General features: G+C 58.1%; 11 protein-coding genes across 14 annotated transcripts in view; 7 read left to right on the top strand and 4 right to left on the bottom strand.

Moving 5' to 3' along the window:
* Pidd1 (p53-induced death domain protein 1) overlaps positions 1 to 844 on the top strand; it is a 5,391-nt gene extending 4,547 nt beyond the window's left edge. Inside the window, exons 13-15 of the mRNA XM_090347110.1 lie at positions 1 to 55; positions 139 to 338; positions 496 to 844. The exon at positions 1 to 55 is cut by the window's left edge and continues 59 nt beyond it. Of these exons, the coding sequence (XP_090203236.1) occupies positions 1 to 55; positions 139 to 338; positions 496 to 748 (508 nt within the window). The 3' untranslated portion in view covers positions 749 to 844. The remainder of the gene's footprint in view (positions 56 to 138; positions 339 to 495) is intronic.
* Positions 845 to 2,884: 2,040 nt separating this feature from the next.
* Positions 2,885 to 7,192, top strand: Slc25a22 (solute carrier family 25 member 22). Its single transcript, XM_090347109.1, has 10 exons — positions 2,885 to 3,431; positions 3,587 to 3,738; positions 3,813 to 3,938; positions 4,062 to 4,117; positions 4,916 to 5,006; positions 5,677 to 5,795; positions 5,900 to 6,074; positions 6,168 to 6,322; positions 6,400 to 6,475; positions 6,580 to 7,192. The coding sequence occupies exons 2-10, from the start codon at positions 3,719 to 3,721 to the stop codon at positions 6,731 to 6,733; spliced, it is 972 nt and encodes a 323-aa protein (XP_090203235.1). The 5' UTR covers positions 2,885 to 3,431; positions 3,587 to 3,718; the 3' UTR covers positions 6,734 to 7,192.
* Positions 7,193 to 9,403: 2,211 nt separating this feature from the next.
* On the top strand, positions 9,404 to 10,961 carry Cend1 (cell cycle exit and neuronal differentiation 1). The gene has a single exon (XM_090347108.1). It carries the CDS (start codon positions 9,501 to 9,503, stop codon positions 9,957 to 9,959), a length of 459 nt encoding a protein of 152 aa, XP_090203234.1. The 5' UTR covers positions 9,404 to 9,500; the 3' UTR covers positions 9,960 to 10,961.
* A 4,988-nt stretch (positions 10,962 to 15,949) lies between these two features.
* Gatd1 (glutamine amidotransferase class 1 domain containing 1) lies at positions 15,950 to 19,526 on the top strand. 2 transcript variants are annotated; one of them, XM_090347105.1, is made up of 8 exons: positions 15,950 to 16,028; positions 17,183 to 17,259; positions 17,633 to 17,738; positions 17,962 to 18,069; positions 18,569 to 18,663; positions 18,999 to 19,092; positions 19,257 to 19,368; positions 19,448 to 19,526. In XM_090347105.1, the coding sequence occupies exons 1-8, from the start codon at positions 15,965 to 15,967 to the stop codon at positions 19,452 to 19,454; spliced, it is 663 nt and encodes a 220-aa protein (XP_090203231.1). In that variant the 5' UTR covers positions 15,950 to 15,964; the 3' UTR covers positions 19,455 to 19,526. The 2 variants fall into 2 exon arrangements, with proteins under 2 accessions (XP_090203231.1, XP_090203233.1); XM_090347107.1 differs by lacking the exon at positions 19,448 to 19,526 and having other exon boundaries at positions 19,257 to 19,372.
* Positions 19,527 to 20,909: 1,383 nt separating this feature from the next.
* Taldo1 (transaldolase 1) lies at positions 20,910 to 32,846 on the bottom strand. Its single transcript, XM_090347104.1, has 8 exons — positions 32,700 to 32,846; positions 26,390 to 26,513; positions 24,901 to 25,008; positions 23,647 to 23,778; positions 21,960 to 22,135; positions 21,602 to 21,799; positions 21,332 to 21,477; positions 20,910 to 21,099 (listed from the first exon to the last, which is right to left on the bottom strand). Exons 1-8 carry the CDS (start codon positions 32,794 to 32,796, stop codon positions 21,067 to 21,069), a joined length of 1,014 nt encoding a protein of 337 aa, XP_090203230.1. The 5' UTR covers positions 32,797 to 32,846; the 3' UTR covers positions 20,910 to 21,066.
* A 12,204-nt stretch (positions 32,847 to 45,050) lies between these two features.
* Positions 45,051 to 62,456, bottom strand: Eps8l2 (EPS8 signaling adaptor L2). The gene is made up of 21 exons (XM_090347103.1): positions 62,394 to 62,456; positions 59,923 to 60,055; positions 59,759 to 59,823; positions 58,881 to 58,945; positions 54,498 to 54,659; positions 53,829 to 53,978; positions 53,489 to 53,568; positions 53,225 to 53,367; positions 50,523 to 50,593; positions 50,275 to 50,401; positions 50,021 to 50,109; positions 49,866 to 49,940; positions 49,472 to 49,620; positions 49,243 to 49,393; positions 48,948 to 49,060; positions 47,849 to 47,954; positions 47,186 to 47,305; positions 46,917 to 46,989; positions 46,530 to 46,734; positions 46,126 to 46,258; positions 45,051 to 45,869 (listed from the first exon to the last, which is right to left on the bottom strand). The coding sequence occupies exons 2-21, from the start codon at positions 59,964 to 59,966 to the stop codon at positions 45,789 to 45,791; spliced, it is 2,202 nt and encodes a 733-aa protein (XP_090203229.1). The 5' UTR covers positions 59,967 to 60,055; positions 62,394 to 62,456; the 3' UTR covers positions 45,051 to 45,788.
* Positions 62,457 to 64,430: 1,974 nt separating this feature from the next.
* Positions 64,431 to 71,885, bottom strand: Tmem80 (transmembrane protein 80). Of its 3 annotated transcripts, none has more exons than XM_090347100.1 (6): positions 71,601 to 71,885; positions 68,021 to 68,059; positions 67,255 to 67,348; positions 67,088 to 67,180; positions 65,251 to 65,452; positions 64,431 to 64,726 (listed from the first exon to the last, which is right to left on the bottom strand). In XM_090347100.1, the coding sequence occupies exons 1-6, from the start codon at positions 71,673 to 71,675 to the stop codon at positions 64,690 to 64,692; spliced, it is 540 nt and encodes a 179-aa protein (XP_090203226.1). In that variant the 5' UTR covers positions 71,676 to 71,885; the 3' UTR covers positions 64,431 to 64,689. The 3 variants fall into 3 exon arrangements, with proteins under 3 accessions (XP_090203226.1, XP_090203228.1, XP_090203227.1); XM_090347102.1 differs by having other exon boundaries at positions 68,037 to 68,059; XM_090347101.1 differs by having other exon boundaries at positions 64,431 to 65,452.
* A 504-nt stretch (positions 71,886 to 72,389) lies between these two features.
* Deaf1 (DEAF1 transcription factor) lies at positions 72,390 to 106,359 on the top strand. Its single transcript, XM_090347099.1, has 12 exons — positions 72,390 to 72,748; positions 76,316 to 76,413; positions 77,329 to 77,458; positions 78,502 to 78,648; positions 79,146 to 79,285; positions 80,205 to 80,270; positions 83,510 to 83,636; positions 86,537 to 86,665; positions 87,464 to 87,592; positions 91,762 to 92,009; positions 104,428 to 104,517; positions 106,093 to 106,359. Exons 1-12 carry the CDS (start codon positions 72,457 to 72,459, stop codon positions 106,195 to 106,197), a joined length of 1,701 nt encoding a protein of 566 aa, XP_090203225.1. The 5' UTR covers positions 72,390 to 72,456; the 3' UTR covers positions 106,198 to 106,359.
* A 3,070-nt stretch (positions 106,360 to 109,429) lies between these two features.
* Positions 109,430 to 113,286, bottom strand: Drd4 (dopamine receptor D4). The gene is made up of 4 exons (XM_090348639.1): positions 113,044 to 113,286; positions 111,380 to 111,492; positions 110,408 to 110,892; positions 109,430 to 110,140 (listed from the first exon to the last, which is right to left on the bottom strand). Exons 1-4 carry the CDS (start codon positions 113,284 to 113,286, stop codon positions 109,938 to 109,940), a joined length of 1,044 nt encoding a protein of 347 aa, XP_090204765.1. The 3' UTR covers positions 109,430 to 109,937.
* A 10,905-nt stretch (positions 113,287 to 124,191) lies between these two features.
* Sct (secretin) lies at positions 124,192 to 125,826 on the top strand. Its single transcript, XM_090348614.1, has 3 exons — positions 124,192 to 124,322; positions 125,160 to 125,261; positions 125,730 to 125,826. The coding sequence occupies exons 1-3, from the start codon at positions 124,192 to 124,194 to the stop codon at positions 125,824 to 125,826; spliced, it is 330 nt and encodes a 109-aa protein (XP_090204740.1).
* Positions 125,827 to 127,612: 1,786 nt separating this feature from the next.
* Positions 127,613 to 132,478, top strand: part of Cdhr5 (cadherin related family member 5) — a 7,398-nt gene continuing 2,532 nt past the window's right edge. Inside the window, exons 1-12 of the mRNA XM_090348638.1 lie at positions 127,613 to 127,777; positions 127,857 to 128,032; positions 128,320 to 128,370; positions 130,213 to 130,305; positions 130,439 to 130,540; positions 130,619 to 130,729; positions 130,820 to 130,990; positions 131,531 to 131,618; positions 131,695 to 131,795; positions 131,877 to 132,077; positions 132,192 to 132,305; positions 132,383 to 132,476. Coding sequence (XP_090204764.1) covers positions 127,684 to 127,777; positions 127,857 to 128,032; positions 128,320 to 128,370; positions 130,213 to 130,305; positions 130,439 to 130,540; positions 130,619 to 130,729; positions 130,820 to 130,990; positions 131,531 to 131,618; positions 131,695 to 131,795; positions 131,877 to 132,077; positions 132,192 to 132,305; positions 132,383 to 132,476 — 1,396 coding nt within the window. The 5' untranslated portion in view covers positions 127,613 to 127,683. The remainder of the gene's footprint in view (positions 127,778 to 127,856; positions 128,033 to 128,319; positions 128,371 to 130,212; positions 130,306 to 130,438; positions 130,541 to 130,618; positions 130,730 to 130,819; positions 130,991 to 131,530; positions 131,619 to 131,694; positions 131,796 to 131,876; positions 132,078 to 132,191; positions 132,306 to 132,382; positions 132,477 to 132,478) is intronic.

The following is a 132,478-nucleotide window of genomic DNA, read 5'->3' as shown; positions in this document are numbered from 1 at the left end:
GCAGAAGAAGGACTCTGATGCCCCGTGGATGGCCACCTTGCCCATCAAGCTGCCGGTGCGGCCAGGGGGAGGAGCAGCCCTGTTGGTGACCAGGGGTGGCAGGGTTGGGTCCCGCTAACTCTCTTCTCCTCCCCGCAGAGACTCCGAGGGGCTGGGGGGCACGGGCGGGGGGCTGGCCTCTCCCTGACGCCTCTGAACCTGGGTGATGCAGAGACAGGATTCCTGACCCAGAGCAACCTGCTGAGTGTAGCTGGGCGCCTGGGTCCGGACTGGCCGACCGTGGCCCTGCACCTGGGCACGCCCTATCGCACCTTGCAGCGCATCCGACACGAGTTCCGGTGAGCTTCTGCCCGGCCTGGGAGGAAGGGAGGCGGACTAACACTGGGCCCCGAGGGGCAGGGGGTGCTGTCACAACAGGCCCCTTAGGGGAGAAGCAAGCTCCTGAGTGTGGCCGGTGGTCCCAGGTAGGGACTCTGTCCTTTCTCCCTCTCCAAGGGATGACCTGGATGGCCAGATCCGCCACATGCTCTTCTCCTGGGCCGAGCGCCATACTGGACGGCCAGGGGCTGTGGAGCTTCTGGTGAGGGCCCTGGAGCTAAGCGATCGGCAGGATGTGGCTGAAGAGGTTCGGGCCATCTTGGAGCTCGGCCGCCACAAGTATCAGGACGGCATCCGGCGCACTGGCCTGGCGGCGGAAGACCCTGCGGGTGCCCCCGCCCCACAGGCCTCACAGCCTGCCCTGGCCTAGCACCACAGCCCTGGGTCCTGACCCGCCTCCCTCCCCGCCTTCCTCTGCTGTGTGTGGAGGCAGCCTCTCTGGTGCAACAAACCGACCTGCTCTGTCTGCCCGCTCCGTCTGGCTTATCTCTGGGGGGAGAGGAGGTGGGAGGGAGGGGTGTCCAGGTGATCTGGGCGGGGCCGGGGTGCCCCTGCTCTGGCCTGGCTCCCCTGGGTCTCCTGAGATGGGGAGCGTTGGTGCGAGGTTGGGCTGAAGGCAGTCACCGGGCCCGGCTAGCGCCGGCGGGGCTGGAGGCTCACCGGCCCTGCGGTCCCCCAGGCCAGCGGGTTGACGGGCGGTGGAGGGGCGGCGCCGGGGAGGGGCGGGGCCGGGTGGCGGCGTGGAGGGGCGGGGCCGGGTGGCGGCGGGGAGGGGCGGGGCCGGGGAGGGGCGGGGCCGGGGAGGGGCGGGGCCGGGTGGCGGCGGGGAGGGGCGGGGCCGGCGGGGGCGGGGCCGGGGCGCCTCCAGCCACGGCAGGCGGCGCGCGGCGCAGCGGGTAGGCGAGCGCGGCGGCGGCGGCCGAGCAGAGCGGAGAGGAGCGGTGAGTGGCCCGGGGGCCCGCGGAGGCCGGGGAGGGGCGGCCTCCCGGGCGGGGCGGCCCCGCGGGGCCCGGGCTCGTCGGACTCCAGCCCGCCGTCGCCCTGGCGTGGGGGCCGCGCCGGGCCGGCCCGCCGGGCGCGCTTCCCGCACACGTGTCCCTCCGGAGAGCGGGCCGCGGGGGCGCGCGGGACCCCGCCGGAAGTGGAGGGCAGTTACGGCCGGGGCCGCCCGGGGGCGGAGGCCCGGCCCCGGCGCTCGCCGGCCGGGCAGCAGGACGGGGTGGACCTGCCGAGCGGAAGGGAGAGGAGGGCGCTCCGGGCCCCTCCGCCTTCCTCGGGAGTCGGAGGAGCGAGCGGTGGGCGCCATCAGGCCCGAGGGCGGCCGCCCGTGGCCTCAGTTTACCCAGCTGACGTGTCTGATGGAGACGGCGGAGGCGCGCCGCCCCTCCCCGGCCACACGGCCCTGGACCGGAGGGGAAAGGGCACTGCCCTCGCGGGCGGGAGGCTCGGAGGTCGAGGCCTCCATCACAGCCCGGGGCGGGGAGTCCAAGGGCCCTGGGTGCAAAGGGCGCGCCGAGTGCCGCCGCCGCCGCGCCCTCTGGACCTGCCGGGTGACAGCCCGGCCCCCCTTCCTGACCCTCCCGGGCGGACGGAGCGCTGCGTCCCGGCTCCCAGGCTGGCCTCGGTGCCCCCGGGAGTGGACGCGCCCCCTTCTTCCCTTCCTGGAGCCGCCGGAGCCGGTGCTGGCCCGAAGCGAAAGAGAAAGTCCCGAAAGTCCCCTGGCCCTGGACCCATCCCGCCGCGGGCGGGGCCGCTCCGCCCCACCTCCGCCGAGCCGGGCAGCGCGGGGCCCGGCGCTGGCTCCTGACCCCCAGTCCTGCTGCTAGCGGAGGAGCCGGAGCCCCGCCCATGCCTGCCTCCCCCCCCCCCCCCCCCGAGGTGGAGAGGGGCGGTCACCGGCTCAACCCGGGAAGGGGCCCTGGGCTGCAGGGAGGAGACCCCAGTTTCCATCATCCAGGAGGGGCCCTGGGGCTGCAGGGAGGAGACCCCAGTTTCCATCATCCAGGAGGGGCCCTGGGGCTGCAGGGAGGAGACCCCAGTTTCCATCCATCCGGGAAGGGGCCCTGGGCTGCAGGGAGGAGACCCCAGTTTCCATCATCCAGGAGGGGCCCTGGGCTGCAGGGAGGAGACCCCAGTTTCCATCATCCAGGAGAGGCCCTGGGCTGCAGGGAGGAGACCCCAGTTTCCATCCATCCGGGAAGGGGCCCTGGGCTGCAGGGAGGAGACCCCAGTTTCCATCATCCAGGAGGGGCCCTGGGGCTGCAGGGAGGAGACCTCAGTTTCCATCATCCAGGAGGGGCCCTGGGGCTGCAGGGAGGAGACCCCAGTTTCCATCATCCAGGAGGGGCCCTGGGGCTGCAGGGAGGAGACCCCAGTTTCCATCCATCCGGGAAGGGGCCCTGGGGCTGCTGGGAGGAGACCCCAGTTTCCATCCATCCAGGAAGGGGCCCTGGGGCTGCAGGGAGAAGACCCCAGTTTCCATCATCCAGGAGGGGCCCTGGGGCTGCAGGGAGGAGACCCCAGTTTCCATCATCCAGGAGGGGCCCTGGGGCTGCAGGGAGGAGACCCCAGTTTCCATCATCCAGGAGGGGCCCTGGGCTGCAGGGAGGAGACCCCAGTTTCCATCCACCCAGGAGGGGACCCTGGGGCTGCAGGGAGGAGACCCCAGTTTCCATCCATCCAGGAGGGGCCCTGGGCTGCAGGGAGGAGACCCCAGTTTCCATCCATCCAGGAGGGGCCCTGGGCTGCAGGGAGGAGACCCCATTTTCCATCCATCCGGGAAGGGGCCCTGGGGCTGCAGGGAGGAGACCCCAGTTTCCATCCTGAGAAGGGCTGGGCCCATTTGCCCTACTTAGCTCAAGGATGGAAGGACAGTCACCAGAGTCCGGTCCCGGGTTGAGGTACCTCTGAGCCAGAAGCGCCTGGCCCTTTAAAAGCTGGAGCTTGCTGGTGCACAGGGGAGCTTGTGCGTGCCTCTGCGCCTGCGTGGCCAGGCTGGCTGGAGAGGCCTCCGATGCTTGGCCCTGCCCTGGGAAGGCACTGAGGGGCACCAGGTGGCTGGCTGCAGGATGGGTGACCTCCCTTCCCTCTGTGTTCACCGCGCTGGCCTGGGACTGGGGCGGAGGGGCTTGGCCAAGGGGCCGGGGCGCGGCCCAGTGGGTTGGGAAGGGCTTTGTCCTTCTCTTACTTTGTCTCCTCTCCCTTCCAGGTGTCGGCCTCCTGGAAGTACCCCTAGAGGTGGAGGGCCGCCCTCCCCTTGGTTCTGCACACCTGCCTCGGATCTGCAGCCCCGCCGCCAATCCCCTCCACCTGCCCTTCCCTGCCCTGCAAGCTGAGTTAAATGGCTGATAAGCAGATCAGGTCAGATGGGGCTGGGCTTGGGTTCCTCACCCTGTGGCGAGGAACTGAGTCCTAACACCTGCTCCTGCACACAGCCTGCCCGCCAAGCTCATTAACGGCGGCATCGCGGGGCTCATCGGAGTCACGTGCGTGTTCCCCATCGACCTGGCCAAGACCCGCCTGCAGAACCAGCAGAATGGCCAGCGCATGTACGCCAGCATGTGAGTGCTCAGCTTCCCGGGGGCCTTCCACACAGGCGGGGCTTCTGACTTCACCTGGGGTGCCTGGCAGTCCACATGGGACAGGCAGGGCTGGCCTCTGCTCATCACATGCTTTGGTTGCAGGTCTGACTGTCTCGTCAAGACCATCCGCTCAGAGGGCTACTTCGGCATGTATCGGGGTGAGGCTCGGTTGGACTGGTCTGGCTGAGGGAGGGATAGGGCGGGATCCTGTGCTATGTGTGCTTGGGGACCTGCCCTGGGGTGCTGGGCTGAGAGCCCAGCCTCGGGCATAGGGGCTGTAGGATAGCTGAGGGGTTGGGTTTCCCTGCCCCTTACCTCCTTTCACCCCCTTTCACACTGAACACCTGGTGTGGCAGAATGTGTTCCCACCCCACTGGCTTTCATCTCATCTCCTGCTGTCTGGACTGGCCAGGTTACATCTGTGCTTAGAGGCTGGGAGTGGTGGGGGCGCTTAGACAACAATCCCTAAGCCTGGATTTTCCCAGATGCTCTTGGAACTGACCACGGACAGAAGCTGTCCATTGTATCCCCTGAGCCCTGACCCTACTAGGTCTCTGCTAGTGAGGGTACCTTCTGGCTACCAGGAAGGAGGTGTCTCAGGGCGACCCCCCACCATGGGCTCTGGGGGGTCTGATCCTCACTTAAGCCTGTCTCTTAATCATCTGGGGACAGATGGAGGAGAAATGCGGGGGAAAGTGATGTGGGGGTGGAGGGGAGGAGCAGGGGAAGAGTGCCAGAGGAGGAGCGGTGGGGGGAAGCAGCCACAGCATGGCCCATCCTGCCTGGCTCCTGCCTGCCTGGCACAGGATGAGCCCATATGTGGGTGAGAGGGCAGGCGGTGGCAGCCAAGGAGTGCTGGGTATGATTTTGCCAATTGGGAGGCCAGTGCTGGCCCAGCTGCTGGCTCATCCACCCCACCTAACCTGCCTGTCTCTCCCAACCCCCGTTCCCCGCAGGGGCCGCAGTGAACCTGACCTTGGTGACCCCAGAGAAGGCCATCAAGTTGGCAGCCAATGACTTCTTCCGCCATCAGCTCTCAAAGGATGGGTGAGGGGTTGCAGGGTCCCGGGAACCAGGGGAGAGGCCTGTGAGGAGCCCTTGAGTGGGCCTGGGCCAGATGTCCCCCAGCCAGCAGGTCTGCCTGGCATCCCCAGGGTGGCCTACCCTTGGGCCCTTACTCTTGCCCCTGACCTTGGGGGCAGCCTCTTGCTCCTGTGTGGGAGGTGCTGCCAGGGTGTGGGGGGCACCGGCCACACCCTGGCACACAAGAGGGGCTCTCAGGGCAGTCCACCCCACAGTCTTCGTTTCCCTGTGGGCAGAGGGCCTCAGCACCCTCCCTGCTGCCTGCCTAGAAGGCTGGCTATCCTTAGGGCTTCAAGCCCGCTGCCTGGCCCCACAGGGCCCCACTACCTCTACCACCTCTATCCCCACCCCACCCGTTTTGTTTTTTTTTGCCAGTCCTGGGCGTGAGCTCAGGGCCTGAGCACTGTCCTTGGACTTTCTCAAGGCTAGAGCTCTACCACTTGAGCCTCAGCACCACTTCTGGCTTTTTTCTATGTATGTGGTACCGAGGAATCGAACCCGGGTCTTCTGCATGCTACGCAAACACTCTACCACTAGGCCAAACTCCCAGCCTTTAAGCCATAAGCCAAGTCTGGTAAGGGTCCTTGTCTGTGTGTGGCTCCCATTCCTCAAGGTCCCCACCCCTCACCTGCAGGCAGAAGCTGACTCTGCCAAAGGAAATGCTGGCGGGCTGTGGGGCTGGGACCTGCCAGGTGATAGTCACTACCCCCATGGAGATGCTGAAGATCCAGCTGCAGGACGCCGGCCGCATCGGTGAGGGCCCGGAGGGGGCGGCTGGGAGAGGAGGAGCCACGCTGGGCTCTGCCTCCTGTCCCTGTCCCAGGCGCGCAGTAAGACCGGAACCTCTTTCTCACCAGCTGCCCAGAGGAAGATTCTGGCTGCTGAAGCTCAGCTCTCACCCCAGGGGGGAGCCCAGCCCCCAGTGGGGGCCCCAGCCGCTGCCCGCCCCACGGCCACCCAGCTGACCCGAGACCTGCTTCGGAACCATGGCATCGCTGGCCTCTACAAGGGACTGGGGGCTACGCTGCTCAGGTGGGAGAGCTGGGCAGGAGGAGGGGGGCTCTGCCAGCCCGCCGCCCCGCGTCACTCCCTTGAGGGTCACATCCACGTCCTCGCTTCCTGCAGGGATGTCCCCTTCTCCATTGTCTACTTCCCCCTCTTTGCCAACCTGAACCAGTTGGGCCGCCCAGCATCAGAGGAGAAGTCGCCCTTCTATGTGTCCTTCCTGGCTGGCTGTGTGGCTGGCAGTGCGGCTGCTGTGGCTGTGAACCCCTGTGATGGTCAGTGCAGAACCCAGGGCCCAGCTGGGGGTGGGACCCTGGGAGGGCTCCTGCCCTGACCCAAATCTCGCTTGCAGTGGTGAAGACTCGGCTTCAGTCCCTTCAGAGAGGCATCAACGAGGACACCTACTCGGGGTTTCTGGACTGCGCCAGGTGGGCTATGGGCCGGGGCCGGGGCCGGGGCCGGGGCCTGAGCGGGCTGGGGCTGGGCCTGGGGCCGGTGCCAGGCTCTACTTCTGACTTTCCTTCCTCCACAGGAAGATCTGGCAGCGGGAGGGCCCATCAGCCTTCTTGAAGGGCGCCTACTGCCGCGCGCTGGTCATTGCTCCGCTGTTTGGCATCGCCCAGGTAGTCTACTTCCTGGGCATCGCGGAATCGCTGCTGGAGCTGCTGCAGAGCCCCCAGGCCTGAGCCACGGGGCACCCCAGCCCTCAGCGGGGGCCCCGAGTGAAGGAGTGGTTCACCCCGCCCGCCTCGTCAACAAGGGAGGCAGGAGGGGGGTGCGGGTCCATGTGGAGGCCACACAGGCCCCGTGGGGCCCCAAAGAGACAACCATTGGGATCAATGTCTTATTTATGTAGAAAATGCAGAAATGTGTACATTCCTCGAGCCGGTCCCTGACCCAGCCCTGCCTGGCCTGAAGACCCCCAGGGACAGAGCTGGTCTCTGGGCTGGGGCCCCCAGGCCTGGGCTGGGCAGGCTGACCCTACCCTGAGCCCACCAGCTCCTGTCTCCTAGGCCGTCCTGGTCTACAAAGGGGACCCCCCAAAACCTATTTATTGAATCTGCTGCATCTATGTGGCTCTACCCGTCCTTCTGTCCATCCGTCCATCCACCCCTGCTGCTCTTCTCACTGTGGACAGGGCTGCCTTGCAGAAGAACGGGGAGGGGCAGGGTCTCCTGCCCCGTGTTGAGCCCAGATTTCCAGGTCGATGGGGTCACACTGAGTTTTGACCCGCCCATGCACACGCACAGGTGCACACGCTCTGGGAACCCTAGGGCCTTCATCAGAGGGCAGACCTAGGTCCCGTGGTGTCTTGTGTACTTGTGTTGTGGGTGCAGATGGTGCCTCCCTGCCCTCAGGTGACCTGGCTGTGTAGGACAGGGCTGAGAGGACACTGCTGCTCCTGCTGTGGCCAGGCACTGTTGGCTCTGGGCTGTGTGCACCCCACCTCCTCTGTTGACCTCACCCCACAGTTTCTCTCCCTCGGCCTTTCTTCTGATACACCCACCCCTGAAAAGGGGAAGGGAAGACATAGGGGCCAGTATGGACCTAGGGCTGCCTGCACGGCTGCAGCCCAGGCCCACGCTAAGTTCCCGTCCTCCCGGTCCTGGTCCAAGTGCGTTGAGGCAGGTGCCCTCCCAGCCGTGGCCCCGTGGTTGTGTTGGTGATTGACCCTGGTGATTGTGCTGGTGCTGTGTCCCCACACCGAGCCCCCCCTGGGGAGGCCCCTCCCCAGTGACACTACCTGGGACAGGTCCAGCCCCTCCTGACATATCTGTACCTTGAAAGCTGCTGCTTACAGAATTATATTTTTTTTCTTTTGAAGAGTTTTAAGGAGTTGTAATTTTTTGTGTCTTGTCATGTAAGAGGATAAATAAATATTCTAAGTAGAGGCCTGCTCTCTGTGGGTGTTTTGGGGGATGGGGCGGGCTGCTCCGCTCCCTGCGGGGGAGGGGGGGTGGGGGGCCCTCCTTCCCTGTAGAGCCCCGCCCTTCCTTGCCAGCCGCCCTCTCCCTGCGGCCCCGCCCCCTGCCCCGCCGGCCCCGCCCTCTCCCTGCGGCCCCGCCCCCTGCCCTGCCGGCCCCGCCCCTCCCGCTCTGCGCGTCCTGGGCGGGGAGAGGTGCATTGTGGGAAACTCCCGGGCTGCTGCTGCGCTCGCTCGCCCGCTCCCTCCGCTCCCTCCGCAGTCCGGTCCCGCCTGCTGTCCGCAGTCCTGCCTGCTGTCCTCGGGAGGGAGCGCACACCGGGAGCCAGAGGCCGAGGCGCCCCAGGTAGGCCGGGCGGGGGTGGCCCGGGCTGGAGGTCACCGGGGAGGCCCGCGGCCTCCGTCCCCTCCGGCAGCCCTGGGGAGGGGAAGGCGACCTTCCCGAGAGCCCGAAACACAGCGCTGGAAGCGACCTGCTCTTGGGGCCCTTGAGGCCTCACGAGGGGCTGGGGGGCTGGGCTCCCCAGCTCGGGGTGGAGGGTGGGCGCAGGGCCTCGCGTGCCGTGACCTTCGGGTGACCTTCAGTGCGGTCACCGCGCCCGGCTCCTCGGCACTCCGCCTGGGGGTGGGGGCATTTCTCCTCCTCCCGGTGCAGAGGGCCTTAGGGAAGGGCTCGGGGACATGGAACATCGGGGTGAGGCCTTTGCTACGCCCCAAGGCCCCACCCAATGCAACACCAAGCTCTGCCCAGAGGAGCCCCAGACTGAGCCCAGCAGGGGCCTCCTGCCCTTGCCCTGGAGGCAGGTGAAGCCCCAGCCGGAGGAAGACCCGAGAAGCCGGGTGGGGCAGGTGGCAGGCTGGAGGCCCAGACAGACTCCTGCCTGCCCATCTTAGGCACCTCTTGTTTCGTCACCCCCCGGTCCTTGTAGTCCCAGTAGCCCGGGTCCACTCCTTATCCTTACAGCTCCAAGAGTCCCTGCCCTGTGTCCTCCACCTAGGTCTTGGCCACAACGTAGCCTGCGGCCCCTTGTGAGGCAGCAGCACTCAGCTCTGCTGGTGCCCAGGGGCGTCCACCCTCCCCTTCCTTCACCCCTTCTTGACCAGAACCATTGCCTTTCAGTTCTCACAGCTGGGTACCTGCTTCCCTGTCTCCATGCCAACTGTGGTACGGGCATGACCAGCTTACAGATGAGGAAGCTGAGACCTCTGTCTGGTCTCCAGCTCCTCCCCATTCCACCTAGGCGGGGACCTCTGGCCGAGGACCTTCTCTGGAGTGGTCAGGGGTCAGTGGAGGTCAGGTTGTGGAAGGGGCGGGCCTGAGCTCCCTGGAGGCTTCCGAGCTGGGGCTCCTAGGGACTCCCGAGAACTGGGAAGGGTCTCCGTGGAGCATAGGAGGGAACTTGTCCCTTGTCACAGCCTGGCTTGTGTCTCCCTCAGGCCCATAGAATGCCAAAGGGTGAGCTGTCCTGATACTGTGGTCCACTCATCTGCCTATCCACACGCCCTGCCCAGCTGCCAGTACTCTCACCATGGAGTCCAGGGGAAAGTTGGCCAGCAGCCCCAAGCCCGATGCCAAGGTGTCTCAGGCTCCCACAGAAGCCAAGGCCACTCCAGCCACTGATGGGAAAGGTCCCTTGACCAAGCCTGGGAAGAAGGAGACCCAGGCAGAAAAGCAGGAGCAGCCAGCAGCCCCCTCACCCACTCCTGCCAAGAAGACCCCAGCCAAGGCAGACCCTTCTCTTCTCAACAACCACAGCAACCTGAAACCGGCCCCCACAGCCCCCACGGCCCCCACCAGTCCTGACACAACCCCAGAGCCCAAGGGTCCTGGAGATGGGGCCGAGGAGGATGGGTCTTCCAAGGGGGCTTCAGGGGGCCGAGGCCCCTGGCCCTGTGAGAACTTGACCCCTCTGATGGTGGCTGGGGGTGTGGCTGTGGCAGCCATGGCCCTTCTTCTTGGTGTGGCCTACCTGGCTCGGAAGAAATAACACCTGGCGGGGACACAGAGCTATGTACTGTACAGACACACCTGGGGATCTAGTGCATGCAAATTCATACAAACCTATCTATACATATACACATACGTCATAGAGAGACATATAGGTAAATATATATGTGTGTGTGTGTGTGTGTGTGTGTGTGTGTGTGTGTGCGCCCCCCATATACATGCAGCAGGAGAAAGATGGGCAGCCCACCTACAGAGGGCAGAGAGCCCACCTCTGCCGCCCCTGGAATGTCCCCCTCCTAGCTCTGGGGCAGAAGGACGCTAGGCTCTAGGATTGACAGGTCAGGGCAAGGCAGGGAGAGCTCTAATACCAAGCAGAGGTCAGAGAGTTGGAACCATGAAGAAAGGACAGACCCTGTGTGCGGTCCCCGAGTCCTGTCGGCCTCTAGGACGGTGAGCGGGCAGGGCAGCCCATGGGAACGGGAGAGGGCATGCTGTTTCCCTTTCTCCATCTCTGCCTTCCCAAGCCTCTGGGGAGTAGAGCTACCTCCCCTTCCTGCCCTCTGCCCTGGCTAGGTGGGAAAGGCAGAGCCTAAGAACTAGTTTGGGAAGGGGCCCCCAAGGTTAGCCTTTTTCCTGTTGCCCTGGAGAAGCCCCTGAAGCTGGGAGCAGCACCCTTCACGCCCAGATCAGCCACTGTCCTGGGGTGACTGAGACTGGAAGGGAAGCAGGGGGAACATGGAGGACCCGTATTCCACAGCTGTGCCTGCCCGACAGCCCCCAAAGACTCCCCCTCCTGCCTGCACCTCACACCCTCCGAGTCTCCAGCGTATAAATGCAATAACACAGGTAGAGTAGAACTGCTAGCAGGAAAACCCGCCGGGCAGCCCCTCCGCATGCCGGGTTCCAGCTTGCCCCTGGTGCGGTGTCAGGGGCCAGCCTCTGGAAGGTGCTGATGGGGACTGTGAGAACACTGCCCTCCCCTGCCCACTGGCCACAGGAACCCTGGGCCTGAGTGGAGTCTGAAATAAACGCTGTTGTCTAATGGTTGGGCTGGCGTCCTCACCTGCATGCATCTGGGAAGGGACAGGAACTTCAACTGAACCATCCTTGAGGACAACAGGGTGGGCTGTCCGGGGCAGAGGGAGGAAGACCTAAGTCTCCTGGTGCTAGCTCCTATCCTGAACCTGGAGGGCCCTGCCTGGCCCCCTGCCCCAGCTTCACCCAGAACTCACATCACAGATGATCCTCTCTGGCCTGCCCGGACTGCTGGCCACACTGCCCTCCAGCAGAATGCCTGCTCCTCAGGCGACCTTCCCTCTCTGCAGGGAGGTCCTGCTTTACTCACCTCTCTGCTGCATCCAGTGAGCAGGGCTGTGGGAGCCAAGCCCACTGAGCCCAACTCCGCAGCCCTGCGAGGACCTCAGGGCTCTGAGGCTGGCTGGGGGGAGGTTGCTGACTTCCTCCTCCCGGCTTCCAACACAGCTCTTTCCCTCCCAGTATGGGCTCCCCATGCAGTAACCCCAGCGTACCCCCACATGCCAGCCCAGACCACTCCTCCATCTTTCCTTGGCCATGACCAACGCCCAGTGCTCCTCCACAGCAGAGTCAGCTTTGCTGAGCTTGGACCTTCCAGAGGAAGGAAACACTGCCACCTGGTGTCCCCCAGACCCCTGCCTGGCCCATGGTGCCGGGGGACATTTCCTACCTGACCCTAGACCTCCAGGTGGGGCCCTTTCAATCTGTCACCCATGGCTTCACCTTAAAATGGGTAAGTACTTCCCAATACTTGACTTGAAAAGGACCTGAGGGGCAGTGAGGGGACAGTGATGGACCTGCCCTCCTCACCACAAGCCTGAGGCACGGCCCTCTGATGTAGCAGAATCCCTCCTTTAATTTACTAGGCTCTGTTCAGGCACATTCAGGTTTAAAATTGCAACTATACAGATGGACACCGGTGACTCCTGCCCACAATCCTAGCTACTCAGGAGACTGAGATCTGAGGATCAAGGTTCAAAGCCAGCTCAACCAATAGTAAAAAGCAAAAAGCTAGGAGTGGAGATGTGGCTCAAGTGGCAGGGAGAGGATCCACCCACAGCCCACTCTGGATGTCACTCACAGTGGGCCATGAGTACTTCCTGGGGCACCTGTCTGACTGGCTCCCTGAGTAACTGCCTGTTCTCTCAAGTAGCAGGCCTGGCCTGACACCTGGCCCAGGTGTCAGCCCGAGGGATGCTGGGAACAGGAGAGCAGGGGGGAGGGGGAAGGACAGCACAACTATGCCACCTGTTGGGCACCCCCTCCTCCAGGCAGTCTGAGACAGTTGTGAGACAGTCTCCCACTAACTACAGGAGACCAACAGTGAGGGTTCTGCCAGCTGCTGCCCTTGGACTTCACTGCTGCTGGCTGGGGTCAGCCTGACCACTGCCCCTGTTGTCATGCTGGCACCGCGTGGCCAAGTTCCACGTGATCTGAGTGCCTGCACAGACCTGGCCTTGAACAAGCCAAAGGTTCAGCTCGCTCACACACACACACACACACACACACACACACACACACACAGGCGCCACTCCTGGTGACCAGACATGGTCAACGCCGTGGGCTTAGGTCTGTGTTCCTGACGTGGGTGGTTACTTTGCAGCATCAGGTCAAGCACACAACAGGCTGCACATAACAGCCTTGGTATTGGTGCTGGGTCTGGGACCTTGGTTTTCTTCTTATAGCAGAAGCAATCTGGCCTGACCCAGGGTGTGAGCAGTGAGGGCTCCCGAGCAGGCAGGAGGTGCCTAGCCCTCCAGCTTCTCCAGCTCCCAGACCTGGCCCCTAGCACCTATCAGAAGACAGAACCTCCACAGACCCAGAAAGCTTTCCAGGTGGCTGGGCACAGCCTGTGATCTGACCTCTGGCCTGTGAGTCACACGCATACTCACCTGTTGGGCACAGGACCCTGAGCTCTGGGCCAGCTCTCCTCACTGGGAGGCCTTGCTGCCTGGCATGGGCAGGTGCTTCTCCCAGGGTGCTCCCTACCTCAGTTTCTAATTCAGCCTCTGCAGAAGTTGGGTAGAATGTCCAGGGAGGGCCTCTGGCTTGACCTCACCACTCTGGCTCTTCCTAGTCACGGCAGACTTTCCCTCCATGGGGCAGGGTCTGCCAGGACAGCTGTACTAGAAGCCAATGGTCCAGGGCCTGGCTTCCCTGCTCCTCACCAGAGGAGGCCCGCCCCTCCCAGCCTAAGCTTTAAAGATGTCCACCTATGAGACGATCAAAAATGAGGGCCCCTCCTGGATAATTCTAATGTCCAGAAAAACTCTGAATCCCAATGACCTCTGAACTCAACATCCCACCTCTGAGGCACCACTACCACAGTTAATAAGACCCAAATTCTTCCTGGAGCATATCGAAACCCAAGTGACTGAGGCCAGGAGTGTGGCCTAGTGGTAGAGTGCTTGCCTAGCACGCAAGAAGCCCTGGGTTCAAATACTCAGTATCACCCACGTAGTAAAAGCCAGAAGTGGCACTCAAGTGGTAGAGCGCTTGAGAAAGCTCAAGAACAGTGCCCAGGCTCTGAGTTCAAGCCCCAGGACTGGCAAAAATAATAACTTAAAAAAGTGACGTTAGGGCCAGGAACTTGGCCTAGTAGTTAAAGTGCTTGCCTAGCATGCACGAAGACCTGGGTTCGATTCCTTGGTACCACATATATAGAAAAAGCTGGAAGTGGTGCTGAGGCTCAAGTGGTAGAGCTTTAGCCTTGAGAAAGTCCAAGGACAGTGCTCAGGCCCTGAGCTCAAGCCCAGGACTGGCAAAAAAAAAAAAAAAAAAAAAAAGTGATGTTAGCCATCCGTGCCGTCCAGTGGTCCTGTTGAGAGCCCACTTCTGAATGTCCCTCTGTAAGAAACATGCTCAGGTGTTCAACCTCAAAGAATGGACTTGGAGGCAGAAAGTGCAGCACAAGTGAGACTTTAATGGTGGTACTGTTAAGTCTCCCACCGAGTCTGGTAGGCAGACACATCCAGAAGTGACAACAGTGATTCCCTTCTGCATAAATCCCTCCTTGAGGGAAGTGCGGGTGGTGGGGGGGTGGGGGGGTACAACCTTCTTGGTCCTGACCTGAATCTCTCTCAGTCCTGGCTTGAGCTCAGGGCCTGAGCACTGTCCTTGAGCTTCCTCACGGCTGGAGCTCTGCCACTTGAGCGGCCGCACCTCGTCTTCACTCCTGGCCTTTTCTGTTGTGTGGCGCTGAGGGACCCAGGTCTTCGTGTATGCTAGGCACTCTACACTAGACCAAACTGCCGGCCCCAATCCAACTTTTTGTTTTTTTGGCAGTTCTGGGGCTTGAACGCAAGTCCTGGGCTCAAGGTTAGCACTCTACCAGATGAGTCACAGTACCACTTCCAGTTTTTTTTGTGTGTGTGTGTGAGACGGGGGGCTTGAACTTGGCCTGGGCGCTGTCCCAGAGCTCTTCAGCTCAAGGCTACTGCCCTACCCTTGAGCCAAGCCCCACTTCCCATTTTCTACTGATTAATTGGAGATGAAATTCAGGTTCTTTTGTGCCCGGGCTGGCTTTGAGCCTTGATCCTCAGATCTCAGCCTCCCGAGCAGCTAGGATTCCAGGCGTGAGCCACCGCACCTGGCTTTCCAGCTTTTTTTTTTCTGAGTGGTTTATTGAAGATAGGAGTCTCAGGGACCTCGCTGTCCAGGCTGTTTTGAACAACAATGCTCGGATCCTGGCCTTCTGAGTAGATGGGAAGATGGGAATGCAGGTGTGAGCCACTGACCCCTGACTATATTGACTTCCTTTTTTTTTTGGTTGACTGTGGGCTGGACCTCAAGGCTCGGGCACTGTCCCTCAGTTCTTCTGCTCAAGGTTAGGCTCTAGGATTAGAGCTGCGAGCCACGAAGGCTGGCTGATCCCTCTTCTTTTTCTTTTACTGGTCTTACTCTCACCCTGTATCTTTCCTTCTCAAAACGATCTAAAGCCCGCTGTCTCTTTCTCACAGGAGAGAATTTAGTTTCGCTCCCCTTAGTAAATCACTCTGTTGCTGTGTCATGGCCGCAGCTGTCTTCATCTCTGTGCACAGCCTCTTTCACAAGGGTAGGACACGCTCCTGTCCTCTGGAGTCTTACGACGATGACGAGAAACGAGGATGGAGAGCAGCAAACCTTTCTAGCTTCCAGCATTCCTCTGGCCAGCTGGGGAATGAATGGCCATCAGCAGAACTCCGGAACCTCCTCTCCCTCTCCACAGAAACTAGCTGCGTTTATGGTTTCCTGTGTGGGGGGTGTGCGCGGGGGGGGGGGCGGGGGGGCGGCCGGGGGCGGGCCGCCCGACGCTCTCCTCCTCCTCCTCCTCCCCCCTCCTCCCCCCTCCCCCCCTCCTCCTCCCTGGGACCGGGCTCCGGCGCAGTCTCGTCTGGCGAGCTCTTCCGCTTTCCTCCGGGGCCCGCGGCCCACGCGCATCCAGGCTCCGGCGTCCTCCGGATGGACACAAGGCCCTCGGCTGTGGCTCCCCGCCAGGGCGGTCGACAGTCCGACGGCAGGGCCCCACCTCGACCGGGCCCCTCCCGCTTTCCAGAGCTCCGCGGGGCCGAGCGTCTCGGGTCCTCCCGCGCGGGCTGGCTTTGAACCCGGGGCCGCAGGGCTCCGCCTCGGGGGCCACCGCGCGCGGCCCGCCCCCGCCCTCCGCCCTCCGCCCTCCGCCCTCCTCCTCACCTCAGGCGTCCGGATTCCCGCCCCGCCCCGCGGATGCGGGGCTAGGGGGCGAGAGGGCCCGGTGTTCCCGGGGACGACGCACGCGCCTCGTCCAGGCCCCGCCTCGGACGACAGACACGTGACGCTCCGGCCGCAGCACGCCCCGCCCCGCGCTCGCACGCCCCGCCCCGCGCACGCACGCCCCGCCCCGCACACGCCCCGTCCCGCGCACGCACGCTACGCCCCGCGCTCGCACGCCCCGCCCCTCGCACGCACGCCCCGCCCCGCGCACGCACGCTACGCCCCGCGCACGCACGCCCCGCCCCTCCCCAATCCGCTGCGAGCGCTGTGGGCGCGGCGATGGCGTCCGAGCGGCAGACCAGTCGTCCTGCCTGTCTTCTCGTGGCCAGCGGCGCCGCCGAAGGTGAGGCGCGCGGAGCCGGGGCTGGCGCGGTCGCGGAGAGCGGCCCGGAGCCCTGGTTCTGGGCGCGGGGCTCCACTCCGGAGACGTCCGCGCGGTTGAGCCGCGGGCGCCGCCGTGTCCCACGGAGGCCGCTCCCTGACGCTCTGCGGCTGGCAGAGCTCACCTGGCCGGCAGGCAGCCGGGCGGGCCGGGAAGCCCGCAGGTGCAGTTGCGCGCCCGGCCTGGCGGCGAGGTCGCCCCCCGAGCTTTCCCCGCGGGTTCGGGGCCGGCCTGGTGGCCTTAGCCTGGCCCGGGTCCGCGCGGCGGCGCACCGCCCCGGCAGGGCCTGGCCCATCGGGGCAGGGCGGGCTGCGGGCGCCCGGAGTCTAGCAGGAGTCCCCCGCCCCGTGTGCCCGGGAAGGGCAGCCCGGGGCGGCGTGAGTCCGGGCCCCGCAGCCCCTCTGATCCTGCCGTGGGGTGAGGGGGCGTTGGAGGCTTTGTCTCTTGGTGGACACTGTGAATTCAGCGTCCCGTGGAGTCGGGCGGAGCCCACACTCCCGATCCTCTTCCTCCGGGGACCTCACCAGGCTGGCCTTGATCCTCCTTGAAGCGTCCTTTCAGCAGAAGGGAGCTGCAAAGAGCTGATGAAGGCCAGACTCTCATAGCCTTGGGAGGAAGGGACCCTGCCTGTCAGGGATGTTAGGGCCCTGTGCGCTCCAGCGCCCCTCCCCACTGCTCCACCGCCACCACACCATGGTGGCTGCGGCTCTGTGTGGGTGAGCTGAGCTTTAGCTTTTAGAAAGGCTTCTAGTGGGGGAAGATGGGAGGCTCGGGGAGCAGGTGCATGGCACGGTGAGTGCTGGCTGGAGGCCTGGGGGTGGGGGTTCCGTGCCAGGGAGAGAACCTGCCTTGAGGGATGTAGAGTGGTTGGCCTGGGGGGCAGGGAGTAGCCAGGACTGGCAGAACACACACATGTCTAGCTGTGCCACTCTGCCCATATCCTCTGAGTGTTAACTTTCTTGACCTGAAGAGCTGCTGCCCTGCTAAGGGTGTGTGAGCTCTGCTGTGGAAGTGGGCTGGGGACCAAAAAAGGTTCCACTTGCATCAGGGCAGCCTGAGGGGTGAGAGGAAGCTGGTCCTGCCATGCCCATGCCCAGGGGTGCCCTCTCCTTTAGGTGTGTCAGCTCAGTCCTTCCTCCACTGCTTCACCCTGGCCAGTGCTGCCTTCAACCTGCAGGTGGCCACCCCTGGGGTGAGTACAGGCCCCCCCCCCCCCCCCCCGTGGACATCAGTGTAGACAGGTCACACTGGGGTGACACTGCAAGTCTATGACTGCATGTTTTGCAGTAACCTGTGAAGTGGGTGGAACAGTTACTGTGCCTTTATAAGATGTGGTAGAATGCACGCCCAAAACTTGGGGGTGTACCAGCCTTGATGTGGGTTTCCCTGGGCTTCACGCTGGAGGTCTGCTGACTCCACGTGGCCCTGGTGTAGGTGGTCCAGTTGTCAGCTGCTTTTGTGCCCTGAGGCTCCTTTGAGGTCACCCCCGTCTTGTCTCCAGGCTCCCTGGGCATGATAGCATGCACAGTTTGTTGACCCTTGGCCCCTGGGTTCTGCTCTTACAGGGGAAGGCCCTGGACTTCGTGGATGTGACTGAGAGCAATGCACGCTGGGTACAGGACTTCCGCCTCAAGGCTTATGCCAGCCCTGCCAAGCTGGAGTCCATTGATGGTGGGCTGAGATCCATTCCCTGCTGGGCCTGAGCGTGGTCCTCCTCTGCCTCTGGAGCTAGCCAGGGCTAGCCGGGCCTCGGGACCCGAACTCCTTGTGTTCCTCTTAGGAGAGTTGGGTGGTGGGGACCACAAACCAGGCTGGCGGGCTGGGGCCATATGAGGAAAGTGAGCAGGCAGCGGACTCCTGCAACTGACCTTGGCTTCTGGCCCATGACTTCCAGGTGCCCGGTACCACGCCCTCCTGATCCCCAGTTGTCCCGGTGCCCTCGCTGACCTGGCCAGTAGTGGGTCCTTGGCCCGTATCCTGCAGCACTTCCGCTCTGAGAGCAGTGAGTGACAGGGAGTGGGATAGGCCGAGAGCAGGCATCTGGGCCGGAGTGGAGGGTGGCTGAGCAATGGATGATGGGAAGCCGAGGAGCAGGCCACACAGGCAGGTGGGGGGTGGGTGCAGGATTAGGAGTGAGCCATGTGGTTCTTGCTTATGTGACAAGTGAGCTCTGCTGCCTCCCGTCTGTTTGTGTCCCTCCTGGCCCCTGCTGGCCAGGCAGATGCTGTCTGGGCTCCTGATGGGAACGCTGGGCATTTGGCCTGCTGGCTAATGCAGCAGTCAGGAAAGACTGGCCTGCAGATTCGCTGGGGCTCCACACAGCGCCCCTGGTGTGAGGAGTGGAGCGGGGCCTGGGCTGCTGCTGGTGGCACCACAGAGCTGGGGGAAGTGGAGCATCCCGCCCTTCATGCCCCTGAAACCTGGGGGGACCTTGTAGGTCACACATCATGTATGGGGAGTCTGGCTGGAGTCCACGTCCTCAAGTGCTTTGCTGCTTTCAGAGCCCATCTGTGCCATTGGCCACGGTGTTGCTGCCCTGTGCTGTGCCACTGGCGAGGATAGGTCCTGGGTGTTCACCGGCTACAGCCTGACAGGGGTGAGTGCTGCATGGACAGCCTGGGTCCCCTGCTGAGGACACCAGCAGCAGAGGCATGCACCGCAGCCTTGCTTTTCCCAGATGCAAGGGCTGCTGGGTGCTGAGCACAGGCTGTGAAGGCAGAGGCAGCCCCATGGGTCCCCGGCTGCCAGCCCATCTCATCCTGGCCATCTGTGTGTCAGTGTCAGAGCTCTGGGCCAGCCACAGTGACCCTGGCCCGCCTACCTCTCCCGACCTGCAGGGTGGGTGGGGCCCCCAAGCCCGTTGGTCTTGGCAGAGCAGGCAAGCTCTGCCACTGCCAAAACTGATGGGCTTCTTTGCGGCCTCCCCCACAGCCCTCGGTGTACGAGCTGGTCAGAGCACCGGGCTTCGCCCACCTGCCACTGGTGGTGGAGGACTTTGTGAAGGACTCTGGTGCTGGTTTCAGTGGTGAGCCCCAATCCACGCCCCACTCTAGACATGGGTAGGGAGAGAGCAGCCAGGCCAGCTCTCAAGCCGTGTCTTGCAGGCCTGGGACTGGCTCTGAGACATGGCCCTCACCTGGGAGAGTGGGCTTAAGGGAGCCCTGAAGCCTGTGCACTTTGTCCTCCCAGCCAGTGAGCCTGATGCTGTGCATGTCGTGCTGGACCGACACCTGGTCACTGGCCAGAATGCCAACTCCACTGTCCCTGCTGTGCAGAACCTGCTCTTCCTCTGTGGCAGCCGGTGAGGCTTTGGGAAAGGACTTTGGGTGGACTCCTGCCTTGTTCCAAGAATTGACCTGGATTCCGTGTCTACCCCATAGGAAGTAATCCTGTGGATGTCACCCTTGGGACGGCCCTGGCTTCCCCAGAGGCAGCCAGACTCATTTCTGGCCCCGTCTGCTGATGCCTAAGGACTATGAAAGCGGCCCTTGGCCCATCCTAGACTTGGAACTGCTAGAATCCTCTTGTAGTCAGCCCCCAGTGGTGTTAGCTCTACTGGAAGGGGTGAGCCCTCAGGTCCCATGCTGTTATCCAGTGGGAAGTGGGGACAGCTGGGTGTATATCAAGTTGAGAGTTTCTGACACCTGCTTGCAGTGGGCTGGTCTACCATCAGCATGAAGTCAGAGGTCAGTTACAGGGGCTGGGGCTGGGAGGGTTCCTGCTGGGGCCTCAGCTGCACTCACCCTTTAGCTATTGACGGGGTCATGGAAGACTAGGAGATCTCACCTACTTAGAACTTCTCACCCTGGCCAAAGGTGAGTGGGGAATTTTCTGGTAGCTGAGGATGGAGCTGGACTGGGGGTGGACACAGTACTGTCATCCTCTCATCTGGAACTGAGAAATACTTGTATCATATCATAGATTTGTGTCTGTGCGTGTGTGCGTGCCTGCGCACGTGTGCAAGTCCTGGGTTCTGAACTCAGGGCCCCAGCGCTGCCCCTGAGGTATTTAGTTGAAGGCTAGCCTCTACCACTTGAGGCTTTGTTGTTTTGCTGGGCCTGGGCTCTGTCCCTGAGCCATTCTACACTCAAGGCTAGCACTCTACCCCTTGGGCCACACTGCCACTTCTGTTTTTTTCTATGTGGTACTGAGGAGTCAAACCCAGGGTTTCATGCATGCATGCTAGGTGAGCATTCTACTACTAAGTCACATTTCCAGTCAACCACCTTTTTTTTTTTTTTTTCTTTTAGTAGTTTTTTCTTTTTTGGCCAATCCTGGGGTTTGAACTCAGTCTGTCCTTGAACATTTTTTTTTGCTCAAGGCTAGTACTCTACCACTTGAGCCACAGCACCACATCGAGCTTTTTCTGTGTATGTGGTTCTAGGGAATCAAACCCAGGGCTTTGTGCATGCTAGGAGAGCACCCGACCACTAGGCCACAGTCCTGGCCCTTTCTTTCTTTTTTATTGTTGGTTGTAAGACTGAGTTTGAGGCCTAGTACTGGGACAACAAAGAAGTTGGTATCTGTTAAAGCCACACTGCCTGCTCCTATACAAACTGACACCATCACCCCTTATAGAAACCTGGTCACCTGGCTTCACAGGGCATCCAGGCCCCACCTGGCTGCTCTAGAGCAGCCACTACCGCTCAGCATGCTCCACAGACCTGTGTGCCCTCTGGGACTACATAGGAGGGGCCATCGCATATCACCCCAGCCCAGCAGCGCACCCTGAAAACCCCAGGGACGAGGCTCACAGGTATAGCCTGGCAGGGACTTGCTGTACATTCCTGATCCCATTTCCCAGTCCCATCTGGGTGGCACACAATGAAGTGAAACAGCACAGGAAAAGTGACTGCTTTAATGCATTAGGTAGCATTTTGCACAAAATCAGAAACACCATCCCTGCTCCGATTGCTGAAAATATAATTGTTAACAAGCTGTGTGGCGTCAGAGCTGCAGAGACGGCTATGCAGGCCTGGGGTTCTGCCTCAGTGCTGCACTACTTCCCATTCTCGGCACTTAGCATCCGCTCCTAGAAGAAAGCTTGGTGTTGGTTGCAGACCATTCCCTCGGCACCCCTACCGGGCTGCTATGTCTGGGCAGGACCAACACCAAGTCCCTAGAACATCCCCAGAATTCCCCCAGGATGGTCTCAGGCCTCCCGATGGAGGCAGACAAGCAGGATCCCTACAAATAGTCTGAGCCCTGGCCCGAGCCCTGTGCAGGGCTGAAGTAATGGGTCAGGCTGCCCACATAACACTCACGGCCAACATCCGCTCCAGCTTCACAGCATCGGCAGCAAACTTTCGGATCCCATCTGAGAGCTTCTCCACAGCCATCTGGTCCTCATTGTGCAGCCAGCGGAAGGCCTTCTCATCCAGGTGAATCTTCTCCAAGCCACTGGCCTGGGCTAGGGGACATCACAGCTCTGTGCCTGCCCTGCCCCCTGGACTCTGACGTGTCACATCCCACACACTGAGTCTGTGTCTCCCAGATGGGTGTGGCGGGCAGGCGGGCGGGGCCCTGGGCCTTACCAGCTTTGACTGAGAGCACTGGGGTCAGCTTGGCGTTGTCCCTGAGCAGCTCAGCTAGGAGCTTGGGCGAGATGGTGAGGAAGTCGCAGCCAGCCAGCGCTTTGACTTCCCCTGTGTTGCGGAAGGAGGCACCCATGACGATGGTCTTGTAGCCAAACTTCTTGTAGTAGTTGTAGATTTTGGTGACGCTCTTCACCCCTGCAGGAAACCCTGTCATGTTCCAGGATGGCCCTGGCCTCCTCCCTGCCCCTGCTGACCCGCTCTGACCCACAAGCACCTCCAGCACTGCCGGCTTACTTGGGGGCCTCTTCCTGCTCACCCATCCGGCAGCTCCCTCTCCCCTCAAAGGGCAGCTCACCAGGGTCCTCTGAGGGCTCAAAGGACTTTTTATCTGTGTTTGCCACATGCCAATCCAGGATCCGCCCCACAAACGGGGAGATCAGTGTCACGCCTGCCTCGGCACAGGCCACAGCTTGGGCGAAGGAGAACAGCAGCGTCATGTTGCAGTGGATGCCATCTTGTTCCTCCAGCTCCCTGTGGGGAGGGCACAGGGGTGGCGTGGTGTGGACTGGGCACCGGCAGATGGCGCTCCTCCAGCAGCTGTCCCCACGCTTGCTGCTCAGCAAGTTCTGACTAGATGTTGCTCATGGGCTGCCAGGGTTTTCCTCACACTTATTGCAAAACAGGAGCAAAGGCATTCGTGCTGTGGCGACAGAACTTCCAGGAGCTCCGCGCTCCGGCTGGAGTCACCACGCTGGGCCCTGCAGCAGACCACAGCCCGAGCTTCGTGTGAGAGCCCGTGCTGGGCCTTTGCCTATGCCTGGCATCACCAGGGACACCTCCCTGCAGAGCCGACTCCACCACGTGCCCGGCATGACGCTGCCAAGCAGGAGCTGCTTTGCCTTAAGTTCTCTCCCGGGAGCCATGTGCCCACTCCAGTGTCGTAAGTGGCTGAAGCTCAGCACACTGGCGTGGCCCAACTGGAGAACATACCCTCCACCACTCACCCAAGTCAGCAGCCCCACTTCCCAGCGTCTGCTGATAGGAAACCTCACCCCACAGCAAGCGCCTGGCTTGCCAAGCAAGAGACTGTCTGCTAAGGCAGCCCAGAGTGGGAGGAGGCCGTGTGTCTAACAACAGGCCCACTGTAGCCAGTCACGGCGGACACGCTGCACACAGGAGTCGTCTCAGTCAGAAAGTAATGAGAAGCCAGACACAAGGAGCCACATGTGCTGTTTCTCCTTGAGGCCAATCCAGACAAGGCAGACCCGCGACTCCGGGAGAGGCCTGAGGGACGGCAGACCCAGGCAGACTGGAGGGGATGGAGACGGCCTCCATTACCCCAGAGTGCCCGGGGTCCACCACGGGTCACTACAGCAAGGACAGTGTTGGCTATCAGGTGGCAAAGTTTTACTTTGTTTTTGAATTTTCTGTCGCTTCTACTCTGACCATGTTATGTGTGTAACAGTTTTCTTCCTAAAATCCATGCAGAAGTGGGGCTCTGTTGACTCACGCCTGTAATCCTTGTTACTCAGAAGGCTGAGTGAGATGAGGCTCCCAGTTCAAAGGCAGACTTGGCAGACAAATCCAACTGACCTTTATCTCTGAGACTCTGAGTGTAAGCCCCTAGGCCAGCACCAAACATAAAAAATAAAAACTACGGGACTGGGAATTTGGCCTAGTGGTAGAGTGCTTGCCTAGCATGCAGGAAGAGCCGGGTTTGATTCCTCAGCTCCACAAACAGAAAAATCCAGAAATGGTGCTTTGGCTTAAGTGGTGGAGCTCTAGCCTTGAGAAAGCCCAAGGATAGTGCTGAGGGCCCTGAGTTCAAGCCCCAGGACTGGCCAAAACAAAATGTAATAATAATTAAAAACTACGGAAAGCAGGAGGGAAATGAAAGGCAAAGTCTATGGTGGTTAAGGGTGCCTTTCCCTCCTCCTGGCAGGTCTAAAGTGGCATTGTGTGGGTGGACCCTGGGCAGAGGTAAGGCCTGGCCCCAGAAACCGAGGTGGAATGAGACTGCTGTCCTGGCAGTGGATACCTACTTTCCAGCCTGAATTCCCTCCCAAGTTGAGGATAGCTTGATGAGAATTCTGTCCTTGCTGACTCCAGCATCCTTGTAAAGCTCGATGAGACGCCGGGCTCGGGCCACCATTGCATCCTTATCGAAGGACAGCCTGTAAGAGCATGTGTCAGCATGACCCTGAGATTGTCCAGGACACTGGGGGAGAGAGTGCTGGCAGCAGGAGCCTTGTCAGCCGAGTCACTCCATCAGCAGGGCCCCGCTCTGCTTCCAGAGCACAGCCTAGCCAGGGATCCAGGAGTGTTAGTCAAACCTCAGAGCCAAGATGCTCAGTATTGTTTTGATAAAGGCAGGCGTGGTCTGTGAGTAGATGCACAGGGAGCTCCAGGCCTGCAGGGGATCTCAGAACGCCTTTGGCTGGGGACAGGAGCATGGCCCAGTAGTAGAGTGCTTGCCTAGCATGCACAAAGACCTGGGTCCGATTCCTCCATACTACACACAAAGAGAAGGCTCAAGTAGTAGAGTGCTATCCTTGAGAAAGCCCAAGGACAGTGCACAGGCCCTGAGTTCAACCCCCAGGACTGACAAAAACAACAACAACAAAAAAAACCTATGAAATTTACTTGATCTTGCCACTTTCTCTACCAGTTAATCAGTAGAAAAGCCTTTCTAAACTAGCAATCCAGACTACCTTTAGGTGTCACTGTCAGATGTCCTCAGTCTCTTGATAATCACTGCACATTCATCTTGCTTTGAACATCCTTGACTTTTTTGTCTTAAAAAGGGCATCTTCTGGGGGCTGGGAGTTGGCCTAGTGGTAGAGTGCTTTCCTAGCATGCACGACAACCTGGGTTTGATTCCTCAGTACCACATACATAGAAAAAGAAGTGGTGCTGTGGCTCAAGTGGTAGAGCTCTAGCTTTGAGAAAGTCCAAGGACAGTGCTCAGGCCCTGAGTTCAGTCCCTAGGACTGACAAAAAAAAAAGCAGGGGGGGGGGGCATCTTCCGGGCTGGAAGCATAGCCAATGGTAGGATACTTACCTAGCACCCATGAAGCCCTGGGTTCAATTCCTCAGTACCACATACATAGAAAAAGCTGGAAGTGGTGCTGTGGCTCAAGCAGCAGAGCATTAGCCTTGAGCAAAGTATCCAAAGACAGTGCCCAGGCTCTGAGATCAAGACTCAGGACTGGAAAAAAAAAAAGGGGGGGGGGGCATTTTCCTAAAGCACGGACACCAAGAGGGGAGCCACAACCTCCTTGGCCTGTCTCACGTACCTTGCATCTACTTCTGTGGATACCCGGCCTGGAATCTTCTTTAGTATTTCTGCTCCAAACAACACGAAAAGTTTATCCATAGCATTTGTGATCTGGTCCTCTTGTGGCCTGAAGTTCATAGAGAAAAATTTTTTTTCTAAAAACTTGGAGGTTTCATAAAAAACTTTAGTGGTAAAGTACTTGTGGTTTTTTTTTTGGGGGGGTGGGGTGGGGTGGGGGGAGGCGTTGAATTCAGGTCCTGGGCACTGTCCCTGAGCTGCTTTTACTCAAGGCTAGCACTCTTACCACTTGAGCCACAGAGCCTCTTCTGGCTTTTTCCCCCCCTATCACAGCACCATTTCTGGCTTTTTCTATGTATGTGGTACTGAGGCAAGCACTCTACCAAACTCCCAGGCCCATACCTGAAGTCTTATTCCATGTACCTCAATACAACCTGACTGGGTACACGCTCTTTTCAAGCTCTTCCAAACTGCCTGGCCTGACAACAAGTGAGGTGCACCCACCAATCCCAGATCAGCACAATCTAAGGTGCTCGTCAGCTCATGCACATGGTGACAGTCCTGTCCCACCTACCAGCCAGCTGCTGGGGGAGCAGCACCTGGCTGATGACCCCAAACCAAGTGCCGCAGCCTCACAACCCCAGGACAACCATGAAAGGAGAAGAGGCAGTCTGGCTGTGACAGGGACAGCAGGGGCTGGGTTCAGGATGCAGAGCAGCTGCTACACATCCCAGGGCAAAGCGCTACCAGACCTCCTTGGGCACCGTGAGCAGGCCTGCCCAGTGCAGCTCTCAGCTAGGCATTACTGCCCAGAGAAAATAAAAAATGGAGTCTAGAAAATGAAATCTGGCTAGTGCTGCTGGCTCACACCTGTAATCCTAGCCACTCAGGAGACTGAGATCTGAGGATTGCAGTTCAAAGCCAGCCCAGGCAGGAAAATCCATGAGACTCATCTCCAATTAACCACCAAAAAACTGGAAGTGGTGCTGTGAGTTCAAGCCCAAGCAGGTTCTGGCTGGGGACTGGAATGATGGAGAAGCAGGTCATGCGTGGAGGTTGGGGTGATGCAGATACTCAGCAAAACTTAGCTGTACCTCCACAGTGGTACAGCTTATTCCATTAGATATATAGATATATATTTATTCATTTTTGGTCCATCATGGGACTTGAACTCTGGGCCTGGGCACTGGCGCTGTCCCTGTCCCTAAGCTCTTCAGTTGAAGGCTACCATCCTTCCCCTGGAGCCATAGCGCCACTTCTGGTTTTCTAGTGGTTAATTGGAAATGAGAGTCTCATGGACTTTAGTGCCTGGGCTGGCTTTGAACTGTGATCCTCACATCTCAGCCTCCTGAGTAGCTAGGATTAAAGGTGTGAGACACCAGCACCTGGCTGATTTATACTTTAATAAACCAAAAATACTGCATTTGACAAGAAGAGAAACAGGCCAACTAGATGAACGGGGTCTGGGGCAGGAGGAGCTGGGCACTTACCCACCCAGCTTCCTGCCATAGGCAATGGCCTCTTCCACCAGCTCTTGGTAGGCAGGCATCTGTGCTGCAGCCAGGATCAAGGAGGGGTTGGTGGTGGCATCCTGTGGCTTGTATTCATCAATGGCTGGAAAAAAACAATTTAAAAGCAGCTGTGAGGTAGGGAGAGCAATGGGGGCTGAGACTGACTGTGTGGTGGTGGCGGCTGTGTTTTGGTGGGGGTGTGAGCCGTGATGGCTCACGTGCCTGTGTGTGCACAGCACACACACCACTACCCAGGCTTGCACCCAGACTTCACACTCTCGCTCTTCATTAGGCTGGAGCTCTGCCGATAACTGGAGATGAGATCCTGGTGGATTTGTCTGCCCAGGCTGGCTCTTATAGGCAGCAACTGACAAGAGAGTACCTTGAGTAGTAAAGCCTACTTCTGGAGTGTATGGGGGAGGTTTAAGGGGTGGGGCGGGGGGAACCCCCCCCCGAACAGGTGGTACTATCCTACAGCCCAGGGGCCGAGGTGGAATAGAAGGAGGTGGAGGAAGCCAGGAGCACAGGGATTCTCTCTGCTTCCCTTCAGCCTCCTGAAGTCCCTGCCCTGATCCACCGAGGACGGAAACTGAGAGTCCAAATGGATCTTCCCTCCCTTACCTTCCAGACCAGGCTGGCACAGCAATCAAGAGGACACTCAGCCATCCTGGTGGCTACTCAGGAGGCTGATATCTGGATCTGAAATTGGAAGCCAGCCTGGGCAGGAGAGGCCAGCAGACTCCTATTCTAATCAACGACTAAAAGGCAGAAAGAGGGACTGTGGCTCAAGTGGTAGAGTCTGAGCCTTGACTACAAAAGCCCAGGGGCAGCACCCAGGCAGACACAAGCTGCAGGAGCAGCACATGTGCACACTCACGCACACTCACACACACACATGCACAGCAAAGCATCCAAGCAAGAACTGGTAGTATACACCTATAATACCTGAGGCAGGAAAATAAAGAGCTCAAGGTCAGCCTGGACTTGATAGCAAGAGCTCGTTTCAAAACAAAACAGATTAGGGGCCGGGAGTTTGGCCTAGTGGTAGAGTGCTTGCCTGGCATGCACAAAGATCCAGGTTCCATTCCTCGGTACCACATACACAGAAAAAGCCGGAGATGGTACTGTGGTAGAGCTCTAGCCTTGAGAAAGCCAAAAGATCAGTGCTCACGCCCTGGGTTCAAGCCCCAAGACTGCGGGTGTAGGGTGAGGGGGGGGGAACTAGACTAGATCCCAGGGGATAAACCAGCTTCTAAAATGACTTTCAGTGAGGTGAGGTGGCTTATGCCTGTAATACTAGCTACTCAGGAGGCTGAGATCTGAGGATCAAGGTTCAAAACCAGCCCAGGTACTAAAGTCTGTGAGACTCTTATCTCCAATTAATCATAAGAAAACCAGAAATAATATTATGGCTCAATGGGTAGGGCAGTAGCCTTGAACTGAAGAGCTCAGAGATAACACCTTGGTCCAGAGTTCAAGTCCCACAACTGACCAAAAAATATATATATAACTTTCAGCTCGGTACTGGTTAACTCATGACTATAATCTTAGCTACTCAGGAGGCTAAGATCTGGAGGATATAATTCCAAGCCAGCTTGGGCAGCAAGGCTGTAGAACAAGCATCTGAAAGCATATCTGAAGGCATGGCAAAAATTGTAGAATGCCAGCTAAGCAAGCACAGGCCCTTGGGTCCAAACTCACTACTGAAAAGCAACAACCACCACCCAGAACTGACTTTCTTTCTTTTGGGACCTGAACGCAGGGCCTGGGCACTGTCCCTAAGTTGCTTTTGCTCAATAACGGTTAGCACTCTACCATTAGCACTCAAATGAGTCATAGTGCCACGTCTGGCCTTTTCTGTTTATATGGCAATGAGGAATCAAACCCAAGGCTTCATGCATGCTAGGCAAGCACTCTACCAGCCAGAACTTTCAATACCATTTGGAGGGAGAAGCTTCAGAAGTGTATGACATGTACTACTCCCTACTCACTGTCAGGAGGCACACTGGTGCAGAGCAGGAAACACCGCAGAGCTAGCTTCAACAGTGTCACTTCTGTCAGACACGGTAGCTCACGCCTGTAATCCTAGCTACTCAGGAGACTGAGATCTGAGGATTGTGGTTCAAAGCCAGCCTAGGCACTAAAGACCTTGAGGCTCTTTATCTCCAACTAACCTCTATAAAACGGGAAGTGGAGCTGTGGCCTTGAGCTGAAAAAGAGCTCAGAGACAGCACCAAGGCCCAGAGTTCAAGTCCATGACCCACAAAAAAAAAAAGTCACTTTTAATACATTAGAAAAGCCATTAGGGCTTGACCTGGAAATGATGCAGTATAGATAAATGAGAACAGAAGGAAATGCTATTAGTTTTAACCAATATCAAAAGAGCTAGATTCAAAAGTTAAAACCAGAGTAATCTGAAAAAGCAGGAAAGCTCCCATCTCACCATACCTCCTTTCTTTTTTTCGTCCAGTCCTGGGGCTTGAAATTAGATATTGTCCTTAGCCATTTTTTTCCCCCATCAAGGATGGTGCTCTGTCACTTGAACCACAGCACCACTTCTGTTTTTTTCTATGTATGTGGTACCGAGGAATTGAACGCAGGGCTTCTTGTGCATGTCAGGCAAGTGCTCTACCACTGGGCCACACTCCTGGAGATATAGAAGAGCTATCTAAATCATTCTCCTTTAAGATTTGGAAGGGTCGATCTGAACTGGTCCCTTTGAAATGGTAATAACCTGGGAACTCCTCTAGACCACTTAAAAAAAAAAGTTCAAAATTTCACCTTGTACCTGGGAGTGTGGCCAAGAGGTAGAGTACTTGCCCAGCATGCATGAAGCTCGGGGTTCCATTCCTCAGTACCAGACACAGAAAAGGCCAGTAATGGTGCTGTGGTTCAAGTGGTAGAGCTCTAGCCTTGAGAAAGCTCAAGGACAGTGCTCAGGTCCTGAGTTCAAGCCCCAGGACTGGCAAAAAAAAAAAAAAAATAAGAAAACAAAAGAGAAAGCCCAACGACAGGACGTGCCAACTTCAAGCCTTGGACTGGCAAAAAATAAAATAAAATCTTGTGTTTGTTTTCCTACGTGGTCGCTGGGAAGCAGAGGGCGGCCTCACCCCTTCTCCAGTGACCGGATATGCCTGAAAAGCAGGTGTCTGCTGCCAATTAGACCAGGAAATGTGCAGGTTCCACACACTTATTTGACAGATTAGTATTTTCAAAGTGTCCTTTGATGATGAGATTATAGAGAAGGAGAAGAAACAAAGGGTGGAGCTTGAGATCTCTGTGAACAGAACACCAGTGTGCTGGTGTGAACACAAGGCCACAAATGAGGAGGTCTCTATGGCAGGTTGAAAGCTGGGTCACAGAGCCAGGTCTGTAAGGCAGCACAGCTCATGCTAGTACTTACTTCCTGATTTGGACATAACTGGAAACTGGGCAAAGGGCTCTTGGGTTCTATGGGCTAATTTCGCAACGTCTCTGCATCTAATTATTCCAAAAGGAGGCAGGAGAAAAGTATGCTCTAGTGTGTGCTTGGTGAGGTATGCCAGAATCTAGAGTAGATACAGAGTACAAAAGCTAGTATTTCATTGCATAAAATTACTGTATCTCGGCCAGGAGTATGGCCTAGTGGTAGAGTGCTTGCCTAGCATGCACGAATATCTGGGTTCGATTCCTTGGTATCATACACAGAAAAGGCCAGAAGTGGTGCTGTGGCTCACCACAGCTAGAATGCTAGCCTTGAGAAGCGTAGCTTTCTGGACAGTGCTCAGGCTCTGAGGTTCAGGCCCCAGGACTGGCAGAAAAACAAAACAAAACAAAACAAAAAAGAATACTACATCCCTTGAAAAAGTAAATCAGCTTTTAGCAAACTATTTTTTTTAAGTACAACAGAAAAGGAAACCAAGAGGGCATGGCTACAGTTCAGTAACAGCCTGAGTTTGACCTCCAGCACCAACACACTCACGTACATGTGACTCGCTGCATCCCCAGACAGACACCAGCCTCCAGGGAGCCTTACACTAGATGCATACTGAAAGAGCGAGCTTGGCATGCGGAGAGCAGCAGTCCCTGTGACCTCTAGAAAGTTAAGAGCCTACACTCACAAAACAAACTTCAAACCCGGATGCACTGTTTGCAATTACATAACATGTGTCAATCTGTACTATTTGGGGGCTTGAACTAGGGTCTGTGGCTGTTCCTAAGCCTTTTTGCTCAAGGTTAGCATTCTACCAGAGTCACAGCTCCACTCCCAGCTTTTAAGTCTCATAGACTTTCTTGACTAGGCTGGTTCTGAATCCAGATCTTCAGATCTCAATCTCTAGAGTAGCTAAAATTACTGGTGTGAGCCACCAACACCCAACCAGCTCAGAGAAAGGTTTTTTTTGGTGGTGGTTTTTGGTCCAAATCTTGGGGCTTCAACTCAGGCCTTAGGCACTGTCCCTAAACTTTTTTTTTTTTTTTTTTTTTGCCAGTCCTGGACTTGAGCTCAGGGCTGAGCACTGTCCTTGGACTTTCTCAAGGCTAGAGCTCTACCACTTGAGCCTCAGCACCACTTCTGGCTTTTTTCTATGTATGTGGTACTGAGGAATCAGACTCAGGTCTCCATGCATGCTAGGCAAGCACTCCACCAGGAGGCCACACTCCCAGCCCTTCACGCCTCCTTTCATTTCCCTTAGTTTTCTCCTCCCATCCTTGCCCACAAGTTTCAGAAAAAAATGTTTTACTGTTATTATACAGAGGGGTCCTAGTTTCATTAAGAGAAAACATTGGGGGGGTATTTTTTGCCAGTCCTGGGCCTAGGTTCTGTCCCTAAGCCTCTCGGTGCTCAAGGCGAGTGCTCTACCACTTAAGCCACAATGCCAATTCCAGCCTTTTCTGTTTATGTGTACTGAGGAATCCAACCCAGGGCTTCATACATGCTAGGCAAGCACTCTACCACATTCCCAGCCCCAGAAAATGTCTTAAAACAAAATTTTTAATATACATTTTAAAAGGCCAACACTTGGTTTAGAGAAAAATTTAGCTCTTGGTTTGGGACCAGTGGTTAGAGCACCCGCCTAGCAAATGGAAAGCCCTGAATTCGAACCCCATTACCACGGGGTGGGGGGTGGGGGAGAGAGGAGAAAAAGAGAGGGGGAAGGAGGGAAAAAGAGAGGGGGAGAAGGGGAAGGGGGGTGAGCGAAGGAGGAGGAAGAGAGGGGAGGGAGAGAGGGATAAAGAATAAAAGAGGGAGTGAAGGGGAAGGGGGGAGAAAGAGGAAGAGAGGGGGGAGGGAGGAAGTAAAAGAGAGGGAGAAGGGGAAGGGGGGTGAGAGAGGAAGAAAGAGGAAGAGAAGGGGAAGGGGGGTGAGAGAGGAAGAAAGAGGAAGAGAAGGGGAAGGGGGATGAGAGGAAGAAAGAGGAAGAGAGAGAGGGAGGGAGGGAGGGAGGGAGGGAGGAAGGGGGAGAGGGAGGAAGAGGAGGAGAGAAAGCAAGAGGGAGAGGGGGGAGAGGGGGGAGGGGGAGGGGGACAGGGAGAGGAGGAGAGAATGAATTCATCCACAGGCCCCGGGAAGCGGCCGGCTCGTGTACTCAGCGATTCCCTCCACTGGGCGAAGCCACACCGAGGTCGCTGCCCTCTCAACATGGCCACGCTGAGCACTGGCAGGATTCGGCGGCGCGGGGCCCGCGGGGAGGCAGGAAGCGCCGCGTCTCGAGTCACCGTGAGAAGGCAGACACGCGCGGGGGGCGCCCCGCCACCGTCACGCGGGTCTCCCGCGGGCCTGCACCGCGCGGGCCTTCGGGGCCCGCGACCCGGCGCCTCCTCCCGTCCAGCGCCCGGAGGGCCGGAGCAACAGGCGGGAAAACAGGGGGGCGGCGAGGGCCGGGCCAGCTCCGGGGCCGCCACCCGCGCCCTGCACCCCGCTCTCCCCGCGCACCCCGACGGACCCCGCGCCTCGAGCCCCGCGCACCGCGCCCCCAACCCCCGGCGCCCCGCGGGCCCCCGGCGCCCGCCCGACCCCCACACCCCCACTGGCCCCCGGCCCCGCGCCTCGAACCCCGCACCCCCCGACCCCCGCTGGCCCCCGGCGCCCGCACGACCCCCGCACCCCCGCTGGCCCCCGCGCCCCCGGGCCCGCGCCCCGCTGGCCCCCGGCGCCCCCCGACCCCCGCGCCCCCCCTGGCCCCCGGCGCCCGCCCGCCCCCCGCGCCCCGCAGACCCCAGCCTCGGGTTCCTCAGGTCCCGCCGCCCGGCCCGGCCCGGCCGTCAGAACGGAGGGAAGGCGCCGTGCGGCCCGCGCGCCGCCCCTCACCGTGGAAGTCGCCGGTGTCGGCCACCACGGTGGTGAACTGCTTGAGCTGGTCCAGCGCGGACTCCATCCTCTGGCGCTTCACCGGGGAGCCAGACATGGCGAGGCGCGCGGCGCGGGGTGGGAGACGGCGGCGGCGGCGGCGGCAGCGGCGGCGGCGGCGAGAGCGCAGCCCCCACAATGCCCCGCGACCCCCGGCCAATCGGAGCGGTGGACAGTGAGACCCCGCCCCCAGGGAGCAGGGCCAGCCCCAAAGCGGAGACTCCGCCCCGGCGAGGCCCCGCCCCCTGGCGAGGCCCCGCCCAGGCAGCCGGGGAGCCCCGCCCCACGCCGCCGGGAGCGTGAGTCCCGTCGGAGAAGAACCGTCAAGTCCGCGGCGCCTAGGAGCCTGCGAACCCGGAAAGGCGCGACTCCGCTGGGCTGAGCCTCCCGGAGGGCGCCTCTCCCGAGCTGTGTCCCGGGCGGCCTCCCCACCCCGCCCTCCCCTGCCCTCCCTCCCTCCCCTCCCCGCCCTCCCCGTCCTCTCTTCCCCTCCCCTCCCCCCCTTCTCGTCCTCCCATCCCCTCCCCTACCCGCCCTCCCCTCCCCGTCCTCCCTTCCCCGCCCTTTCCCTCCTCTCCCCTCCCCTCCCCTCCACGCCGGGCTGCACCACGAGCAGGCTCGGGGCTTCCCCGGCCCAGGGCCCCAGCGCCTTTCCGGGGCCTGAGGGTGGAGGCCCCACCTTGCCCTTGACGGGGTCCTCCTGGGGATTCATCTTCCTCGTGCCCTGCTGGGCGGGCTGGCAGAGGGGCCCGGTGAAGACCACCCACCGGGATGGAGGAGGAGGAGGAGGAGGGGCCCGGTGAAGACCACCCACCGGGATGGAGGTGGAGGAGGAGGAGGGGCCCGGTGAAGACCACCCACCGGGATGGAGGTGGAGGAGGAGGAGGGGCTTGGTGAAGACCACCCACCGGGATGGAGGAGGAGGAGGAGGAGGGGCCTGGTGAAGACCACCCACCGGGATGGAGGTGGAGGAGGAGGAGGGGCCCGGTGAAGACCACCCACCGGGATGGAGGTGGAGGAGGAGGAGGGGCCCGGTGAAGACCACCCACCGGGATGGAGGAGGAGGAGGAGGAGGGGCCTGGTGAAGACCACCCACCGGGATGGAGGTGGAGGAGGAGGAGGGGCCCGGTGAAGACCACCCACCGGGATGGAGGTGGAGGAGGAGGAGGGGCCCGGTGAAGACCACCCACCGGGATGGAGGTGGAGGAGGAGGAGGAGCCCGGTGAAGACCACCCACCGGGATGGAGGTGGAGGAGGAGGAGGAGGGGCCCGGTGAAGACCACCCACCGGGATGGAGGTGGAGGAGGAGGAGGGGCCCGGTGAAGACCACCCACCGGGATGGAGGTGGAGGAGGAGGAGGGGCCCGGTGAAGACCACCCACCGGGATGGAGGGGGAGGAGGAGGAGGAGTGGTGAAGACCACCCACCGGGATGGAGGTGGAGGAGGAGGAGGGGCTTAGTGAAGACCACCCACCGGGATGGAGGTGGAGTAGGAGGGGCTTGGTGAAGACCACCCACCGGGATGGAGGGGGAGGAGGAGGAGGAGTGGTGAAGACCACCCACCGGGATGGAGGTGGAGGAGGAGGAGGGGCTTGGTGAAGACCACCCACCGGGATGGAGGTGGAGGAGGAGGAGGGGCTTGGTGAAGACCACCCACCGGGATGGAGGTGGAGGAGGAGGAGGGGCCCGGTGAAGACCACCCACCGGGATGGAGGTGGAGGAGGAGGGGCTTGGTGAAGACCACCCACCGGGATGGAGGTGGAGGAGGAGGAGGGGCTTAGTGAAGACCACCCACCGGGATGGAGGTGGAGGAGGAGGAGGGGCTTAGTGAAGACCACCCACCGGGATGGAGGTGGAGTAGGAGGAGGAGGGGCCTGGTGAAGACCACCCACCGGGATGGAGGTGGAGGAGGAGGAGGAGGGGCTTGGTGAAGACCACCCACCGGGATGGAGGTGGAGGAGGAGGAGGGGCCCGGTGAAGACCACCCACCGGGATGGAGGTGGAGTAGGAGGAGGAGTGGTGAAGACCACCCACCGGGATGGAGGTGGAGTAGGAGGAGGAGTGGTGAAGACCACCCACCGGGATGGAGGTGGAGGAGGAGGAGGAGTGGTGAAGACCACCCACCGGGATGGAGGTGGAGGAGGAGGAGGGGCCCGGTGAAGACCACCCACCGGGATGGAGGTGGAGGAGGAGGAGGGGCCTGGTGAAGACCACCCACCGGGATGGAGGGGGAGGAGGAGGAGGAGGGGCTTGGTGAAGACCACCCACCGGGATGGAGGTGGAGGAGGAGGAGGGGCTTAGTGAAGACCACCCACCGGGATGGAGGTGGAGTAGGAGGGGCTTGGTGAAGACCACCCACCGGGATGGAGGGGGAGGAGAAGGAGGAGTGGTGAAGACCACCCACCGGGATGGAGGTGGAGGAGGAGGAGGGGCTTGGTGAAGACCACCCACCGGGATGGAGGTGGAGGAGGAGGAGGGGCTTGGTGAAGACCACCCACCGGGATGGAGGTGGAGGAGGAGGAGGGGCTTGGTGAAGACCACCCACCGGGATGGAGGTGGAGGAGGAGGAGGGGCTTGGTGAAGACCACCCACCGGGATGGAGGTGGAGGAGGAGGAGGGGCCCGGTGAAGACCACCCACCGGGATGGAGGTGGAGGAGGAGGGGCTTGGTGAAGACCACCCACCGGGATGGAGGTGGAGGAGGAGGAGGGGCTTAGTGAAGACCACCCACCGGGATGGAGGTGGAGGAGGAGGAGGGGCTTAGTGAAGACCACCCACCGGGATGGAGGTGGAGTAGGAGGAGGAGGGGCTTAGTGAAGACCACCCACCGGGATGGAGGTGGAGGAGGAGGAGGAGGGGCCTGGTGAAGACCACCCACCGGGATGGAGGTGGAGGAGGAGGAGGAGGGGCTTGGTGAAGACCACCCACCGGGATGGAGGTGGAGGAGGAGGAGGGGCCCGGTGAAGACCACCCACCGGGATGGAGGTGGAGTAGGAGGAGGAGTGGTGAAGACCACCCACCGGGATGGAGGTGGAGTAGGAGGAGGAGTGGTGAAGACCACCCACCGGGATGGAGGTGGAGGAGGAGGAGGAGTGGTGAAGACCACCCACCGGGATGGAGGTGGAGGAGGAGGAGGAGGGGCTTGGTGAAGACCACCCACCGGGATGGAGGTGGAGGAGGAGGAGGGGCCCGGTGAAGACCACCCACCGGGATGGAGGTGGAGTAGGAGGAGGAGTGGTGAAGACCACCCACCGGGATGGAGGTGGAGTAGGAGGAGGAGTGGTGAAGACCACCCACCGGGATGGAGGTGGAGGAGGAGGAGGAGTGGTGAAGACCACCCACCGGGATGGAGGTGGAGGAGGAGGAGGGGCCCGGTGAAGACCACCCACCGGGATGGAGGTGGAGGAGGAGGAGGGGCCCGGTGAAGACCACCCACCGGGATGGAGGTGGAGGAGGAGGAGGGGCCTGGTGAAGACCACCCACCGGGATGGAGGTGGAGGAGGAGGAGGGGCTTGGTGAAGACCACCCACCGGGATGGAGGTGGAGGAGGAGGAGGGGCCCGGTGAAGACCACCCACCGGGATGGAGGTGGAGTAGGAGGAGGAGTGGTGAAGACCACCCACCGGGATGGAGGTGGAGGAGGAGGAGGAGTGGTGAAGACCACCCACCGGGATGGAGGTGGAGGAGGAGGAGGAGGGGCTTGGTGAAGACCACCCACCGGGATGGAGGTGGAGGAGGAGGAGGGGCCCGGTGAAGACCACCCACCGGGATGGAGGTGGAGGAGGAGGAGGAGTGGTGAAGACCACCCACCGGGATGGAGGTGGAGGAGGAGGAGGGGCCCGGTGAAGACCACCCACCGGGATGGAGGTGGAGGAGGAGGAGGGGCCTGGTGAAGACCACCCACCGGGATGGAGGTGGAGGAGGAGGAGGGGCCTGGTGAAGACCACCCACCGGGATGGAGGGGGAGGAGGAAGAGGAGTGGTGAAGACCACCCACCGGGATGGAGGTGGAGGAGGAGGAGGAGTGGTGAAGACCACCCACCGGGATGGAGGGGGAGCGCCCCCTTCTCCCCTCCTCGCCTCCGCACAGCCCCTTTAAAGCAAAGGCCACGGGCCGAAGGCTGGGCCATCGGACTCTTCTTCTCCTTACTTCCTTCCTTCCTTTCCTCCTCCTCCTCCTCCTCCTCCTCCTCCTCCTCCTCCTCCTCCTCCTCTTCTTCTTCTTCTTCTTCTTCTTCTTCTTCTTCTTCCTCTTCTTCCTTCCTTCCTTCCTTCCTTTCCTCCTCCTCCTCTTCTTCTTCTTCTTCTTCTTCTCCTTCCTTCCTTCCTTCCCTCCTCCCCCTCCTCCTCCTCTTCTTCTTCTTCTTCCTTTTTTCTTCTTCTTCTTCTTCTTTTTTCCTTCGTCGTCTTCTTCTTCCTCTTCCTCTTCCTCTTCCTCTTCTTCTTCTTCTTCTTCTTCTTCTTCTTCTTCTTCTTCTTCTTCTTCCCTTCGTCGTCGTCTTCTTCTTCTTCTTCTTCTTCTTCTTCTTCTTCTTCTTCTTCTTCCCTTCGTCGTCGTCTTCTTTTTCTTCTTCTTCTTCTTCCTTCTTCCTCCTTCTTCTTCTTCCTTCTTCCTCCTCCTTCTTCTTCCTTCCTCCTCCTTCTTCTTCTTCCTTCTTCCTCCTTCTTCTTCCGTCTTCCTTCCTCCTTCATTCTTCCGTCTTCCTTCTTCCTCCTTCTTCTTCCTTCTTCCTTCCTCCTTCCTCCTTCTTCTTCTTCTTCCTCCTTCTTCCTCCTCCTTCTTCTTCCTTCCTTCCTCCTTCTTCTTCTTCCTTCTTTCTTCTTCCGTCTTCCTTCCTCCTTCTTCTTCCGTCTTCCTTCCTCCTTCTTCTTCCGTCTTCCTTCCTCCTTCTTCTTCTGTCTTCCTTCTTTCTCCTCCTCCTCCTCCTCCTACTCCTTCTTCTTCCTTCTTCCTTCCTTTTTTTTCTTCTTCCTTCTTCTTCTTTGTACATTCTTCATGGCATTGTCCAGCAAACATCATGTAACCTGGTACAGAACAGAGCGCTCACCTGTGGAGGAGGCAACGTTCATGCAGGGTTTCACTAAGAGGGAGTCCGAGGGGGACAAGGAGCGGGAGGGAACCCCAGAGGACTCGTGCTCCCCGTCCTCCAGTGTCTGAGGGGGACAAGGAGCGGGAGGGGACCCCAGAGGACTCGTGCTCCCCGTCCTCCAGTGTCCGAGGAGGACGAGAAGGAGCGGGAAGGAACCCCAGAGGACTCGTGGCTCCTTTCTTTCTCCAGCCCTGGGCGCCGTCCCTGGGCTTTCTCAAGGCTGCAGCTCCACCACTGCAGTCTCAGCGCCACCCCGGCCTTTTCTTTCTACGTGTGGTGTACCAACGAATCAAACCTGGGTTTTGGCGCCTGCTAGGCAGGCGCTCGCCCACTAGGCCACACTCCTGGCCCTGCTTTTCGCGTCTCCCCGCTCCCCGGGAGGCCACTCTGCCCTGGTTGTCATTCACTTGCCTGGCGCGGTGGCTCGCATCTGTCATCCCCGCTACTCATGAGGCTGAGATCTCAGGATCCCGGTTCAAAGCCAGCCAGGGTGGGACCACCTGTGAGACTCTTGTCTCCAAATTAACCCCTCCATCCCGGGGCCACATCCCGGCCCCTGTGAGACTGATTACCAACTAATCAGCAAACAGTCACCAGTGGAGCTGTGGCTCCAGTGGTATAATGATAGCCTGTGGCACATAAACCCAGGCCTTGGGTTCAAGTCCCAGGTCCAGTGTGCACATGCACGCATGGGTGCTGCACACTCTACACACACAGTATACACACCGTACACACACAGTACATACACACACTACACACACTACACACACACTACACACACACACACACACACCCATGATAGTCATTATTCTGGGCTGGGAGTGTTGGCCTAGCAGTAGAGGGCTTGCCTAGCATGCATGAAGCCCTGGGTTTGATTCCTCAGTATCACATGCACAGAAAAAGCCAGAAGTGGTGCCGTGGCTCAAGTGGTAGAGCTCTGGCCTTGAGCAAAAAAAGTGTCCAAGGACAGTGCTCAGGCCCTGAGTTCAAGCCCCAGTACTGACAAGAAAAAGAAAGTCATCATTCTGGGGCTGGGAATGTGGCTTAGTGGTAGAGTGCTCCCCTAGCGTGCATGAAGCCCTGGCTGGGTTCAATTCCTCAGTACCACGTACACAGAAAAAGCCAAAGTGGTACTATGGCTCAAGTGGTAGAGCCCTAGTCTTGAGCAAACAGAGCTCAGGAACAGTGCCCAGTCCCTGAATTCAAGCCCTAGAACTTACAGAAAAGGAAAGAAGGGAAAAGGGGGTCATCATGGCACGGAAATTCAGACGCAGGAAATCTAGTTTGGGGGAGACACAGGCGGTGGGGCGTGTAAGTTAAACTTGCAGGGAGACACTCCTGTCCTCCCCCCACGCTCCTCTGTCCTGCAGGGGCCCGGCCCCAGCTCTCCACACCTGCAGTGTTCTCCTCGGATAAGAACCACCCAGCCGGGCATGCTGGCACACACCTCTCATCCTCGCTACTCAGAGATCTGAGGATCAAGGTTCAAAGCCAGCCCTGGCACTAAAGAACGTGATAGTCTTTTTTTTTTTTTTTTTTTTTTGCTCGTTGTGGGGCTTGAACTCAGGGCCTGAGCACTGTCCTTGGGCTTTTCTCAAGGCTAGCACTCTGCCACTTGAGCCTCAGTACTACTTCCAGCTTTTTTCTGTGTATGTGGTACTGAGGAATTGAACCCAGGGCTTCGTGCATGCTAGGCAAGCACTCCACTACTAGGCCAAACTCCCGGCCCCAGAACGTGATAGTCTTATCTTCAATTAACCACTAGGTAAGGGGAAGTAGGGTTGTGGCTCCAGGGGTAGGGTGGTAGCCTTGAGCTGAAGAGTTCAGGGATAGCACCCAGGTCCAGAGTTCAAGCCTCATAACTGACAAAAAAAAAAAAAAGAACGACCCACACACTGGCAGATGTTCAAGGCAGCTTCATTGATAAGGGCTGGAAACCCATCCCAGGGCAGACCCACTCTGGAGTCAACCCTTGATCGTGCCAAAGCCTCCTGCCTGCCCATGCAGGGGAACAGACCATGGATGCCAGGAATGCCATGGGAGATGCCGTGGGTACCAGTTCACAGGCAAGGCACTTCCCGGGCTGAGAGCTCCTCTCCTGGATCAGCACTCTGCCCTGCCAAGTCTCAGCTTCTCAGAGGTGCAGTGGTGACTCAGCCCTCCTGGGGGCAAGAGTGCAGGTGGGTGCTGGCCCTTGTCCTCCCTGGCAGCAGGTCCGCACACACGTTCCAGCTTCGTGGGCTGAGCAGGGCTCACTGGTGTGTCCAGCTTGGTCCATTTCGCAGAAGCCAACTGAGGCACTTTCTGACCAGAAAGAGAGGAGGGTTCTCACTGAGCAAGCCTGCTTTCTGTCATTCTGAAACTTGCCTGGGCAGAAGCATGGCTGTCCACAGACTTTGCACCCAGTTCTCTGCTAACTCAGAAACGACTGGAATTGTCCTCTCTTCCAGTCTTGCTCGAAAGGGCTGGCTGAGTCACTCCTAGCGAAGGCAGCTACCTCTTGGCTGCTGGGACACGTGACACACACAAATGTAGAAAGTAGGCTGGGAGTGTGAACCCGTGCTGGGAGAGTGCTCACCTAGCACACACGAAACCCTGGGTTTGATTCCTCAGTACCACATACACAGAAAAGCTGGAAGTGGTGCTGTGGCTCAAGTGGCAGAGCTCTAGCCTTGAGCAAAAAGAGTCCAAGGCTCTGAGTTCAAGCCCCAGGACTGGCAAGAAAGAAAGGAAGAAAGAGAGGCCGGGAGTTTGGCCTAGTGGTTAAAGTGCTTGCCTAGCATGCATGAAGACCCGGGTTCGATTCCTCGGTACCACATACATAGAAAAAAGCCGGAAGTGGTGCTGAGGCTCAAGTGGTAGAGCTCTAGCCTTGAGAAAGTCCAAGGACAGTGCTCAGGCCCTGAGCTCAAGCCCAGGACTGGCAAAAAAAAAAAGAAAAGAAAAGAAAAAAAAAGAAAGAAAGAAAGGAAAAAAAAAGAGTGGAAACCAGCTCTGGTGCTCACACCTGTAATGCCAGGTACTGTAACCCGTGAGTGGTGATTCTCCAGCAGGGAGGGCAGGAAAGGCCTAGAGACTCTCATCTCCAGTTAACCAGCAGAAAGTAGAAGTGAAGTAACGCTGTGGCTCCAAGCTGTAGAGCTAGCCTTGAGCAAAAAAGCTCCAGTGTCACATAGCACCCAGGCCCAGAGTTCAAGCCCCATGGCATAGAAGGAGGAGGAGGAGCTGCGCCTGTCATCCCAGCTACTCAGGAGGCTGAGATCTGAGGACCAAGGTTCAAAGCCAACCTCGGCACAAAAGGACCTGAGCCTCGTCTCCAACTAACCTCTAGAAAACGGGAAGTGAGGCTTGGCTCAAGGGCAGGGCTCAGGGACAGCACCCAGGCAGAGTTCAAGCCCCATGACCACCCCCCCCCCGGAAAAATAAAAGAGGAGGAGGGGGAGAAGAAGAAGACAAAGAAGGAGGAGGAGGAGGGGGAGGAGGAGAAGGTGGCTGTGGAGGAGGGGGAGGAGGAGGAGGAGGAAGAGCAGGTTGTCCTGGCTGAGCCTAACACAGGACGTGAACTCCCGCCAGCCTTTCAGGCCCCATCCGCCACACAGGCTGGTCATGAAGCAGGGTGGGTCAGAGAGATGTGATGAAAAGCACATAAGCACTGTTTTCTTCGTTTTAAGCCTTACATTCCCTCAAAAACTGCAGTTAAAAAGAGAGCATAGAGAAAAAAAAAAGTAGCTCTTGTCCACTGACCCTGCCTGGGAAACTAAACAAAGCCTAAAGATCAGAGCCTACCTTGATACAATGACTCTTCATGGCACAAAGCGGCGGACAGCTGACAGTGGGAGCCCGCACCGTGGGCCCATTCTCCAAAGGATGCCAGACAGGCAGACCCCAGAATCTCAGCAAGACAGGGTACTGGAAGAGGACAGAGCACCAGGGGACACTCCCAAACCCCAGCCCGTGTTCTCACCATAAATCGCCATGAGGAAAACGCACTGGCCTGTGCCCACGTGCCTGCACCCGTGTCTGCCGTGTGCGTGCTGCCTTCTGTTCATCTGGCTACGCTAATGAACTTCTCGGTCTCTACCTCAATGTATCTGCAAATCTTTTTGGCACCCCAGGGCCAGGCAAAGGCCTGTCCCTTCTGGGGACTGCCTCCCTGGAGCATCACCATCACTGGCCCTTGGACAGCAGTCCTCCCGCCTCCAAGGCCTGTGATGGGTGGCTGGAGGACAGGTTCTGCAGAAGAAGCTGTTCGTGAGACAGCCCAGGCAGAGCCCAGAGGGTCGAGTGTGGGCGTATGGCTGCCCACAGGTCACGAGGACGAGCTGGTAGTTGGTGTGCTCCAAGTGGGGACGTGGCCCTCAGATGTCACCCCACGAAGGGCTGCGGGCTTCCCTGGCAGGGCACAGACCAGAACAACTTCCAGCCGCCTGAAAAGCAACTCAGGTGCTACCGCGCTTCACAAACCTGGCAGGTGAAGTGCTCCACTAATAATGGAAACGAAAGTGGAGGTGGAGGGGCGACTCGGGAGGCGAGAGCTCTACTTCTTGAGCCTCAGCACCACTTCCGGCTTTTTCTATGTTGGTGGTACCAAGGAATCGAACCTGGGTCTTTGCGCATGCTAGGCAAGCACTTTACCACCAGGCCACACTCATGGTCCCGTGAGACTATTATCTCCAATTAACCACCAGAAATCTGGAAGTGGCGCTGGGACTCAAGTGGTAGAGGACTAGTGTTGAGCTGAAGAGCTCAGGGACAGTGCTCAGGCCCAAAGTTCCAGTCCCATGACCCCCCTCCCCCTCCCACACACAAAAACAAGGTCAGCTGGGTGCTCACACCTCCTAGAGCGGGACGAGCCCTTGCTTGTTCAGGAACTTACTGAAAGCTGGGGTGGGGACTGAGGGTCCTTTCCTGTGGGCTCAGGGGCCGCCTCGGCCAAGCACTACCTTCCCGCATTACAGGCCACCGTGCAAGGACACGCGCTGGACACACACCGCCTACTGGGGATGCGAGGTGAATGGGACCCTGACTTGCTCGAGGGTTCTGCTCCTCTTGGGTCAGGTCACCCTGTGCAGGGACACACACTGGGCGGCCCAGCTGCCACCTGTGACGTTGTCCAACTTCCTGGGCAGCAAAGTGCCTGTAATGCATCTTCTAAAAGGGAGGAAAAAGCCCCTTCTGCACGGCGTGGGAACCCTCTTGTGTTCTGGCTGGCCTGAGTGGGCCAAGCAGCGGTGAGAGCCACAAAGCCATGCTTGTCCCCAGATAGACATGGGCTTTGTTTGTGGGGATGTGTGCTGTTGGCACAGACAGCGCAGAGTTGCAGTTCCATCTGCCAGAGGGGCTGGGTGGGCAGTCAGCTGAGCCACTGTCCTTAAGATCTGAAGTCCTAACGTTGCTCCTGCTTGTCCCCTCCACCTGTGTGCAGGACCTCTGCGGTCTGGGCCCATGGCTAGTGCAGGCTCCCCACTCTCTTACTGATTTGTGGGTAGGTGCCAAGGAGAGGGTGAGCACTTAAAGACAGGAGTGTTGCAGGGAGGGGACTGTGCTTGAACTCCAGGCAGGCTCCCTGGCCCCAGTGGCTCACTTTGGTTCCCAGTTCTTCTTCTGAGAGTTTCCTGAGGCCAGCAGGTGCCAAGGAGAGTGCGTGGCTGTGAATTGCCCCTTCCCACCTGCAGGACAGGGACACCCCAAGAGAAAGTGGGGTGATCACAGGGCTCCCCAGGCTGGCCCACCCGAGGCTGAGGGCCTCGGTCCTGTCACTGGGCAGGCGCGACGGGCGGTCCCGTCCTCTCAGGAGGGCAGCAGAGCAGTGGCAGTCTCGTGGGTACAATTTGGACTGCCAGGCAGCAGTGCTCAGGTCTGTAACCCCAGCGCCTCAGACGGCTGAGACATAGTTTCAGGCCATCCAAGCAGAAAAGTCAGAGATATTCCATTTCCAACCAACCAGTCAGCGGCTGGGCTGGAGATGTGGTTCAAGTGGCAAAAACAAAGCTAAGTCAGCGCTGGAGGCTGAGTTTGTGCCCCAGGAACTGGAATAATAGTGGTAGAGTGCTTGCCTAGCATGCATGAGGCCCTGAGTTCAATTCCTTGTACCACATACACCTGAGTTCAAGCCCCAGGACTGCAAACAAAACAAAACAAAACACCCTTCTTGGGCCCATGGGCTCGGAGCCTCCTGGTGGCCTAGGGGTGGGTGGGGAGTGAGAAGGAACAGCAGGGATAGGTTCCAGGGTGCACAAGTACAGGGCTGGAGGGGCCCAGGCCTACTGATGGGTGGGCAGGAGAGGCCAGGGAGCAGCTACCTGATGAGATCAGGGGTCCTCGGGCCAACAGAGGGCATTTTCTGAGCAGAAGAAAAACTCACTAGGGCAGGAGACCTGACACCTGCCCCGCACCCATCCTCCACTTTCCCTTGGTTCTGGCTCTCTCTGGTAGCCCCGATTAAGGCTGACATTTAGCCCTCTTCTTCCGGCCTGGGGAAGATGATGGCACCAAGTCCAGCTCCTTCTGACGAATTTCACTGGAAAGACTTGGTCTTGGTCCGCCTGGGCCTGTGTGTATCATGAGGCCAAGGCCATCTAGGCCTGGCTGACGCCTGGCCTCTGCTAGGAACAACCTGTTGCCTGCTGTTACCCCTGCCCACCATACTGGGACCCCAAGTCGGCCCCAGGAGGACCTACCTGAGAATGGGGTCTCATGGCCAACTACCCCTCTGCGCCCTCCCCACCATGAGAGGGACGATATGGCACCCCCTGGTGGCTACTCAGTGCAGCACACAGAGCTGCCAGCAGAGGGGGCCACAGGCCTCCCAGGTAGACAGCTGCTTTGGGCACCGGTGCCTGCGAGTGGAGTGGAACTCCAGCTGGGCTCCATAAAGCCCACACCTTCCTTCTGGCATCACTTTCAGGTTGAAACAAAACTCTCTGGACCTGGTTTGGCCTTGCCTCAAACTTACCCATATCCCGGGCCTGCTCAGTCTGTGGCCCCCGCAGCTGGTCTGGGTGACAGGCTTTGGCCGCCACAGTGCGAGTAGGATGGTGGAAAGGGGGTGCCTTGGGGACTGCCTCCCAGCCTCTCCCTTTCAGGTAAGTGTGGAAGCCCCAGGACGCATTTCTTGGCATATCTGTGGCTCTATTTGGCCATGGACTGCCCTCTGCCAGACAGCTCTTACAAGTGGCCTTGGAGCTAAGACACAGCCCTCCCCAGGAGACAGACACGTGACCGCATGGAGACAAGTGATTTAATGACCCAGCCTAGAGCCCCACCTCTCGTCTCCAGGTGTGGTGCTCGGCCCAGGGCCGAGACTCACCATTCACCAGCACACAGGCAGCCGCGTGCTGGCACTGTAGAGGCAGCTGTGACCCAGCTCTGCAGGTGGCTTGGTCCAGCCCATGCCCCACAGTGGGCAGCACATAGCACACACCCCCAGCAGGGCCTGGAGGCCTGCGGTCCTGCCCAGACCACCCCTGGGGAGCAGCAGAGGACATGTCTGGGGTTCAGGGTGGTCGGCCTGGCCAGCATGGAGCCCAGGCCCATCTAGCAGTGTGGGTGGGTGGGTGGGTGTAGAAGCAAGCTGCTAAGGGGGAGGCATGGAGATGAGGAAGAGGCCTGAGTACAGGGGTGAGAATGTCTGTCCGAGGGGAGGCCAGAAAAGGAGGCCTCACCTACCCAGGGGTCCTGGGGCACGGGGGCAGGTGGATGGGGGGCTGGCAGTGGCAGGCACAGCTTTGGCAGAGGCTGGCCTTGGCTTGGGAGGGGCATGGGGTATGGGTGGCTGAGAGGCCACCCACAGGTATTGCTGGGCCCCAGGACTGGGTGTACCTGGAGGCAGGCAAGTCAACCCCAGCCCACCCACCTCCACTCCTGGTATAAAATACTATACATATAAAATTAACACTCCATGCACTCTGGGTGGGTCCCCGCGGCTGGGCTCCGGGCGGAGTCGGGAGCACCGGCAAAGGGGTCTAGCTGTCTTCAGTCCTCTTCTGGTTCATGAAAGGAAACCTGCTCATGAGCTGTTGCAGCTCTGACTCACTTTGCTGCTTCTAGGGAGGAGGGGGGACTCAGCTTAGGGACCAGGGGCCAGAGCCCGGCCCTTCCCTCTTTTGCAGTGATCACAGGAGCAGTGAAGCCAGGGGGAGGAGGAGGGCAGCCAGGAGGAGGAGGGGGCGGCCAGGGGAGGAGGGGGGGCGGCCAGGGGGAGGAGGGGGCGGCCAGGGGGAGGAGGGCGGCCAGGGGGAGGAGGAGGGGGCCAGGGGGAGGAGGGGGGCGGCCGGGGGGAGGAGGGGGCGGCCGGCTCACCTCCAGGACGGCCTTCTGCACGGTCAGCTGGCTGTACACGCGGATGCCCTCCTCGCCGCACACCTTCTTCAGCTCATCTTTGTTCAGCGAGAACAGCTGGGCCCCGGTCAGGATGCCGAGGCTCTCCACGATGCTGGGGAAGGGCAGAGGTGAGGGCGGTGGGGCCAGGCCCGCCCGGACCGCCCCGTCGAGGCCCGCCCACCCACGTCGAGGCCCGCCCACCCACGTCGAGGCCCGCCCCGCCCACGTCGAGGCCCGCCCCGCCCCCGTCGAGGCCCGCCCACCCACGTCGAGGCCCGCCAGGCCCCACGTCGAGGCCCGCCCCGCCCCCGTCGAGGCCCGCCCACCCACGTCGAGGCCCGCCAGGCCCCACGTCGAGGCCCGCCCCGCCCCATGCCGCTCACCGGCCACTGAAGGCCTTGGCTTCCAGCCAGGCGCGGACCTGGTGGGGCCCGGACTCGAAGGTGAGCGGCAGGTGCACCGGCTGGCTGCGCTCCACGCGGAAGTGGCGCTGCGGCGCCGCTGGTGGCGTCGACTTGAAGTGGTGGCCGTGGCCGCTGATCCTCTTGGTGAGCTCGTCGTTGACCTCGTCCATGTGGTGGATCAGCTCTGTGGGGCGGGCACGGCGCTCAGCCCCGCCCCTGGGCGTGGCCGTCCGCGGCATCCCGCCCCGGGGCGTGGCCGCCCCGCTGTATCCCCGCCCCTTGGGCGTGTCTGTCCGCATCAGCCCCGCCCCTGGGCGTGGTGATCCTCTTGGCCCCGCCCCTCCCCACGCAGACCCAAGGGCTCACCGTCTTTGTTTCCTGCAAAAGTTGGGGGCAGTTTGTGGGTTGGGCTGGAGGGACCCCAGTATTTCTGGTTAGCCTGCCAGGGCGAGGGGAGGCGTTGTAAAGACTTGCCCAGGCCATCACTGGCCAGTCTATCCTGCCCTTTGGTCAAGACCCCAGGAGCTCCAGGGCCAGTCTTGGATGGGGTCCGGGGCGGGGCCTGGGTGTGGAGCTAATGCAGCCGCGCTCCACCCCAGGGGCCGTGGCTGTGGTAGGACAGAACAGCCAGTCACCTGCTCTAGAGGAGGCCCCACGTCCTCTGGCCGAGCCTCAGCCAGGATGTTACAGGACACATAGCCTGCCTGGCCACTGCGATTCCGAAGCTTCCACCACTGCCCGTCACCCTCCAGCACCTGTGGAGATGAGGGAGAGCCGGAAGAAGGGGTCAGCCCTGTGTAGCCCACCACTGCCCTGCTCTGGCATCACACTCCCCGGCCACTAGCACTTGTGTAGGGTCCTGGCACCACCGAGCACCCCGCTTTCCAGAGGTGGAGCTCCCCAGATGTCTCTCCTGAGCCCGGCCCTTGCTCTTCTGGGCTCCATTGTACACCAACGACTTGCCCCATCCCTGCCTGGCAGGGAGGGTGCCCCTTAATCTGGTTGTGGCTGCTGACCAGCCTCCCCCCAGCCGACTCCACTTTCTGTTCCTCAGTGCATGGCCTGGTTTCAGGGTCAGTGCAAACACAGCTGGCACAGTAAACCACTTCTGGCGGCCATGAGTGGCAGATCCCTTCCAGGTCTCACTGTGGGGTCTCCCACCACAGAGGGCTCCCCAGAAAGGAAAGCTGCTCAGTCAAGCTGTGCTGGAGGCCAGAGCCAGGAAGCCTGGCATGATGGGTCTGCGAGCGGCCTGTGTCCTGGGCAGCCCTCGCCTCCCCCGGCAGCCTGGTCCTCACCTCCAGGATTTCGTCCTTAAGCACAGAGAGCTCATTGGCGTTTCGTGCTGTGAAGTCATAGAGAATCTTCACGTACTTGGACATGGCTTTCGTCGGCTGGTAGCCCCTGAGTGACAGAGGAGGGGTTGAGGCCTAGAGCTGGGCTGGGGTCCCCTCCAGGGCTAGGAGGATTTGGGGACCGACAGCTTCCCAGGTACACAGCTGCCTTTTGTGGCACTGCCCAGGTCTCAGTGGAGAGAGGCATGCTGCCAGCTCCAGCCAGGAATGGAAACTGTGACCCCCTGCCGTGGGGGAGGTGGGGCTGGCAGGAGGTGACAGGATGCCTTCTTGAATGCTGACCACACCCAGGCCACCAGAGGGGTCTCCAGTACTGACCCCAGGGGTGTGGATTACAGGGTCTAGCCACAGCCCCTGGAGACAGCTACTGTACACAGGGTGGGGCACCCTCTCACACCCCAGGGCATGGCGTGATTCTGGCAGGGGTCAGGCTTCAGGGTGCAGGGTGGATAGGCAAGCTGACCATATCTCTTATGTGTGTTTGTAGCTAGGACCCATGCTGACCAGCCCGGAGCTGGGGGACCAGCCCCTTCCACTGGTGTCTGGGTAAGAGGCAGCAGGCTTTCCAGGCAGTCCCTGGGCTACCAGGGAGGCCGGGAGGCGGGAGGCCGGAAGGCCAGGAGCATGGTGTGGCCCTCCTCCCAAAGGTTTGTGCTTCACTTGCTCACTGTGGGTGGGGGATGTGCTGGGCCAGACCCTAGCCCTAAATCACTTAAGTGCAGTGGTTTACTAGTTTCTACCGTTTCTCTTTGGTCCATGCTAAGGGTTGAACCAAGGGCCCTGCGAATGCTAAACCAGTGCTCTACCACTGAGCTCTCTTCCCTTCCTCTTCTACCCTTAGTTCTAAACCAGAAACCATGAGAAGACCTGATGGATTAGGCTGGAGAATTCTCCTGAAATAATCTGAAAGTTCCCCTTGGATTCGTTTACAAAGTTAAAGTGAACACTAGGTTCTATCTGTCTAATTGGGACCACTTGACTGAGGGACCTGCCATTGGCTGTGTGTGCCCCGAGGGGTGTGGCTTGTTCCCCGGGGCCTTACCTGTGGGTCTGTGGGGAGCTGAGGGGCGGGAAGGCTTCCGGAGGCACAGCAGGCTCTGCAGAGAGGCTGTGCTTTGGGGAGTGTCTTGAGGACAGTTGGCTCACTGGGGTCGGCTGTGGAGAAAGTGGACAAACAGGCCGGACTTGTGAGGGCTGCACAAGAGGGATGGCGACTGGCCAGGGGCTGCCTGAACACCACTGAGGACCCAGGACCTGATACCCAGACAGGGGGCCGCCGAGCAGCTGGCCTGTTAGGCTGCGGCACGGTGCCACGCTGGGGTCTGCTTGGCTCTGACCTGGTCAGCGGCGGCGGCCATGGCGGCAGGGGCAGATGCAGGTCCTTCCACCTCCCAGGGAGCCTCCTGCAGCACATCCAGGGGCGGCTCCCAGCCGCTGTGGAACTTGGGCATGTAGGGGGGCACCTGAGGCTCCCGTGGCCACTCGGAGCTGGAAGCGGGCAGGAGGAGGGGTCAGTCCCCTCCCAGTCAGAACCCCCCCACCCCGCCCTGCTCTCCCACCCTGTACCGGGGCCTTGTCCACGTCTCCCCTAGCGACTCCCACAGTGCCATCTCCTTGGGAACCAGGTGGCCACGCAGGAAGCCAACAGCGTCTCGGGAGAGCAATGGGCTGCAGACGGAGCGTGCAATGTCCGGGCCCCCACAGGTGCTGACAACCTGGGGCACAGCACTGTTCAGACAGAGCCGTGCCGCCCGCAGGACCCCCCTCCAGACAGAGCCGTGCCGCCCGCAGGACCCCCCTCCAGACAGAGCCGTGCCGCCCGCAGGCCGCCCCTCCAGAGGGCCTCGGCCCCTGAGCCCCTGCACACAGCCAGTGCGAGATGCCAAAGGTGGGCACAGGCTTTCCCATCGTCCTCCAGGCTGCCCCCACCTCCAGCGCCACCCAGCCCCAGCCCAGGCACCAGGTCCAGAGGCCCGAAGAGGAAGTGCACCAGCTCCGCAGCGCTCGGGTTCTGGATGTGCTTCTGTAGCTTTGCCTGCGGGAAACGAGGGACGGGTCAGGTGGGAGAACGAGGCTGACCTCTGCCCCACCCCACCGCACAGGCCAAGGACTCACCAGCAGGTTGATGGCCAGTTTGGTTTTCTGGAAGCAGTCGACAAATTCGCCCTCCGAGGGGGGCCGCGCCCGCAGTGTGAGGACGCCCTCTGGAGTGGAGGAAGGGCTGTGAGTCTGGGTGGCCCTGGCCACCTGTGTCCATGCAGCCCTGCCTGTCCCCATGCCCAAGCCAGGTGGGCACTGCCCTGTCCTGCCCCTGCCCGTGTGGCCCACAGTCACCACGCCCCCCTGGGGCCCCACTCCTCCGTCCCCACCTGCTGGCCCTTTCTTCCCCTTCTTCTTCCCTTTCTTCCTCTGGTTCAGCTGCTTAAAAGCCTCTGCTGCCTTCTGTAGCCGTGCCACGAACCACTCGATGTCATCTAAGGCACTGTTGAGGATTTGCTGGGGTCCGAAGGGGATGAGTTAGTCACGGGCACCCCTCCCATCGGAAGAGGCAGAAAGTACTGGCACGGGCCTGGTAAGGGTGGGGACAGGAGAGCACCCTGCCAAGAGAGATACCCACCGTCTCCTTCTCGATCCTCTGAGCCAGCAGAGCCCGGGGCTCCTCCTCCAGAGACTCACGACGGCGGAAGCCTGGCAAGGAGCAAGAGGGAGGGGAGATACCCCTTCACCCCTGACCTCAGACCCCAGGAGAGACCCCTCCACCCCTGACCTCAGACTCCAGATGAGACCCCTCCACCCCTGACCTCAGACTCCAGATGAGACCCCTCCACCCCTGACCTCAGACTCCAGATGAGACCCCTCCACCCCTGACCTCAGACTCCAGATGAGACCCCTCCACCCCTGACCTCAGACCCCAGGAGAGACCCCTCCACCCCTGACCTCAGACCCCAGATGAGAGCCCTCCACCCCTGACCTCAGACCCCAGGAGAGACCCCTCCACCCCTGACCTCAGACCCCAGATGAGACCCCTCCACCCCTGACATCAGACCCCAGGAGAGACCCCTCCACCCCTGACCTCAGACCCCAGATGAGAGCCCTCCACCCCTGACCTCAGACCCCAGGAGAGACCCCTCCACCCCTGACCTCAGACCCCAGATGAGACCCCTCCACCCCTGACCTCAGACCCCAGGAGAGACCCCTCCACCCCTGACCTCAGACCCCAGGAGAGACCCCTCCACCCCTGACCTCAGACCCCAGATGAGACCCCTCCACCCCTGACCTCAGACCCCAGATGAGACCCCTCCACCCCTGACCTCAGACCCCAGATGAGACCCCTCCACCCCTGACCTCAGAACCCTGGAGAGACCCCTCTACCCCTGACCTCAGACTACAGATGAGACCCCTCTACCCCTGACCTCAGACCCCAGATGAGAGCCCTCCACCCCTGACCTCAGACCCCAGGAGAGACCCCTCCACCCCTGACCTCAGACCCCAGATGAGACCCCTCCACCCCTGACCTCAGACCCCAGGAGAGACCCCTCCACCCCTGACCTCAGACCCCAGATGAGAGCCCTCCACCCCTGACCTCAGACCCCAGATGAGACCCCTCCACCCCTGACCTCAGACCCCAGGAGAGACCCCTCCACCCCTGACCTCAGACCACAGATGAGACCCCTCCACCCCTGACCTCAGACCCCAGATGAGACCCCTCCACCCCTGACCTCAGACCCCAGGAGAGACCCCTCCACCCCTGACCTCAGACCCCAGGAGAGACCCCTCCACCCCTGACCTCAGACCACAGATGAGACCCCTCCACCCCTGACCTCAGACCCCAGGAGAGACCCCTCCACCCCTGACCTCAGAACCCTGGAGAGACCCCTCCACCCCTGACCTCAGACCCCAGATGAGACCCCTCCACCCCTGACCTCAGACCTCAGGAGAGACCCCTCCACCCCTGACCTCAGAACCCTGGAGAGACCCCTCCACCCCTGACCTCAGACCCCAGATGAGACCCCTCCACCCCTGACCTCAGACCTCAGGAGAGACCCCTCCACCCCTGACCTCAGAACCCTGGAGAGACCCCTCCACCCCTGACCTCAGACCCCAGATGAGACCCCTCCACCCCTGACCTCAGACCTCAGGAGAGACCCCTCCACCCCTGACCTCAGACCACAGATGAGACCCCTCCACCCCTGACCTCAGACCCCAGATGAGACCCCTCCACCCCTGACCTCAGACCCCAGGAGAGACCCCTCCACCCCTGACCTCAGACCCCAGATGAGACCCCTCCACCCCTGACCTCAGACTCCAGATGAGACCCCTCCACCCCTGACCTCAGACCCCAGATGAGACCCCTCCACCCCTGACCTCAGACCCCAGGAGAGACCCCTCCACCCCTGACCTCAGACTCCAGATGAGACCCCTCCACCCCTGACCTCAGACTCCAGATGAGACCCCTCCACCCCTGACCTCAGACCCCAGGTGAGACCCCTCCACCCCTGACCTCAGACCACAGATGAGACCCCTCCACCCCTGACCTCAGACCCCAGGAGAGACCCCTCCACCCCTGACCTCAGACCCCAGATGAGACCCCTCCACCCCTGACCTCAGACCCCAGGAGAGACCCCTCCACCCCTGACCTCAGACCCCAGATGAGAGCCCTCCACCCCTGACCTCAGACCCCAGGAGAGACCCCTCCACCCCTGACCTCAGACCCCAGGAGAGACCCCTCCACCCCTGACCTCAGACCCCAGGAGAGACCCCTCCACCCCTGACCTCAGACCACAGATGAGACCCCTCCACCCCTGACCTCAGACCCCAGGAGAGACCCCTCCACCCCTGACCTCAGAACCCTGGAGAGACCCCTCCACCCCTGACCTCAGACCCCAGATGAGACCCCTCCACCCCTGACCTCAGACCCCAGATGAGACCCCTCCACCCCTGACCTCAGACCTCAGGAGAGACCCCTCCACCCCTGACCTCAGAACCCTGGAGAGACCCCTCCACCCCTGACCTCAGACCCCAGATGAGACTCCTCCACCCCTGACCTCAGACCCCAGATGAGACCCCTCCACCCCTGACCTCAGACCCCAGATGAGACCCCTCCACCCCTGACCTCAGACCCCAGGAGAGACCCCTCCACCCCTGACCTCAGACCCCTCCACCCCTGACCTCAGACCCCTCCACCCCTGACCTCAGACCCCTCCACCCCTGACCTCAGACCCCAGGAGAGACCCCTCCACCCCTGACCTCAGAACCCTGGAGAGACCCCTCCACCCCTGACCTCAGAACCCTGGAGAGACCCCTCCACCCCTGACCTACTTTGCTCACTGAGTGGCACTGGGAGGCCCACCCGGTTCTTGCCCTGAGGAGACTCGCCAGCCAGGCGCTGGAAGGGGATGGGGGCTGGGGACCTGGGAGGGGGCAGGATGGACTGACGCTGCCGGAGCTTCTCCTGGTGACCCCTGGAGGGGACAGAAGGGTCCAGCTCAGCCTGTCAATAGTCCCCTGCTGGGATGCACCCATTCCACTGCCCTCTCCGCTCAGCCCCGTCGAGACCCTCCCCCATGCTCCTCCCCGTCCTACTTCAGGGTCTGGGGGCGCAGCTTCTTCCCCAGGCGGCAGTCGGCCAGTGCACTCTCAATGTCCTCCTGCACCAGCTCAGCCTAGGGACAGGAACGTGGGGTCAGCTCGGGGTCCAGGGCTCTAGGAGCGTGGGGTCAGCTCGGGGTCCAGGGCTCCAGGAGCGTGGGGTCAGCTCGGGGCACAGGGCTGCCCCAGGACTGTGGGGTCAGCTCGGGGTCCAGGGCTCTAGGAGCGTGGGGTCAGCTCGGGGCACAGGGCTGCCCCAGGACTGTGGGGTCAGCTCGGGGTCCAGGGCTGCCCCAGCAGTGTCAGAGCCGCCCCCGCCTGCTGGCTGCCTCACCTCAACCTCGTCGCAGTGGAAGAAGTGGATGTCGGGCTTGCTCTGCTCGGGGTCCTGGCACACCAGGAGCAGCACGGAGGGGTACCTCAGCTGGTCCTGCACCGTCTGGCTGTGCTGCACGGTGCACAGCGGGAAGTTCTCCAGCTCCTCCTGGGGACAGGCGGGGGCAGGGCAACACAGCTGACTACACGAAGGCCCAGCATGGACTGGGCTACAGACCTGAGGAGGCCTTGAGTGTGGCCAAGAAAAGTGACCGGTGCCCGGGCCACGGATGACCCTCGTCCACAGACAGAAGACACGCACGTACTTGCAGCTGCACAAGAGGGTCCGGGCCTAGACACAGCCCACAGGCCGGGTGAGACAGACATGGGGACTGGCCAGAGCTGCTGGTGGCCAGAGCACCACCCCCTGCACGCAGCTGGGGCTGGCTCACTCCAGCCAGCAAGCTCTTGGAGACAAGGACATGGCCAGGCATGGAGTGAAGGCAGCCCAGACTGCCCGAAGAAGCCCAGACTCGGGTGTCCGGGCCTCTGTGAGCCCTGCACCCACAGCCTTGCACAGGCCAGAATCGGGGGACCACTACGGAGGGCTTGCTACACGTGTGGCTGAAGCACAGGCCAGATCCTGCCTCTGCACACCTGTTCCCCCGGGCCCAAGGCCAGCTGGTACCTGAGACTCAACATCCAGAAGCCTCAGCGACTGGTCATTCACTTGCAGCAGCACCTCCTGGGCCCAGACCTTCTCCTTGGAGCTCAGCTGTACCAGCTTCCGGATGGCATCATCCACGGACGTGATGGCCTCACTCTTGTCCATGATGAATGTGGCCAGGTGCTAAGGAAGGGTCAGTGGTCACTGCTGGACACAGCAAGGCTGTGCCCATGCCCAGATGGGGCTGCCCGGGGAGGAGACGGGAGATTGAGGCACCTCAGACAGCCGGGGTTCCTGAGGGGAACCCTCAGCTCGAGCTCAGGAGGAGAAGTCTCCATTCTGACTCACAGACATCTTTGGGGGTCATGATTGTGTGCTGATTCAAACCTTCAAAAAATTCCACACTGGGACCGGGAACGTGGTCTAGTGGTGAAGGGCTCGCCTAGCGCACACAAAGCCCTGGGTTCCATCCCTTGGTACCCACACGGAAAAAGCCAGACGTGACGCTGTGGCTCAAGTGGCAGAGCACTAGCCTTGAGCAAAAAGGGTCCAAGGACAGTGCTGAGGCCCAGAGTTCAAGCCCCAGGACTGGAACAAAACAAATCCAGACTCCTTTGCAGCCTTGAACTTTTACCTCTTCCCCATCTCCTGGCTCCAGGCTCCAGGACGGCCTGTGCTGGAGGCTCAGTCTAGCCCTCACCCCGCTGGCCACGTTTGTTTTCCTTTCTCCTGGATGACATAGCTTGCTGTAGCCAGGGAGGCCCTGGCTGCTGGGGTGGTGCTGTGCCCTCCGTCGGGGGCAGTGCTGGCCCAGGAAGACCCTCAGTGGATGTGCACTGCCCGCTGTGTCTTCTCTCCAGGGATCTGGCTCAGGCACTCTCCCCCAGAAAAAGTTCCTGCTTCCACAGAATGCAACTCTCCCACAGAGACACGAGGTTCAGAAAACAGTGCTAAGACAGCTGGGTAAATGCAGCATAGAAGCCAGGACAAACAGGCCAAGCTAGCTGAAAAACTTTGCAAGGCAATGAAAGCACGAGAGGAAAATGCAGGAAGCCGCGGCCAGTCGCTCACGCCTGTCACCCTAGTACTCAGGAGGCTGCAATCTGAGGACTGTGGTTCAAAGCCAACCTGACAGAAAAGTCCATGACATTCCTGTCTCCAATGCTGAAAACCAGAAGTGGCTCAAAGTGGTAGAGAGCTAGCCTTGAGCAGCCACTCAGGGACAGTGCCAGGCCTTGAGTTCAAGCCCAGGACTGGCAAAAAGAAAAAGTCTCATGGACTTACCTGCCCAGGCTGACTTTGAACCATGACCTGTGCTCTACAATACTACAGAGTCCTGTGGTTACACTTACAAGTTAAGATATGGAAAAATGGGCACTTGAATCCAGCACATGCTCAGCCTTCTGAGGAAGGTTCATGATACTTATAAAGACATGCATAACTCGCTTTCCAGTTCTATGGCAGAAAACCTTCACAGGTGGGAAACATGACACAGCTACAAGCTGGTTCACTACAGAACCACTTGTAATAACAAAAGCCGGGCCCAGCTGACATGTCCTCCAAAATGTCAAATACTGGGTGGGTATACAGGATGGGGAGGAGGAGCTCACCTGTGTGGGGTGGGGCAAACCGGAAACACAGAGTCAGCAAAACACATTCCACACAAAACCATGCTGTGATGCGAACAAAACATATCTTAGGAAATTTCGAATGGGAGCTGGGTGCTGGTGGCTCCTGGGGCCGGGGGTGCTGAGGTCTGAGGATCACAGTTGGAAGCCAGCCACAGGAGCAAAGCCCATGAGCGCCTTATCTCCAACTCACCATCCACAATCCAGCCCACATTCCCATAGTCCCAGCACTCAGCAGACCGAGACAGGATCACAAGTCTGAAGCCAGTCTAAGAGGCATCACAAGACCCTGTCTCAAAAAACAAAATTCTAACGGGCCGGGAGTTTGGCCTAGTGGTAGAGTGCTTGTATGACCCGAGTTCCGTTCCTCAGTACCATATACATAATAAAGAGCCAGAAGTGGTGCTGGATCCAGAGGGGTCTCTACCTGTAGTCAGAGCTACTCAGGAGGCTGAGGCCGGATGACAGCTTGAGCCTAGGAGTTCTAGATGAGCGTGCAGGGCAGGACAGAGCCCACGAGAGAAAGGAAGGGAAGAAAGCAGGGAGAGAGAGAGAGGAATGGAAGAAAAGGAACAAAGTTGAAGAACTTGCACGGCCTGATTTCAAGATGAATGAGTCAAAGCATGTATCTAGCATAACTGGTCAGTGAAGAAGACTCCAGAAACAGACCCACCCATGTCCAATCAGTTTGTAACAATGGCATCAGAGACATTCCATGGGGAAATGAAAACCTTTTCAACACAGATGGACACCTGTACGAGAAAACACCCGACCCCTACCTCACACATGCAAAACAGTGAATTTAAAACTGATCATTGATCTAGATGCAGGAGAGAGACGACACTATGAAATGTACAGATTGTGGGTTAGAAGACAAAAACCAAGCCAGAAAAGAAAAAATAGTTATGACTGATATCATCTAAATTACTATTTCTTCTCCATGAAGAATGGAGGTAAAAGCCAGGTGCTAGTGACTCAAGCCTATAATCCTGACTAATCAGAAGGCTGAGGTTTGAGAACGGTGGTTTGAAGCTAGCATGGGCAGGAAAGTCCGGGAAACTGATCTTCAATTAACCACAAAAAATAGCAGGAAGTGGAGCCGTGGCTCACTTTGTAGAGTGCTAAACTGAGCAAACGAAGCTCAGAGACAGAGCCCAAACCCCGAGGTCAAGCCCCAGTACTGACACAAAGCAAAACAGAACCAGTGGCAAACTATGCACTGGTGACTCACGCCTGTAATCCTAGCTACTCAGAAGGCTGAGATCTGGGGGTCCAGGTTCAAAGCCAGATGGCACAGGAAAGCCTTGGAGACTTTTCCCCAATTAACCAGCAGAACCCTGGAAGTGGAAGTGGGGCTCAGGTGCAGCCCAGAGTGGAAAATCCAAATCAGAGAGCCAGGCCCTCAGCTCAAGCCTAGTATTGGCATGCGCGTGCGTGCGCGTGCGCGTGCGCGTGCGTGTGTGGGGGCGGGGGGTCCCCCCCCCCCCCGGGGTCCCCCCTCCCCCCCCCCTCCGCTCTCTGCATTTGTGTGCAGGAATGGAGCAGAGCAGGGAGAGCCCTTGGGCTGGTCGGATTGGTGGAGATGCCCAGTGCATTGGGGCTGGCAAACCTTTCTCCCTCTTCCATAGCTCCTTAAGCTAAGTTCACCAAGCAGAGGACAAAGGTGACTGTGAATAGAAGGACCTCATTTTTAGAGAGACAAAACGGTAGCAGTGGCTGCTGGTCAGCACGGTCAAGACCAGGGGCCGGCGGGGGGGGGGAGGGCTGCAACCACAAAAGGGGCCCCAAAGGAGCGTGGGGTACTGACAGAGCTGTCCTAAGCCCTTGTGGTGGTGGCACCAGAATGACCTCATCAACTTAACTGTGTGGAAAGTTAGAAGCAAGGCCAGGCTTCCGTGTCCCTGTGCTGTGCATCTGCTTCTTCATTGGCTGGGACAGGAATCTCTACCACTTCCACCCTTGCTGGCCTACGCCAGGCAAAAAGGCCCCCAAGACAGCGAGGCTGAACCAGACGGACACAATGCAAAGTCCAACAGCCAGGGTGATTGGCCCAGGTGGTTGCTTAGCAAGGAGGGCAAAGTCCTACCCCAGAGAAAGATGGCAGAGCTGTCCAGAAAGGAAGGGACCCAGATGGAGCCATCCGTCCCTCCACACCCTGTCGCCGGCACAAGGCCCCACATAATGTCCTGGTTGGCCCTGGCCACCCCCGCACAGCAGCCTCAAGAGCCTTGGGGACCCCTGAGATGGGCCCTTGGCCCAGTGCGCAGATGAGGAAGCTTGGGGCTGGCCTGGCTCCTGCTGGGGTGGGGCTGGAGTCTTGACAGGGTGAGTCCTCGGCCTCAGGGCCATCCTCTCCCTGGCCTTCCTCAGACAGGAACCAGCCAGCTCCCAGGCACGGGGAGGCCATTTAAAAACTTATCTCCTGAACTCTGACTGTGAATTAGAACTGACCTAGGAGAAGCCTCTCTAGATCTGGCAGCTGGTCAAAGGGGGCCGGCTACCAGTCTGGCCGCAGCCTCAGCCACCCGGGCTCCTTGCAGCACTCCATAAAGGACCTCTTTGTTCCCATTTCTCCTCCCAAGCCAGTTCCTTCTTTGGGGCTAGGATGACAACTTCCTCCCCACAGGCTCTGGAATCTCCCGTGTCGAGCCCCAGGGTGCCGCTGGCCACAGCACCGCTGCTCTTCTGGCCCTACAGTGACTGCCCCAGCCCTTCCGGCCTCAGTTTCCCCCTCTCCCAGGACGCTGGGGAGAGGTACTTCTGGGGCCTGTCTCACCTGGACGTGGTACTGCGAGGTCTCATGCATGATGACATTGGAGTTGGAGTACTTCTTCCTCTGCTCTGGACAGAGAGACAGCAGCTGTCACTCACCCAGGCCATGGCCCCCCCCCAGGGGCCACTTAGGAGGGTGGAATTGAGGAGGGGGTGCTGCTCCATGAGCCCCTCTCAGCCACCAGGCGGACTGTACTGTATGAGGTAGGAGTGGTGGGAACCCTGAAGGTGTACAGGAAGCCTCCACCTGGGCCTTGGGACAGGGGAAGGCCCACGGCTCAGAGTCTTTAGGGGCCTGCTTAGAGCAGTGGCCAAGACTGAGAGGGGTCTGTGCCTGGGGATGGAGTGGGGTCTGTGCTGAGGTGGGATGGGGATGGAGTGGCGTCTGTGTGGGGTGGGCTCAGCCTCACTGTCTGGAGACTGCCCTGCCGTGGGCCACCATCCTAGGATCTAGGGTCCAGGTCGTGGCTTCCCTACCCTAAGAACTACCCTGGACTCTCCCAGCTCCAGGGCATCTGGCTCTGCCAGCTGTGCAGTACCCAGCATGGGAAGGCGCAAATGAAGGGAGTGGTGGACCCAGGGCGGGGTGTGGCTGGGCGCCAGGCCTCCCCTGAGCACACACACCTGGCAGCTGGGGCCTAATGACCCCTCGATCAGGTTGCAGTGCTGCACGGAGGAATCAATATTGATGCCCTCTGAATTATTTGTAAAGGCCTCTCCCCTTACCATGTGGGTGTGGGGGAGGTGCTCACGGGAAGCCGGGGTCCAGAGGCCTCCTCCAGCCACGCCTGGACACAATCTGGACATAGGCAGGGGCGAGACTGGCAGGGCTCCACTTCCCCACCTCCCTCGAAGCCCAGCGTGTCCTCAAGCCTCACTCACCAAACAGGTCCTTGGCGCTCATCTTGGCCACACCAGGCACACTGTCAGCCCTGCCCAGGCTGCCGCTGCAGGGAGACAGCACGTGAGCAACGAGCCCTCCCACACCACACCTGTCCCTGGGGACTGTGCCATGGAACTAGGGGGCAGGTCGGGGTGGGTCTTACTTGGCAGCACCGGGGCAGCAGCTGATAGACCCTGATTGGCTCATGGTGTCCTTGGAGACAGCTGGTGGCAGCTAGTGGCAGGGATGGTAGACTGTGATGGGGCCAGGGTCTGGGGTCAGTGCCTGGCCCACACCTGAGGACAGAGAAGCCAAGCTGGTACTTCCTCCTAGCAGGCCAATGGCTTTGCTATTCCCAGGACTGGACCTATGACCTTGCTGAGGGACTGTCCCTGGTTCTCCAGGTCCAGGGCCACAGCCCTCGATGGCCTGGCCAAACTCCCCAGGGGATCCTCAGGGAACAGAGTCCAGTGGCCCCTGGCCCAAACGTGTCCACTGAGGTCTCATTTCTACCTAGGCCCTTAGCCTTGCACAGAGAAGAGGCTGACTGAGAGGCTGGGAAATGGGGCCAAGGCTGAGAGTGGGGAGCTCTCTCAGAGCACAGAGAACAGCTCCCCCAAAACTGCTGAGGGAAGCGGGAACTGACTGCCACAGGAGAGTGGCAGAAAAGCACCAGGCTGGAGCCCTGGGAAGGAAACGACCGATGTCAGAGAGAGATCAGGTGGGCAGACCTGGCTCCTACCCTTCCTAGACCTCTCCCCCAAGGGTGCCTGCATAAGTTCATGGCCCCCAGGCCAGCAGCCTCTAGCAGCTACCAAAGAGGCCAGCTCTGGGGTTTCTCTTGGGCCAGAGAGCCCATTTCAGAGAAGGATCCTGTGGTTTGTTTCTGATGGGTTCCCCGGTACCCAGAAGGAAGTCTGGGGGATATATAGGGTCTCTTTACCCTGGGGTGGCCAAGAGCAGGACTTTGACCACGGGGGTAGCAAGGGTTAGCACAGGGAGGCCCTGGAGAAGATAAGGGTGGGGCCCCCTAGTCTCCAGCACAGACGAGAGTCTCTGTCCTGGTCAAGGCCTCTCCAGGGGTGGAATCCCTCTGGCCCCATCTTTGAAAACTAGGCTTGACTGCCGATGTGAGCAGGTGTCTGATCTGGGCAGGATTCTGTGGTCTCCCGGGTAGAGGGGAAATACCCAGGGCCAGCCTGATACTGAAAGGCGACCTGAAGTGTCAGCCTGTCCCCAAGTCCCTGAAAGGAGAGCTAGATAACACCTTTGACTGTCTTTAAAGGCTCTGCAGCCAACAACCCAATGGGTTCACCTGTCTTCCACCTCCTGGAAAATGTCACCAGTGAAGGTGACAAGAAGGAAGCTAGTTCAGCATTTTGGGGTCTTCTCTAGAAGGGGTCACCAGCGGGTGGTGGCATGAGGGCCAAGGCACAGTCTCAGAGGCACCCTCCCCCTCCCATGCTTTCTGGTTTGACCAGGTCCTCAGGGACTCCCCACTGCCGGGGCCTGGCTCCTGGCTTGCCAGAGGGGGCTTGGCCAGATTCTTCTGTCCAACTTGCCATGGAGAATGTCCGGAATGCTCATGACCTCAGTGGGTGAGTCTAAGTGTTTGTTTAACAGGATTCCTGGCAAGCCCAACCTAGGGCTCAAAGCACGTGGGGCCAGGTACACACACCTGAGCAAAACAAACCAGCACAGACTCAGGCCTGCAGGCGCACAGACCTGTGCAGGCTAGGACAAGCCACCCTCCCCTTTACGTCTAGGCTGGGACTTTTGCCCCAAGTTGGAGGGCTTCAGGGCTACCCCCTGCTCCCAGAAGTCTTACTCCCAGGGCTTTCCCCAGCGAGGCCCAGAGAAAACTAGTGTCAGTGGAGCTGGCGCTGACCAGGCCCCGTTCTGGGGGCCCTGGGGGCCCCAGCTGCACTTTGGTTCTGTAGTCCAGGTCTGGATGTGAAGGGAGGGAAGTGGAGGGGAGGAGGCCCAGTGGGGCAGGGAGGGTGGAGGACCTGACTCCAAGTTCAAATTCCAGCTCCACATGCTGAGTGACCTTGGGGAGGGGTCAGCTTAGTCACTGGGGCGCCTGGCTGCCCTCCTGGGAGCTGGGTGGGGCCGGGGACAGGAGATCCTTCAGGTCCAGGCTGACTTGCTCCGGGAAGGGTGGTTTTTGGGAGTCCTCCACCCACTGGGAGAGAGGGGAGGCAAAGACAAACTGGGAAGGTCTGGGCGGGGGCCCTAGGCTGGGAGGCCAAGGAAGGGGCTGGGAAGGGGCGGCAGGTCCAGGAGGGGCCTCGGCACAGGGGGTACCGCAGACAGGCTGGGAGGAAGGAGGGTCCCTCCCAGAAGGCCTGCTCACCGGGATGGGGCAGCAGTGGCCTGCGGTCCCTGGTCAGACGCAGACCAGCGCAGCCTGACCCAGGGCCAGGAAACTGGGGCAGCCGGGGCGGACACCCACTGGCCCTTGCCAGCACTTCCTTCTAGGGAGACGCTGCCCCTGCTCCCCTTCCCCTGGGCTTCACCCCAACCTGCCCCCTGAGGCCCGACCCGCCGAGTGGGGGACCCCGCGAGCCCCCGGGCGGGGAGGAGCGGGGGGGGGGGGGGGGACGCGGCGAACTCCCGGGAGGACGCACTCACCCGCTCCCCGCCGCCGCGCTGGGTCTCCGCGGCCGTGCGCTCCCCGCCGCCGCCGTGCGCTCCCCGCCGCCGCGCTGGGTCTCCGCGGCCGTGCGCTGGGTCTCCGCGGCCGGGGAGGGGCCCGGAGAGGAGGAACCTGAGCGGCAGGTTGGCGAGCCACCCTCGAGAGCGGCGGGCGGGGAGGGCCGGGCGCGGGGCGGAGCTGGGTGCGTGCGGCTGCAGGTGGTGCCAGCCGGGGAGCCGCCCGGGGCCGGGCGGAGCATCTCCCCTCCCCGCCTTCGGTGGCGGGGAGCCTGGGGCGGCGGCGTCTGGAGAGGGTCCCTGCGGGGAGCCCCACGCTGAGATCACCTAGCTGAGCAGGTAAGGGCGGCCTCCTCCTGCCCAGCCCCGTGGCTGCCGGGAGAGGACTGTGCAGAGCCCCAGGCGCCCTGCTCACCCGGCTGCCACAGCTGCTCAGGGCAGGGCAGGCCACACGCGGCCCAGCTGATGGTGTCCACCCTAGGAGAGGAGGCAGCAGGGGCCCTGACCTGGGCCTGGGCCTGCGGCGGGGATAGCGGGAATGGGTGCTGCCCGGGACGGCATGGTCCCAGGGGGCAGCTGCAGAGAGGCAGCACCGGTGTGTGTTGGAGGGACACAGCCCCTTCCTGGGAACGCGGTGCCGTGCCCACGGGGCCAGGCGGCACTGTCCTCTGGCCTGCATGCCGGGCCGTCACCGTGCACTTGCTTGAGCCCAAGGCAGGCCTGGCTTCCTGGTTCACAGCCTTGCGCAGCTGATCTCACAGAACCTGCCGGGCCCTGCCCCGTGTGTGACCTTGCCAAGGCCCAGCAGGTGAGGCCCAGCACTCAGCTGTGAGCAGGGAGGAGCAGGGGCACACCTGTGCCCTCACTCCTCTGGGCAGAGCATAGGAAATGTGCCACGTGGTGAACAGCTGAGGAGGCTGCCAGGGTCCCACCTGGCCGACACACATCTGTGTTGGGCCCTCTGGAGCCAGGGGGCCCCCGAGCTTCAGGTGACCACTGCTTTTTTGTCAACAGATGCCAAGGGCTTAATGCCCAGCTGACTATGAAGGTGACAGGCTCCTTGCCTGGCCTGCAGGACAGGCTGGTGACAGCAGAAGTACCTGGCCCATCCTGAGTGAGGGAAGGAGGGTCCAGGCCCCTCCCATACCACCTGTGCAGCTGTGCAGCTCAGCATCAGAGTGGGAGGGCAGACCCTCGGGTCACATTCCCCATGGCCTTTGGGGGCTGCCGAGGAGCCATGGGTGAGATCAGGTGCCCAGAGAGAACCTCGTCCAGGTGTGGGGCCTGCCCACAGAGCAGAGAGCTTCCAGCTGAGTGCCAGGCAGCCAGGCCAGAGGTGAGAGGGGGCTCCAGGACCAGGTAGTACAGGTGGAGAGGAAGGTGGACTCGTGTGTGTCAGAGCCCATGGAAGGTAATAGCGGAGAACTAGGTACCCAGGTCAAACCCCAGTAGTGGTATAAGAACATTTATTTAAAACAGGAGATTTGAACATGTTATTTCAAACAGACACACCAAAAATGAAAGAACAATAAATAAATATCATAAAAGTATGTTTAGAGCCTGATACCAGTGGCTCCAGGCTGAGATTAGAGGGTGCAACGCCAGCCTTGGCAGGGAAAGTTAGTGACACTTTTATTTCCCACTGACTGCTGAAAAGCTAGAGTTGGAGGTGTGGCTCAAGCGCTGGAGCACTAGTCTTGACTAAAAAGCCAAGCCCTGAGTTCAGGTACTGGGACACACACACACACACACACACACACACACACACACACACCCCTGTGTAGTTAGCTAAGCCTGCTAACTCTTGAGCCTTCATCCCAGTGGCACACACACACACACACACACACACACACACACCCCCCTGTGTAGTTAGCTAAGCCTGCTAACTCTTGAGCCTTCATCCCAGTGGCACACACACACACACACACACACACACACACACACACACACACACACACACACACACACACACACACACACACACACACACACACACACACACACACACACACACACACACACACACACACACCTGTGTAGAGTTAGCTAAGCCTGCTAACTCTGAGCCTTCATCCCAGTGGCGTTGGAGGCAGGAGGAGTGAGTTTGAGGCCAGCCTAGGCAAAGTTACTGAAATTCTATTGCAAAATAAAAACGAAAGTGTATGGAGTACGGCTCAGGTAGTAAGAGCTTGGCAGCCTGACGGGGGTGCATTGGCTGGGCCTGAGAAGAGCCCAGGCCTGGCTCGGGGAGTGCAGCAGGCTCTCAGAACCAGACTCAGGGCCAGTGCGGAAATCTGGGATGCCAAGAACGTCTGTGTGAGAAAAACACGTGGTGAATGACAGCAGCCAGGCTCGCCCTGGGGACCTGGCTGTGGAAATGGCTGGGGTGCCGTTTCCCTGTGGTGGGGACAAGGTGGACCCGCTGGCCACCCTTTTGGCAACAGCGATGTCTCTGCCTCCTGCTAGGCCCTGGTGGCAGCCGTGGCCTCTCCACTCAGCCACAGGGCTTGCATAGCACCTGAGGTAACCATTCCCCAGGATTAACACCCCCTCTCCCCCTACCGGGACCAAATGCAACACCCGTGTCTCAACAATTTGTTTTATCCTGGACTTAAATGACTACCCCACCTAAGAAGATTTGTAAGCCATCCCAAACCACGGACAAAGCCAGATGTGGAGATCTGCCTCGTGGTAGAGCACCGGGCCCCAAGTTCAGGCCTCAGTCATGGCATGGAAAAAACCAAAAACGAGAAAACACACAAAACCAAAGCATTTACAGCAAGTCATAGGAAGGAGGCCGTGGAGACCGTGGAGTGGGCTGCTCAGGCACACTCACCTGAGGAAAGCAGTGAGGGCTGCCAGCTGCAGGGCGGCCTCCAGGCTGTGCAGTGCCAGGAGAGTCGTGCTGAGGATCTGGTCTACCCACAGTACGAGGGTCTGCCACAGCATGAAGTGGACAGACAGGATGCTGCCTCCTGCGGTGAGGGCCAAGCTGGTGGCCAGCTCCACCTCAGCCTGCAGCAGGTTGCCCTTCATGCCTGGAGAACAGAGCAAAGGGGAGCGGGGGGTGGGGTGCAGGATATCCCACGAGATCCCAGGATCCTGTGCAGCCGGGCCTCCGCCTTGCAGAGGACGAGTGTGAGTGGATGAGATTCGGGAAGGCTGCCCACGATGGCGGCCCAGGACGGAGAGCACCACAACTGAATCTGTCTCTGAAAGTTTGTTTCTAAAATTATGGGCATCTGCTACCTTTTCCTAAGTCCAAGTTGAATCAAAGAGATTTTGTTTAAGACTTCCAAAAACATTTTACTCTGGGCTAAGGCAGTCTGGTTCTGGAAAATTTCACAAATACTTATAAAAACAAAACCGCACATTTTACAAACAAATGGGTCAGTCATGGAACATGCTGACTGGAAGTTGCCACCAGCTGACCCTACTTGCCTGAAGGGTGTTGAGGGCCTGCCATGTGCCAAGTGTCTGGGGGCTGTCCACTCTGGCATCACTGTGGGCCGGGGCCCTCCACCCCATCCCTTGCAGGCTGGGTTCAAGTTCTCCAGCTCCACCCTATGGGCAGTACCATCTTGTGGGCAAACCATGGAAACTCCACACCACTCAGGCAGCAGACACTGGAAGCCCAACACTGTCTGGGATGGACAGTGAGGAAATTCACTCTGGCCACTTTTTTTTCCCCTCCTCTTTGGTCATGGGACTTGAACTCTGGGCCTGGGTGTTGTCTCTGAGTTGTTCAGCTCAAGGCGTTCACCTACCCTTGGAGCCACAGGGCCACTTCCAGATTTCTAGTGGTTAATTGGAGATAAAAGTCTCACGGTCCTAAAGACCAGCCAGGGCTGGCTTTGAACCACAATCCTTAGATCTCAGCCTCCTGAGTAGCTAGGATTACAGGTGTGAGTCACTGTGATTGACTCACTCTGGCCACTGTTGAAGTTCCAGGTCTGATAGCAAGAGGACAGAGGTTAGCGTCTCCCTATGCCTCAGTTTGCTGGCCATATACACAGCGAAGACACTGTTAAGAGGCCGGGCACAGAGCCTGGAAGCAGTGAGCAGCAGCTCCTATTCCTGGTGTCAGGGTGTTCATGGTAGGGTCGTGTCTGAAAAACAGTGACCAGGCCGCGCAGGGCAGGGCTCCCGGTGGGGGCCGTCTTGGCAGTGGGCTCTGGGGAGGGATTTCCACGTTTTATTTCTGCCAAGTAGGAGAACCTACCGTCACCTGAACTGTGTGGCTAAAGAAAAAAAGGAGTTGGTTTTAACAGACACTAGAGGTGATGGCAGACACGACCTGAGCCAGACAGGAGAGGCTGGGCCCCTGCTCTGCGAGGATCTGATGAAGTGGGCCGGGCGAGAGGGCAGGAGGGTGGGGCAGGGCAGTGTTCTGGGCTCCCACACCCAGCTGGGTTTCTGATTGCTGCGCTATTGTGGAATATGGGTCCAAACATGAAGAGGCCACTAGTGTCACCTGTCTCTGGGACAAAGCCTTCGAACAAGCAGTTAATACTTAATGACATGTAAGGCGATGCCACACTGCACTGGGGGAAGCAGTTTGAAGGAAAATGTCTCCAAGGACCATATGACAAAGAGATCAGTATGAGAAGGTTTAGCGATTCAAGACAGCACCAGCGCGACCATAAACCCGCACCCTCTCACAGCCAACTCACCCAGGTACAGCCGGGCTCCCTCCAGAATCCCCAACAGAAGTAACAGAGTCAGGTCGAGGACCAGGCAGTTCCTGGGATAGCCGAAAGCCTGACCTGGGAGAGTCATGGAGTCAGGTCAGCCCTGTGTCAGCACCGGCTCCTTCAGTCTGCCCACACTCGTTACTTACTCTTATACACCATCACCAGAAGAGAAGCTACGAAATACAGGGCAGAGTACAGCACACTGAGATGGAGCAGCATTTGAAGAGGAACTGACGGGAGCTGGTGCCTGGTCAAGGACCTTCCGGTTCAGCAGAAGGGGTATACCTGACAGGGCAGCACGCCCTAGGGGCTGTGACCGTGCCACCTGTCCTATGGCCACAAACCATCAGAGCTGGTGTGGCTCCATTAGGCAGAAACCCACAGGTTCATCTGGGGCTTTGATGGCTACATGGATTCCTGGCATGGTCACAGGAGGGGTCCCTGTGGCTACATGGCAAAGCTGGACCCTTCCCATCCAGGTGGACCAAGGACTGAGCACCACACGCCGGCCACAGGTAAGGCTGTGGGAGTGCGCCAGGTAATGCCACCTCGTTGCAGGTTGGTAAGAGGACAATTGTTATTAAGATAACATGTATTTTTCCCTGACTCAGGACAGAATGTTAAAATCTCCAGTAGTGCCATACACTTTGCACGTTTACATAAAGATGAACCTAAGGCTGCCCAGAAGCTGGCCAGTCTGGCGGGAAGATGAGGGCCATGGCACAGCACCCGCCTGTGAAGGGAACTAGCCTGAGCTGTGGACAAGGGATCCGGCGTGACCGGCAACGCTGCTCCCTCCCCAAAGATCCCAGTCCGGATCAAGGAAAAAGTGAGGCAGGCAGGCAAGAAGGGCACAAAAGGCAACAATCCAGTTGTGGGGGCCCAAGCCACAAGGCACAGGAAGCAGGATGCGTCCGCAGCAGGATACCACGTCGTCAGAGGAGCCTCTCCCTAGAAAAGAAGGTCAGTGCCACCATCAATAGCCCAATGGCTGCATAGCAGTGCTGTTTAGTTCTTCTCGGACCCACTTTTTTAGAGGACACATGGTGAGTGGACCTCAGCTTGCCCTTGTCTCTCACCTCTACATCCGCCTCTTTGAGGAAAAGCCTCTGACTTCCCATGCCCAGGACTGGGAACAGAGTGTACCCAGAGCAGTGATGGAGCAGGGCAGGCGAGGAGCCTGGGTGCCTGCCCCAGGCCAGGCTGGACGAGGTGTGATCTGTGCCTTGGGAAAGGAGCACCCAGAGCAGAACTCAGCAGCAGCTTTCTTACTGTGTGTGGTTTCTGCACATTTATCACACTTAAATAATTACGTGGAGACCTTTTTTGTTATTAAAAAATCTTTCATAATCGATTACAGTTATTTTGCTTTCTGCTCAAATGTTGTTCACTTCTCCACAAGATTCCTTTGGAAAATGTTTTAATTTTTTCCCTGAATTAGCCATCTCTTGGGGCTTTTCCCTCTGTTCTCTTTGACTCTGGTTTTTGGCTGTAAAGAGATCCTTGATTGGACAAGACCAGGGCCAGACTGCCTGTCCTAAGCTCACAACAGCTGCACATGTATATAGCATGTGCATGACTCGACCTGTGTATTCCACCAGAAAAATTCAGAGTTTGGTCAAAATCTTCTATGCAAGAAGCTCTGCTTCTGTGCAGTAGGCAGGGCAGTTATCTGAACCTGGCCTGCAACGGTTGGCTGTTTTACTGTCTCTTTCCAGGAGGATAAGAGAAACACAAGGCTTGATAAGCTTTCATTGGCCATCTGACTTCATGGGCTGACCTGGACCATCTGTTCCAGAGCTGTGAGCTCTTGTGTGGGCAGGGGCCACACACTAATCAACACAGGACTTCAGTGGCAGGCTCTGGACAGGGGTCCCCGTGGGCACACCTGTGAGTTCAGTCACCAAAGGATCTACAACTCCCTCTGCATCACATTGCAGCAGGACATTCTAAACCTGACCCATTCTCTTCCAGGACCCAGCGGAACTAGATACCTGTCATTGAGTGGATTTCAGAGTAACTGGGGAGTTCCTCACTGCAGATACTTACCTGTACTGTGAGGGTTTCATACTTGCTAGGATGGGACCACTTGAGCCATATTTCTATTTCTGGACTTTTTTTTTTTTTATTTAAATAAGTCTCACTGTAGCTGGGTGCCCTGGGTCAGGCTTATAATTGTAGCTACTCAGGTGGCTGCAATCTGTGGTTCAAGGGGTAGAGGGGTAGACTTAAGCTGAAGCACTCAGAGACAGCACCCAGGCCCAGAGTTTAAGTCCCACCACACACACACACACACACACACACACACACACACACACACACACACACACACACACACAGTTTCACTGACTGTCAGTACTGGGGCTCGAGCTCAAAGCTCCAGTCTGGCTTTTTGCTAGGTAACTGGAAACAGTTTCTAGGAATTGCTTGGTTGGTAATGGGGCTAGACACCAGGACCCGGGCACTGTTTCTGAGATTTTCTGATCAATGCTAGTACTGTACCACTTTGAGCCACAGCTCCATTTCCAGTTTTGTGATAATTAACTACCAATTGGAGACGAGTCTCATGGACTTTTCCTGCCAGGACTGGCTTTGAACCACCATCCTCAGATCTCAGCATCCTGAATAGCTATGACTATAGTCTGACCTATGGTACCCAGACTTTTCTTTTTTGCCACTTCTGGGGCTTGAACTCAAAGCATGGGCTCTGTCCCTGAGCTTCTTTTGCTCAAGACTAGAACTCTACCACTTGAGCCACGGCACCACTTCTGGCCTTTTCTGCTTATGTGGTACTGAGGAATCATACCCAGGGCTCACACCTATAATCCTTACTAGTCAAGAGCCTGAGATCTGGGAATCTTGGTTCAAAGCCAGCCAGGACAAGAAACTGAGACTCTTACAATATTTCCAACTAACTACCAAAAAACTGGAAGTGGAGCTGTAGCTTAAATGGTCCTAGTCTTGAGCAAAAAAGGTCAGGGGCCAGGCACAATGGCTCACCCCTGTAATCCTGGCTACTCAGGAGGCCGAGATCTGAGAATCAAGGTTCAAAGCCAGCTTGGGCACAGAAGGACCTGAGACTCTTATCTCCAATTAACCTCTAGAGAAGGGGAAGGGGGGGCTTGGCTTAAAAAAGACAGAGTTCAGAGTTCAAGCCCTACAACCAGCACACACACACACACAGGCTAACATTAGGGCTGGGATAGACCACCATGGGAGACTGCTTGTCCTACGAGTGTGAGGGCCTGGTTTCCACCCCTCACACCTGGAGTAAATACATGGTGTCACTTCTACCAGTTCACCGTCACAGACTGCCCTGGAGGGACGTGGACCCTTCAGATCATGTGGAGCGCGGCTGTCACCACGCAGGCTGACAGGGAGGGATGTGGACCCTTCAGATCAGGTGGAGCGCGGCTGTCACCACGCAGGCTGACATGGAGGGACGTGGACCCTTCAGATCAGGTGGAGCGCGGCTGTCACCACGCAGGCTGACATGGAGGGATGTGGAGTGTGGCTGTCACCACGCAGGCTGACATGGAGGGATGTGGAGTGTGGCTGTCACCACGCAGGCTGACATGGAGGGACGTGGACCCTTCAGATCAGGTGGAGTGTGGCTGTCACCACGCAGGCTGACATGGAGGGCCGTGGACCCTTCAGATCAGGTGGAGCGTGGCTGTCACCACGCAGGCTGACATGGAGGGACGTGGACCCTTCAGATCATGTGGAGCACGGCTGTCACCACGCAGGCTGACAGGGAGGGATGTGGGCCCTTCAGGTCACCATGCAGGCTGACAGGGAGGGATGTGGGCCCTTCAGGTCACCATGCAGGCTGACAGGGAGGGATGTGGAGCGTGGCTGTCACCACGCAGGCTGACAGGGAGGGATGTGGTGCGTGGCTGTCACCACGCAGGCTGACAGGGAGGGATGTGGAGCGTGGCTGTCACCACGCAGGCTGACGGGGAGGGATGTGGGCCCTTCAGGTCACCATGCAGGCTGACAGGGAGGGATGTGGTGCGTGGCTGTCACCACGCAGGCTGACAGGGAGGGATGTGGAGCGTGGCTGTCACCACGCAGGCTGACAGGGAGGGATGTGGAGCGTGGCTGTCACCACGCAGGCTGACGGGGAGGGATGTGGAGCGCGGCTGTCACCACGCAGGCTGCTGCGGGGCTTTCGGACCCGCGGGGCTCGTGGGCCTGGACTCCAGCGCGGCGCCGCCTCCCGCGGCCTCCCGAGGGGCCTCCCGGTGGAGCGGGCGGGAGCCCGGCGGGCGGGGCCCTCGCGGCGGCGGTCCACGTCCCCGGACGACCCCAGGGCGCTCCCCTTCGCGGCCGCAGGGCCTCGGACGGGGCTGCGGGACGCGGGGCGGCGGGGGGGCGGCGCCACCGGGGCCCCATCCGCGCTCCCGCCCGCCTGCCCCGGCCCGCCGCCCGCCCCGGCCCGCCGCCCGCCGCCCGCCGCCCGCCGCCCGCCGCCCGCCGCCCGCCGCCTCACCTGGGCCCGCGGCCGCCATCTTGCCGCCGCGCCTCCCGCGCTCCCGGCAGCCTCTCGGCCGCGCCCTCCCGCCATCTTCGCTCCTCCCGCCGCGCTCGCAGCCGACGCCGTCCGCGGCCCCCGAGCCCCGACTCGTCCGGCCGGCCGCACTCGGGCGCCTCCGGGCGGGCGCCGAGGCCCCGGAGGCGCGGTTCGGAGGCGCTCGGCACGGTTCGGCTCGGCCTCGGGGAGGCTCGGCTCCCGTCGCCGGCGGCGCCAGCCCTGCCGGCCGGCGGCCGCGGCGGCCTCCGCCCCGGCGGGAGCGAGGAGGGCCCGCGGAGGAACCGCTCGGAAGCCTCGCGCGGCGTCGGGGATCCTCGGACGGACTCGGCTCCCGACTTCGGGCGGCTTCGGCTCCGCCCGGCCCGGCTCGGCCCGGCTCGGCTGCCCCCGGCTCCGCCCGGCCCGGCTCGGCTGCCTCCGGCTCCGCCCGGCCCGGCTCGGCCCGTCTCGGCCCGGCTCGGCTGCCCCCGGCTCCGCTCGGCCCGGCTCGGCCCGGCTCGGCTGCCCCCGGCTCCGCTCGGCCCGGCTCGGCCCGGCTCGGCCCGGCTCGGCTGCCCCCGGCTCCGCTCGGCCCGGCTCGGCCCGGCTCGGCCCGGCTCGGCTGCCCCCGGCTCCGCCCGGCCCGGCCCGGCCCCCCCCCACCCCCGACCCGACGTCGGCTGGGCTCGGCCCGGCCCCGCGGGCGCCTGGCCGCCCCTTCCGGGCCGGCTCGGGCGGTGGCTTCGGAAGGCCTCGGCCCGGCTCGGGAGGCCTCTTCGGGCCCCGCTTCGGGCGGCCCCGGCCTGCGCCTTCGGGCGGGCTCGGCGGAGTCCGGATGGAGGACTCGGACTCGGCGGCGAAGCAGCTGGGCCTGGCCGAGGCGGCGGCGGTGGCGGCCGCGGCCGCTGTGGCGGCGGCGGCCGCGGCCGCGGCGGGAGGCGAGGCGGAGGAGCCGGGGCTGAGCCGGGCCTCGGACTCGGAGGAGGACGCGGACTCGGAGGCGGAGCGCGAGACGCGGCGGGTCACGGCCGTGGCGGTGATGGCGGCCGATCCCGGGCACATGGACATGAGCGCCGAGGCCCTGCCGGGCCCCGACGAGGCCGCCGCCGCCGCCGCCGCCTTCGCAGGCAAGTGCGCCGAGCTCGCCGGCCTCGCGCCCCCGCCCCGGGCCGGCCCGCGGCCCCGGCCGGGCCCGCCGCCTCGCGCACCTGCCCGCGCCCCCCGCGCCGCCGCCCGCGCCGCCCGCGCCGCCGCCCGCGCCCCCCGCGCCGCCCGCGGCTCTGCGCCCCGGGCGGGGAGCGGGGAGCCCGGCCCCCGCTGCCTCCCGCCCCGCCTGCCCGTGGCCCGGGAGGGCGGAGCGCGCGGTGGACAGGGACGCCAAGCTCTGCAGCGCAGCCCGGCGGGGCTCGCGGGGCGCGGGCCGCACGCGTGTGAAGATGCTGCGGTGCCCGGCGGCCGCCCCGTCCCCGCCCCTCCCGGCGCCCCGCTCCTCCCCGCCCGGGCCCCGGAGGCCCCGGGAGGACTCACAGTTGAGTGCTCCTGCCCTGGGGCGCTCTGTCGCCTTTCTTCGGTGGGTGGCGGGGCCTGGGCGCGGTCCCGAGCTCTGCCCTGCAGCCCGGCCCACTTCCCCAGCCTCCAGGGGTCCCTCCGGCCGGCCTGGCTTCGAACCTCGCTCCCCGGGTCTCTGCTCCCAGTCTCGTGGCAGCCCAGGGCTCGCATCCCCGCGCACCGCCGCGGGCTCCAGACCCACCCTGCTGCCCGGGAGTGCAGCGTCCTGTCCTGCCGGGCCTGCACCAAGCACGGGAGGTCGCGCAGCCCGCGGTCGTGGACTTACACTCCGGGGTTGGGAGTGACGGCGTTCTTCCCTTTTAGCACATACTTCTTTTTTGAGTGCAGAAAAGATGAGATACCATCAGGTGTAACATCAGAAAAATATATTCATGCTGCTTGTCTTTTTTCTTTCTGCAGAACTCACTAGGTTTTTAAATTGTGTGTGTGAGAGAGAGAGAGAGAGAGGCTGTGATAGAGCTCACTTGACATTTCTGCTGAGTTCCTGAAGTCAGGTAGTTCCAGGTTTAAGTGACAGTGCAGGGCAGACTATTCATCTTTGGCCACAGCTGCTTGAGTTGTCTGTGGACCTTTGCTCAGTCTTGGGTCCTGGCTGTGGCCTGTGCTGAGTGCTAGGGAGAGGATGATGAGCTGCAGCAGGCCTGGCCTGGCAGGGGAGGCAGAGGACTGGAAGAACTGTGGTGCAGCTGGCTGGGTGCTGGGATGGTGGGGCGAGCAGGACTCCAACCAGTGTCTATGTCAGAGATTGTCCTAGAACTCTGAGCAACAGTAGGAGCCACTGCCTGTGTGGAAGCAGGACAGGCTTTGCAAGGACACAGGATGCAGAGATAGGACTGTGTGGCCTTTCTGGGTAACAGGCACAGCAGTGCGCCGCGGATCTCTCTAGACCTGTTCTTTGTGCAGGTGTTGAGTTCTAGGTTGTACCCCTAGAGCCCTCAACCCTCAGCACCACGCCTGGTTTTCTGGTGGTTAATTGAAGATAAGAGTCTCATGGTCTTTAGTGCCCGGGCTGGTTTTGAACTGCACTCCTCAGATCTCAGCTTCCTGAGTAGCTAGGATTACGGGTGTGAGCCACCGCACCTGGCTTGTTGTTGTTGTTGTTATTATTATTATTATTATTATTATTATTATTTTGCCAGTCCTGGACTTGAGCTCAGAGCCTGAGCGCAGTCCTTGGACTTTCTCAAGGTTAGAGCTCTACCACTTGAGCCTCAGCACTTATGTGGTACCAAGGAATCGAACCCGGGTCTTTGTGCATGCTAGGCAAGCACTCTACCACTAGGCCAAACTCCCGGCCGCTTGTTATTTTTGTGTTCGTTGTCTGTACTGGAGCTTGAACTCAGGGTCTGGAAGCTGCCCCTTACCTCTTGGCTCAAGGCTGTTACTTGCAGGTGTGGTAGGTCAGCCTTGCTTCTCAGGGGAGTTACCGGGACCGTCATGACACTTCAGCCAAGGCTGTGGTAGGGATCCTGTCCAGATGGCCTGAGTTGTAGCAGTGTAGCCGTGTGTGTGTGTGTGTGTGTTGGGAGAGGCAATCCAGGAGGCAAGATGGTAGACTTGAGTCGGCTTTGGTTTAATGGGTATAGAGGTGTAGGATGTGTGGGATTCAGAGCATCTTTGCAAAGGGAAAGGCCAGGGGTGGGAAGGAACCTTTGTTCTTTCCTGGCTGGGAGTGGGCAGAGGGAGAAGCCTACCATTTGTGGTAAACATTTTTATGGTAAAATTTTATTTTTATTGCAAATTCATTAGGGCCAGGTGCCTAGCTACTCAGGAGGCTGAGATCTGAGGATCACAGTTTAAAGCCAGCTCAGGTACTAAAGACTGTGAGCCTCTTATCTCCAGTTAACCATCAGGAACCGGAAGTGGTGCTGTGGCTCAGGGTTAGAGTGCTAGCCTTGAGCTGAAGAGCTCAGGGACAGTGCCAAGGCCCAGACAGAGTTCAAGCCTCGTGATCGACAAAAGATAAAAATAAAAAATTACTGGGAAAGAGTAGTTTTCCACCTTTTCTGGGAGAACCAGATGATTTAAACTGGAATAAAAGTGTTGACAGCATTTAAAAAAAAAAAGGCAGAACTAGCATTGTCACTCAAAGTGGTAGAGTACTAGCCTTGAGCAGAAGAACTCAGGGATAGCACCCAGGCCCTGAGTCCAAGCCCCATGACAGAAACATAAGTAAATAAATACAAAAAGGAGAAGCTGGGCCTATAATCCTGGCTACTCAGGAGGCTGAGATCTGAGGATCAAGGTTCAAAGCCAGCCGGGCACTAAGGTCCAGGAGACTCTTATCTCCAATTAACCCCTAGAAAACTGGAAGTGGCTCTGTGGCTCAAGGGGTAGGGCAGTAGCCTTGTGCTGAAGAGCTCAGGGACAGCACCCAGACCAAGAGTTCAAGCTTCACGGCTTCGTGACCCACAAAAACACACAAATACAGAAGGGCAAAGATGTCAGTGGAGTACACATGGCCTTGTGGGAATGCTTTGTCTTTGGCTCCTATGTGAGACCTTCTGCCTTTTTTTTTTTTCCCTAGTCCTGGGTTTGAACTCAGGGCCTGAGTCCTGTCTTTGGACACTTTGCTTAAAGCTAGTGCTCTGTCACTTGAGCCATACTGCCACTTCCAGCTTTTTCTGTGTATGTGGTACTGAGAACTTTAACCATGCTAGGTCAGCACTCACCACTAGGCTTCACTCTTGGCCCCACCCTCTGCTTTTTGTGCTCTTTCTTTTTTTCGTGGGTCATGGGGCTTGAACTCTGGGCCTAGGCGCTGTCCCTGAGCTCTGCGACTGAAGGCTACTATCCTACCCCTGGGCGTGGTGCTGTCCTTGAGTTCTTACCCTTACCCCACTTCCCATTTTCTAGAGTTCTAGAATTAATTGGAGATAAGTCTCAGGTCCTTCTATGCCCGGGCTGGCTTTGAACCTTGATCCTTAGATCTCAGCCTCCTGAGTAGTTAAGATTACTAGCAAAGCCTACAGCACCTGGTATTCCCAGGCGGTCTCCCATCCAAGTACTAACCAGACCAGACCCCGCTCAGCTTCCGAGATCGGGCACATTCAGGGTGGTGTGGTCTGGGACGCTCTTTGTGTTCTTTCTTTACCATGTGTAAAGTTAGGTTCCTTCTGTCGTAGAAGTGACCACCGTAACAGTGGCCAACGTTGGGTCCTCTGCAGACAACGTCTTCACAACATCAGTGGCAAATGCGGCCTCGATCTCAGGACATGTCCTGGTAAGATGCTGTCAGGGTACTGGGTGGGGGGCTGGCTCCAGTCCACCCTTGGCACAGTGGACTTGTTTATACAGCCCCGAGAAGCATTTCTAGTCCTCAAAGACCATCTCAGGGTCTAGTGTGCATGAGCATCTGCTGTTCAGGTGGGGTGGAGGGTGCGTGGGCATCCCTCTGCTCTTAGCCCCAGGACTGTGCTGGACAGGAGAGATGAGAGCAGATGAACTTCTGTGATATGCCAGGTAAGAATTCCAAACAAGGGCTTATCTCTTTGTCCTCACTGTGCTTTACAGTGCAGAGGAAACCTGGCTTCTGGGAAGTGGTGGGGAGACAGGAGAGTGGTTGAAGGTCAGTCAGGTTGAGGTCTTCCTCACCCAATGGCCTTGTAGTCTACATCCACCCAGGCATCTGCCATCTCCGTCTGCAGTGCCTGGTGCTGTCTGGTGCCTTCATAATGCTCCTTTGACAGAGTCCCACGTCTTGCTTCCCCTGGATCGCCTAGTCTGTTACCACACCACGTATCCCCAATACACTGGCATGCCTGTCTGCCCACCACAGCGCTGATGGCGTCTGTGCCCCAGTGCAGAAGTGTTTTACAGCCCTATCACATTAGCCTGCTTCCTAGTTGATGCTTGGCATCAGTAGACAAGCTATTTTTCCCAGAGTGTGAGCCAGAAAGGTGCTGTGTGTGTGGGGTACATTTATGGTTTGCTTTACCCGATGCCTGGCCACTTTGGTGGTGACCGCAGGTCTTTCCTTGTTCTTGGTTCGGTTTTTAACGGAGGATGTGGAGGTCCTGGCTCAGCATCTCCTGGTTATAAATGGCAAGAGCCTTGCTGCAGGGTCACGGCCCACTGAGTTGAGTGACATGCCTCCTGATAGCCAGGAGCTGACCAACGGAGATGTCCTTCCTTCTAGTCTGGTAGGACAGCTCTTCAGATTGGAGACAGCCTAAATACGGAGAAAGCCACGCTGATCGTTGTCCACACAGATGGGAGCATCGTGGAGACAACTGGACTGAAGGGTCCAGCGGCCCCACTCACTCCAGGTAAGGTCCAGCAGCCACACCCACTCCAGGTCCAGCAGCCACACCCACTCCAGGTCCAGTAGTCCCATCCACTCCAGGTCCAGCAGCCACACCCACTCCAGGTCCAGTAGTCCCATCCACTCCAGGTCCAGCAGCCACACCCACTCCAGGTCCAGTAGTCCCATCCACTCCAGGTCCAGCAGCCACACCCACTCCAGGTCCAGCAGTCACACCCACTCCAGGTCCAGCAGCCACACCCACTCCAGGTCCAGTAGTCCCATCCACTCCAGGTCCAGCAGCCACACCCACTCCAGGTCCAGCAGTCACACCCACTCCAGGTCCAGCAACCCCATCCCTGGGCCTTGGAGCTCATTGGTGTGTCGTTGTTGTTGTCAGCTGTGGGCTTGAACTCAGGGCCTGGGCACTGTCCCTGAGTTTCTTTATGTCCCTCCCTCTTTCCCTTCCTCCCTCTCCCTCCCCCCTCCTCTTTTTCTTTCTTTCCTTTTGCCAGTCCTGGGGCTTAAAGTCAGAGGCCTGAGCACTGTCCTTGGGCTTTCTTGATGTAGCACTCCACCACTTGAGCCTCAGCACCACTGCCAGCTTTTTCTGTGTATGTGGTACCAAGCAATTGAACCTGGGTCTTCCTGCATGCTAGGCAAGCACTCTACCACTGAGCTACCTTCCCCACTCTTCCTGAGCTCTTTTGCTCAAGGCTAGCACTGCCAGTTTGTGCCACTGCTCCACTTCCAGTTTTCTGGTAGGTGATTAGGGATAAAAGAGTCTCATGATCTTTCTTGCCTGGGCTGGCTTTGAACCCTGATCCTCAGATCCCAGCCTCCTGAGTAGCTGGGATTACAGGCGTGAGTCACTACCACCTGGCTGCTTATTTGTTTTTGTAATAAATTAGGAAACCGAATATTGACTTAAGTAGGCAGGGAGGCGTTCTCCAGGCAGAGAGTGCATTGCCTACGGGGAAAGGTGGTGTGTGTGCCCAGCCATCTGTGGACCTGGAAGAAAGGAGGGTGGATGTGAGCAGAGCATCCTCACAGCCTCTCTTTGTGCAGGGCCTCAGTCTCCTCCAACCCCATTGGCCCCTGGCCAGGAGAAGGGTGGCACCAAGTACAACTGGGACCCGTCGGTGTATGACAGTGAGCTGCCTGTGCGCTGCCGGAACATCAGCGGCACACTGTACAAGAGCAGGCTCGGCTCAGGTGAGGCTGCTGCGGTGCGTGCTGACAGGGAGGCTGTCGTCTTCACGTGACCCCGTCCGTGTGTGAGGGAGATGGAGCTGTGAGTGACACTCAGCCCAGGCTGTGGCGCCTTGGCGGGCTGGACCTGAGGGAGGATTCCAGGTCATGGTGGTTCTGGGTCAGGAGAGAACGTAGGAGAAAGAGAGGCTGAGGCATGTTTCCCCAGGAACTCACACAGCCCAGGCAACCAGGGATGAGGAGAGCAGATAGTCAGTGCTGGCCATGCCAGTGGCAGAGAGCCGGATAGGCAGGTGGAGTGACAGCTAGCAAGTGGTCTGGGGTGACTTTGGTGTGGGTGAGATTAGAAATTAGGTGGGACGGGGGCAGCCTGAAATGGTGAAAGAGAAAATGCAAATGTAGGAAGTAGAGGAGAAAAGGTGAAGGAAGGAAGTGGTGGGAGCCAGCTGTCAGACATCAGTGGGCTGCGATGAGTCAAGTGACAGGGTCACTCATTTCAGGTGGCCGGGGCCGATGCATCAAACAGGGGGAGAACTGGTACAGCCCAACGGAGTTTGAGGCCATGGCAGGAAGAGCCAGCAGCAAAGACTGGAAGAGAAGCATTCGCTACGCGGGGAGACCTCTGCAGTGCCTCATCCAGGTACAGCTCACCTGCTGCACCTCGGCCACCATGAAGGCAGGGCCTAGGAGTGGGAGGAGCCGAGACTGTGGCCATGCGTGAGATACTTGCCTTCGTGATCTTTCCAGTAGGATGGCACAGGTATCCCTGGAGGGTTGCTGAAGGACGTACGTCCTGAGGCTCAGGAAAAGGAAATGTTAGACACGGCACAGAGGCAGCAAAGCCAGGGTGACAGCTCTGGCTGGCTGCCTGTGACTGTGTAAGATGCTTCTCTTTTCTCCCCTAGTTTACTCCTAAGAAAGATGACTTTTTTTTCCTCCCTTGTTACTATAAAGGTGATTTACAGAGAGGTTACAGTTACATAAGGAAAAGAATGTGTTTCTTTTTGTACAATGTCACCTTCTCCCAGTTTTTCCCTTCCATCCCCACCCACAAGTTGTCTAGTTCATTTTCAACATAGTATCTAGTGAGTAGCATTACTGCTTTTATTCGCACTTTGTTCCTCTGTTTTTGTGCCCTCCCCCTTCTTGTCCTCCCAAAGTCAGGTAACTGAATACACAAGACAAAAAGAAAAGAAAAGAAAAACAGTGAGGGAGAAAAACCCTGTTTCCATGTCTTGGAGTTCCTTTTGATAAATATAATCTTCTGTGATCAGATGCGCATAGCACTGTCCTCTCCTAAGAGAGAGAACTTCTTACCCTGTTCCACTTCAGCTCCTGGCATGGCTGGTGGAACACCAACGCCTGTGAAGTCATATGTTCCCAGAAGGCTTCAGGAGAGCAGACCACTATAAAGGTGTTGCAGTTTCAGGAGTGGAAACATTTCATGTCTCGTATATATGAGTGGTCAATGCACAGTGGAGCTAATTACCGTCTGGTGGTGAGCAGCTTTTACACAGGGTCAGACGTTCTTCCTCAGCTGGGTTCCTTCTCCGTTTCAGGATGGGATTTTAAACCCTCATGCTGCCTCGTGCACCTGTGCCGCTTGCTGTGATGATATGACCCTGGTAAGTCACGGCACGGTGTGTGTGTGTGTGTACAAGCCTTTGGAGCAGACCCTCTGGCCTGTCTTACCTCTTGTCCTGCCTCTCTGATTCTGTCCCTCCTCCCTAGGTGCTTTTGTTGCTGGAGCTCCAGCACAACCCTAATCACTGCCTCCGTGGGGGACAAAGGTGGCTTCGGAGGGGCCCAGGATCTGAAGTAGGGAGGTGGGGGTAAGGGATGTGGCTTAGTGGTAGAGTGCTTGCCTAGCACTCAAGAAGCCCTGGGTTTGATTCCTTGGTGTCACGTACACACACAGCAATATGTAAATGAAAGGAGGAAGGCCGTGGAGCCACTGGGTCAGCCTGGAACCAGCACAGTGTGTGTGCGTGTGCGTGTGCGTGTGTGTATGTATGTGTGTGCTCTTTCCTGTTCAGGTACCACTTCTGGCTTTTTCTGTGTATGTGGTGCCAAGGAATCGAACCCAGGGCTTCCTTCATGCATGCTAGGGAGGCACTCTATCACTAGGCCAAATTTCCAGCCCCAAAATAATGTCAGAGGTTATTATTATTACGACTATTATTTTTGCCAGTCCTGGGGCTTGAACTCATGGTCTGGGCACTGTCCCTGGGCTTTCTCAAGATTAGTGCTCTACTGCTTGAACCACAGTACCATTTCTGGCTTTTTCTCTGTAAATCGCACCAAGGAATTGACCCCAGGGCTTGTGTACCCTAGGCAGCTATCACCTGCCACTAGGCCGTGCTCCCAGCCCTGCCAAGATCATTTTGAAAAAGAAATCTAAGCAGGAAAAAATCACAATTCAGGGTTTGTTTCGTTTTGTTTTGTTTTTTGTTCTTTTTTTGTTTTTGGCCAGTCCTGGGCCTGGGCTCAGGGCCTGAGCACTGTCCCTGGATTTTCTCAAGGCTAGAGCTCTACCACTTGAGCCTCAGCACCACTTCTGGCTTTTTTTTATGTCTGTGGTACCGAGGAAGTGAACCCCGGTCTTCGTGCACGCTAGGCAAGCACTCTACCACTAGGCCACACTCCTGGCCTGCAATTCAGGGTGACAGTGAAGTTCCCACAGGGGAGATTTGAAGGCCACAAAGAAGAGCCAGAGGCTAGCCGCGTCCCATGACAGAAGTTCTGACAAGTGGTGTGGCCACCTCCACGCGGTCTATAGGCAAGGAAAGCTTTGGCTCGAACTTCGCACTTTACACAGAGGTGTGAAGATCCAAACCCAAGAGGAAGACTCGTGGTATTTCTAGGTGGACGATCTTCATTACTTAGGACTGGACCCAGAGGTTTCTCGGTTAGAAATCAAAGAGGGGTCGGTCATTTGGTGCTTAGAGTTGTAGCTGGTGAAGATGATAGGAGACACTCACGGAAGCACCAGTCTCTCCCCAGGACAGCACCAAGTCTGACGGGCAGAAGCATAGTCCAGGAGTCTGAAGTGTGGCCGCTCTCCTTCCCATCCTGTCTCCAGACTGCCCGGCAGCAGGTGTAGAGACCCCGGTGGAAGCAGCCCATGAGTGCTGCTTGTTCAAGTGGTAGAGCGCCAGCCTTGAGCCCGAAGAGGCTCAGAATTCAAGCCCCAGGCTGTGGCTCACGTAGTGGAGTGCTAGTTTTGAGCAAAAGAAGCCCAGGGACAGAGTCCAGTGTGAGTTCAAGCACTAGGATTAGCTTCTGCAAGTGCGCATGTGTGTGCACGCACACGCCAAACTGCCTGCCTGGCACAGTAAGCACACGTCTGTAGTTCTATTTGAGAGACAAGAGATGGTAAGTGATATTGTTTGAGGCCAGCTAGAAGACTGGGGTGTAACTCGAGTGGAGGCGTCCCTCTCTAGTGTTTAAACCCCAGAACTAAAAAACAATTAACAAGACATATAAGGAGAGGGGTGGGGAAGAGAGCACTGGTGGGCAATGGCAGTTCGAAGCCATCTGGACTAATAAACCAGTGATCCAGCCGGGAGTTTGGCCTAGTGGTAAAGTGCTTGCCTAGCATGCATGAAGACCCAGGTTCGATTCCTTGGTACTACATACATAGAAAAAGGTGGAAGCGGTGCTCTGGCTCAGGTGGTAGAACTAACCTTGAGATAGCCCAAGGGCAGTGCTCAAGCCCTGAGCTCAAGCCCAGGACTTATTTTTTGTCAGTCATGGGGCTTGAACTCAGGGCCTGGGATCTCTCCCTAAGTTTTTTCGCTCAAGGCTAGTGCTCCACCAGTTTGTACCATAGGGCCACTTCCAGTTTTCTGATAGCTAATTGGGGATAAGCAAAAAGCTGGAAGCAGAGGAGTAGCCTGAGTGGTAAAGTGCCATCCACTGTGAGTGAAAAGCCAAGTGAGAGAAGTCCTGAGTTCAAGCCCCCTCACCAACTCACACACACCCAGATAATACCTCGTAATTTAAAGGCTGGGCTTGGTGGCTCATGCTTGTCATCCCACTATGGGGGAAGCATAAATTTAGATTGTGGTCTCGGCCTACCCATGCTTAAATGGGAGAGTGAATAACCTCTCCCACTGAAGCAAGGCCTCAGTGTTAGAGAGTGCCTCCCTGGCAATAACCGAGTTCAAGCCCAGGACCGTAACATTGATGCTGAAGTTGTGTCCCTGGATGCTGGACTTGTGTGAGTCTCACAGTATACTAGGAAGGGCTTTGTGTTCCTGTGTCTGGACATGTGGAAGGAGGGTTTGGGGGAACCCTCGCTCAGTACCTCCAGGCTTCTGCTGCAGGGCATCTCGTGACTGTTTCTTTCTGCTGCTTGGTCTTCCTAAGCTTCTTCTAACAAGCTGTGTGGTGCTCAGCGCTGCCAGCTGTGACCTGGCAGTGTGGTTTTTCTTGTTTCTCTTCCCTTCTAGGAATTCCTAAAATCTCATGTGTCAGTGGTGTCGCCTTGCATGGCAGTATTATGGTCATAGGACTTGAACTCTGGCCTAGGCGCTCTCCCTGAGCTCTTCCGCTCAAGGCTACCGCCCTGCCATTGAGCCAAGCCCCTCTTCCCGTTTTCTAGAGGTTAATTGGAGATAAAGAGTCTCAGGTCCTTTTGTGCCTGGGCTGGCTTTGAACCTTGATCCTTAGATCTCAGCCTCCTGAGTAGCTAGGATGACAGGCGTGAGCCACCGTGCCCAGCTCACAATTGCTTTGGAAAGCATTCTCTCTTTGAGGGGCAGAAGAGGGGGCATGAGTGGTCTTCCCCCTCAGGAGATGATGCTTGATAAGGAGTTGAGCACACATCCTATTCTGTCTCAACTTTGTCTTTCTCTCTCAGAGTGGTCCAGTGAGGCTGTTTGTTCCTTACAAAAGGCGCAAGAAGGAAAACGAACTGCCCACAACTCCCATGAAGAAAGAGTCCCCCAAGAACATTACTCTGCTTCCAGCCGCAGCAGCCACCACCTGTGAGTTCCGTCAAACCACTGCACTCTGCCATAGCTTGTCCGAAGCACTTGCTGTAGAGCTAGGGAGGCGGCTGGCACCCTTGTGCTGTGGTCTGCTGTGCTGTGGCTGCTGAGGGTACATGGGTACCCTTGCTTCCCTCCCTGGCTTGCTTTTCCACCTGCCTGGTGCTATCTGGCTCGATCAAGACTCTTGCAACTCCCCGCTTGAGGCTCACCTTCCCCAGTAACCATCCTCTGGCTGAGCTGGACGCCCGCAGCGTGTCCTCAGGAAGTGCTGGAGCATGGCGGGGGCTGTGGGAGCCCCTGGATCCTGGAGACTTCTCAGCCTGTGCTCCCAGTTGCATTCATAAAAGCATCTTTTGCATGAAGCCTTTGTTTGTGCCCAGTTTTTTGTTTTGTTTTTGTTTTTGGCTCAATTGTAGGGCTTTAACTGTGGTCCTGGACACTGTCCCTAAGCTCTTCAGCTCAAGGCTACCTCTGCCACGTGAGCCCTAGCACCACTTTCAGTTTTCTGCCAGTTAATTGGAGATAAGAGCTTCTTGTACCCGGGCTGGCTTTGAGCCGTAACCCTCAGATCTCAGCCTCCTGAGTAGCTAGGGTTACAGACAAGTCCAGTTTTAGCACTTGCTTGTTGCCTATGAACTAACCAGGGAATCAAAGAACTGGAAGGGAAACCTGGCGTTCGTAACCACAGAATGGCTGAGTGCTGATAGCACAGCCTGTCATCTCAGCTACTCAGGAGGCTGAGATCTGAGGACTGCAGTCTGCCGCTGGTCTGTGCAGGAAAGTCTGTGAGTTTACTGTGTGGTTTACTACCAAGAGAAATGGAAATGGAGTTAGAGCTTAAGTGGTAGAGTTCTAGCACAAAAACTTAAGGACAGCTTCCAGGCCCTGAGTTCAAGCCCCAGGACCAGCACAAAAACAAAAAACAGAAAAAGCCAGAATGGGTGGGGAGAGGAAAATAGGCCTTGCACAGATCTCGGATTAGGTGTCCATCTGTGGAGCCATCCACTTCTACGTTGCCAGGCTGTCTACGCCTGTCCCACCCTGTTGGTCCTCAGATCAGCCTCCTTTGGAGGGTCGTCAGCATGTCCTGGGCTGACCGCAGGACGAGGCGAGGCAGGGAAAAGCTGAGGGACTCAGTCTGGCAGCTCATGAGTACAACTGTGATGAAAACCTTTTCTTCTTCTTCTCACTTTGGTGCCGCTCCTGGGGCCAGAATTCAGGGCCTAGGCACTGTCCCTGAGCCTTTTTGTTTAGGGTAGTTTCTACCCCTTGAGCCACACCTCCACTTCTCACATTTTTGGAATTTAATTAGAGATAAGCGTCTCGTAGACTCTCTTGCTCATGCTAGCTTTGAACTGCCATCCTCAGATGTCAGCCGCCTGCGTAGCTAAGATTGCAGGAGTGAGCCACTAGCATCTGGTGAAAGCCTTTCTCTTAATGCAGATTATTGGGGGGGGGGGTGTGCACATGTGTGTGCGTGTGCATGTGCACATGCCAGTTCACAGCTTGAACTCAGGCCCTGCGTGCTGTCCCTGAGCTTCTTTCTCAAGGCTAACACTCTACTACTTAAACCACAACTTCACTTCTAGCCTTTTATTGGCTAATTGAACATTAATGTTTAAAACTAAGCTGGGTACCAGTGGCTCATGCTTATAATTTCAGCTTCTCAGAAGGCTGAGATCTGAGGATTGAAGTCTGAGGCCAGCCCTGAAGGAAAGTCCATGAGATTCTTATTTCTAATAAACTAACTTAAAAGTTGGAAGTAGAGCTGTGGCTCCAGTGGTAGAGCACTATCCTTGAGCAAAAAACCTAGAGACAGCACCTAAACCCTGAATTCAAGTCCCAGGACTAGCACTCATGCGTTCTCGGTCCCCCCCCCCCGCCCCGCCGCACCCCACTCTTTTCTCTCTCTTCCTCTCACACACACTCTTTCAAGCTGTTATTTAAAAATACTTTTAGGGGCCGGGAATTTGGCCTAGTCATAGAGGGCTTGCTAGCATGCACAAAGGCCGGGGTTCAATTCCTCTGTACCACATATATAGAAAAAAGCTGGAAGTGGTGTTGTGGCTCAAGTGGTAGGGTACTACCCTTGAGAAAGTCCAAGGACAGTGCTCAGGCCCTGAGTTCAAGCCCCATGACTGTCAAAAAATTTTATTTTAGCCAGGCATAAGTGTGTCTTACACCTATGATTCTACACTGGGGGCTGAGAGCTGAGGATCCAAGGTGTCTCTCTCTCTCTCTCTCTCTCTCTCTCTCTCTCTCTCTCTCTCTCTCTCTCTCTCTCTCTCTCTCGTTATTGTTGTTGTGGGTTGTGGTACTTGAACTCTGGGCTTGGGCGCTGTCCCTGAACTCTTCAGCTCAAGGCTACCGCCTTACCCCTGAGCCTGGGTATTGTCCCTGAGCGCTTCAGCCATGCCCTGGAGCCATAGCCCCACTTCCCATTTTCTAGTGATTTACTGAAGAGTCTCACAATGCTGAGCGCCCAGGCTGACTTTGAACTGCAGTCCTCAGATCTCAGCCTCCCGAGTAGCTAGGGTTACAGACGTGAGCCACCGCACCTACCCAAGGTTTGACTTATCTCCGGTTTGTCACCAAAAATATGGCTCAAATGGTAAATCAAGCAAAAATGTCAGGGACATCACCTAGACCTTGAGTTCCAGCCAGGATTGGCCAAAAGAAAAAGGTTAAATGTGTTTTGTTTCCTGCTTGGGATTACTTAGCCAGGGGTCCACAGACCCTCACCACATGGGGGGGACACTTCTCACCCACCAGCCTGGCGCCCAGCTCACTGGCTTCTTAGGCTTTTGCCAAATGCCGGGGAGGTGGTTCCTCCTGAGCGGAGCAGGCCCAGGGCCTGGCCTGGCTGTGTGTCAAATGCACTTCTGCCTTTGCAGTCACTGTGACGCCCTCGGGACAGATCACTACTTCTGGGGCACTGACCTTTGACCGTGCATCTACTGTGGAGGCTACTGCTGTCATATCTGAGGGCCCCGCCCAGGGCGATGTCTTTGCTGGAGCCACAGGTGAGTGGAGACATCGGTCTGACATGTGTCCATCCCCTGAGCTCCCGCTACGTCATGAGGGCCTTGTCCACTACTGTACCTCAGGAAGTACTTTGAACAGAGCTATCTGCTGATGAACTGCAGAAATCTGGTAAGTGAGAAGTGGCACTAGGGCTCAAGGGTAGGGTGGAAGCCTTGAGCTGAAGAGCTCAAGGATAACGCCTAGACCCAGAGTTCAAGTCCCACAACCAACCAAAAACAAAGTAAGAAAAATTTTGGGCCTAGTGGTAGAGTACTTGCTTAGCATGCAAAAGATCTGGTTTCGATTCCTTGGTGCCACATGCATAGAAAAGCTGGAAGTCGTGCTGTGGCCAGAAGTGGTAGAGCTCAATCCTTGAGGAAACCCAAGGACAGAGTTCAAGCCTAGGACTGGCAGAAAGAGAGAGGGGGGGGGGAGAGGGAGAGGGAGAGGGAGAGGGAGAGTGGGAGGGAGGGGGAGGGGGGGAGGGAGAGGGGCAAGGGGAAGGAAGGAAGGAAGGAAAGTGCATGTGGCTAGGCAGATGGAATGGGACTTGATTATTTGTGACAGAGCCATTGGACCAGCAGAGCCAAGCTTGCCAAACTCGCTTGCCAACTCCTGCTTTAGTGGAGGGTTGTCTAACAGGAGTAGAATCTCAGCCACCTGTGCAGTTGTGACCATTTCATGAGCCATGTGAGGACGAGGACCTTTGGTGTCAGTGTGTGGCCGAAGGCACTTGGGTTTTAGTCTGTTGAGCCAACAGCCTGCCTGATTCCCAGGCCTCCCGTTCCTCTCCACAGTGCAGGAGGCCGGAGTGCAGCCCCCATGCAGAGTCAGCCATCCCGAGCCTCACTACCCTGGCTTTCAAGACAGCTGCCAGATCGCCCCATTCCCAGAAGCCGCTCTGCCAACATCACACCCCAAAATAGGTGAGTCTGAAAGAATTCACTTGTAGCTCACTGTGCTTAGAATTCTTTTTTGTGTTTTTTGGCAGGTCTGGGGGTGGGAGAGGGTCTCACATAAGCTACTCCAGTGTTCTGCGACTGGGTTCCAGCTCCAGCCCTGGAATTGTTTCCTGTAAGAGAATTTCCAGAAAAATCAGTGTTTGTTTTTCCTTTCTTCCTCGTATTAGCTTACGTTAGTTAGATAAGTAAGTTGTCATCGTATATTTCCGTACATACTTACAGTATATTTCAATCAGTCTCACCGCCTCTGTGAGTGCTTGTTTGTTTTTCTGCGGAGGCACTGGGTCAGGGCTGAGGCGAAGCCTGTCCTGGGGTAAAGAAAGCTTTATGACACACAGGCTCATGGCTCATTTACGTGTAAGTCTTCTTTGACCCACATTGCCTGTGTCGGGGTCGTGTCCTTCCAGACCTGCAAAGTGACAGTGGGATGTCGGTGTCCTCGTGGCTGGGAACATACCATGCTGTGTGCATTTTGGCCTTGGGTTCTCACTTAACCGTTGGGTATGTGTGTGGTACCTGTGTATGTGGGTTATGTATTGTGTGTGCATATGTATTTGTGTGGGGGAGGGTGAGTGGGTGGGTGTGGTACCCAGGCTTGCACTTAGGGCCTTCACGCTGTCCCTGACTTCTTTTTTGTGGGCCATGGGGCTTGAACTTTGGTCCTGGACACTGTCCCTGAGCTCTTCAGCTCAAGGCTACCATCCTACCCCTTGAGCCAAAGCCCCACTTCCCTTCCTGACCTTTTTTTTTGCTTAAGGATAGCACCCCACCACTTGAGCCATCATTCCACTTCCAGCTTCTTGTGGATTTTTCTGCCTGGGCTGGTTTGAATGGTGATCCTAAGATCTCAGCCTCCTGAGTAACTAGGGATTGCAGGCATGAGTCACTGTTGCCCAGCTATGTATTAATTTTTAATACAAAAAATCTGGTGAGGGCCGGGAGTTTGGCCTAGTGGTAGAGTGCTTGCCTAGCATGCATGAAGACCCGGGTTTGATTCCTTGGTACCACATACATAGAAAAAGCCAGAAGTGGGGCTGAGGCTCAAGTGGGAGAGCTCAAGCCCTGAGCTCAAGCCCAGGACTGGCAAAAAAAAAAAAAAAAAAAGAAAGAAAAAAAAATCTGGTGAATATAATGTAACCCTTCTATTCATTACAATAAAAATACATGAAAAAAGATAAAAAAAATATCTTGGTGGTATCCAGGTTTGAATTTATGGCCTCTACTAGTTATACTCAGCCCCAGTTCTTTTGCTTTAGTTTGTTTTTCACACAGGGTCTCCACTTTTGCCTGGATTGGTCTTGGCCTTGGATCCTTTTACCTTCACCTCCTACCACATGGGGATTGCAAGAGCACACCGTTCTCTCTTTCTCACACTCTCTCTCTCTCTCTTTTTTTTTTTGGTACTGAGGACTGAGGATCAAACCCAGGAAGGCGCACATGTTAAGCAAACATTTTGCCACTGAGCTGCATCCCAGCCCAGAGCATGCGCCATCCGGATGACCTGCCTCCTGCATGTTTAAAGGTGCATGCAGTCACTCAGCCTCCCTGCTGATAGGCATTGCTTTTTTTTTTTTTTTTTTTTTTTTGTCGGTTATGGGGCTTGAATTCTGGGCCTGTGCACCGTCCCTGAGCTCTTCACCTTGAAGCTAGCATTCTCTTACTTGAGCCACAGTGCCACTTCTGGTTTTCTGATGGTTAATTGGAGATAAGAGTCTCATGGACTTTCCTGCCCATGTTGGCTTTGAACCATGATCCTCAGATCTCAGCCTCCTGAGTAGCTAAGATGACAGGCGTGAGCCACCAGCACCTGGCTTGCATTCTTTTTTTTGGGGTCTGGTATGGGGTTTGAGGCCCTGGGTGCTGCCTCTGAGCTTTTTTTTTTTTTTTTCCAGTTCTGGGCTTGAGCTCAGGGCCTGAACACTATCCTTGGACTTTCTCAAGGCTAGAGCTCTACCACTTGGGCCTCAGCACCATTTCTGGATTTTTTCTATGTATGTGGTACCGAGGAATTGAACCCGGGTCTTCGTGGATGCTAGGCTACCACTAGGTCAAACTCCAAGCCCCCTCTGAGCTTTTTTGCTCAGAGATAGCATTCTACTACTTGAGCCACAGTACCATTTCCAGTTTTCTGGTGGCCTTTCCTGCTCAGGCTGGCTTCCCACTGCAATCCTCAGGTCGTAGCCTCCTGAGTAGCTAGGATTATAGGCTTGGGTCACTGGCATCCAGCTAGATATTACATTTTCACTTTTTTTTTTTTGGCCACTTGTGGTGTTAGAACTCAGGGCCTGGGCACTGTCCCTGAAACTTTTTGTTCATGGCTAGCATTTTGCCACTTGAGCCACAGCACCACTTCCGGCTTTTTCTGTGTATATACTGAGGACTCGAACCCATAGCATGCTAGGCGAGCACTCTACTTTTAGGCCAGGCTCCCTGCCCATCCTTGAGCTTTGTTACTCAAGGCTAGCACTCTACCACTTGAGCTACTGCTCCTTTTCAAGGTTTTAGATTATTAATTGGAGATAAGCATCACACAGCTTTTCCTGCCTGGGTTAGCTTTCACCCATGATCCTTAGATCACAGCCACCTGAGTAGCTAGGATGACAGGTGTGGGCCACCAGTGCCTGGCTTGCTTTTTTAGGTTTTTTTAGTATATAAACAATATAAGAAACTTGCTTTTTAAAAAAATTACCTCTCATCTTGACTGCTCCCTTTGGTCAAAGTCTTTTGTCCGTTAGGCTCACTCAGGCTGTGCCTTGGTCCAGCCTCCTCTTCCACTTGTTTCCCACGTCCGTGGAAGGCTACGCGGTGTCCTTGCCTGGACTGGGCTTTGCAGAAGGCCTGTGTGTCGGTGGCTTGCTCACTGCTCTTTATGGTACTCAGCAGGGAACCCTGTCTCAGGAGCCTTGTTAGCTTCTGTGTATGTGTGTGTGCATGCACTCGCATGTTATTCCTGGGGCTTGAACCCAGAGAATGGAGCTTGTCTTTGAGATTTTGTGCTCTACCACTTGAGTCACAGCTCCACTTCTGGATTTTTAGTAGTTAGAGATAAGAGTCTCATAGACTTTCCTGCCTGGCTGGCTCTGAGTTGTGAGCCTCAGATCTCAGATTCCTAAGGAACTAAGATTGCAGGTATGAACTAGCAGTGTCCAGCTTAAGAACTTCTTTGTAGAAATTATCTCAGCTGTACAACAAAAGATCAAGATGAACAAGGAACTTTCTCTCCCATGAGCTGTTGGAGAGTAAATTGCAGATACTATTCATTTTGTTAAACTATGCTTTCCCTGGAAACAAGGAAGGTGGGAAAGGCGCATCAACGGCCGTGGTCTTGATTGCACCCCTGGGATAGAAGGTCCTCAGCTGCAGAGGACTGCACATGTCCCTGAGCCCAGCCGACTTTGCATTTCCCTTCCTGCCTCCAAACCGTCTACATTGTATGGAGTGGGCCTTACCTGGGGGCTGTGGCGTCAGCTCCTGTGGCTCCAGGCCTCTTCGACCCTGAGCTCTATCTATTTACCCTGCTGAGGGTGGCGTGCCCCTGGGTGAGGGTGGCCTGCATCTCACACCTGCCACTCTCACCCTGTGGACTCAGGGCCCTGCTTTATTGCAGGGGACAGAACTGCTACTGACAGCTCTGGTGAGGGTACACACCTGTAATCCCAGCCGTTGGGAAGCTGAAACAGGAGGACTGGGAGTTCAGAGCCCGTCTGGGCTATAAAAGGAGATCCTGTCTCAAAAATCAAAGAAACAAAACCACACACAAGCCAAAAGTCAAACAAAACAGGAGAAGCGTAGTTTCCCTTCCTCTGACATGTAAGGAAGCAGATTCCGGTTAGTCCTTGTTTCGTGGCCAGCCCACTCCCCGGCACCGTCCAGCCTGAAGTTCCTCTCATCTGTGAATGGGCGATTCTTGACCTGTGTCTGGGCCCTGTGGGGCTTTTTGCTGGCAGTGCTAAGAATGTGGGGTGTACATGAGGTGACAGGATGGTTTGACTGTGCTGGAGCGGCATCAGGCAGCAGTCGTCCTGCTGGTGCCCTCACCATGTGTCCCCACATGTGAGCGCATTCAGTGCTGGCTGTCTGGAGGCTTGGAATTTGCTAATATCTCGGTTTATCCCCCATTCTACACATTCCAGTCCTGACCTCCCTGCCTGCCCTAGCAGTGCCGCCTTCCACCCCCACCAAAGCCGTCTCCCCCACGGTGGTCAATGGGCTGGAGATGTCAGAACAGCGAAGCTGGCTATACCTGGAAGAGATGGTCAATTCTCTGCTCAACACTGCACAGCAGCTGAAGACAGTGTTTGAACAGGCCAAGCAGGCCAGCTCCTGCCGTGAGGCCGCCGCGACCCAGGCCAGAATGCAGGCTGATACCGAGCGGAAAGAGGTAACATGAGCTCCGATCTATGGCTGTGCCCACTGTCCTCTGGAGGCCCTGGCCAGCCTGTGAGTCCCACACTGGCCAACAAGGCTCACAGCTTTACTGTCCCAGAGATGGAGACCCTGGAGAATTGCCACCAGCGCGGCTTTCCTGACTGGGTTGGGCGTGGGGTGGGGATAAGATGGGCTTATTTCCGAAGGAAAGGCTTATTGTTGTTCACATGAGCCTTTCTCTTTGAGCAGTGCGTGCTGCTCCCAGGAGTCTGTACTTCTGCATTATCTTGATGTAGTGGATGAGAGATCCAAATTCAGACAGGCATCATCTAATGCAGCTGGAGTACAGAGAGATGTGTGAGTGCTGAGGGTTTTCGGGCAGGTCAGCCTCCTGCACAAATGAGTTGCATCCTGGACGGAAGGTCACAGTGCTTCGTGACCATGAGATTTCCCATGGCTTCCTCTAGTGTCTGGGCCTCAGCTTGTCAGGCAACTGTTCTGCCTCAGAGTTGTACCTCAGTCTGCTGGGGCCCGCTGGCAACAGGGTGGGATTCCTGATTTAAGGTGTGAGGATGAGAAGAAAACGACTAGAAACAGATGGGGTCGGGAGGTGTGCAGCTCAAGACTGCAGTCCAAGACTACAGGTTAAGACTGCAGCCCCGTTTATTCTTAGTTCCAGTCTTATACACTATCTTAGAAACAGGAAACATCCAGGGGTTACTTCGTACAAAACAATGAGCAAGTTTCAGACATAACAGTCCAGCAAGAAGTGATAAAGCCAGAAAGTTCACACTACTGTGGACACAGCCCAAAGTGCACAAGCATGGTGTCACCCATCATGGTACAAGTTATTTTTCATAACAGCTCATCTCCCCTGGTGCTTATCTTAAGCGATACTGATCTGTGGGTCAGCCTGACCCCACAATCGGCTCCCATCAGTCCTCTTGGGTTTCTTTTTGTCCAAGGTCTTAGATGGAGGACTAAGAACCTAAGTCCTAAGCAGCTTCACTTTGACTGTTTGGGTAGTAAATGTTAGAAGCAGGAGTCTTGAGCTGTGAAGATGGCTTACCAGTAGACTGCTTGCCTAGCATGCATGAAGCCCTGGGTTCAATTCCTCAGTACCACATAGATAGAAAAAGCCAGAAGTGGCACTGTGGCTCAAGTTGTAGAGTGCTAGCCTTGAGCAAAAGAAGCTTAGAAACAGTACCTAGGCCCTGAGTTCAAGCCCCAGGACTGGCCAAAAAAAAACAAACAAACCAGTCTTGTGAACTTTGCTGCCTGGGCTATTGTCAAACCTTGGTCCTCAGATCTCAGCCTTTTCAGTAGATGGGGTTACAGGCATCCTGTGCCTGACTGAATGTTTTTAATAGGAAATGAATTTGTTTTCAAGGAAAAAAAGAGTAGTTTCTGCTCTTTTACCAGGATTTCTACTCTGAAGATAGAGAATGCTTGCCTGGCAGCACTAGGTGGGGCTTTGATTTGCCAGCCTGCGCACGGATGCTCTCTGCAGCTCTAGGTTAACACATAATCCATGCCGACATCTGGGCAGCAAAAGCTTATTAAAAAGAAAAAAATTCTTTCATCCTGATGTCCAGAGATAATGTCCTATCCATGTTTTTTGTGTGTTTACGGACTCTTAAAATGAGAGGTGAAGTTTATGCACAGTGAGGCCTGAACCCTCGCACGCGGTCAGGGAGACTGGGTACACCAGTCACTGGAGACCCTCTCACGAGGCTCCTCCCATCAGCCTATCGCCTCTTCTGTCTGCAGAAGTCAGTTCCCACCTCGGAGAATGTCACGCCAGGACTAGTGTGTACCTGTCTGGCCTTGTTCCCTAACTTGTGTCCAGCAGAGCCTTCGAGCGTCTGTGTCCCTCCTCCGGCGGCTCCAGCAGTATCTGCAGAAGCAGCTCTATCTTCACTTGAGTCGCCTGGGGATATTTGTTAAAATCAACTCATAGCTCCATGTAGGTCTGCTTTTTTTTTTTTTTTTTGTATTTTGACTTGGATTATTTCAAAGTGTGGAAGATATTGTAGGTTTTTTTGGGAGGGGGAATACTGGAATTTGAACTTGGCCTGGTGTTTGCTTGGCTAGTATTCGTCTTGAGGCATATCCCCATCCTATAGATTTATCACTTTTTTGTTTTGTTTTGTTTTGCCAATCCTGGGCCTTGAACTAAAGGCCTGAACACTGTCTTTGGGCTTTCCCAAGGCTAGAGTTCTTACCTCTTGAGCCACAGCACCACTTCCGGCTTTTTCTGTGTATGTGGTACCAGGGAATGGAACCCAGGTCTTTGTGCATGCTAGGCAGGCATTCTACCACTAGGCCAAACCCTCAGCCCCTTCTTCCCTTCTTGTCTCTAGGAGATACTATGCTGTGGAATAATTTAAATATATTTTACTGTTGTGTTGAGACAGCGTCTCTGTGATCCTCCTATCCCAACCATCCTCAGTGTGGGAATTAATGCTGTGCTTTTAAATGAATGAGACTGGACTTATTTCATGCCTAAGAGTGTTCTCTTTCTTGGTGAGTATTCCTGATGTACTTGATTTGGCTGAACACCAGTGGCTTACACCTGTAATCCTGGCCGCTCAGAAGGCTGAGGTCTGAACCTGATCTGAAGCCAGCCCAAGAGGACAGATTGTTGAGAATTTATCTCCAAAAGAACTCAAAAGGCCAGAACAGAGCTGGGTGCTAATGGCTCACTCTTGTAATCCTATCTACTTAGGGGATCCTACTGAGGATCTGGTTTGAAGCCAACCTCTCAGGAAAGTCTGTGAGACTCTTATCTCCAGTTACCAGCAAAAAGCTGGAAGTGGAGCTGTGGCTCAAATGGAGCTCCCACCTTGAATGAAAAAGCTAAGGGACAGTGCCTAGGACCTGAGTTTAGCCCTAGTGCCAACACCTCCTCCCCCGAAAAGCCAGCACTGGAGTCATGGTAGAGTGCTAGCCATGAGCAGAAGAGCTGAGCAAGAGTTTATAGTACATGGCTTTGAATTCAAGCCCTGGTACCCTCACCAAGAGAAAAGAAAAGCCGGGTGTGATGTTCACACCTGTAATCCTAGCTGTTCAGGAGGCGGAGATTTGAGGATGGAAGTTCAAAGCCAGCCTGGGCACTAAAGTCCATGAGACTCTTTTTTTTTTTTTTTTTTTGCCAGTCCTGGGCTTGAGCTCAGGGCCTGAGCACTGTCCTTGGACTTTCTCAAGACTAGAGCTCTACCACTTGAGCCTCAGCACCACTTCCGGCTTTTTTCTATGTATGTGGTGCCAAGGAATCGAACCTGGGTCTTCATGCATGCTAGGCAAGCACTTTAACCTCTAGGCCAAACTCCCGGCCCCTCCATGAGACTCTTATCTCCAGTTAACCACCAGAAAACCGGAAGTGGAGCTGTGGTTCCAAATGATAGAGCGCTAGCCTTGAGAAGCTCAGGATCAGTTATCTTAGGCTCATGACTGAGAAAGGAAGGAAGGAAGGAAGAAAGAAAGAGAAAGAGAAAGAGAGAGAGAAAGAAAAAAAGAAAAACGGGCTGGGAATGTGGCTTAATGGTAGAGTGATGATTCCTCAGTACCACATATACTGGGGAGCCCGGCAGGAGAGGGGGAGCCAAAAGTGGCACTGTGGCTGAAGTGATAGAGTGCTAACCTTGAGCTAAAAAGAAGCTCAGAGCCAGTGCCCAGGCCCTGAGTTGAGGCCCCAGGACTAGCAGAAAAGGAAAGACACACAGACAGACTGACTCATTTGGTGTTGGTTTTAGTGTCCAGTAATGCTATTCGGCCAAAATAGCTGCTGGCACTGCTCAAATCTGTCTGAAGAGCTGTCCATAGCATTTAACCTTCCTGTTGAACCCGCATTTCTGCCTCCTGGGTATGCTCGAACTCTGTGAGAACCGGACAGAAATTATTTGAAATCTAAAAGCACAACAGTAAAGAGAAGTCACTAAGCTGTTCAGCAGTGCTTATGAGACAGTGAGAGACAGAAACCATTCCCCAGGGCTGAGGACCTCCTTCCGTGGTAGCGGGCCTTCCTGGTGGCTTGGGCAAGGGCCTGGGTTAGAGCCCCAGCACAGCCCAAAACAAAATGGCAACAAAACAATATGGATATAAGGCCATATACATTACATAGCTGCAATTTCAGCTACTCAGGAGTAGCCCAAGGGGGTTGAGGGCAGCCTGAGAAGTTTAGCAAACTCTATCTCAAAATACAAGAAATAAAAAGAGGTGGGGGCTGGCAACAATAGCTCATGCCTGTAATTCTAGCAACAGGAAGTTGAGGTCTGAGGATCTTGGTTCAAAGCCAGCCTGGGCAGAACATTTCTTGAGATCCTTATCTCCAATCAGCCAGAAATGGCACGATGGCTCAAATGGTAGAGTGCTAGCCTTGACTTGAAGAGCTCAGGGACAGCACCCAGGCCCAGAGTTCAAGCCCCACAACCAACAAGATAAATACATAAATAAAAAGGTGGGGGATAGCTCAGTGGTAAGAGCTGACCTGGCATTGAAGCAGCTCAGGAGGCCCAAGCAAGAAGATTTTTTTATTAGGTTACGTGACCTGGGAGTGTCTTTTTCTTTCTTTTCTTTTTCTTTCTTCTTCTTCTTTTTTTTTTTTTTGCCAGTCCTAGGGCTTGAACTCTGGGCCTTGGCACTGTCCCTGAGCTTTTCAGCTCAAGGCCACTGCCCTACCCCTGAGCCATAGCCCCTACTTTGAGTTTTCTAGTGATTAATTGGAGATAGAGTCTCAGATTCTTTAGTGACCAGGCTGGCTTAAACTGTGATCCTCAGATCCTCAGCCTCCTGAATAGCTAGGATTACAGGAGTGAGCTACCATGCCCAGCTTTTTATTTATTTATTTATTTACTGCCACTCCTGGGCTTGAGCTCAGGGCCTGAGCACTGTCCTTGGACTTTCTCAAGGATAGAGCTCTACCACTTGAGCCTCAGCACCACTTCCGGCTTTTTTTCTATGTATGTGGTACTGAGGAATTGAACCCAGGTCTTCGTGCATGCTAGGCAAGCACTCTACCACTAGGCCACACTCCCAGCCCCTGGCTTTTTTCTTTTCTTTTTTTTTTTTTTTTTTTAAGTAGCTTATATTAGATGTACATGAGAGGATTTCATTTTTCCTTAGTTAATTTTCATTAGTTACACAGCAGGAAATGTTTTAATTCTATTTTATTGTCAGGATAATGTATAGAGGGATTGCAGTTACATTCATCAGACAGTGGGTACATTATTTCACCAGCCTTTAGCAGGGGATTTCGTGGCTATGTTTCTGTACATGTTTACAGTGTATCCCAATCAGTGTTACCCCTCTGTTACTTCATCTTTCCCAAACATTTTGTTCTTTTTTGTGTGTCAGTACAGTGGCTTAAACTCAAGCCCTTAACTTTTTCACTTAAGGCTGGTGCTGTACCATTTGAGTCATACCTCTACTTGTAGCCTTTTGCTGGTTATTGGAGAAAAAGTCTCACAGACTTTTCTGTCCAGGCTGGCTTTGAGCCACCATCCTCAGATCTCAGTATTACAGATGAGCAAGTCTCTGCTAGTGCAAACGTTGGGGCCACCTCAGGATTTGTTTCTGTCAGCTTCTGTTTCTGACTTGTCTTATACCTGATCATTTCTAACTGCTTACTAAACATGGTCATTTAACAGGTAGCCGAGACTTGTTTCTGTTACATTTTGTTCATTCCCTGAAAAGTGTTGGATGTTATTAGAGCAGCGGTGGGTCCAGCTCCTTGTCTGGGTCGTGCCTGGCACACCCCTAGTTCTGGTCTGGACAGCGCAGTGTCCAGCTGACCCCTCTAGCACAGCCATTCAGCTCCAAACCCCACCTGGCAGTAAACAGGCGCTAAGGCACTTGCCAGTACTTTGGCCCGCTTTCAGAGGGCCTCACGTGCAGGCACAGGCTGCGTGCTGCCTGTCTCCAGTATAACCACATCAGTGCTTCAGTCAGGATGATGCAGTGGCTGTGGGCAGCTATCTGTAGATTGAGGCAACGGGGTGACCACAGATGCCGGCACGAGCTCTCTGGGCTCTTGTAATATGGCGGACAGGAGCCTCTGTCATAGAGCTCTGGTGGGCTCCAGATTAGAGATCAAACCCTTTGAGAGCCAGCCCTGGAGGGTCTTACAGGACATGGTTTCAAGGTCTCGAAAGGACAGATGGGAGCTCAGATCCCTCGTCATGCACTGTGAAACTGTCAGTGTGGGTGAGAAGTGGGCAAGATGGACGACCACGGTCTGAAGGGAAGCATGGCCATGGTGGCCTTTGTGCCTGTGCAGAGTGACAAATATGTCCTATTCCCTGAAGGAGCTGCTGGAACACTGGTGCTATTAAAAGTGCAGCTGGCACTGGGAATGTAGCGTAGTGGTAGAGGGCTTGCCTAGCATGCATGGAGCCCTGGGTTCGAGTCCTCAGTACCACAGACACAGAAAAGGCTGGAAGTGGTGGTGTGACTCAAGTGCTAGAGTGCTGGCCTTGACGAAAAGAAGCTCGGGGCAGTGCTCAGGCCCTGAGCTCAAGCCAGGACTGGTAAGAAGAAAAGGAAATGGAGGTCAGGAGCATGGCCTAATGATAGAGTGCTCATCTAGCATGCACAAAGCCCTGGGTTCGATTCCTAGGTACCATATACACGGAAAAAAAGCTGGAAGTGGTCCTGTGGCTCAAGTGGTAGAATGGTCACCTTGAGAGAAAGTCCAAGTCCAGAGTTCTAGCCCAAGACTAGAAAGAAAAAAAAAATGGGGCCAGGAGTTTGTCCTAATGGTAGAGTGCTTGCCTAGCATGCATGACGATCTGGGTTCAACTCCTAGTACCACATACATAGAAAAAGACAGAAGTGGTGCTGTGGCTCAAGTGGTAGAGCTCTAGCCTTGCGAAAGCCCAAGGACAATGCTCAGGCCCTGAGTTCAAGCCTCAAGACTGGCAAAAAAAAAGAAAAAAAATGCATCTGAGGAGCTAAGACCAGTAGCTCATGCCTGAAATCCTAGCTACTCAGGAGGCTGAGATCTAGAGTTGCAGTCTGAAGCTAGATCAGGCATGAAAGTCCACAAGACTCTAATCTCCAATAAACTATTCAGAAAAAGCAGAAGGTGGCACTGTGGCTCCAGTGGCAGAGCACTAGCCTTGAGCAAAAGAAGCTCAGGTACTGCACCCAAGCCCTGAATTCAAGCCCCAGGCCTGGCAGAAGAAAAAAAAATTGTAGCCCGCTGCCACTGACCCACATCTGTCACCCTAGCTAGTCAGGAGACTGAGACCTGAAAGACTGCACTTGAAACCAGGCCTTGGCTGAAAGTCTGTGGAGACGCCCATCTTGAATAAACCCAGTAAAACTTTCCACTGGAGGCTCAGTGGTATGATGCCCCTATAAACAAAAAATCCAGTGGAGCGTAGAAGATCCAAAGTTCAAGCCTTGGTACCAGCACAAAAATAAGTTAGTAAATAAAAAAATGTGTTCTCATTCCTTGAGCCCAGACCCTGAAAGCAGGAAGATGTTTTCATACCATTGAGTGTTATTGTCTCTGTGTGGAGAAACGCTGCACGCACAAGTGGAAAGTCCCCTGGGGACATGAGCCCCTGGGTAGCTCTGCAGAAGCCTCACCCTGGAGCTTCCGGGAGGACGGGGCTGAGGCTTTGATGTTTTGTTGGACATTTTTTTTTTCTTTGCCAGTCCTGAGGCTTGAACTCAGGGCCTGAGCATTGTCCTTGGGCTCTTGGGCTTTCTCAAGGCTAGAGCTCTACCACTTGAGCCTCAGCACCATTTCTGGATTTTTTCTAGGTATGTGGTACCAAGGAATTGAACCCGGGTCTTTGTGCATGGTAGGCAAGCACTCTACCACTAGGCTAAATTCCTGGTCCCAGCACATTTTTTTTTTTTTTTTTTTTGCCAGTCCTGGGCTTGAGCTCAGGGCCTGAGCACTGTCCTTGGACTTTCTCAAAGCTAGAGCTCTACCACTTGAGCCTCAGCACCACTTCTGGCTTTTATCTATGTATGTGGTACCGAGGAATTGAACCCTGGTCTTCATGCATGCTAGGCAAGCACTTTAACCACTAGGCCAAACTCCTGGCCCCCCAGCACATTTTTTTAAAAAATCAAATTTAATGGCATATTTACCAACCCTACTGTTCTCCAAATTCTTCTGCTCTCTGTATTGGCATATAATAAATAGTAAATGCAATAGAATAATTTTTTAAAGCACTGTACTTAATGCAACTGAAGCTTATTAAGGGGATTTTTTTTGCTGATTTTATTCATAGAAATTGTGTATAGTATATAATTAGTTCTGCAGAGATAAACAGGACAGAAGAGCAGATGCTTTTGGATCTCAGGGTCTCGGAGGGACTGCCCTGCCATGGAGACCCCTCCCACCTGCTGAGCAGCTCAGAGCACAGTTCCAGGAGCAGCCTGTGTCAGGGAGCCATCCTTGAGACCTTGCAGGCAGTGCAGTCAGGAACCTCGCATTCACCTGAGCACGACAGCTGTGCTCTGAGGGTCTCTGGAGCCTCCGGAGGGAGCCATCCACACCAGCAGTGTGGAAGGATGAGGAAGGACAAGAGGAAGGCCAGGTAGGCGGAATGAGCCAGGAACTCGTGAGTTCTAAACGTGGGCTATAACTTCACAGCAGGTTCCTCCCATACCAGGGAGTCACGTAGCACCAGCAGGGAGAGAGATCGCTAATGGTTTCCCAGTCAGATGCCCTCAGACTAGGCTGGACCTATCTCTGCATGCTGTCCTGCCTTCAGATGGATGGAGTGGCTTGGGTCCTCCCTTCGGATGCGTCAGCTGTGTTTCTCTTACTACACAGAGCCTCTGTGCTCACAGAGTGATCAGAGTGACGCACTCCAGGTCTCCTGTGCTGTGGTGGGCATGTCTGGTGACCAGCTGTTTCGGGGAATCCTCTAGGCTTCTGGCTGCCCCTCCACCAGGGCTTCCACCAGCTTTCCCTGCCCAGAGCAGGACTGCTGCGTTAGAGGGATGGGATGCAGTGCTGGTGAAGCCGTGAAGCCCCATGCCCGTTCTCGGAGGACACTCAGAGCAGCATGCCTCCTGGACGCCCTGCTCCTGCAGTGTGTGCTGCTCTGAGGATCGCTGGTTTCTCGGCGAACATGTGGAAGACGAGTCACCTGGCCGTAGCACAGACCTGGGGGCCCAGAGAACCGTGTTCTCCTAGGGGGAGCGGGAGACAGGACCTTGAACGCTGGCCTGCACCCTTGCCCATCTGCAGTACGCAGGCCATCTGTCCGGCAATGGAGGCTGTTCAGACCTCAGCCTGGCGAGACCCTCGGGGGATGGCCCGGCGGCCAGGAAGCACAGCTGTGGCTCTGGCCGTGGTCCATCCTGGACATCAGTCTCGATCCTTCTGGGACTGTTTGCCTCTGAGCACTACATGGGCGATTTGTCCCTGTCCCGTTCACGTCCCCCTCTTCCTCAGTGATGTGGGCTTAGCCTGTTGGGTTCTTGAACTTTTTCTCTAAGTTTTTGCTTTCTTTTTCTAATAGGGACTTGTGTTTTTGCCTAGGCTATTTTGGATCTCCATCCAATTAATGCCACCCCTGTAGCTGGGATAACAGACGGGTGCTGCCATAACCTTTATTGTGATAGGGATCTCACCCACTGCCTGGGAGGCTTTGAACCGTGACCCTCCCAAATCGCCGTCTCACGTCAGAGCTGCTGCACATGGCCCTGTATGCTTTTAACAGGCCAGGCGCCTGGTGCTCAGCTCCCCAGCTGGGAGGTACAGAGGCTGCTCTGGGCTAAGCCCAGGCTGAAGCTGTGGCCGCCGCCTTTACCACTTGGCTGCCACCCACAAGGCTGCACAGGCTGAAGACTGATTTGATAAAGGTGTGCTTTCAAAACGCCGCTACCTCCTGCAAATCTCCACTCCTTTATTCCTAGGCCATTCAGGAAGCGGCAAGGCCTGGACTGTACCGCCTGGACATAGGTTTGCATGGGCATGGGTGGTAGGACCTGGACCCACAGCAGACCTAGACCATGGTGTGGGCCAGCCTGGAAGAAATGGGAAAGTAGCTGCACTCCCCCCTGCAGGCTGCTCCTCTGAGCATGCTCAAGTGATGCAAAGTCCACGTCCAGAGGCCAAGAGCAAAGGTGGAGCACTCACTGGGCAGAGATGAGCCTTGAGCCCTTCCGTGGGCGGCTGGGAAGCTCAAGCTAGGTGTTAGTCCAGGTTCTTCACTCTGTTCTCGGTTGACTCCTTTTGGAAAGTTTGCTCCCTTGCCCATCATGTAGAATTGGTATAGTTTCCAAAGGAGCAGGGCCAGAGCAGTGCGTGGAGCCCGGCCGTGCGTTCTCCGTGTGGCCGCTCCACTGACTGGGTGTGCGAGTGACAGCAGGCACTGTGCAGAGGGGCAGTGTACCATCTGTGTAAGGCAGTGGCGTCGGGATGCGCCCCTGTGCGGCTGGCTGCTGCTTCCCTGACTACAGGTTGCTTTAGAGCTGCTCTGAGATTTAAACTGCTTGGGCCCTGGGGTTCTAGGCCGCCTGCGTCATGTCCACACACATGGCCCCCAAGGGCTGCGCCAGCAGCTTCCTCTGTGTTGAGACCTGGCCACAGAAAGCCTCCAGCCGGCCTGCAATTTTCTATAGGCTTCTAGGAAGTTTCGAAGGGACCTGTGGGGTCACCTGGAAAGTGGCACCCGTCGTGCAATGGGTGTATGCCTGTGTTGTCGTGGTGGATGTTGCTTTTAAAGCAGTCTTCCCCTGAGTTTCCAGGATCTCAGAAAATGGCAAATTAAGTGCAGAGGATGCAATGGCCTGCACAGCCCCCATGTGAGTTTGTCACCGCCGAGGGCACCTCCAGACTGGCTTCCAGTGTCTTTGCACTCAGGCCTGTTTAGGGCTGGCATCTCCCCAGCACACACAGGGAGCAAACGCTTACTTCATCTACCTGGTTCCTCAAGGCCCACGGCTCTTGTCGGGTGTGCCACTGTGGGCCTGCACAGAGGCTTCTCACGGTAGGCCAGGGTCAGGATGTCAGCCGGTGTCCTCTCTGTGGGCCCACTTTCAGAGGGGCTCTCCTGGACAGGGATGCTAGCATGAATTCACTCATTTCTACCAGATGGCTCACTGAGCTGAAACCTTGGACCAAGGCCTTTCCACTTGTGAAGATCAGAACCTTTGTGACCATGTGGGAAAAGCTAGTGTTGGTTTAATTGGCATTGTGAAACTGGGGGTCTGGTTTATCTTGTCTGCTTGTGACAGCAGATACCTGCACTGAGTCTTTTTTTTTTTTTTGGTCAGTCCTGGGACTTGAACTCTGGATCTGAGTGTTATCCCTGAGCTCTTCAGCTCAAGGCTATCACCCTACCCCTCGAGGCACAGCCCCACTTCTGGTTTTCTGGTGGTTAATTGAAGAGGCTCACAGACTTGCGTGCTGGGCTGGCTTTGAACCTCAATCTTCAGATCACAGCCTCCTGAGTAACTAGAATTACAGGTGTGACCCACTGTGCCTGGCTGCGCTGAGTCTTATCAGGTGGTTTTCTCCACTTTGGAAAGTAGTCATTGTTACCAAAAGCCACAGTTTTTGTTTTTGTTTTTGTTTTCCAGTCCCGTGGCTTGAGCTCAGGGCCTGGGCATTGTCCTTGGACTTTCTCAAGGCAAGCACTCTACCACTTGAGCCACAGCACCACTTCTGGCTTTTTATATGTATGTGGGGTGCTGAGGATTCAAACCCGGGTCTTTGTGCATGCTAGGCAAGCACTCTACCACTCGGTCAAACTCCCAGCCCCAAAAGCCACAGTTTTCAGTGTGTGTGTGTGTGTGTGTGTGTGTGTGTGTGTGTGTGTGTGTGTGTGTGAAAGAGAAAGAGAGAGAGAGAGAGAGGAGAGAGAGAGATGGGGCTTGAACTCGGCCTGGGCCCTGTCCCTGAGTTGGTCAGCTCAATACTTCCATCCTACCCCTTGAGCCACAGCCCTACTTCCCATATTCTGGAGGTTAATTGGAGATGAAAGTCTCAGGTCCTTTTGTGACTGGGCTGGCTTTGAACCTTGATCCTTGGATCGCAGCCTCCTGAGCAGTCAGGATGACAGGCGTGAGCCGCCAGCCTGACAGTCAGCTGTTTGGTAAGAATGAGTCATGGACAAGCTGCAGTACATCAGCTGATAAAAGGAAAAATGCCAGTGATGCTCGTAAAGGGGAAGTACACAAAACACTTGTCAGAGTGGCAGCGTGAGGCTGCCTTGGTGGGCACAGGGAGCGTGGGTGTCACTGTGCCAGAGCTCAGGGGCTCCTGGTGGCCCGAGAGGAGCCTGGGAGAGGAGGTGGTGATCTTCTGGGAACAGTGTGGCAGACACAGAAGGGTTGGTGACGTGTGGGTCTGAGCCACGCTGGGGAGGGACAGGGCTCCCAGTCCAGCTGGCGGTGGCCCTCTGTGCTGGTGATGGGGGCCCATCCGTGTCACTGATGCTTCTTTGTCCTTGCAGCAGTCTTGTGTGAACTGTGGCCGGGAGGCCATGAGTGAGTGCACCGGCTGTCACAAAGTCAACTACTGCTCCACCTTCTGCCAGCGCAAGGTAAAGCCCTGCCCTTCGGCCTCTGCCCTGGAGCCCCGCCTTGGGTCTGGGATGCTGCACGGTGTCTGGAAGCCCGGCCCGGCCCCTGCCTGCTGGCTGCCCGGCTCTCTGGCTGCCCGGCTCTCGCACTGCCCGGTTCTCGCACTGCCCGGCTCTCGCTGTCGTCTTCCTGCTCGGCCTCGGCTGTGCGTCTCCACGTGTGCACTGGCTCCCGGCTGGCCCTGCGGAGACCAGAAGTCACGCTGGCGCTGTGACAAGTCCCGTGTGAGACCCTGACCGCAGCCACCTGGCACTCGGAGGGCTGGTGCTACCCCTGAGCCTGACTGGCCTGTGGAGGCCACGTGGGTGATGGCCACCATTTCTGTTGTCCTCCTCGTTTGGCTTTAAAGAGGAGTTGCTAAGCCACCAGATGACAGGTAGATCATCACACCCCTAAACTTCCCCACTCTCCCCCAGAGGGCTCTGGAGCAGGTAGAGCCTTATGATGTTTACCGGAATTTCTTCTGGGAAGTGTCCTGAGGTGGCTTCCTCACACCAGGCCAGGGAAGGCTGCTCTGTCAGCCCCAGAGCACACACAGGCGGCTCACGCAGTCATCCTCTCAGGAGGCTGAAGTCTGAGGATCAAGGGCAAAGCCAGCCCCGGGCACAAAAGAACCTGAGACCCTTATCTCCAATTAACCTCTGGGAAATGGGAAGTGGGGCTTGGCCCAAGGGTAGGGCGGTAGCCTTGAGCTGAAGAGCTCAGGGGCAGCGTGAGCTCAAGCCCCATGACTCCCCCCCCCCCCCCCTGCAAAAAAAAAAAAAAAGAAGAACAGAAGTGGCTGTTCGTGGTGGCTCACACCTGTAACCTCAAGGCCAGCCCGGGCACTAAAGACATGAAACTTTTTTTTTTTTTTTTTTTTTTTGGCCAGTCCTGGGACTCAGGGCCTGAGCACTGTCCTTCGGTTCTTTTTTTTTCTCAAGGCTAGAGCTCTACCACTTGAGCCTCAGCACCATTTCTGGCTTTTTTCTTGTATGTGGTACCAAGGAATTGAACCTGGGTCTTCGTGCATGCTAGGCAAGCACTCTACCACTAGGCCAAACCCCCCCGCCCCCACTGGTCATTTTTGAAATATGATCTCTCTTCTGATCCAAGCTGAGTCTCTGCCTTGTGCTTCCACTTTAGGCTTTCTGTTGTTGCAGGATCGGCAACAGTGTGCCACCACATCCACTCTGTTTAATTTCTTTGTCGAAAAGACTGGTTGAAGAGAAGGGCTAGAGCTTAGTGGAAGAATGTTTGCTTGCCTTGCAGAAGGCTATGGCTTTATCTTCCCCACTACATGGAAAACCAAAAATGGCTGAAAGCCTATGAGCATATCTGAGTCTTATTTTTATGCTCAGACTGTTGTCTATCTACGCAATCCACTGCAAGGGGAAGGCCAGATCATAGCCCTGGCACATGGCTTGGGCAGGCTCCCCTCCTCGGAGGCAGCACACACAGGGAGCCCCTGGAGGGAGGTAAAGGCCTGGGCCCCTCTCTGGCCTGCCCGCGTGTCCTGCCCTGTGCCTAAATGGCTGTTGTGTGTTTCCTTCCAGGACTGGAAAGACCATCAGCACGTGTGCGGCCAGCCCACCTCAGTCACTGTCCAGGCTGATGAAGTCCACGTGGAGGAGAGTGTGATTGAGAAGGTCACCGTGTGACCCAGGCCAGAGCTGAGCCTGGAGCCAGGCTCTGAGAAGGCAGAGAAACTTGCGGGACAAGTTATCAACAGGCACAGTAGCTGTGCCCTTGGACACGAACTCCCACTCCCACGGGAGACAGGAGGACGCTCTGTGCCACCTGCCCTTGGAGTTGAGCGACTGTCGGAGCCCTGAGGAGCGCTGGGGGCGCTGGGGGCGGATGCTGCAGTGGGCCAGGGCCCGCGCCGCCGTGGTGCGCTTTCCTCCCTGGATCACGCAAGGCAGCATCCCTGCGTGTGATGTGTCTGTCCGTGGAGTTGTAAATAAAGCCCCCAGCCACCCGCCAGCTGGCCTCCGCGCCTGGGTCCTGGGGTCACAGCACAGTGCCGTCCTGGCCACGCAGATGGCATGCTTCACACTTCCGGATCTTGTGCAGGGCAAGGTGTGGTGCCACCGTCACCTCCTGGACCAGCTCACGACAGGGCCTGTGGGCACCGAGGGCAAGCTCCGCGATCTGTCCTCAAGTAGAAGGGCTCTGTGAGAGGGCTGAGGCCACTTACTGAGGGACGGACCCCTTGTCCTCTCCACAGCCCCTGGCATCCAGTCTGTGCCTGCAGTGCCGAGAGGACTCTGAACTGCCCGAGCAGCCTGCTGCATGCACGGAAACGGCCAGCCCTGTACAGTCCTGGCCGTGACCCAGCCCCGAGCTGGCAGGTTTCCAGGAGCAGGCCTGAGGGGCCTGTGCATCAGAGGAGGTTACCCTGCGCAGCTGAACATGGCCTGGGATGGCCCTGGAACAATATCTGCCTCCACCACCGACCAAGAGAGCTGCTAGCATGGCCACCAATATTTCAGAGGCTGTTTCATGTTTGGGAAAATCCTCATGACCTCCCCTGGGCTGTGGAGAGAAGGTACAGGCTCAGTGAGGGCCTGGAGCAGGAGTCAGTTTAGGATGCCTCAAAAATGGTGATTCTAGGAACCAGGAGCTTGGCCTAGTAGTAGAGTACTTGCCTAGCATGTAAGACCTGGGTTCAATTCCTTGGTATCACACACATACATAGAAAAAACTGGAAGTGCTGTGGCTCAAGTGGTAGAGCTCTGGCCTTGAGAAAGCCCAAGGACAGTGCTCAGCCCTGCGTTCAAGCCCAGGACTGGCAAAAAAAAAAGTGATTCTAGCTGGTTACAGATGGATCAAATCTATTCAGGAGGCTGACATCTGAAGATCACAGTTCAAATCAATCCCAGCAGAAAAGTAGGTGAATCTGATCTCCAATTATCAACCAGTAAAAAGTGGAGCTGTGGCTCAAGTGGTAGAGCACTAGCGTTGAGCCTAGGCCTTCAGGTCAAGCCCCAGAGCCAGCACAAAAGCCAAACAGTTGCAGTGACTCTGACATTGGCCTCTAACGCACTAGCTCTGCGGTATGTTTGCCAGGTTTATACCGTGGCTGCCAGGCACTGCAGCTCATAATCCTTCCCATTTGAGAATGGAGATCAAGGAGGATCAAGGCCTGAGGTCAGTGGGCTGGGTATGCTGCTATCCACCTGTCACCCAGCCCTGTAAGTAGTCACAGGTGGTAGGATCCTGCCTGAAAATAACTCAGTACGAAAGGGCTGGGAGTGTAACTGAAGTGGTAGTGCTAGACCTTGAGCTCAAACCCAGTGCCTCGAAAGTTTAAAAGAAAAAAAAAGGAAAAAGAAATGTCAGTCTTTGTCCTTGTATCAAGTTGGTTCACACATCTGCCAGGAAGCTTTTGTTCCTGGAAGAGCCCGAGACTCCAGGGACAAGCACCAGTGAGCAGCCAGCGCCTGGCAGGAAGGAGGGACAAGCAGAGAAGCCGCAGATCTGGGGCTCCCTGCCCGATCCCTGGTGATCCTCAGTGAACTGGGCTCTTCGTAGCACTTTCCTGCCGAGGGAAGGACTTTTCAAGTCGTCACCGTCACCCACTTCATTTCTGCTAGAGTGAGCCTGGCCCCCTGACCCTGCTCCCCGAAGCCATCTCTGGTGACAAGAGGAAGCCACTGCTCTACAGGGACTTCCTTGGCCCTGTCCAGCCACTAGGGCTCTAGCTGAGCAGAGCTGCATCCATCCCCTAGGCTTCAGAGCATTAAGGAAGCAGGGTCTAGGAACAAGTGAAGGGGCTAGCAAAGTCACCGGCATCCAAGTCCCCTGAATGTGAAAATGTCCAGGTCATTGCTGATAAGAAGGCGGCCTACAGAAAGTATCCAGGGGCTGGGAGTGTGGCCTAGTGGTAGACCACGAAGCCCTGGGTTCGATTCCTCCCTCCATACCACACACGCAGAAAAAGCCAGAAATGGTGTGGTGGCTCAAGGGGTTAATGCTAGCCTCAAGAAAGCCCAAGGACAGTACCCAGGCCCTGAGTTCAAGCCCCAGGACTGGCAAAGGAAAAAAAGGAAAAAGTATCCAGGAACCTGCCCCCAGGGCGGCATGTGGGGGCTCCCAGAGCGCCAGCAAGGGCGGTTTGGAAGCAGTGGGGCCGCCAGGCTTCTGGGACTGCGGTGACTTCCTCTCCCCTTGTCTTCGAAGGAGATCCTGTGGGGGTTGGGTATCCTGTAAGGCTCATGGCCACCCTGATTTCAAGGTGCCAGTACTTAGGGCTTGAAGTCCCCTGGACTGTGTCAAGCTTTGAGGAGCCGCTAGCATTCACAGGAGTCTTTGCCTTTATTTTCACATCTGCAGAGCTGTTCAGCAGGCATCAGCAAGGCTGGCAGAGCTGGTGCCCTCAGGTCCTCAGGGACCAAGCTCAGCTCCTACCAGTTGAGCCCAGTGAGCTCCAGTGCCACGAGTATCAGGCCCTCTGCTGGCTGGGACGCCTCCATCCTTGGAAAGACAGACATGCATCCCAGACACAGTCAGTGCCCGGAGGGCCATTCAGGCTTTCTTGGGGAGGTGGCTGCTGGCTCCACCTGCTGGAGGCATCCTCACGGTCCTCTCCACTGGGGACATCTGAGCACACCGAGGCTATGCCTTCAGCCACAGAACTCAGAGCCCACAATTTCCCAGGCTTTTATTTTTTTTTCCCTAGTCCTGGGGCTTGAACTCAGGGCCTGGGCACTGTCCTTGGGCTTCCTCAAGGCCAGCACTCTACCACCTGAGCCACAGCACCACTTCCAGCGTTTCCCCCGTGGATGTGGTGCGGAGGAATCAGACCCAGGGCTTCATTGCATGCTGCGTGAGCCCCACCACTAGCCCCAATCTCCCAGTCTTGAGGAGAGCACACAGCACCTGGTGCCAGCCATGGCTGCGTGACCACTGCTCCACACAGCTCTCACCAGCAGCTCTGCCCACATCTGCCCCGGCAGGCAGAGCAGGAAGACTGGCGAGGCTCAGTGGGGGGTAGGCTGCTCTACCAGGACAGAGCTCTCCGCTCTCAGGGGTCTCAGCACTGGGCAGCTTGGCAGCTCGGGCTCTCTGGCCTCCATTCTGTCCCAGGGCCTGGCTCCACAGGCAAACACTGGATAGGAGGAAGGGAGCTGGGCCTGAGTGTGGGTCCCTCCAAGGAGCCCCTGGGCTCTGCCCTCAAGGAGGCTCTCAGAATGGTGTGACAGGGAGCCTGAAACTCTCCCGTAGGGAGAAGGAAGCTGAGTCTGCTGCTGTGGTTCTGGTCGCTCTTCCCCGGGCAGAGCCAGGGCCGCAGCACCGCCCTCCCTGAGCCAGCGCGTCCCGGGAGGGAGAAGGGGGTCCATGGAGCCCGATGCCTTGCTGAGGCTCTGCCTGGGTGGCCAGGCCGAGGGCGGGCAGCTCAGCAGCAGAGGCGCAGGGCCTTCCGGAAGACTCTGCGGAACTCGGAGTTGAAGACGGTGTAGATCAGTGGGTTGAGGGCGCTGTTGACGTAGCCCAGCCAGGTGACCGCGCTGACCAGGCGTGGCGGCACCCAGCAGGAGGAACACAGCGCCCGCGTGGTGTGCACCACGAAGAAGGGCGTCCAGCATATCAGGAAGACCCCTGGGGAGGGGCCGGAGAGTGGCCATTACCACGAGACACCCCGCTGAGCCGGCCACCCCGCTCCTCATCCCCCATCACCACCACACCCGCTCCTCCCCCCCCATCACCACCACCACCCACTCCTCCCCGTCCATCACCACCACCCGGCCCTCTGAGCCGGCCACCCTGGTTCCACCCCATCCATCACCACGTCCTTGCCCGCTGAGCCAGCCACCCCTGCTCCTCCCCGCCCATCACCACCAGGACCAGCCCCAGGCGGGAACCCACCGACGACCACTGGCAGGACCCTCATGGCCTTGCGCTCCCGGCTGGTGATCTTGGGGCGCCTCCTCCTCCTCCTCCAGGCCGGCGTGGGGGACTCGTGCGGGGGGTGGGGGTCGGGGTCAGGGTCGGGGTCGGGGGTCGGGTCTCCGGGGAGCCCCGTGTCCCCCCCGTCCCCCCCGCTCCGCCCCCACAGGCTCCCCCGCAGCTGGGCGCGCCGCGCTGCCCCCCAGCGCCGCAGGCCGCGGAAAGTGGCCCAGTAGAGCAGCAGCATGAGCGGGCAGGGCAGGAAGAAGGAGCACACGGACGAGTAGACCACGTAGTCGCGGTCCTCCAGGCGGCATGCCGCGGGGTCCCGGCCGTGCACGTCGTTGAGGCCGCACAGCACGGGCGCTGCCACCGCCGCCGAGAGCAGCCATGCCGCCCCGAGGAGCAGCGGCGGGCGGAGGCCCTGGCGGTGGTACCGGAGAGGCACGGCCACCGCCAGGAACCTGGGGGCGAGGGCACGGTGAGGGCAAGGTGAGGGGACGCGGGGACGGGGACTCAGGGACTCAGGGACGGGGAATGGGGGACAGGGATGGGGACACAGGGATGGGGATTCGGGGATGGGGACACTGGGACAGGGACAGGGACAGGGACGGGGACACAGGGACAGGGACGGGGACTCAGGACACGGGGACGGGGACACGGGGACGGGGACTCAGGGACAGGGACACAGGGACGGGGACAGGGACACGGGGATGGGGACAGGGGACACGGGGACAGGGACTCGGGGACAGGGATGGGGACACAGGGATGGGGACGGGGACACGGGGACATGGGATGGAGACTCAGGGACAGGGACATGGGGACACGGGGACAGGGACACCGGACAGGGACGGGGACGACGGGGACACGGGGACAGGCGGGGCGGGGTGAGGTCGGGCATGAGCGGGGTGAGGCTGGGTGCCCGACCCGGGGCGCCTTTCCCCAGCTCACCTGTCCACGCTGATGGCGCACAGGTTAAAGATGGAGGCGGTGCACAGCAGGACGTCCAGGGCCATGAGCGCATCGCAGAGGCGCAGACTCAGCAGCCACACCCCGCCCTGGACCTGGCCACGCAGGACACAGAGCTGACCTCCCCGCCTGGCCGGGGCGGAGCGGCTAAGCCTCAGTGCTCGCTCTGCCAGCTTGGCTCCGCCAGCTCGGCTCCGCCAGCTCGGCTCCGCCAGCTCGGCTCCGCCATGCTGGGGGCTCAGTGGTGTCCCCTGCAAGGCTTTGGATCCATTCCCTCGCTAGTTCCCACTGCGAGATGAGGACAGGGCCTGGTCCTGGGACAAGGAGTTATTCTTTGTTGTTGCTTTGTAGTGGTCTCCTGGGCTAACAGAACCCCCAGACCCTTTTCCGAGGAAAAAAACAGCCTCTGGGGCCGGGAGTTTGGCCTAGTGGTTAAAGTGCTTGCCTAGCATGCATGAAGACCCGGGTTCGATTCCTCGGTACCACATACATAGCTAAAAGCCAGAAGTGGTGCTGAGGCTCAAGTGGTAGAGCTCTAGCCTTGAGAAAGTCCAAGGACAGTGCTCAGGCCCTGAGCTCAAGCCCAGGACTGGAGCAAAAAAAAAAAAAAAACAAAAACAAAACAGCCTCTGGACGACGGCAACTAAGGAAAGCGATGACAGAAAACCAGTTTCTCCGGACCCAACCCTAGACACTGGTTTCTGAGGTGCCGCTGAGTGACGGTGTCACCGCCTGGTCAAAGCCAGGACGTCACGGGTCAGTCAGCTCCACTTCTGGTTTTCTGGTGGTAACTGGAGATGGGGTCTCCGGCCGGGCTGGCCTGCGGCTTGCTGGTGCCGTGCTGGTGGAGTGCAGCAGCCCTGGGGTCCAGTCCTCAGCACCACAGGCGGAAACCCTCGGCGTGGTGCTGGGCTCGGTGGTGCAGCGCCCGCCTCGAGCAAAAGAAGCTCGGGCCGGAGCTCAACTCGGGCCTGGCTCCACACGAGCCCCGCTTTCTACTTAGTTCTAAACACAGAGATGGAGGATGGGGTGCGGCGGGCGCGGTGGCTCTCGCCGTCCTCCTGGCGGCTCCGGAGGCTGAGATCCGAGCATCGAGGCCCAACGCCATCCGGGCGCAGAAGGACCCGAGGCTCTGATCTCCAGTGAACCCCTGGAACGCGGGAAGTGGGGCTTGGAGCTGAAGAGCTCGGGGACAGCGCCCGCCTCGGCCCAGCCCGGGCCGGCGGACCGCCGCGGCGGGCGGGCGTCCGCGGTCCTCGCGGCTCTGGAAGCCCAGCCGCGCGCACGCCGGCGCGGCTCCGCGCGGCGGGACGGCCCGGAGGGCGCGGTGGGTCCGGGGCCGGGGCGCTAGGCTTCCATGAAGGAGGGGGCCCGCGCCTCGCCGCAGCCCCGCGCCGCCCGAGCTGGGCTCCGCAGCTGAAACCCCCGCCCGCCGGCCTGGGTCTCCCATCCCCCGCGGCCCGGCCCTAATCGGCTTTTCTACGTCCGAGCCTCGAGCCTCGAGCCTCGGCGCGGGAGGGCGCAGGGCCCGGGCGCGAGCGCACCGCCTCCGGGCACCTTCTCGGCCCGCAGCTCCTGGGGCTGGGGGCTCGGGGCAGTGGGCGCCCGCGGCGCGCACGCAGGGCGGGGCCGGGTCCCGGGCTCACCTCCGAATAGACGAAGAGCGGCAGCACCAGCAGGGCGAGGAGGAGGTCGGCGGTCGCCAGGCTCACCACGAAGTAGTTGGTGGGCGTCTGGAGCGCGCGCTCCAAGGCCACGCTCACGCACACCAGCGAGTTCCCCGCCAGCACCGCCCCGATGAGCAGGACGCCCCCGACCAGCGCCGCCGCGGCCCCGGGCCCGCGCCCCGCAAGAAGCCCCCCGGCCACCCCCGCGCTGAGGTTCCCCATTGCCCGCGAGGTCGCTGCGCCCGGCTGCGCCCCGGCCCTGGCCCCGACGCGGCCCCGCGAGCAGGCCCCGCCCCCGGGCCGCCCCGCCCCGGACCACGCCCGTGGCCACGCCCCCGTCACCGCCCCGCGCAAGCCACGCCCCCGGCCCGCCCCGGACCCCGCCACCACCACTGCCCCGCGAGCAGGCCCCGCCCCCGGACCGCTCCGCCCGGGCCCCGCCCATGGCCACGCCCCCGTCACCGCCCCGCGCTAGCCACGCCCCTGGCCCACCCCCGCCGTCGTCTCGCGGGCGCAGCCACGCCCCTGACCACGCCCCGCCACCGCCCCGCGCTCAGGCCCCGGCGCAGCCCCAGCACAGGCCCCGCCCCGAGCCCGCCTTCCCCGCCCCGCCCGTGGCAGTCCCCGCCTCCACATGACCCATGGCACGGATGGGTAGAGGCCCCCCGACAGGTGGTCTCCCATCGCCAGCCCCCGCTCCTGGCAGCCCCCGCCCCGCCACCGCCTGAACCCACCAAGGCCAGGCACGGGGACCTTGGTCCTTGCTGTGACTGCAGTGACCATTCGAAAATCAGATAAAGAGGGCTACATGCCAGGAGAGCTCGACTCCCCCAGACACCCTCCAGACACCCTGCAGACACCCTCCAGACACCCTGCAGACACCGTGCGGACACCCTACGGACACCCTCCGGACACCCTCCAGACACCCTGCAGACACCCTGCAGACACCCTGCGGACACCGTGCGGACACCCTACGGACACCCTCCGGACACCCTCCGGACACCCTGAGGACACCCTGCAGACACCGTGCGGACACCGTACGGACACCCTCCAGACACCCTGCAGACACCCGAGGTACATGCCAGGAGAGCTTAACTCCCCCAGACACCTTCCAGACACCCTGCAGACACCCTGCAGACCCCTCTAGACACCGTGCAGACACTGTGCAGACACCATACAGACACCCTGCAGACACCCTACAGACACCCGAGGTACATGCCAGGAGAGCTTAACTCCCCCAGACACCTTCCAGACACCCTGCAGACACCGTGCAGACACCCTCCAAACACCCTGCAGACCCCTCCAGACACTGTGCAGACACCGTGCAGACACCATGCAGACACCCTACAGACACCCTGCAGACACCCTACAGACACCCTGCAGACACCCTACAGACACCCGAGGTACATGCCAGGAGAGCTCAACTCCTCCAGACACCATGCAGACACCCTCCAGACACCCTCCAGACACCCAAGGTACATGCCAGGAGAACTCAACTCCCCCAGACACCCTCCAAACACCCTGCAGACCCCCTCCAGATACCCTTGTTACATGCCAGGAAGCTCAACTCCCCATGGGACACTCTCCAGACACCCTCCAGACACTCTTGTTATATGCCAGGAGAGCTTGACTCCTCCAGACATTCTCCAGACACCCTTGTTACATGCCAGGAGAGCTCAACTCCTCCAGACTCCCTCCAGACACCCTTGTTACATGCCAGGAGAGGTCGAATCCTCCAGACACCCTCCAGATACCCTTGTTACATGCCAGGAAGATCCACTCCTCCAGACACCCTCCAGACACCCTTGTTACATGCCAGGAGAGCTCGAATCCTCCAGACACCCTCCAGATACCCTTGTTACATGCCAGGAGAGCTCGAATCCTCCAGACACCCTCCAGATACCCTTGTTACATGCCAGGAAGGTCAACTCCTCCAGACACCCTCCAGACACCCTTGTTACATGCCAGGAAGGTCAACTCCTCCAGATACCCTCCAGACACCCTTGTTACATGCCAGGAAGGTTAACTCCTCCAGACACCCTCCAGACACCCTTGTTACATGCCAGGAAGGTTAACTCCTCCAGATACCCTCCAGACACCCTTGTTACATGCCAGGAAGGTTAACTCCTCCAGACACCATCCAGATACCCTTGTTACATGCCAGGAGAGCTCGAATCCTCCAGACACCCTCCAGACACCCTTGTTACATGCCAGGAAGGTCAACTCCTCCAGACACCCTCCAGACACCCTTGTTACATGCCAGGAGAGCTCGAATCCTCCAGACACCCTCCAGATACCCTTGTTACATGCCAGGAAGGTCAACTCCTCCAGACACCCTCCAGATACCCTTGTTACATGCCAGGAAGGTCAACTCCTCCAGACACCCTCCAGACACCCTTGTTACATGCCAGGAAGGTCAACTCCTCCAGACATCCTTGTTACATGCCAGGAGAGCTCAGCTGGGTGTGAGTGTGTCCTGTTGTGAGTGAGAATATCCCGCTGTGTTAGTGAGTCCTGCCAGGTGAGTGTGTCTTCTGCTGGGTGAGTCTTGTCCAGAGCCACTCAGGCAGGAACTACACTGTAGAATCGTAGGACCCATGGAGAGGTGGGCGGAGAAACCCCAGGACAGCCCTGAGGAATTAGAGAAGTGCATGGGACAAAGGAAATGTAGTGGAGCACAACTTTCCCTGTAGGCTTACTAAGGCTGGGAAACGTTTCCTGGGACTCTGCTCCTGGAGGGTGAGGGCTGCTTCACTCCCTGACCCCTTGTCCTCCGGTCTAGCCAGGGGCTGAGAGCAGGGCCTGATGCAGTCTTCCTCCGTGACTGAAGAGCCTGACTTCCAAGGTTTGAAAGGAGCCAAGCACTGGCAGCTCTCACCTGAATCCAGCTTCTCAGGAGGCTGAGATCGGACGATCACAGTTCAGTTAAAATGCTCAGGGACAGCGCCTAGGCCTTGAGTTCAATCCCAGGACTGGCATTAAAAAAAAAAATAGGGACTGGGAGTGTGGCCTAGTGGTAGAGTGCCTGCCTAGCATGCACAAAGACCCGGGTTCAATTCCTCAGTACCACATACATAGAAAAAAGCCAGAAGTGGTGCTGAGGCTCAAGTGGTAGAGCTCCAGCCTTGAGAAAGCCCAAGGACAGTGCTCAGGCCCTGAGCTCAAGCCCAGCACTGGAAAAAAAATTGTGCAAACCGGGTTTAAAGGCTTTTTGCTGGACTTATAACTTGTGCTCAAGGACTTTGTGGGTATGGCTGGGCCTCGGCCAGGCAGCAGCAGCAGCGGGATTGAAGGACCTCCCTGAGCCCCGGCTCTCCTGGCCCTTCTGCACCAGGCCCAGTGCTCCTTCCCTGTGGGGAGGCCATGCACGGCCCCCACACACAGAACCTGCGCCCCCCCCGCCCCGCCTCCCCAGCAGTGGCCGGCCAGCGTCACGCGAGGCTCCCAGCCTTTCTCCATGCACTGACTCTGCTCTGGAGTCCAGGAATCCCGAGGACTCCCCACCCCACCATCCCCAGGACCCCCACCCAGGACTGGAAAAAAAAAAACAACAACTACAAACAACTCTCATCAATGCTTCCACACAAAAAAATTCCAATATCCCTTTTTTACTGTAGATGCAGAATCTCTTGGTGAGATGCTAGTAAATCCGATAGCATTTTAAGGGATTCTGCACCATGGCCTAGTGGGATTTGTCTCACGATTGCCAGAGCGGTTCTACAAATGAAACCTGATCAGTATAATATACTGCATTAACGGAATGAAGAACAAAATCCAGCAGGATCATCTCCATTTGTACAAAGAAAGCATTTCCCAACCATCTAATAACCTGCCACATTTTTTTTTCTAGTACTGGGCTTGAACTCAGGGCCTGAGTGTTGCCCTTGAACTTTTTCAGCTAGAGGCTAGCTCTGCCACTTGATCCACAGCTCTGCTGCTAGCATGTGTGTGTGTGCGTGCGTGCGTGTGTGTGTGCGTGTGTGTGTGTGTGTGTGTGTGGTTAATTAGAGCTAAAAATCTGATGGACTTTCCTCACCAGGCTGGCTTTGAACTACAAGCCTCCTGAGTAGCCAGGCTTACTGGTGTGAGCCACGTGTCCAGCTCCCTTTACAATTGAGGAAAAGGCACTGGGGGCTGGAAGAGCTTCCCCGCCATGTCCTGGGCTCAGCCCTCCACAACAGCCCAGCACCAGTGGCTCATTGGTAGTCAAGCTACTCAGGAGTCAGACATCTGAGGACTGTGGTTTAAAGCCAGCCTTGGTAATTAGCCATCAAGAAACCAGAAATGGGGCTGTGGCTCATGTGATCAAGTACTAGATTTGAGCAAAAAGAAATGTAGGGACAGTGCCAGGCCCTGAGTTCAAGTCCCAGTACTGGCACCAAAACAGATGCGGCTGGTAAGGATATGGAGAAATTGAAGCTCTTGAATGTGAAATGGCACAGCCACTGGGTCTTCGTAAGTTAAACATGTTAATAGCGGGCGTACTCAGCAGGTTTGTGGTCTCCATCCCAAAGAAGCAGAAAGCCCTGTATGAACACTTAGAGAAGTCATAAATCTAAAGAGCAGAAATGGGCTCAGGGAGCCAGGTTTTTCTCAAGACTTATTTCTAAATTAACCAGTAAAAAGGCAGGAGTGGAGCTGGGGCCCCAACAGTGGAAGCTAGACTTGAGGAAAGCATGTTGGAAACATGTAGCCAAAGGAAAAGGACCAGGTGTCCAGCTGCGGGCCGGCCTTTGTTACTGCAAGGCTCCACTGGGAGAAGGGACTTCCTCAGCCCTCAGCGGGGAATTCCTAAGGTGCCACTGGCTAAAGCTCCGCTCCGCTGAGGTTTCCTCAGCTGCTTCTGCTCGGGATATGAACTCCTGCCGCGCAGGGCCGTGCAGGCGTGGGAAAGCGTGTGCACAGGGCCAGCGTGTGCTAACCCCCTGGCGCTGCCCCAGCTTGGGGAGAGTGGAAATCAACATCTTCCATGTTGTAGACTCAGATCTGGGCTTGCACTGGGCTTGCTGGGGTTAATCGCTGTCTCTAACCAGCTTGACCGGTGGTTCTGCCCGTGAAGGAGTCTTGGAAGGGCGCCACCCCCCCACCCCAGAGCCAGCTTTTTTTTTGGTCAGTTGTGGGTCCTGAACTCTGAGCCTGGGCGCCGTCCCTGAGCTCTTCAGCTCAAGGCTACCACCCTACCCCTTGAGCCACAGTGCCGCTTCTGGTTTTCTGGTGGTTCATTGGAGATAAGAGTCTCGTGGACTTCAGTGCCAGGGCTGGCTTTGAACCTTGATCCTCGGATCTCAGCCTCCTGAATGGCTAGGATTACAGGCGGTGTGAGCCACGTGCCGGCTCTATAGCCAGCTATTCTGGGTGAGATTTTTTTAGCTTGTGAAGCCGTTTCTCAGTCAGCTTCTATGGCCAGGTGTTTTGGAGAGGCATTGCGACTCCAGGTGCAGAGGGCACCCGACGAAGGCCTGTGCTGCCACACACATGCGAGCCCCAGCTCTGCCAAGGATGTGAGGCTTTGGCGCCCGTCCTCAGGTTCTGCATCCCCAGCAAGCAGGCCAGCAGCACTGGCAGGCAAACATCAGCCACTGCCTGATTTGCCTGTGTGTGCGCAGGCGTGCACAGGGATGCACATATGCCAGCTCTAGACTACACCTACCCTGGAGCCAAGCCCACTTCCCGTTTTCCAGAGGTTCACTGGAGGTAAGAGTCTCAGGTCCTTTTGTGCCCAGGCTGGCTTTGAACCTCGATCCTCAGATCTCAGCCTCCTGAGTAGCCAGGATGACAGGCGTGAGCCAGTGCGCCCTGCTAATTTTGGTGAAAATTTTGCAAAATTAAATGCTCTCTTACCATACGATGCAATAATTGCATTCCTTGGCAGTTACCCAAAAGAGGTGAAAGCTTAGATCAACAAGACAACTCGAATACACATATTTAAGGTAGCGTCATGTCTAATCACTCCAGCTTGTAAGCAGGCCTGATGCCCTTCAGTGGGGAAATGGCGAACATCTTGTACGTTCACACATCCGAAGTTACCTCCTGCTCAGCACCCTGGAGCACTGAGTCACTGAGGTAGGAAACGCAAGTGCTTCTTACAGTCAACGTGCCCAAGCTGAAAAGGCTGTAGCTCTGGCTCTGATGGTCTGGAAAAGACAAAATCACCTGAGACGGCAAAGCTCAGGAGTCCGAGGGCAGAATGCACAAGGGAACTCATTCTAGTGCTGTATCTCCACGGCATGGTGCTGTGATAGTGCATTTACATTTACCCAAAGCTGTGGGTGCACAACCCCAAAATAAACCTGGATGCAAATTGGGCTTGGAAGGAAGGAAAAAGAAGGCCAGGAGTTTGGCCTAGTGGTAGAGCCTTGCCTAGCATGCACAAAAACCGGGGTTCAATTCCTTGGTACCACATACATAGAAAAAAAATGTAGGAAGCGGGGCTGTGGCTCAAGTGGTAGAGCTCTAGCCTTGAGAAAGCCCAAGGACAGTGCCCAGGCCCTGAGCTCAAGCCCAGGATTGGCAAGAAAGAATGAAAGAAATTAAGAAGGAAAGGAGAGGAGTGAGAGGCTTGTCACTGGCTGCCAGCTGTACCAGTATACCACTCCAGTGCACAGTCTGTGTGTGTGTGCGTGTGTGTGTGTGTGTGCGTGTGTGAGTGCTGGGCTTGCGGTCGGGGCCTGAACACTGTCCCTGAACTTTGTTCTCAAGGTTTGCGCTGTATCACTTATGCCGCACACAAAGGGTTAATTGAAGATAAACTGATCCTCAGATCTCAGCCTGCCAGGTAGCTAGGATTACAGGTGTGAACCATCAGTGTGTGGCTTTCAATGTGTGCTGTGTGTGTGGGTGTGTGTGTCCATACTGGGACTCAGGGTTTGCCTTCTCACTTAACTTTTTTGCTCACACTGATACTCCACCACTTATGCCATTCCTCCCTGTTCAGCTTTTTATTTGTGTTTATTTTTTGTTGTTTGTCTAGTCCTGAGACCCGAATTCAGGCCCTGAGCACTGTCCTTGGGCTTTCTCAAGGTTAGAGCTCTACCCTTTTGAGCCTCAGCACCACTTCCAGCTTTTTCTGTGTGTGTGGTACCTAGGAGTTGAACCCAGGGCTTCGTGTGTCCTAGGCAAGCACTCCACCACTAGGCCACACTCACAGCCCCTGACTTTCAGCTGTTTGCCTGTTAATGAATGATCCATGTACTGGTTTGTCTGCCCAGAAGGGCTTATAGCTAAGGATCTTCAGATCTTTGCATCCTGAGACCCAGGATTATAAGCAGGAGTCACTGGCCTGCCCACTGCCTGATGTCAATGAGAAGGAAGACTTTCAGCTTGATTTTTCTGTAAATGGCAACAGTTGTAAAACAAAGTCTAGTCATTCTTTTCACAATGCACGTAAAGCTGGACAGGGTGGCTCACGCCTGTCGTCCTAGCTGCTCAGAAAGACTCAGATCTGAGGATTATCGAGGTTCAGAGCCAGCCAGGGCACAGAAAGACCTGACACTCTTTTTTTTTTTTTTTTTTTTTTGCCAGTCCTGGGCTTGAGCTCAGGGCCTGAGCACTGTCCTTGGACTTTCTCAAGGCTAGAGCTCTACCACTTGAGCCTCAGCACCACTTCTGGCTTTTTTTTCTATATGTGGTACCGAGGAATCAAACCCAGGTCTTCGTGCATGCTAGGCAAACACTTTAACCACTAGGCCAAACTCCCGGCCCCAGACCTGACACTCTTATCTCCAATGAACCTCTAGAAAACCAGGAAGTGGGGCTTGGCTCAAGGATAGGGTGGTAGCCTTGAGCTGAAGAGCTCAGGGACAGCACCCAGGCCGAGTTCAAATCCCAGGACCTACAAAAAAAGAAAAAAGAAAAAAAATGGGGCCAGGAGTTTGGCCTAAGATTGAGTGCTTGCCAAGCATGCACCAAAACCTGGGTTTGATTCTTGTTACCACGCACATAGAAGAAAAGCTGGAAGCCGTGCTGAGGCTCGCGTGGTAGAGCTCCAGCCTTGAGAAAGGCCAAGGACAGTGCTCAGGCCCTGAGCTCAAGCCCAGCACTGGAAAAAAAATTATGCAAACCAGGTTTAAAGGCTTTTTGCTGGACTTATAACTTGTGCTCAAGGACTTTGTGGGTGTGGCTGGGCCTCGGCCAGGCAGCAGCAGCAGTGGGATTGAAGGACCTCCCTGAGCCCCGGCTCTCCTGGCCCTTCTGTGCCCATGCCCAGTGCTCCTTCCCTGCATGGAGGCCATGCACGGCCCCCACGCGGGGAACCTGCGGCCCCCCCCCCGCCCCACCTCCCCAGCAGTGACCGGCCAGCGTCCACACGGCGCTCCCAGCCTTTCTCCATGTGCAACTCTGCTCTGGAGTCCAGGAATCCCGAGGACTCCCCCGCCCCACCATCCCCAGGACCCCCACCCCACCATCCCCAGGACTCCCCACCCCACCATCCCCAGGACCACCACCCCACCATCTCCAGGTCTCCCCACCCCACCATCTCCAGGACTCCCCACCCACCATCTCCAGGACTCCCCACCCCACCATCTCCAAGACTCCCCACCCACCATCTCCAGGTCTCCCCACCACACCATCTCCAGGACTCCACACCCCACCATCCCCAGGACTCCCCACCCACCATCTCCAGGACTCCCCACCCACCATCTCCAGGACTCCCACCCACCATCTCCAGGATTCCCACCCTACCATCCCCAGGACTCCACACCCCACCATCTCCAGGACTCCACACCCCACCATCTCCAGGACTCCCCACCCCACCATCTCCAGGACTCCACACCCCACCATCCCCAGGACTCCCCACCCCACCATCCCCAGGACTCCCCACCCCACCATCTCCAGGACTCCACACCCACCATCTCCAGGTCTCCCCACCACACCATCTCCAGGACTCCCCACCCACCATCCCCAGGACTCCCCACCCCACCATCTCCAAGACTCCCCACCCACCATCTCCAGGTCTCCCCACCACACCATCTCCAGGACTCCACACCCCACCATCCCCAGGACTCCCCACCCACCATCTCCAGGACTCCCCACCCACCATCTCCAGGACTCCCACCCACCATCTCCAGGATTCCCACCCTACCATCCCCAGGACTCCACACCCCACCATCTCCAGGACTCCACACCCCACCATCTCCAGGACTCCCCACCCCACCATCTCCAGGACTCCACACCCCACCATCCCCAGGACTCCCCACCCCACCATCCCCAGGACTCCCCACCCCACCATCTCCAGGACTCCACACCCCACCATCTCCAGGACTCCCCAGGACTCCCCACCCACCATCCCCAGGACTCCCCACCCCACCATCTCCAGGACACCACACCCCACCATCCCCAGGACCCCCACCCACCATCTCCAGGACTCCCCACCCACCATCTCCAGGACTCCCACCCACCATCTCCAGGATTCCCACCCTACCATCCCCAGGACTCCACACCCCACCATCTCCAGGACTCCACACCCCACCATCTCCAGGACTCCCCACCCCACCATCTCCAGGACTCCACACCCCACCATCCCCAGGACTCCCCACCCCACCATCCCCAGGACTCCCCACCCCACCATCTCCAGGACTCCACACCCCACCATCTCCAGGACTCCCCAGGACTCCCCACCCACCATCCCCAGGACTCCCCACCCCACCATCTCCAGGACACCACACCCCACCATCCCCAGGACTCCCCACCCACCATCTCCAGGACCCCCACCCCACCATCTCCAGGACTCCCACCCACCATCTCCAGGACTCCCCACCCCACCATCTCCAGGTCTCCCCACCCCACCATCTCCAGGACTCCCCAGGACTCCCCACCCACCATCCCCAGGACTCCCCACCCCACCATCTCCAGGACTCCCCACCCCACTATCTCCAGGACTCCCCACCCTACCATCCCCAGGACTCCCACCCCACCATCCCCAGGACTCCCCACCCACCATCTCCAGGACTCCCACCCACCATCTCCAGGACTCCCCACCCCACCATCCCCAGGATTCCCACCCCACCATCTCCAGGACTCCCACCCACCATCCCCAGGACTCCCACCCCACCATCCCCAGGACTCCCCACCCACCATCTCCAGGACTCCCCACCCCACCATCCCCAGGATTCCCACCCCACCATCTCCAGGACCCCCACCCCACCATCTCCAGGACCCCCACCCACCATCTCCAGGACTCCCACCCCACCATCTCCAGGACTCCCACCCCACCATCCCCAGGACTCCCCACCCCACCATCCCCAGGACTCCACACCCCACCATCTCCAGGACTCCCCACCCCACCATCTCCAGGACTCCCACCCCACCATCTCCAGGACTCCACACCCCACCATCTCCAGGACTCCACACCCCACCATCTCCAGGACTCCCACCCACCATCTCCAGGACTCCCCACCCCACCATCTCCAGGACTCCCACCCCACCATCCCCAGGACTCCCCACCCCACCATCTCCAGGACCCCCACCCCACCATCTCCAGGACCCCCACCCCACCATCTCCAGGACCCCCACCCCACCATCTCCAGGAACCCCACCCCACCATCCCCAGGACTCCCCACCCACCATCCCCAGGACTCCCCACCCCACCATCTCCAGGACTCCCCACCCCACCATCCCCAGGACTCCACACCCCACCATCCCCAGGACTCCCACCCCACCATCTCCAGGACTCCCCACCCCACCATCCCCAGGACTCCACACCCCACCATCTCCAGGACTCCCACCCACCATCTCCAGGACCCCCACCCCACCATCTCCAGGAACCCCACCCCACCATCCCCAGGACTCCCCACCCACCATCCCCAGGACTCCCACCCCACCATCTCCAGGACTCCCCACCCCACCATCCCCAGGACCCCCACCCCACCCCACCAGGTCCCCCCTCCCCTCCCTCCCCCCTCCCTCCCCTCCCTCCCCTCCCTCCCCCCTCCCCCGTTGTGCACCCAGCCAGGGGCGCCGGCTCGGCGCGGGCTCCTCCGGACGACAGCTGGGCGGGCGGCCCTGACCTTCGCGGAGGGGCGGCGGGCGGCGGGCGCGGCGGGCGGCGCGGAGCCAAGGCGGCGCCCGGGGCCGGGCCGGGCCGGGGTATAAAGGGCCGCGGCTGGGCGCCCGGGCCGCGGTGCCGCCATGGCCCTGCCGCCGCCGTCGTCCTCCTCCCCGCGGTCATCCCGGCTGCCATCCCGGCCGCCGCTGCTGCCGCTGCTGCTGATGATGCTGCTGCTGCTCACGGGCTCCGCCGCGCTGCCCGCGCTGCCCCGGTGAGACCCCGCTCCCGTGCTCCTCCCCGTGCTCCTCCCGGTCCTCCTCCCCGTGCTCCTCCTCGTGCTCCTCCCGGTCCTCCTCCCCGTGCTCCTCCCGGTCCTCCTCTCAGTCCTCCTCCCCGTGCTTCTCATCCTCCTCCCCGTCCATCCCATCCATCCCAACCTCCTCATCCTCCCCATCCTCCTCCTCGTCCATCCCGTCCATCCTGTCCTCCTCGTCCTCCCCATCCTCCTCCCCATCCACCCCGTCCTCCCTGTCCTCCCTATCCATCCCATCCTCCCTGTCCTCCCCATCCACCCCGTCCTCCCCATCCACCCCATCCTCCCCATCCACCCCGTCCTCCCTGTCCTCCCCATCCACCCCGTCCTCCCTGTCCTCCCCATCCATCCCATCCTCCCTGTCCTCCCCATCCATCCCATCCACCCCATCCTCCCCATCCACCCCGTCCTCCCTATCCTCCCCATCCATCCCATCCTCCCTATCCTCCCCATCCATCCCATCCTCCCTGTCCTCCCCATCCACCCCGTCCTCCCTATCCTCCCCATCCACCCCGTCCTCCCCATCACCCCATCCATCCCATCCTCCCTGTCCTCCCCATCCATCCCATCCTCCCTGTCCTCCCCATCCACCCCATCCTCCCTATCCTCCCCATCCACCCCGTCCTCCCTGCCCTCCCCATCCACCCCGTCCTCCCTGCCCTCCCCATCCACCCCGTCCTCCCTATCCTCCCCGTCTATCCCGTCCTCCCCCCTGGTCCTCCCCTCATGCTCCCTGAGCTCCTGGGCTGCCTGGGCAGACTCCACCCTCGGCCCCACCCGCCCCGCCCCTCGCAGGGCTCAGCGGCACTCGGATGGGACGTTCACCAGCGAGCTCAGCCGCCTGCGGGACAGCGCCAGTCTTCAGCGGCTGCTGCAGGGCTTGGTGGGGAAGCGCAGGTGAGGCCGGGCCTGGGGGGATGGGCCTGGGGGGGACGGGCCTGGGGGGGAGGACGGGTCTGGAGGGGGGACGGGCCTGGGAGGAGGACGGGCCTGGGGGGAGGACGGGCCTGGGAGGAGGACGGGTCTGGAGGGGAGGCAGGGCCTGGGGGGGATGGGCCTGGGGGGAGGGGCCTGGGGGGAGGACGGGCCTGGGGGGAGGATGGGTCTGGGGGGAGGACGGGCCTGGGGAGGACGGGCCTGGGGGGGATGGGCCTGGGGAGGACGGGCCTGAGGAGGACGGGCCTGGAGGCTAGGCAGGGCCTGGGGGGGATGGGCCTGGAGGCTAGGCAGGGCCTGGGGGGGATGGGCCTGGAGGCTAGGCAGGGCCTGGGGGGGATGGGCCTGGGGGGAGGCAGGGCCTGGGGGAGGTACAGGTGCGCTGAACCCCCCCTTCCAGGACTAATTCTGATCTGGGGTGGGGGGCAGCGACCAGGAAGCAGAGAACGGTACAGCCTGGCCCCAGCCCGCGGAGGGCCAGCTCTGCCTGCGGTTGTCCTACGAGCCGGCCTTGCGGGCCTGGTGAGCGCGGGAATCCCCCCCCCAGTGCTGCTGCCGGGCTCTCGGAGCAGGGGAGCTGGGAGGGGCTTCTGGTAAGGCCGAGACCCCCATGGCTCCTTGCTGCAGGCCGCCCTGGACCAGGCCAGGTCTCCCTGGCAGCCTTCTGGCCCCAGGCCTGGGGCCACGGCTTTCGAGTGGACTGAAGCAAGGTGGCAGCCCAGCTGAGGAAGGAAGCAGAAGACCCAGGAGCTGGGGAGCTGCGATGGAGAGGGGAAGGGGGAGCGCTGTACTTGACACCTTCAAATAAAGGAGAAACCCAGACCCTGTTCTCAGTCCAGTGTGTGCCATCTCATGAAGCCGGGGAATCCCCGCACTGTCCGGCTGCCCGCGGAGGGCGGCCTGGGAGCCCACCACGGGCCCTCCACCCTCCCGACCCTCAGTGACCTGCCCACCCCCAGCTCCTACCCCAGAGGCCACCTGGAAGAGGAGGGGCTCCCCCAGCCGGTCCTGGGCTCTGTCCCGGAGACTCTTTTGCTCAAGGCCAGTGCTCCACCACTTGAGCTACAGCACCGTTTTGGGCTTTTTCGAGGAAGGGAACCCAGGGCCCCAGGCCTGCTGGGCCAAGCCCTCTACCACGGGGCCGCACTCCCAGCCCTGACGGACGTCTTGACGGCCCGGACCCAGGTCTCAGTGCATGGACCACACGTGGCTTTTGGTTGCCCTGCAGGGCTGGGACTGGAGCCCAGCTCAGTATCCTTAGGGAAAAGCCAAAGGCACACACACACACTCACATTCACACACACTCACACTCACACACACTCACACACTCACACACACACTCATACACACTCACACATTCACACACTCACACTCACACTCATACACACTCACACATTCACACACTCACACACACACTCACACACATTCACACACTCACACTCACACTCATACACACTCACACATTCACACACTCACACACACACTCACACACACATTCACACACTCACACTCACACTCATACACACTCACACTCACACACTCACACACACATTCACACACTCACACTCACACTCATACACACTCACACTCACACACTCACTCACACACACTCACACACACTCACACACACACACTCACACACACTCACAGCCCTACCTCAGCAGCCCCTCGAGCCTTCCTGATCCTTTCAGGGATCTCTCCCCAGCTCAGAGAGAGAGGATTGAGGTCCAACAAGGGCAGAGGCAGGGCAGAGGCTGCCCGGGCAGAACTCACCCAGCCAGCGCCTTGCCTTCTCCTGGGCCCCAGCTCCAAGCCACTGCAGAAGGCGTTGCCTGCACCTCATCCCTGTACCCCGGTTCTGTACCCCAGGTTGCTGGTACACTTCCTGGACAGGCAGGAGCCCCAGGAATTCTCCTCAAAGGCCCCTCTAAGGGGAGGGCTCGGCCCCACCCAGCCCTATCCCATCTCGCTGCCCCCCCATCCCTGCCCAGCTTTCCTAGCTCTGTCCAGCCTGGAACCCCGGCCTAACCCCCCTCATCCTCCAGCCCAAGGTAAGCTCTGCCCCCCCAACCCTGCCTGCTCTGCCTGCTGCCTGTCACTTCCATCCCCAGTCTTGGCCAGCACAGCCTCCCAACCCACCTAAGGCCCCCACCGGGCCCTTTCAGCTGTGTCTGGGCTGAGCCTCGCATGTCCTCAGGAAGAATGATGACCTGTGCCCTCCTGCTCCCAGCCGGCCAGCGGAGTCCCCCTTGATAGAGGGCCAGTTGTAAAGAATCATAAAGTGGGAGGAGCCCAGCAGGGCGAAGGTCACCAAGGAAGGAACTGCACCAGCAAGGGACAAAGGCAGAGGGGCCGGACTCTTCTGCCAGTGACGGGCACCAAGATGGGCGCACTGGCTCCTCCGGGGCCTGCCCTCCTGCTGCCCCTGCTCTTAGCTCTGCTGGGCCCAGCCCCCGGGGCTGTGGCCCAGGCCACAGGTGCGTGCCGGTCCGGGGGGTGGCGGTGAGCGGGTGGGGTGGGCTCGGTGGCATCAGCTGCTTCTCTCCAACCCTCCAGTCTGCTCCCTGAACCAAACCGAATTCCAGTTTGAAGAAAACACAGTTATTGCCGGGCCCCTGGCAAGCTTCACTGTCCCCGAGGGTCAGCATGCGGAGCTCACCAGCTCCTCCCCCGCCTCCGCCTTTGAGATCGTTGGGGACCAGCTGTTTCTCAATACAAGTCTGGATTATGAGGTACGGCCAGCAGGCTGGGGCGGGGGGGGGTGGCCCCTAGGGGCCCCATTCCCTCGAAAAATCCATACGTGCAGAAATAAGGACTCTGTGCCCTTTGGCACCCGCTGCCCTCGGGCAGCGAGGGCCCTTTGGGTCAGTGCTTGGCCAAGTTGGCTCTGGGGGTGGGGCATTAGGGACAAAGCTTCCAGGTGCCTGCTGTCCCCAGAGCTGGGACCCAAGGGACCCCTGTGCTGGTGGGATGGAGACAGTCGCTGAGATGGGCTGACTCTGAACCCTCTGCCTCCCAGGAGAGCCGAACGCTGCAGGCACACATAGCGTGCAAAAGTGGAAGCACAGTGGTGAGTCTGCCCTCTGTCCCAGGGCACCCCACGGCTGCTCCTCAGTGCTCTGGCTCAGGGTCGCCCAATGTTGGCCCTGTGGCCACACCCACCCTTCCCTGACCCAGACTCTGCCCTGGCCAGGGAAGGCTCAGCCGCCGGCCCTGAGCCTTGCTCCTCACCTCACCGGGTACCCAGGACCAGCCACTTTGGCCTGCCACCGTTCTTTTTTTTTGGCCAGTCCTGGAGCTTGAACTCAGGGCCTGGGCTCCGGCCTTGGGCTTTCTCAAGGCTAGCGCTCCACCTCTTGAGCTGCAGCTCCACTGCTGGCTTTTTGTGTGTATGGTACCAAGGAAGGGAACCCAGGGCTTTGTGCCCGCTAGGTGAACACACCGCTACTAGGCCATGCTCCTGGCCAACCCACCTCCATTCTTGCCTCCCTTTCCTCCCCTCCCTCCTCAGGGTCCCATACCCACCCATCCCATCCCCACATCCCAACAGACCTCAGCCACCAGTCTCCTTTCTGGAGCTGCTCCCTTCCCCCTGGCCCACATCGACCCTCTCTTCCTGTGGTGTGCAGCCCAATCCCCAGTCCCCAGAATCCAAGCCTTGCTCAACCTTTCCAGAATTTCCTGGCTCATTTTGGGTGGGGGTGGGGGCGGTGGTCATGGGCCTTGAACTCAGGGTCTGGATGGCGTCCCTCAGCTTTTTGTTCAAGGTTTAGCACTCTCCCACCTGGAGCCACAGTGCCACTTCTGCTTTTCTGGTAATTAGAGATAAGAGTCTCATGGACTTTCCTGCCCTGCTGGCTTTGACCCTCAATCCTCAGATCTCAGCCTCCTGAGTAGCTTGAGCCACCAGGGGCCCGCTTCTGGCTTCTTTCTTACTAAGAAAGTAAACCTTGTGGTCAAGGTGGGTGAGCCTAGGTGTGCAGAGCCTGGCCTGGGCCACTTGTTTTTCTCTCCTGTGTGGGTCCTGAGGGGATTCCTGAGCCTCCTGCTCTGTGCTGCGTGGACCCCACAGGTCACTTGTCCTGACCTGCCACAGCCTCCCTCGCTGCTGAGCCTTCTGCCAAGGACCAGTCCTCAGTCCTGTGTCCTCAGTGGTCCTGTCCCCACACTGTGTCATCCAGAGGTGTCTTGGTTGACAAAACACATGCGTGTGTGTGTGTGTGTGTGAGAGAGAGAGAGAGAGAGATAGAGAAAGAGAGAGAGAGAGAGAGAGAGAGAGAGAGAGAGAGAGAGAGAGAGGGAGGGAGAGAGAGAGAGAGAGAGAGAGAGAGAGAGAGAGAGAGAGAGAGAGAGAGAGAGAGAGAGTCAGTAGTGGGGCTTGAATTTAGGGCCTCACCCTCTTGGTTGGCTGTTTATTTATTTATTTAGCGGATCATGGGGCTTGAACTCTGGGCCTGGGCACTGTCTCTGAGCCCTTTAGCTCAAGGCTACCGCCTTACCCCTGGAGCCACAGCCCCACTTCTCCTTTTCTAGTGATTTATTGGAGATAAGAATTTCAAGGTCTTTAGTGCCCGGGCTGGCTTTGAACCTCGACCCTCAGATCTCAGCCTCCTGAGTAGCTGGGAGGACAGTGGGGAGCGGGCGCTCACAGACCTGCTGTTGTGCTGCTGCTTCCCACATGTGACGCTTGGCTGGAGGTGGCTGTGGGACTCGCATTCTTGCTCTTCCTGCCCGTGCCCCGCCTTGCACATCAAGTCTTCCTTTAGGTCTGTGAGTCCACGCTAGGCCTGGAGCTCACAGGGGAGGAAAGCAATGACGTGAGGGGGCGTGGGGGGCACTAGAGCACAGTGCAGCCGAGCGGGGCCTGGAGGGCCCTGAGGGCCAAGGCAGCCGTGCTGCTGCTGCCCTGCAGATGACGGAGCTGAGGGTGCTGGTGGTGGTTCTGGACGTCAACGACAACGCCCCCGAGTTCCCCTTCACCGCCCAGCAGTGGAACGTGACGGAGGTGAGACTCACAGAGCCACAGCCGGTGCTCCGGGCACAGAACGGGAGGGCCAGTGGCGGAGGAGAGGGCACTGTCGCCGGTCTGGGGCCACTGAGGCCCTGGGCACCAGCAGATCAACTCCTTTTGTTACCAGGACACTAAGGTGGGCTCTGTGGTCATTCCGGAAACAGAACTGCAGGCCACAGATAAGGACAGTGACAGCACCTTGTTCTACTCCCTCCAGGAGCTGACCCTGGTCAGTGCTGCCCACTCTACCCCTGGTCCTAGGCCCCGGCTCCTCAGGGCTAAGGCTGTTCCTTCTCTGCTTCCCTAGGGTGCCAGCACCTTCTTCTCCCTGGAGGGGGCAAACCGCCCTGCGCTGAAGCTGGTCCAGCCCCTGGATTACCTCAGGGCACAGAATATGACCTTGGAGCTGATCGTGCAGGTGAGCAAGTCCTGTCCAACCCAAGATCTGGACGGCTGAGGTCCTGTTCTTGCCGCTCTGGGGCCTGAGGTGGAGGGTGTGGCCTCACAGGACACTCCGGAGAGCAGTGTGCAGCCCAGCCACACGGCCACCGCCACCCTGGTCCTGAACATCCTGCCGGCAGACCTCCGGCCCCCCTGGTTCCTGCCCTGCACCTACACCGACGGCTACGTCTGCCTTCCGGCCCAGTACCACGGGACGGTCCCTGTGGGACACAAGCTGGTAACAGAACCACTCGAGGGCCGCCCGGGCTCAGGCTCCGGTCCAGAGCTGGGGGACCCCCGGCTCAGGCTGTGAACCCGCAGCTGTGGCCAGTTTGGGGTGTGAGACAAGCGTACTTCTTTCATACGCCGGCTAGCTTCTGGCCAGGGGCTGGTGAGGGCTGGTGAGGGGGTGGTGTCTGCCGGGATGTGGGGACCGGAGGGCAGCCGGTGATGGTGGGAGCACAGCTGCTCTCCTGCCTGTATGACAGTCACCACGGGTGCCGGGGGCACCGGGGGGCAGGGCGGGCATCCACTGTGAAGGACAGGCAGGCTCTGAGGTCCTGCCAGACTTCCTTTCCCACATGCGGTCCACATGGGCTCCGGGAAAGGGGTCTGGAGGAGCCATGGAGTCAGGCTGAGTTTTCAGCTCTACTCCGGGCACCTGGCCCGGCCCCTGCCCTCCCCTCCCGGGCTCCAAGCAGCTGTCTGAGGCCCTCTTGGGCAGCATGGGGCAGAACTGGGCTGTCAGCTCCAGCTCGGTGGTGTCCCATCCCCTCAGCCAAACCCCCTCACTCTGCGCCCGGGGCCCATCTACGCGGTGGACGGTGATCAGGGCATCAACCAGCGCATTATTTACCACATCGTGGGTGAGTGGGAAACCCAGCCCCCTCCCTGCCCAAAGCTGAGGGCTCCACAGCCCAACTCCACCGTGACTTCTCCTAGGAGGTGACGACGACAGCACATTCACCATCGATGCCAACTCTGGCAACCTCACCATGGCCAAGAGTGTCCCCGGCCCCGCCGTCTTTAGTTTGCTGATCAAGGTGGGTGGGGGGGCAGGATGGAGGGGCAGGTCGGCCAGGTCTCCCCTGCTCCCCCTGAGCCGCCTCCTCGTCCCTCCCCAGGCCCAGCAGGAAGATGGCGCTCGCTACTCCATAACGCAGGCCACGGTGGAGGCCCGGGAAGCCGAGGGCAATTCACCCCGCTTCCCCCAGAGCACCTTCAGGGGTGTGGTGGAGTCTGGCTCAGGGGCTGGCGTGGCAGTCAAGGATGCCACCGTCCCCACTCAGCTTCTGAGGATCTGGGCTGAAGACCCCGAGTTCCCGGTACGTGGCCCTGTCCAGTCTGCCTAGAAGCCCGACGACCGGCCCAGCCGACTCTGGGTCTGCGGGCTCTGCCTGGGTCAGCCCAGGACTAGGACTCATTGCAGCCTTGTCTAGGGCCTCAACTCGGCCATCAGGTATCGAATCACCAACTCTTCAGACTTCGAGATGGATGGGGAGATGGTGCTGACCACTGCGGCTCTGCAGCACGTGGGAGTCTCCTACACTGAGGTGTGTGTGGGGGGACACCGGGCGGTTCTGAGTGCGGGGGGAGGGCCCAGGAGGACCAAGCCCCTTTCCCACACCAGGTGGAGGCCCACAACACCGTGACTGGGGCCAAGGCAACCGCCGTGGCTGAGATCCAGGTGACAGAGCCACCGCTCCCTGCCACACCCTCCACAGGT

The sequence above is a fragment of the Megascapheus bottae genome, chromosome 16, assembly GCF_031878675.1.
Source record: "Megascapheus bottae isolate mThoBot1 chromosome 16, mThoBot2.hap1, whole genome shotgun sequence".
Lineage (NCBI taxonomy): Eukaryota > Metazoa > Chordata > Mammalia > Rodentia > Geomyidae > Megascapheus > Megascapheus bottae.
Note: the sequence above shows the minus strand (reverse complement) of the source record. Positions and strands in the feature narration are given on the sequence as shown.

Excerpts from the sequence above, each read along its gene's own strand:
- Slc25a22 (XM_090347109.1), top strand. The coding sequence starts at position 3,719 with ATGGCTGATAAGCAGATCAG. Across the intron at positions 6,075-6,167 it reads CTGGGGGCTACGCTGCTCAG|GGATGTCCCCTTCTCCATTG; the intron begins GTGGGAGAGCTG and ends CGCTTCCTGCAG. Across the intron at positions 6,476-6,579 it reads GGGTTTCTGGACTGCGCCAG|GAAGATCTGGCAGCGGGAGG; the intron begins GTGGGCTATGGG and ends CTTCCTCCACAG.
- Cend1 (XM_090347108.1), top strand. The coding sequence starts at position 9,501 with ATGGAGTCCAGGGGAAAGTTGGCCAGCAGCCCCAAGCCCGATGCCAAG.
- Gatd1 (XM_090347105.1), top strand. The coding sequence starts at position 15,965 with ATGGCGTCCGAGCGGCAGACCAGTCGTCCTGCCTGTCTTCTCGTGGCC. Across the intron at positions 16,029-17,182 it reads GGCCAGCGGCGCCGCCGAAG|GTGTGTCAGCTCAGTCCTTC; the intron begins GTGAGGCGCGCG and ends CCTCTCCTTTAG. Across the intron at positions 18,664-18,998 it reads CCGGCTACAGCCTGACAGGG|CCCTCGGTGTACGAGCTGGT; the intron begins GTGAGTGCTGCA and ends CCTCCCCCACAG.
- Taldo1 (XM_090347104.1), bottom strand. The coding sequence starts at position 32,796 with ATGTCTGGCTCCCCGGTGAAGCGCCAGAGGATGGAGTCCGCGCTGGAC. Across the intron at positions 26,514-32,699 it reads CGACACCGGCGACTTCCACG|CCATTGATGAATACAAGCCA; the intron begins GTGAGGGGCGGC and ends GTTTTTTTCCAG. Across the intron at positions 25,009-26,389 it reads TATGGCAGGAAGCTGGGTGG|GCCACAAGAGGACCAGATCA; the intron begins GTAAGTGCCCAG and ends TATGAACTTCAG.
- Eps8l2 (XM_090347103.1), bottom strand. The coding sequence starts at position 59,966 with ATGAGCCAATCAGGGTCTATCAGCTGCTGCCCCGGTGCTGCCAA. Across the intron at positions 54,660-58,880 it reads CCTCGCAGTACCACGTCCAG|CACCTGGCCACATTCATCAT; the intron begins GTGAGACAGGCC and ends ACCCTTCCTTAG. Across the intron at positions 53,569-53,828 it reads TCCACTGCGACGAGGTTGAG|GCTGAGCTGGTGCAGGAGGA; the intron begins GTGAGGCAGCCA and ends TCCTGTCCCTAG.
- Tmem80 (XM_090347100.1), bottom strand. The coding sequence starts at position 71,675 with ATGGCGGGAGGGCGCGGCCGAGAGGCTGCCGGGAGCGCGGGAGGCGCG. Across the intron at positions 67,349-68,020 it reads CGTGGTATCCTGCTGCGGAC|CTCCCGTCAGTTCCTCTTCA; the intron begins GCATCCTGCTTC and ends ACCAGGCACCAG. Across the intron at positions 64,727-65,250 it reads GCCCTCACTGCTTTCCTCAG|ACGTTCTTGGCATCCCAGAT; the intron begins GTGAGTGTGCCT and ends TTTCTCACACAG.
- Deaf1 (XM_090347099.1), top strand. The coding sequence starts at position 72,457 with ATGGAGGACTCGGACTCGGCGGCGAAGCAGCTGGGCCTGGCCGAGGCG. Across the intron at positions 86,666-87,463 it reads TGTCTTTGCTGGAGCCACAG|TGCAGGAGGCCGGAGTGCAG; the intron begins GTGAGTGGAGAC and ends TCCTCTCCACAG. Across the intron at positions 92,010-104,427 it reads CTGATACCGAGCGGAAAGAG|CAGTCTTGTGTGAACTGTGG; the intron begins GTAACATGAGCT and ends TTGTCCTTGCAG.
- Drd4 (XM_090348639.1), bottom strand. The coding sequence starts at position 113,286 with ATGGGGAACCTCAGCGCGGGGGTGGCCGGGGGGCTTCTTGCGGGGCGC. Across the intron at positions 110,893-111,379 it reads TGCGCCATCAGCGTGGACAG|GTTCCTGGCGGTGGCCGTGC; the intron begins GTGAGCTGGGGA and ends CCTCGCCCCCAG. Across the intron at positions 110,141-110,407 it reads GGTCCTGCCAGTGGTCGTCG|GGGTCTTCCTGATATGCTGG; the intron begins GTGGGTTCCCGC and ends GCCCCTCCCCAG.
- Sct (XM_090348614.1), top strand. The coding sequence starts at position 124,192 with ATGGCCCTGCCGCCGCCGTCGTCCTCCTCCCCGCGGTCATCCCGGCTG. Across the intron at positions 124,323-125,159 it reads GCGCTGCCCGCGCTGCCCCG|GGCTCAGCGGCACTCGGATG; the intron begins GTGAGACCCCGC and ends CGCCCCTCGCAG. Across the intron at positions 125,262-125,729 it reads GGCTTGGTGGGGAAGCGCAG|CGACCAGGAAGCAGAGAACG; the intron begins GTGAGGCCGGGC and ends GGTGGGGGGCAG.